The sequence below is a fragment of the Myodes glareolus genome, chromosome 3 (genome assembly GCF_982192425.1).
Source record: "Myodes glareolus chromosome 3, mMyoGla1.1, whole genome shotgun sequence".
Classification (NCBI taxonomy): domain Eukaryota; kingdom Metazoa; phylum Chordata; class Mammalia; order Rodentia; family Cricetidae; genus Myodes; species Myodes glareolus.
Window position 1 is genome coordinate 23,020,228 of NC_142028.1, and position 144,179 is coordinate 23,164,406.

A 144,179-nucleotide genomic window follows, 5' to 3' on the forward strand; every position below is an offset into this window, starting at 1 on the left:
CAAGATGTTGCTGTCACTTCAAGAGTTTTGGGAGTTGCTTACAATGTACTTCCTATTTACTTAGGTAACATTATATCCTTCTGGAGTCTTTGATGGAGTTGAAAAATAGATAGAGTTATAATTTTCCTTTGTTATGATAAAAGAAAAAAATAGATATAAATATTGTGACTGTAATTCTTGCTTAATAACTGTTTTGTTATGTGTAATATTACTATGTTAAAGTGAAAGCATTTCTTTTTGTTTAACAGATAAGGGGAAATGCTGTAGGAGGTCCTTCTGTATTTTTGTAGCTTTCATTGGTTAAATAAAGAAACTTCCTTGGCTTTTTGATAGGGAAGAACTTAGATAGGTGGGGAAAAGAGAACTGAATGCTGGAAGAAAGAAGGTATGCAGAGAGGGCTGCCATGGAGCTGCCAGAATCAGACATCCTGAATCTTTCCTGGTAAGCCACGACCTTGTGGTGACATACAGATTACTAGAAATGGGTTGAATTAAGATGTGAGAGTTCATCAATAAAAGACTAGAGCTTATGGGCCAAGCAGTAATTTAATTAATAAAATTTCTGTGTAGTTATTTTGGAGGTTAAGCTAGCCAGGTGGTGGGACGCAGCCCGCTCTTCCTACAACATTTTATAAGATAAATAAATGAAGCTGTAACTGTAGATAACATGATCCAGATCTCTCGTGATGACTTTGACACACTCTCTACACAAGCTGTGAAACTTCTGGACACTGTAAAATATAAATGTTGGACATGCTACAAATCCACTTCCTATGTATGTTGTTCCTGCCACTGCTGATTCCTCTGTCACTCAGGTAGGCATGTTGTCCTTCTCCTCGGGTAGAAACCCTAAAACAAAAAAACAAACAAAATTTCTGCAGTCGACCAGTGCATTCCCCCCAGCTATGATATCTCACTCGTGTCCATTGCTTGTTTATAGCACAAATCACAGACAGGCAGAGTCCATGAGGATCACCAGCATTAGTGTTATACCAAGTGACTTTTCCATTCTCAGGGTTCCATTTGATGAGCACACCTTTGTTACTCATCCATGTTGAATCATGTAGTGTGTGTAAAAAGCATTTGACAGGTGCTTGCTACCATGTTCACAAGAACTTCAGCCATGAGTAGCATCCCAAGGATGGTTTTCAATTCTACCTTGAAGTACTTTTACATGTGTGAAAGTGGAAGAAAATGCACTTAGTAAATTCTAAAGGTCTTTACTGATGGACATTCACCGTTCCAGTGAAATGGGTCTGTTCAAAATGGATATGCTCACATCCAAGTGCTGTCTTGGGTGCTCTTTGATGATGAGACTTTAGAGAATATTACCAATGCCCCTGGAGTCCATTTCTGTGATAGGAGCAGCTGTGCACACAGCTGTCTGACAAATCCTGTCCAGCAGTTCTGCAGTGGCTTTCTGGTGTTTCAGATCCCTTAGTGGCCATCAGTAGTTCTGTCTGCATCCCACAAGGGCAGTTAGCAGTAAGGAAAGATTTTTAAGTAGTGATAGCAGACAGCATCTACCCCATATGCCATCATCAGGCTAAAGACTTGGAGTAAAGTAACATTAAGTAAAGCTAATGGATTAAAATTCATTGGGATATGGAGTTTATTGGGGACTGGCTATTGCATGTAACACACAACCAACACCAAGGCACACCTCCAGCCCAAGGGTGTGATGTAGGAGGGTCTTCTTTCTGTGAGTTGCTTTCATTGGTTAAATAAAGAGACCTCCTTGGCCATTTGACAGGGCAGAAAATTAGATAGGCGGAGTAGACCAAACAGGATGCTGGGAGAAAGAAGCAGAGTCAGGCAGATGCCATGGAGCCAGACGCTAGGTCAGACATGCTGAATCTTTCCCGGTAAGCCACCACTTCATGGTGCTACACAGATTATTAGAAATGGATTAATCAAGATGTGAGAATTATCCAATAAGATGCTAGAACTAACAGGTCAGGCAGTGTTTAAATGAATACAGTTTCTGTGTAATTATTTTGCGTAAAGCTAGCCAGACAGCCTGGAGCCGGGCGGGATAAAAAAACAACCCACTGCTCCTTAAACAAGGGTTTTTTTTCCCATATCAGTACAGTTCCCTTCACATGACCCAGTCTTTCACCTTTCACAACCACAGCTCACTCAATCACAACAGTTGAACACAGTAGGAGAAAATGCATTCTGAAAACATACAAGTTGTTATATTCAGTGTTGTCTGTCCACATCCAAGGCTGCTCTGATGACCCTCTGTGTAGGCCGATCCAGTGATCAGAAGATCCTTTGTATCTCTTCAGGAAATTCTGTTATAAAACACAGAAAACAAATAAATGTCTCTCAACTTCAGATACCATTGAGTGTCTCCAAACTACAGCTTCTTTTCAGGATGTCAACAGGTTTGAACTTAGAGTAATTGACTTTGGAACCTAAATAATCCTCAGTTCTCAGTGTATATATTTTATAGCCAGAACCCATAGTACACTGACAACTACCCTTCCTTCTGTGGCTGAGAAAGTCCCTTGTTAAATCAGTATTTACAGTTATTAATGGCTGTCACCTTAAGTTTGTAACACCTGCCAATTTGGACAAAGAATTACATGAACATGTATACTTACTTGTGGTATGGGAGGCCCTTCTGTCACTGTGTTGCTTTTATTGGTTAATGAATAAAGAAACTGCTTTGGATCTATAGCAAGGCAGAACTTAGAAAGGCAGGGAAAGCTAGGCTGAATGCTGGGAGAAAGAAGGGTAGAATCAGAGGGAAACCATGGAGCTACTGCCAGAGTCAGATATGCCGAAATTTTGCCGGTAAGCCACTGCCACATGGCAATACACAGATTCATAAAAATGGGTAAAATTAATATGTAAGAGTTAGCCAGTAAGAAGCTAAAGCTAATAGACCAAGCAGTGATTTAAATAATACAGTTTCTGTGTGATTATTTTGGGTTTAAGCTAAGCTGGAAGCCAGGAAGAACAAGCATCCTCCTTATAACAATCATGTTTCTCAGTCAAATGAATGTCTGGCCATGCAGGTTGACTATTAGCATTACAGGAGAGAATGTCTTTGGAGTATCTCAGGGTGACAGTGAGTGTGTAACTATCACAAATGGTACATACTAATATGTGTCCCCCCCTGTCCCCTGTATGCCTAGGGTGAAATCTTTCCTCATGCAGCAGCCTTAAGGTCCCTATCTTAAGGCAGTAAATAGTCAACAGAACAAACAACAAACCAATTTTGATCATTTCTTACCAGCTCCTCTTGACTGTCAAATCGAGCTAGTTGGGCCCCTAATGCCCTGCAGTAGTTCTGGCTGGATGTCCAGTTTTCCATGTCTTCAGAAAAATCAAAACATTTATTTCCAAATCCAATCCAATTTCTTGGGCAAACAGCATAGATATTGTTGCGTGAGATCTGATCTGTCTTTCCTACTTTTGTAATGACAAAATAAAGAGAACTCCTCACTTCTCTGGATTTAACTATGGACAAATACCAGCATGCAAACATGGCATATTCAAACAGGTTTTGATACCAAAACCTTGCTTAAAGACTTTCTGTTATCATATACACATACATTAAATCCATATGAATATATGCTAGCTCTCGTTAGAGGCTGTCAGAATGGCAATTATCAAGAAATCTCACAGAATATATCAGAAGGGACACTTATTTATTGCTGGTGCGAGTATAAACTGATACACCCAGTATGGAGGCTCCTTTAAAAAGTTACAAATAGACTTTTTATGACACAGCTCTGCCACTCTTGGGCATATATAAGAGACCACTACATCATAACACAAAGACTTGTTGTCCATGTACAATAGGAGAAAAATAGACCTGACCTAGACATTAACTGATGAACAGGTAATGAAATTGTAATATCTGAATAAAACAGAAAGTTATTCAGACATAAAGAAAAATGAAGCTTGTAAAAAAGTGGTGGACCTAGAAAGTATAATATTAAACAAGGTCACACAAGCCCAGAAAGAAAGAGACACCATGCACTTCCTCAGATGCTTGTCTCAGCCCATAATGAACAGTGTGGACAGCTGTTGAGTGTGAGCATGGCATAACATGTAGAAAGGAGAACAAGGAAGAGTGATGTAAGGTGATTAGCAAGAACAGGATTCAGCAAAGGGCCCATAAGCCATGAATAGGGCTATAAAGAGCATGGATTTTCTAGTTTCAACTTTGATGTGTTTTTTTTTTCTAGTTTGTGACTAATAAGTATATAAAAATGTAAATAAAGTGAAAGTCTAAATCTTAACCAAAGCTCCATGGCTTCTGAACGGTTATTCTGTGTTCAATAAGATTCATAGGGTTTGGGACGTGCCAAGTGCTTAAGTGGCTATGCTAATGTTCATTTGTGAGTACATCATAACAAAGGGAGTGTGTGTGTGTGTGTGTGTGTGTGTGTGTGTGTGTGTGTGTGTGTGAAACTCTTAAGGCAGCAAAGTTTCAAAGAACCATTTAGAAAAATAACAGGTATTTTTATTTCATAACTTTTCTTTTTTCTACTTTGACAGGTAAGAATGACTACATGACTTGTGAAAGGGCTACTGAGGATATAAATAAATGATTTGATAAGAAATATTAAATACTAGAAATTACACTCACACACTTATTTTTAGTGGAGAGCAATTTGTTGTAGCTGTTCCCAATTCTTATACACACTACCACAAGGCTTTAATGAAAGGAACAAATGCAACAGGCCCTGAGGGTGATTGTTATGTAGAGCCATGTAAAAGTTTAGATTATACATACTAACTCTTGTAGGCAAGTGTTTGTCCATGTTTAGACTTGTATATTATTCATTGACATGGTTAAAGTTGATTTTATAAAACAATATCATGAATCATTACTCCAGATGTGGCAGGAAAGATGTACAAGATTTTATCAAATTATTTAGAATAGTCTAAAACTAGAGGCTCAGCAACAGCATATTTCTGGAACATTCTCTTTAATATTTTCAGACTATAGTTGAAGATGTTAACATAAACCATGGATCATGGTGGTTCTTTACCATCCCCAACCATATTACTCTTCACTGCCCTCATTACCCCTAGCTGCAGCAGTTTCCTTGAGGCTGATACTTGGGATTTTTTTTTCTTCTTGTCCTCTGCAATGAATAGTTTCCCCATGTAGGCATTTGTCTTCCACATCTCTCTAGAGTTTGCTGAATGTCCTCTTCCCAGGGATGCTGAGTCTGGTCTCCTGTGTACACCACAGTCTGTGCTGTTCCTTCACTGCATCTTCCGGCTAGACCCTAAGTTCCCAGAGATCAGGAATTTCCAGTGTGTTTTCTTTCCTGCCCTTCACAGAGGACCTGGCTCACTATGTTCAATAAGTGTAACTGACAGTGTGGATGTGGACAGAATGCTGCAGGATCTGGAGATGTCACTCACCTGACAATGACAAAGTCACAGAAAGTGCAACCACAGCTACGGTGAGGACGATGATCACTGCACAGCAGCAGTGAAGCCTAGGCATGGGGGAGACAATTCTGAGATATTTTTCTTGGAGCTTTTTACCTGAAAAATATTAATATAAGAATTTCAACTTGGAGAATTTCTTAAGAAAAATTAAAGAAACTTAGCAAAAACATCCACTTTACAATCCCCTACAAGTATCTGAAAGAGCAGTGCAAACCCCTTTCAAAGAAGGCCCTGGTCCATAAAGGATGGCCATGGTAGAAAAAAGACTAGAGATGCTAAAAACAGAACTTCTCAGGGGTCTTCTGGTTGTTGAACTGAGGGTGAATCATGAAAGGGCAGAAACCTAAAGGAGTGAGGATCACAGTGAAAAACAACAACAGTCGGCTGGATTTCTCTCCAGAAAGTGCTCTGGTTAGGAATAATGAAAATATTAGGGAGAACTCAGTTTATTTAGACCTATTAACATACTAAGAAAAGAGGAAAATAGAAATATCAATACACAGCAAAATTATGCAAAAATAGGAATTAGAGAAACTTCCTCAACCATATAAAAGTTATCAATTAAAAACAAAACAATAAATTCAACTACACACTGTTTCACTCCCAAGGGTGTAGTTATGAATGCTTTCGCAGCAATCAGGAGCAGGAGTAGGATGTCTGATCTCTGTTCCAGGATGATTTCACAGGAGGTCCACCAAGGATAAAGAAATAGGGTCATGAAGCTGGAACATTCCTCAGGACTTAAGATCACTTGTTGCTCTTCCACAGGACACAGGTTCAATTCCCAGCGCTCACAAGGTAGCTTACAACTGTGCCAACTCCAGTTCTGGGGGACTAATTGTCCTCTATAGGTACCAGGCACTCATGTGATGAACAAACGTGCAGGCAAAAGAGCCATATACATAAAATTAGATTCTTAAAGAAATAAAAGAAGGCTTACACTTCTTGAAAACAGATGAAGTGTTTCTCATCACAGATGACGCACTTCTATCTGCAAAAATTATGACAAATCTACAAAAGACTACTGGATATAAAAAATGAAATTACAAAGCTGCAAGATACAATGTCAGCATGGTAAAGTCAGTTGTATTTTTCTTGTCAAATGGAAATTAAAGTCTAAGACAGCACCATTTACAGTAATGACAAAAACCACAAAATTATAAAGCTAAAAAAGGTTCATAATCAGCACAATATTAACTACATTTAAAGTTATGAAGAAATCAGGGCAGGGCTAGATTGTTGGGTCAGTTGTTAAGAGTACTTGTTGCTCTTGCAGAGGACCTGGGTTTGATTCCAGCACGCATATAGTACCTTACAACCATCTAGAATTCCAGTTTCTGGAATATGACATCCTTTCCTGACCTTGATGTGCACTAGGAATGCATTTGATGCACAGATATTTATGCAGGCAAAACACTCATATGCATAAAATTTTTAACATAAAAAAGGAAATAAATCAATACAGATTTAAACACATAATTGTTCTGAGGTATTTGCTCACACTCACACTCCAAGACTGGCAATAAAGTTTAATATTGAATCAGGGGTGAAGCTAGTGACTAGCTGACCAGAATTAGCCATAGAGACTTTGGAGGACCCAGGATACAAATAGAGAGACACAGGAAGTAGTAGGAAGGGGTTGAGAAAGGTTTGCAAGCCCTTCTGTGTCTGGAAAGGAGAGAGAGAGGTCACTGGACACTTATCTACTGCTTCTCTGATCAATCAGGTTTTTACCCCATTATCTGACTCCTAAGTTTTATTTAATAACAGAACAATATAAGTAAAGGCTTCACATGATAAACTAGAACACTCAATGTTGCTCATGTGTAAACAACTCCTGAACAAGTGTATATATGCAACACAGTATCACTTCCTGGTGGAGGGGGTACTGATTGCCTTCAGAAAAAAAATCATAGCATCAAATTATTAAAAAGTACTTAAGAAAACTAAAAAGAAACTAGAACATTAAAAAATTATTCTGAAGAAGGGTCGAATTCAAAAAGAACACGCTGCCTCATCTCATGACTTATGAGAACAGAAATAAAGACAGCCTGGTGTTAGCAAATGAGTAAACAGAACAATACAGTCGAAAAAAAAAAAGACTCCAGAAATGATATCAAGCACTCATGGTCAACAGATATTTAACAGAGATGTACAGTTTTTAGACAGCGAGAATGTGGCACCGCTCCAGTATCTGCTACTGAAACAACCTGGTATCTGTCTGCTAACAACAAGACTCAAGATGAACTGTAGACCGGAGCACGAAGCTCAATATTGTAAAGTCATTGGATTCTTTACAAAGTGGGGAGAACGTTTGTGAACACGTCTTGGGCAAAAAAATCACTAAATAACAGGAAGTTGATGAATTAGATGCTGATGTAAATGAAGTTGTTTGTCCAGGAAGTCTACAATATGGTGATGTGCCCCCATCCGACCCACATACTCAATGCTGGAATGAAAGCCTGCATTTAAGGTTTAAGAAGAAAAAAAAAAGAAACATTTATGTGCATATTTGTAGCAGCATTAAAGATCACTGTAAAAAAAAAATGGAACATTTGCAATCACTCAAATGTCCCCAAGCTGATGACAAGGCAAACGCACCCTCTCTACACAAGAGACAAGTTGGACCACAAGTCTGCACTTGCCTAGTTCTTATACCACTTTACCAGGGCAAATGTCCCCAAGGCTTCTGACTCAAAATGTTCCTATACTAATCAGTAGGCTTAAGCAAGATTACAGGCAGTGAGCCACATAAAATAGTTTCCTTCTGATTAACTTTAAAAAAAAGACACCTAACCGTTACCGGAACACCCCAATTGCCACAACCCTCTTCCTCCTCTCACTTCTCCACAAGTTTCCTGCCAGCTTTTCACAACTTCTTTGTATAACATTTGACTATGGGGTGCTTGCATGCTTCTGAATTCAGAGTGCTGTTTCTGTATCAGTGGTGCTGTGGATACAGTCTCTTAGAATCTCACCAGCAGTGGATCTGACATGCTATTGATAGGCACAGCATTGACTGAAGAGCAGAATGGAATGCTGAGACAATGTGAAAGAAGACAAGTGTGAAGTCTCTGCTTCAGGGATCCATTTTATGGCATTCTGGAAAAGTAAGTGTGTAAGGGCTGGGGACAGGGGTACAAAGAGTCTGCCAACTGGGAATGGAGAAGTTTGAGTAGGGGTGGGTGAAGGGGGTCTATATGTCCTTTATAAGCTATTGTTTAAGATTGATTTTATGTGTGTTACTGTTTTGTTTGGACTTATGATGCATGTATGTGTGCTACATACATTCCTAGGGTTAGGGGGCCTATTAAATATGTGTTGGATCCCTGAAATAGGAGTTAGGTGTATGTATGTGAGCCACCATATTGGTGTTTAGAATCAAACCCAGTCTTCTACAAGAGAAATAAATGCTCTTAATGGTTGAGTCAAGTCTCCAACCCTATATATGTTGATAAAAAATGCATGATTCGTGATTAGATGCTTTCAAAATCTATGAGAATTTATAACAAATGAATTAATTTTACTGAATGAAAATTAAACTTTTACAAAATTCCCACTGAGTTTGAACATTGCATTTTGCTTATTTTCACACATCTAAAAATATCAGGAACCCTCTATCCCATTAATAGCATAGAAGGACATGTAGGACTGGAAAGCTTTAAGCACTAAACTTTGGCCTTTGGATTCTGGGTCCACACAAAACTCTCCCTTTTCGTTCTTTCCAGTCATACAAAAATATAGAAAGTAGTACAATAATTTTCATGTGCTCATTCCAGCTCCAGCACTTCTCAGCCTGTGAGCAATCTGGTTCCCCCTGGCTTCTCCTCCTAGCTCCTCACACCCCCTATAGAAAGGAAATCTTGGGAGATTTCTAGACTCCTTCACATTTTGAATATATAGGCTTCCTTGTTATTTCTAGTTTTGTATCATGCTTTTAAAAAAAATCTTTCCAAATCCAAAAAAATAATACAAACTCCTGTCTGATTTTAGCTAGTGTTCTCTGTCTGACAAGGAGTACTAGGCTTTTAATGCCTGACTAACATCTCTCAACATGTCACCCATGTACACCCACGTTGTCACCAAAGATAGCTGCCCCATCCTCTCTTATTGGTGCATAGAATTCCATTATATATGGGAGATGATAAGTTTTAGAATTCCACATTTGGGTATCTTCTGCCACCAATACAAAAGTCAATCAAGACAAATAATAAGTGCAGGTTTAAATTGAGCATAATAAGGCACCTCCCTGCTCTTGGGAAGGCAGGGGAGAAAGCATCTGAGAGTGTGGTGACCATAGGCATGGTATTGAGCAACCCCAGAAAGGGACTGACATTTGGTGGGCTCTCTTAAAGGCAGGGCTGCTGATTGGCGGGCTTTCTGAGGGGACTGGGCCTTGAATTGGAGGAGCAAGACCAGAGTGTGGATGGGTCCCCAACTGGAGATCCCCAACAGGAATATGGATCACAATTTGCCCAATTTAGTCACTGATAAATGTAGGTGGGTTCCAAGTACTGGTTTTTGTGAACAGTGTTTGTAGTCAGACACTGCTTGTTCATTTCTGGGCCTCCCAGACCCAAAATAATCACACAGAAACTGTATTGATTCTAATACTGTGTTACTGTTGGGATTCAGTCATTATGCTGGCCCTTGTCATCTGGCAGGATGAACCCAGGTAGTACCCTGGCCAGCCCAGGTTCCAATGGCTGTTATGTCACTACATAGTCTATATTCAGTTGCTATCTCTTTAAGAGACAAGCTCTGCCAACTCTCAATCTCTTTCCAGCACAGACTGCATGGAGTATTTGTCTCCCATGAGGCCTCTGACTCTCACCTGCCTCCTGGCCCCTTGGTCCACCATGGTCTCTCTCCCACCATTTTACAACACTTACAATAATACACAATCAAGTACAAATATCTCTTGGGGAGGTAGAGAGGAAGTAGACAATATTTTCAATAAAGTGGTGTCAGATCTGGTGTTAAAAGGCATAGTGGGATGAGTACAGCTCACAATAACATACAGTGCTACTAAAAGTAGATGAGGAGTTTAATATATTCACCTTGAAGAAATTTTCCTGTTGTGATCTCTCTGCCAACGCAAAAATCCCAATAAGCCAAATCACGACAGCCAAATTAAAAAATATCCATGTTTAATAGGATTCCTGCGCTCTAGGGTGGCTCCGAGGGTGAACCAGGAACAGGAGGAAGGAAATAGACCACAAGGGAAAGGTCTGGGAAAGCAGTTTAAGTAGATTGGGGAAGTGATCAAGATTTTGGCTGGCTGTCTTGACCCTCCTCCGGGGAGGGGTCAAAGCTTGGCGGGTACAGGGATGGGACCTCCAAAGAGGGAGACCAGAGACAGGGACTTACATTCACCAAAATAAAGCAAGGTGATTGTTTATTTTAATGGGTCAATCAAAAAACACATCCTGTTCGACATTGAGCTGTGAGCTGTTCCATCTGGTTCACCAGCAGGGGGCCCCACTGGCAGGAGAAAGAGCTTGCCAGACCTTTGTTTTAAGCAGCCCTAGGTTTTGTCTCAGGTCTGGAAGGTGATGAAGAAACCACCATCTTGGAAGTTCACCATCTTTATTGCTTAGTCATGGGCTCTCTTAAGACCTTCACGGAATTTATCTAGCCCCTATTCCCTCAGAAATGCTTGGTTTAGCTGAGAAACAGTAGTATTGTTCATGAGCTTTCTCTTTTGGTATTAGTCAGAGGAGGTGAAAGCGTCAGGGAGGCTGCAGTGAGTTCGAGAGAGCTGGGTCCCCAACTTTCACCTAAGTCAGCTGCTTTACGAACTGGTCACTGCCGTGAGAACTTGGCTGCCATTTTCAGCCCATAGACAAGTCTGGAGATGGAAGGAAATCTTTACTTTTTAATGTTCCCCAGCACATCAGGTGCTCTGGCTTACCATGAGGAATATGTGACTCGGTGGCCCCTAAGTGCCGCAACTCTTAAAGTCAGGGCAACAGAGGACATACCTGCTGCTCTACCAAAGGAGAGGTCTAGCTGGGTGCGGACGCAGAGTACTTTAGGTGCGCACTGGATGGCACGGGATAGAAGGCTTTCCTCTTCAGTTTGTCCCCCACCACCCAGAGCAGTATTCCACCACAGCAGGGGCCTGTCCACCTAGAGGAATTTAGCCTGATCTCCTGAGGCTGCCTTTAGATATTTGAGCTAACAATGATTGTGAACTCTGTTTTTCAAGAAGTATTCTATTCCTAAGCAAAAATATTAAAGTAGGAGTATAGTCATGTCTCAGCAATGAAGAACATTTGCTACTCTTGTAGAGAGAGGACTCGGTTCATTTTCAACACCCACCCAGTGGCTCACAATTGCCTAAGTCCAGGTCCAGGGGATTCAACACCTTCTTCTGATATCTGTGGGCGGCAGGCATACATGTGGTGCACAGACAAGCAGGCAAAACACACATACACATAAAATGAATTTTAAAAGCTTTAAACTAAAGGGAAAGAGATTTAAAGAATGAAATATAAACATTTTCCAAAATGAGAGAATACGGTTTTAAAATAGCAATCTCCAATGTCCTTTTCCCATCATTTACCATAAACTGAAACTGTAGATGGATTTAGAGGTGGGATCAATCTTCCATCCCCGACCTACTGAAAATGCTGGGATGCAGCACTAGGTAAAGTAGAACAGAGATTGTTCCCTGATGCCATGGAATCATTTAGGACCTGAAGGAGTATACCTGTGTGCTAAGGGAAGGGGAGAATTTCTGACAGCCTGGAGGTTATGGATGAAAAAGCACACAGTGTGTGTGTGGGGGGGGATCTACTACGGGAGTCCAGAAAAGAAGGTGGAGGGGAGGTGTGAGCAGGGGCACTTTAGGGGCACTGGATGGCAGCGACATGCCTGAGCATGCCCAGGTTTCTCCAGCCAGTCCTCTAGGAATCCGGACACCTACTTTGCTTTACAAACTCAGAAGAGCTGTTTATCTCTCCCTGCAGCAGCAGGTATCTCTCCATCAAGTATGAGTGGCTGGGCCAGGAGGCTGTAAATGTCAGTCAGACTATGGGGAAATGTAATCTGATGGGCAGCTTGTTGAACCTTAACACCTACCATGCAGGGCTACAGTTCTTTTAATCACAGTGAGCAAGGCAGCCTCATTGGCTACTTCAGTCAAAACAGGCACTCTGTGCCTCACTCTGGCGGGAGTTTAAAGAGTGCAGGTTCAACAAGTTCGCTGTTGGTTGCTCTTCCCCAAACATATTTAAGTAACATTCGCCATAACAGAATACAGACTTGCACGGGTGTGTTTCTACACAACCCAGGGTTCCCCACCCGCTGCCTCAACCCATCTGGAGAGACTCCTGTGGCAGGCTAAAGAGAGGAAGATTCCACTCCCTTGGTAAAGTTCCCCTTTCTCCCTTTAATTTAGTTAACGATTCATTAAATACGTACGGTTTTCTTCCACGCGATCCGGGGAGGTGGACTCCGCAGTTGACATTTTTATGAAGGCTATATACCACCTATTGTCTTGATGAAGCAAAGAGACTCGGATGAATGAGATGGACATCTGAAAACAGACCAAGAAAGCATGTGGGCGTGGTTAAGTAAGCTCTGCCCAGCTGGTCTGTGGTTTGTCTGTTGCCTGGTGAATCATCCTGAGTATTCACCCCTTTGACATTAAAAAAAAAAAAGCATAAAATCTGATTCTTGTAGGAATTACAAATTTGGAGAGGGACTCTGCAGGAAATGTGTACAGTAAATGAAATGTGTACTGCAAAGGAAATAAAGGGAACTTAGATTTTTAGATGTTTTAGATTTTGATAGCACAAAATGCTGTTAAGTTAGAGCAACTTCACACACTTTTCTCTGCTGCCAAGGTAGGATGACAGGGGGTGTTTCACTGTCCTGGGCAAATCAAACTAAAAGCAAAACAAACTGCAGAAGGGTGAGATGTAATTGCCAGTCTCTTTTCAAGCCTTGTGAAAAGGGAAGTTTCTGGAAAGCAGCAGCACCTTCCACAGACCCTTCTACAAGGCTGTTTGCACTTGAGTGACCAGAGAGGATGTGCAACCCTATGAGTTCAGAGCCACCTTTTGCCCTCTTTTAAAAAATGTATATTGGGGAGGGGAGAGGAGGGAAGAGAAGCAGAGAAAAATATATAGCTCAATAAACTCAATTTTAAAAAAAGAATAAAAAACATTTACTCCATCATATGGGAAAATCTAAAAAACTAAATGTATATTATCTTATGCATATTTGTGTTTTTCTGAACATATGTATGTACACCTGTGAATGCCTGGTACTCCTGGAGGCCAAAGAGAGCATCAGGTCTCTGAAAATGAGCCCTCCTTCAATAGAGCCCTCTCAATATTAACTTATTGCTCTTCTCTGTCTCTCACCTTTATGACCATCAGGGTACTCAAAAGACTAGCTTTCCTCGCAATATATTAACAGACAGCTCCCACAAAACCAAAGGCTAAGAGCATCATAGGGTTCCATCTGACCCCTTTAGCAAACGACCCCCCCCCCCCAACTTTGCTTTAACTGCCACTCTGGTATTTCTACCAATGTGCTTGAAAAGTGTCTTCACGTGTGACTTCCACTGTTGTGTGACTGTAAAGACTCCATTGCCACCTCAGAAAATGGAATTTGGGGAAATCTAAATCTGTGTTCACTCATTTTGTCTCCAGAGTAAACTCATACCTCCTCTGAGGTGAGAGTTGTGTTTCCACACACAATGGAAGTGACTTTCTGGGAATCAGCAGGCTGAGACAGCTGTATTGGACTAGGCATGAAGGTTGAGCACATTTAGAGTGGCTGGTGTGTGTGTGTGTGCGTGTGTGTGTGGCTACCAGAAAGTTACAACTGTGTTTATGGATTGATCCGGAACAGATGAGTTATTTTCATTGCCAGGCATACTGTTTCTGCAGATGGAACTGAACAGTCACTCTAGGGCTAAAGAATTCTTTATGACTTGGGACACACAGCCCATTGCATCCTGACTCAATTCCTCAAAATATCCCAACTCTAGAAGGGTAAAAAAGAAAATGGAAGAAAGGAGTTGACATTTGAGAGACTGCTGGTGGATCCCAAAGGTGGAATGGGCATTTTGAGAGGCTTCCAGGATAGATAAAAGCTGCTAGTCTGGGGGTATGGAGAGTCCAGTGTTGCTCTGGGCAGGAAAATCAAGGAGTCTTTGTTGGAGGAAGTTAATGAGAAGTTAAAAAGTCAAGGACCACACAAGAAAGTTAGCACAATTATTACAATTAGGCCTGCCAAGGGGACTACTGACAGTCCCCAAGCAGAGAGAGGGCCTTCCAGAAAGTATTATCTACTCTATCTCTTGTGTTTCTTTCTAGTAATTGTCTAGCATTTCTCCTTACTAGGTCAGGTTCACTCACATCAAAACAGCATTCCTTGCCTAGGAAGAACAGATGCACACTCTTTCTGCAGTTCTTAAGTCCAACCCCTGTGGTTTTGGAGGACCACCACAGCCAGGGAATCTCTGAGTTTGTAGCATGGCTGTGCTTTGTTGTACCAGGGTCATTACTTCCTTTATATAGTTGCTCAGTTGGCTGTGCTGTACCTCTTGGAGTCCTGTGGCTGCGCCAATGGTAGTAGCCCCTCTAGGGCCTTCTCCAGCAGTATGGAAGTAGAATGAGGCTTCTGTTTTTCCTAAAATGATGAACAAGATATTAATAGGTTTCCCAAGCCGGGAGAACACCGGAGTCTGGAGCGAGGAAGACTGTAACACGTTTCCCTCTAGGGTACCTAGTGTAAGAGCAGTCCTGGCATTCAAAGTACGTCCCATTTGATGCCCTTGCCTTGAGAGCCAAGTGGACATAATTTGTTTCTGGTCCTATGCCATCGGCCTCTCTGATTATCTGAACCAGGGGTCTGGCTAAGTGGTAATTTGTTGACTAGTCGGTTTGTGTTAAGGTAGATATGCCTACTCTGTATATTTCATTCGACTCCACTAGCCTTTCTAGAAATCAACAGTTAATGGAAGAGACGAGGAGACAACTTCAGATAGAAGAGCGAAGCTTGATTAGAACAGGGAATGCAGGTAAATTAGGAGAGCAGCTTGTGGGTGGTGGTTGTGGGGGAGGAGTGCATAGGCTTACTAAGGGCAGATTAAAGGAGTCAAAAAAGGAAGCAAAAAAGAAGCAAGTCTGACCTTCACTGAGGAATGTGTTTATATTGGTGGAAATGTGGGGAAGAAGTCATATCATATGGAAGGCCAACACAGTCCTGCTCTTCTGACTTCCTCCCAGGGTTCAGTTAGGTTACCTCAGCATAGGGAAAGGGGTCTTTGGTTAGCTCTGATCTCAGGGGGAAAACTCTTTATTGTTTTGCTTTAATTCTAATATTTTTGATCTAATTGTCTATAATTTCTTAGCTCTAATTCTGTCTAAATTTTAAGTCCAATTCAAATTCTCTGTTACAAATCTCTGTTCCAATTCATTCTTGTTCTAAATACTCTACCTTTTTCTTCTCTTTTTTTCCATCTTCATCTTCATTTTCCTTAATTCTTTGCACTTCCAATCTTATTTCTTCCCTATCTTATTTCTTATACTGTTAAAAAAAATCCCAATCATATATCTATATATAATAAAACCATTCAGTAGCAACTTGGTAGAAAAGAAAAACAAAACTACAAGGAAAATTAGCAGGGACACAGGCATTTTTAGAAAATATACAGCAAATCTTATCAGCTAGTTTGTAGCTAATCACAGCTTCTGTTGTGGGTATGTTTCCACCGTCTCTTAAAGGGCTCCCTACAGGTTCCAGAAGGAGAAAACTAAACCATGGAAAGATCTAAGGAAAAGGCAAAGAATACAAGCATTATTTTACAATTCTTAAGTGTGATTAATAATATCTGGACATGGTTAGTCAGTTAGGTGCTGTTTTTTTGACACCTGTAATACCACCCTAATTTGTCATGAATCTTTAAAATGCTTAGATTTAGCAAGGCCAGACACCTGCAGTTCCGCTCTGTGATAGTCCTCCTGTGATTACTCCACAAGTTCTCACATCTGGACAAATCATAGTATGAGGGAGTTGGAGAATGGACTTCTACGTTTTATATTATTGCAGTGTGAGATAAAAGGTTTGACTTTTATTTTATTTGTTAGAACACACAGTTTAGGGAAAAAGTCATCGTTGTTGTTAGGCTGCAACTGCCATGGAGAGAAATAAACCACAGAACTCAACAACCCACCTCTCCCCGCACCCCTGTCTGAGTTTATTAGTAAAGGGCAGGGGCAAGGGGAAGGAAGTATGGCTACCCAGAAAGAGGACCCAGAGCCAGTGAACAGGCAGGCGGAGCTTGTTTAAAAGGAAAACTTGCACATGCGTACAGAGACTTAATTAAGCAGCCGCACAATGCATAACATAGTCACGCAATGCATAACGTAGCTACGCAACGCATAATGTGGCCATGCAATGCATGACATAGCCACGCAACACATGACATTTCATGACATTACATGACTTGGTGACCTATGGTCGCAGGGCCCCTGGGATGACTGGGTGATGAATGCCTGTGGACTGGGAGGGAGGGGGTACGGAGGGACAGTGTCAGTATAATGCTGGAATCCTAACAGTCATCCTACTAACTGCACACAGGAAAATTATGCCCAGCATATGAGGAATACACTTTAGGGGAGCATGTTATCACACAAGAGAATCTGCAGTTAGAGACAGCCAGTTATTCAAAAGGCAGTATTTTTAACAGGCCGTGCCTATGTGAGATTAACCTCCATCAAGTTAACCTCTTCTTACAGGCTGGACTTAAAAATGTCAGCAGATCCACTGACATGCAGATCCCTTTAACCCCACTCTCTCACATGGAATCACATCTCACTTGCATGGAAGGATGGACCATGCATTCCATGCCATGTGGGTAGATGAGCAAATGTGGAGGAGACAAAATTCCCACTGGAAGAAACTGGCTGCAACCTTTCTAGGGACAGAAAAGACATCCATAGCCCAGAAGCCGAGACTTATTGTCCAGTGCCTTGTGTGTGGTGACAGCTGTGGGAAGCAGTGTCTTGAGTGGACAAGACTGGCTCTGGAGATGGTGTTGTTGTTGTTGGAGCAGAGGTAGGACATGACAGGGTAGTCTGTTGGGACATTGGTCAGCCTGTTTTTGAGAAAAGAATCATTTGTCTTTTTTGCTGAAGCCTGCAGTGGGCAAGGGCTGCTTAGGAAGAATTGCTTCGTTTCTGTATGAAAAGGGAGTTCATTATTGATATTTCCTTTTGCTTAGGAAACCCCTTTCTCTCCAGATTAAGGTGTTGCATGTGTTATGCTGCAGATGTATTTGAAACCAGTGTATATGTTGACTCTTAAGACTGGAAGCAAGTGTAAGACTGGAAGCCCAGGTAGGAAGAGTTAGTTCTGCCATTGGGAAGCTGTGTGGAGGGTAGGAATTTTGCTTCTGCTAAGTGTGGGCTTGTAAGTGGGGTTCTGCCAGTGCCCATGTCAGAGGAGCTACAGTCAGCAAGGGAGTTTAGGGAGTTCAATTGACCGAACAGCAAAGCTAAAGCCTGGAGAGGGAGTTCCGCTCTCATCAACTGGCCTCAAGCATTCCAACACCTAGTGGCCATCCTCAACCAGTGAGTGGCCCAATTTTGGGGTGCAGGACTCCGGGACGCAAGGGTCAAGCGCGGGCCCAAGACGCGCATCTTCGGCCGACCTCGCCTCCTGAGGTCCACGTCCAGCAGTCCGTAGCTCAGTCCCAGGAACCGGCCTCAGCCTCCTCTGCTACTTCCCATTGTCCCACCCTCCGAAATAACCACAAGAACTGCCCAAACTTCCCCTTCTGCCTGCACAAGCGGACACGCTACGTGCTGACGTCATCACGCCGGAAATGTCTCGCCACACCCGCAGCCTCCAGCTGCCATCTTTGGTGTGGCTGGACAAGCGGAAAGCTGGGGAGAAGCAGAAGTGTAAGTCGTTATTCACAGGTGAGAAATGCTGAGGAAGGAATTCATTGAGGGCGTCTGAAAGTCAAAAGAGAGCAAACTGCCAGAGAACAGATATCCACAGTAAGCATAGCGGCTACCGTGTGCCTAGCGTAGGGGGCGGAGCTTCCTGTAGACTATGCGGAGCTTTCCCGTAGTTACTTCTCATTTATTGGTTGCCTTGAGGGAGAATAAGAGGGGCAATTGGTGGGAGTGGAGATCAGTCATCCGCTAGTCCCGCCTCCACGAGCCTCACTTGTTCTGTCAAGCTACATCCTTTTAAGGACTCTGGTCTCTGCCGTGACGTCATATAGTCACCATTACACCCTGCAAGTCTTCACCACTCCTGAGGTGTGGCATAGCCAAGGGAGAGGATGAGATTAAGGATGCCAGGGCCTGTGGCGGAGCTTCCGCCCGAACAAAAGCCTTGACTGTTAAGTGAGATTTTTGTCACGCATTGGGGTCATTTCAAAGGCCCTGTTATTTGTCAACTTTACAGTTCAGTGTTCTCAGCCTTAGAAGATCGCTTTTTGGTAAAATGGGAGGGGGAAAAAAACATAAAAATATGAACCTGGATAGAGTCACTGCAGTCGAGTTCCTCAGCTGAAAGCCTCAGTGCAGGCCCTGCCGAGCTCTCCAGAAGGAAGTCCCCTGAACAAACCCAGGTGATAGAACTTGTAGAACAGTCAGAAAGAGTGGCATGTAGCCAGCCCCTGCACGACTAAGGTGATTTCAACAAACAAAATAGGACGAGAGAATATTCCAGTCCCAACAAATTTGCAAGGTCTGGCTTACAGTTTGTTTTGACCATTACGAGTTGCACGTTTACTACATGTGATATCTTTTTCTTACTTGGAGAAGAGTGAAAGTACCATAAGGAGGAAGTGAGGAGGATTAGAATTCTCAAGGTTTGTACCAATAGAAAGATCAGCAAACCAAAAATAATTTTTGGGCAGTGTGGACCACGGACAGACTTTACATCTTTCTTCCATTACCTTGAAATGAAATAGAGTTAATTCAGGGCTGCCTTCTTCCTTTTTTTTCCCTTCTACCAAGAAAGAGATCTAACAGTCTTGTGGTGAAATTTTAGGATGCTGGCTCTAAATTATCGTCAGATGTCATCGCTGTACATTATTCATGTGTTCTTGTTTACCTCCTCATACATGCGCCTTAGTGACTTAGTGGAACCAGAACCTGCTCTATACATCAGAACATTTATTTCTCCTGCTCTCTCCCTGTGGCCTGATAGAGGTTACAATACCGTGATTTTAATGAGCAAGGAACCAAGAAATTGCATACTTGAGGTCTCAAGCCCAAGCTTCAGTCTCTTTTTCAGCTTCTAGAGCATCTTCCATGTGAGTATTGTCGTAATTAACCAGAGACCACAGTGTGCTTATGGGGTTTTTTTTGCTTGTTTGTTTGTTTTTTGGTGTAGTATGAAGTTTTTGTAGTGAACAGTAGACAGCTTAAGTGAATTCATAATAAGCAATTATAAATCATAAAGTGTCATAGAGGAAAGGTGAACTGTGATAGCAAATAGGGAGACCAGCTATATAAAGATGGCTTTAAATAAGGGAGTTTTAAGTGTTTTTGAAACTATTAATAAAATTATGGTTTTATTCCACTAAATAAAAATCATGGCTTTGGTGTGAAGATGCTATGTAACTCATTCTGGGCTTCTAATAAAAACACATACGTTGTGATCTTTTTTGGTTTCATTTTTTTGGTTGATCGTTTTTTCAATACAGGGTTTCTCTGTGTAACAGTCCTAGCTCTTACAGATTACTGGGCACATGGGCGACAAGGATGGCCCCGAAAGGAACTTGGACAGGCAGGTCCCAAGTTGTTTACCCTTAGACCCTATTCGACACAGAAGTCAGGCAAGGTGACAAGAGCACATGAACAGCTCATGGACAATAGGGTAAATGAAGGACACCTGAGCGCATGATTAAATGATTGTTTAAAATGATTGTTTGGCTCCTCTTACACACACACACATGAAAGATTCTGCGAGTTTTTTGCTTTAAATGATGCTTGTTGCTCAATAATAAATGAGTTCCTGCTTGACTTGACTCTGCTTCATTTGACTGTTTCCAGAATTAAGGGAGGCTGGGGAAAGGGCCAGCAAGCAGTGCACTTACCTTTCCTAGGACCCAGTCTGTCTTCATTTGGATGGACTAAGACCCTGCAGTAGATCAGGCTGGTCTCAAACTCTGCCTGTTTCTGCGTCCCAAGTGCTGGGATTAACCGTGTGCACCACCACCACATGGCTATAATTTCTGATCTTAATGTGATTTCTTCTTATGAATGATTTAAATTTGTTTTTGAAAAATATGTAATTTTTGATTATGAGGTAATCTCTTCTTTCTTAGAAAGTTTTAGGGGAGCTGGAGGCATGACTCAGGTTAAGAGCACAGGCTGTTCTTCCAGAAGTCCTGAATTCAATTCCCAGCAACTGTACCTCACAACCATCTATAATAGGAACTGATGTTCTCTTCTGGCATACATGCAGACAGAGCATGCATCTGAAGTGAAGAAAAGGCATGCTAACAGATTATCAACCACAGGAAAGGTGTGAACATTTGCCTGGATGTTTTTCTGGAAATCCTGGACTAGGTGATAAGCACACTTGGGCTTACTAACACCTACTTGGGGCATTATGGAGAGAGCTAGTGAGAGTGTCAAAGGACTGCTTGCAGAGATCAGGGAAGCAATCAAGCTCAGCCATGGAAATCTATTAGCATGGGGGTTTAAAGTCTTCAGGAGATGGAGATTGTTAAGTGAATCAAAGGAAGCAGGTTTAGGATTTATGTCAGCATCCAAGGAAAGATATAAGAGAAACCCTGTGTTTAAAAAAAATGAAAGAAGGTAAGGAAAGGAGGGGCCCCTGCAGGTGTCAAACAGGGAAGGGAATCTCATGAAGAGATAAAAAAGAAAACCCATGCAGATTGACTTCATCAGTCTGGATCAGACTTCATTTCCGTGAGTCTAATAACAGGTGGTTTATTCCCAATGCATGTAAGCCCAGTATAGTTTAGAAAAGAGCATCCTGGTGTGATAAAATCCCTACTGCACACGGAAGCATAATTACATTGAGATTCAACTCAGGGTACATGTCATTTCTTCCAAGGAGAAGGGTTCTAGAGATAGGCTACCTGTAGTAGCATAAGGGCCTAAGGGACTGCCCTGGTCTCACTTATAAAGGTGGTGTAGAAATCATTTGGGCTGTTAGCCACCTATGGTCTTGGTTGTGGGAGTTTGGTGGAGCCTCTGGCTATCAGGGTCATTTAGATTGCTAGCCACCTCCAGTCTTTTTTGTAAGAGCTTGATATGACCTGACCCAACATATAACACAGATCACCAGGTTGTTAATCACTTCCAATTGTCAGCTTTCTGGATGAAAGAACAAGATTTTCATATTTTCTCATTGGAAAGACAATCCTGTATGCTTAATATTCCTGGTTTCTCTGGAGATCTGTGGGCTCAAGGACCTTCCTGTTATGCTCCCAACGAAAAGAGAGACAGACAGACAAAGACAGAGAGACATAGAAACAGAGAGAGAGAGAGAGAGAGAGAGAGAGAGAGAGAGAGAGAGAGAGAGAGAGAAGATATAAGAAGGGGAGGAAAAGCTATACTTTCTGACTTAGAAAATTGTTTGTTAAGAGGCAGGATAGAAAAACAGAAACAACTATGGGGACATGTAGTAAGGAGACTGGTTGTTTGTTCCCGGTTGCTTAGCCCTGAAATAATCACACAGAAATGATAGTATTAGCAATACTGTTTGGTTAATAGTGTAAGCATATTTCTGGCTAACTCATATATTAAATTGGCCTATCTCCATTAATCTGAATATCACCACAAGGCTATGACATACCAGGTAAATTTCCAGTTCTGTCTCTGGTCGGGGGAGGGGGAGGAGGGGGTATATGACTTCTTTTTACTAGCCTTGTTTCTCCCAGCATTCAGTTTAGTTTTCCCTGCCTACCTCTATTCTGCCCTGCACAGGCCTAAGATAGTTCTTTATTAACTAATGATATTCATAGCATACAGAGGGGAATCCCACATCTCCTCCCCTTTACTGTTTAAAAAAAAAGATTTTAACTTTAACATAGTAAAATTACATATAATAAAACAAGTGTCAAGCAAGAATTACAGTTACAATATTTGTATCTACTTTACCTTTTATCATAACTAAAAAAAACGATAACTATCTATTCTTCAACTACATCAAAGACTTCAGAAGTATAAAATATTACAAATTATAAAATATTAAAAAGTAAACAGGAAGTATATTGTAAGCAACTTCCAAAACTCTAGAATTGACAGAGACATTTCACTGCCTGTACAGTCACCCAAAGCTCTTCTGAAAGAGAAGAAAAAGGAACAGCTTGCTCTTTTAGACAACAGCAACTAGGCCCACTCCAGTGCAGCTGCTGACAGAGTTCCACTGCCAAGCCTGACTGCTTCCCTGCCAGAAGGGAGGGCACTCCCAATATCTCCAGGTCCTAACAAGAAGGAAATTCATGGTATACCTGAAAGAGACAATCCTACATTAACTATGCATTAAAAGTTAAAGCTAAAGATACAAAGCTTGGTTACTGCCAATGAAAGTAACTCCAGAGTCGTGTAAAGCAGGTCATACCAGAGTCAGTGCATTTGTGTTTGGGAGAAAAAAATGTGTAGTCCAGGCTGACTTCGAAATCAGACACTCCTGCCTCTGCCTCCACAGCATATCCTACCGGACTGGGTCACTAGAACCAGCATGAGCTTTCTTAGCGAGTTTAGTTGTTTAGTAGTTGAAGCTTCCTCTTTATGAAGTGGACTGCTCAAGAATTTCCCACTGTTCTTGCTGAGGAAGCAAAGGCCTGAGCACCCCCTAGTTCCCCTACTAGGAAACACACTCCCCATCCCATGGCCTGCAGACTCCAAGGCCAGGACCACTCCTCTCTCTCTCTCTCTCTCTCTCTCTCTCTCTCTCTCTCTCTCTCTCTCTCTCTCTCTCTCTGCCACACAACCCATGCCTGCAGCACTGTGTGCTTCCTCTTCCTCTGCCCTGGCACCCAGCATTCACAGCAGGAGATCAGTGCTCAGACGAAGGCTGCACACTGCAGTGGCCTTCCACAGGGGTGAATAACAGGTCTCAAAACTCAATCCTCGGGAAACTGCAGGGGCCATGACACTGGGACACTTATCACTGACTTCTAAGTGCTGGACTCCAGGAGAGGACAGCTCAAGTTGGGAAGAGATTTCAATAGGAACACTAATGTGTGAACACTTGTGGTCATTGCCCGGTGAAGGGACAGCAGTGGAACCGAGGATAAGACAGACATGGCTCCAGAATCTTCCAGCAGCTACGCCTCACTCAGAAAGCTGCCCTCACCTCACAGCAAGGCTATCAAATTATGCAGCCATGTGTGGATTAATCCATTGGTGGAGGCTAAGCCCTCATGATCCAGTCACTTCACTGAATGCATCATGACACTGAGTCTTTTTATTAATTATAAATGCTTGGCCTAGCTCAGGTTCCTTCACAGCTAGCTCTTTTAACATAAATTCACATTTTATATATACCTTTTGCCCTGAGGCTTTTTAACCTTTTCTTTCTTTCTAACTATCTTTCACTACTTCTAATTGGATGGAGGATGCTTGACTTCTTGCCCTGGGATTGCATCTCATTCTCTTGTCTTCTTCTCATTTTCCCTTCTGTCTTTTCAACCTAAACCTCCTCCTATTCTTTCTATATCCCAGCCCTGCCTGTTCTTTCTCGTCCTAGCTAATGGCCATTCAGCTTTCTTAGAACAATCAGGTGCCTTAGGCAGGCAATGTGAAACAAATACAACACATCTTTCCATAGCTAAACAAATGCAACATGAACAAAATTAATCCTTGCCGAGCTAAAATATTATCCCACAACAGTTTCTTTCTGAGACTATGAATGGAGTGGTGTGCTCCCAAGATAAGTCAGTTTCACAATGCCATCAAGCAAGATGTTATTTGCCTTGTTTGTGGCAGCCTGGGGCTGAGGGATGGAGTCAGGGAGGTAGAGTACATGGCCTTTTTTCTTCACCAGTGGACCCACATTCCCAGAGGATTTTCTCCTCACCATGATCAAGCAAACCTTCCCCCAATAGCATGTAGGTGTAATATTTTACAAAATTCTACATGAAAGGTGGCTGGTTGGGTCTTAGTAGATAAGCTGGCTGTGAGCTTGTTGGATCCAGTAATCTTTAATCTCCACAAAGACGTTCCTGGCTTATGGATTGTTGGGGTCTTTTTCACTGTTGGCAAAACAGAGAAAATAGGACAACTGTAATTATATGACCCATGTCAGTCTTTCCTTTAGGGAGTCAGAGGACCTGGTGATGACCCATCTGTCTCTATGTTTTGTATCCTACCTCTGCTGGGTGTGATGTGTGCACAGGGGACACCAGTAATGCTGTACCAGTGTGAGGACCACAGGGTATGAGACTTTCCATATTTGCTCAAGGCTCCATGTCAGGGTCTCTTACCCACACAAAGTTGCCAGGCTGGAACTTGTGGGCAGGTACCAGGCAAACATGCAGCCTCACAGTCTGATGAATAGTCCCTGTGACTGTCGCAGGATCTGCGAGGACAAAGGGAAGGCATGATTAGTCCTTTCTGTCTTAGGAGTTTCTTGATATGAGATGCAGCTCTCCCTTAGGGGAGCAAAAGTCAGGAGATTGATCCAGTATTCACCAGTCTCAGGGACTTACCTAGATCATGTTTCCTTTCTATTTATCCTTCATGCCTTCCCTGAGCTTTGTGTCCTAAATGTAGTTTCCAATCAAAATTTAGTACCATAGACAGATTTTTATCTGTCAACATTTTATCTATCAACATTTGAAAAATGTTGGCAAGGAAGACCAGGCCGTTGTTGGAACCCAGGGAGAAGGGAGACTCCAATCTTAGAATAATATCTGGACCTGAGTAGTAAAGCAGTTATAGTTGCCTTCAGATGGGTAGCCTTGTGCAGTTTGGTGACCATCTGTCTTCTGATAAAGGCAGGAAGTACAGGTCCCTCATTCAGCAGAAACGACCACCCATTTGGCGTCTGTTGACTATCTTTTCTTTTCTTCAACTTAGTTTCTTTATACATAGATTGGGCTCTAGAACAATTAAAGTGCAGGCAGGAAGCCAGGCCATGGTGGTGCTTGCCTTTAATCCCAGAACTAGGGAGGCAGAGAAAGGCAGATCTTTGTGAGTTCAAGGACAGCCCAGTCTAAAAGAGCTAGTTAAAGGATTCCCAGGCCTGTTACACAGAGAAACCCTGTCTTGAAAAACAAAATAAAAAATAAAGGCAGGGCAACTAAGTACTAAAGAGGCCTCTCTGCTTCTAGAGCCAATTTCAGGGCAGCCATATTTGCTGCTTTGTTTCCTGGACCTTTGTGAATTCCCTTTTTAGGCCTTCTACACTACACAATGACTACCTCTCTTGACAGACTTATGGCATCTTACATGGCCAGGATATTGTTGTTGTTGTTGTTGTTGTTGTTGTTGTTGTTGTTGTTTTATGGATTTATTTATGCCCAATGTGAGATGAGGAGCACCCTTTCTATAGAAGGTCCCATAGGAATGAGCTATGGCAATTGAATAGCAACTGTCTGTGTCCACAGGGAGGGCTTTGCCCTTCTCACAGGGAAGTGCTGGTTAAGGCCAGAAGACAGCCCTTTATGCAGAAGCCCCTTGGGTGAGGGATTGGACCTACACCTTTGTGTCCAAGGTGAAATCTGTGACCCCAGCATGAGTTTCCTGATCTTGACCATAACTTCTCCCATTCAGTATCTCCTAGGTCTGGTGTTGGACTGCACTGACCACTTCCAGAAGTGCAGATGCCAAGGAGCCCAGGTGGGAGGTCAGAGACTCCTCATCCTGTTGTAAACGGGGTGCTCTCACCTCAGACAAGGAGGCCAGGATGAGCACTTTAGAAACTTGAAGTGCTTATTGAGCCACACAGATTTGGCCAGGGCCACACACTCCGGGGAATGTTATTCTAGAATTATCCACAAGCTGAGTGAGCAGGGACTTTTTAAAGACAAAAGCCTCAAATTTGGCACATTCCAGGAGCCTCAAACACATAGCAAAAACAAAGCCTATGTATCTCATTGCACTTCCACAGAGTTGGAACAGCCATTCTGAAGTCATGGAGCTTTAGTTATGGCTTTATAATATCACTGTCAATTGCATGTTTATGAATTTACTCACCACTAAATAAATAAATAACCTATGACAGAGCTGACACTAGAAAAACCATTTTCTCCATAACCTTTTTCATGACTCACAGGCCATTTATCTGCATTCTGTCCTTCCTTGTCACCATAAGCCACTGTATTTGTCGGGGTTCTCTAGAGCAGAGAATTATAGAATGAATCTTCTCTGACTATTGGAAGCGTATTTATTAGAATGACTTACAGGCTGTAATCCAGCTAGTACAGCAATGGCTGCCTATGAGCAAGCACAAAGTCCAAGAATCCGGTCTATGAGACTGGATGTCTCAGATGGTCTTCTGTAGAAGCTGGAATCCCAAAGAAGTAGGATCTAATGTAGTGGTTCTCCACCTTCCTAAGGCTGTGAGCCTTTAACATGGTGTGTTAACCCCCAACCATAAAGTGAATTGCATTGCTACTTTGTAACTGTATTTTGCTATTGTTATGAATCATAATGTAAATATCTAATAAGCAGAATATCTGAGATGTGACCCCCAAAGGAGTAGAGGGACCTGCTGTGGGAGCACATTCTGCTCCTTCAGCCAATAGCCTTTAAGATAACACCCCACTTGGGCGTGGTCTCTTATACTGTTAAAATCAGCCATAAAGGTGCACCAGCTCTCTTGCTTCCAGCTCCAGCAGCTGCTAGACTCTGTTTCTGTTCGCACAGAGGACTGTTGTCTAGTACAGTAATCTGTAAGTCTTCCCCTTAAATAAATAACCCTTTCATTATTCACAATTCTGAACTGGTGTGGGATTGTTTTGTGACTTATGTCATCAGAGATCCACGGGTTGAGAAACAGTGCTCTAATGCCAGTGTAGGAATGGACTTGCCAGCATGAGGAAAGCAAGCAGGAAAAGAGTAAGTCCAGCTGGACCTGTCACTCACCTGGCCAAGAGCCCACTCTCAGCAAGGCTGATCCACCTAAAGTCCTGCTAAAGAGGCTGCAGGAGACAGTCTTTCTCCACTGAGATAATGTGCTTTTCCTTCCCTGGAGCTCCACTCTGTGGTCACCTGTGGAGCTGCACCAAGCAGTCTGTGAAGCTCGCTGGCTTTTCTGAGTTTAAATCAGAAAACCTGAGCTTCTTAATGCTCTTATTCTCTATCACTTTAGGATACTGGCCAAAGCCGGACTTTTTCACTTCTTCTCTGAACCCACGTGCTGTTTGCTGCCATGTGAATCTCGTTGCTCCTCATGGTTGAAAGGATGTGTTTGACTAAACAGGATTTTCTCCCTGTCTTCTCCATGTTTCATTCCCCCCACAACACACCCACAGTGGCTGCCCAGATTAGTTTCCCTTTTCATTTTCTCCAAAATTCAAATAATATTTTACTTCAAGTCTTTGTTTTGTTTTGTTTTACTTTTTTTAGGTTTTTTTGCATTTGTTCATTTATTTCCATTTTTAAATTTTAATACAGTTTGTTTATATTTTCAAAAATAACCTTTTTCCTAACATACAATTGATAAATATATAAGTTAATTATCCATACTGCTATTTTCTTTTTAAAAGTAAATTACAAACATCATAAACCTCAAGAATGAAAATACCTTGTGTTTTATTCCTCATGAGAAAGCATAATTACATAGCTATTTTGTTGTTTTTAGATTGAAAAACTTGCTTAAAATTTCCCAAAATATGTAATATAAAATTTTTATTTTATTTGAAACAATGTTTTAAATTTTGCTTAATAAAGTAGCACTACAATTTGAACATAGCATTTTTTAATCGAGCTGTTTCTGGCATTTCCTTTCCGTTTTTTTGTTGTTGTTGTTGTTATATAAGGACTTTTCTAAAGCAGTATGTGCTCTAAATTTTGAGTCATCTCACTTGTACCTAAACATATATCTTTTGAGGACTAGAGAAAACTGGGGTTCTTATGCTGTATTAAATAATATATCTGTAAGGTCCTTTTAGTTCATGTCTATGACATTTGAATTTTTTTATTATTAAAGAGACTGTAATAACAAAACCATTTATTTAATAAAAGAATACAAAGAGAAATCATAAAATTACCCTTGCTTTATGTCTCTTACTAGTTTCCTACAATCTGTGGGTACTTCATTTTAAAGACACAAATCTAAATATTCAAAACTAGCATTCATAAAAGAGAAGGAGTATGAAACCTTTGTCATTTTAGGTCTAGGTAATATCATTTGCTGGACTTGGGGTTCAGCTTCCACTGCACCTCCCCTCCCCACCTTCCCTTTGAACCACACTGGATCTGAAAACCCCAGGCCCCAGCCCACAGGGAACTTCCTTAGCTGTGCACATTGAGAGCTGTGCTGTTAGAGTTTCATTTGTTCTGGGACATAAGGAGCATGGTCTACAGCAACTTCCTGTAACTCGCCAGAGTGCATAATACCAAATCAAGAGTGGACTAGAAAGCTAAACACAGACACATGCACACACACACACACACACACACACACACACACCCTAAAAACAAAAAACAAAGAAAAATATTATATATTTTAAATATATATAAATATATTTTAAAAATAATATATAATTATATATATATATATATATATATATATATATATATATATATATCCAAATAAACAAACTGTCTGGTCCCGAAGAACTCCCGACAAATGACAGACTTCCATGCTACTACCATCCCACAATGCATGCTGGCCTCCAGGCTCACTCAGGACCTGTGACTCCTCTCAGCTCCTCTCTCCCTGGCCCCTACTCTAAACTCCAGCTCATGACTTCCCTTTCCCAATCTCTCATTCCTACACAACCCTGCCATTTTGGCCATGCTCTTTCCTTTATCTTCCTCTCTCATGCTCCTCAGCCCTTTATTCTCTCAAGGCCAAGTTGAATCTGCTGGCCAGGATTAGTCTACTACTCTCTCCCCACTGTGGACTCTTCCAAATGCCTCTGACTGCTGTTCCGCATATCTACAATAAAACCTTCCTCTCAAACCTACCTGGAAATGGTCATGTCCTCACTTTATTCCCTGACGAAATAAAAACTATGGCTCAGGAGTTGTCATTAATTCACTGTCCATTTTCTCCTCCTCAGTTATACTTAAGAATGACATACTCAAATAGAGTTACTAACATAACCGAGGCTCCAGGCATCTCCTCTTCTACAGAGAGTCACTGGGCAAACTAACAACAATGAGGTTCAACTTCTCTGTGATTCCTCTGTGAATCTCCTCTCTGCTCTTTCAGTTTCATTACATTAAATACATACCTATTTATCCCTCATGCAGGAACTCTGTAATGGCTTTGTCTTCAGCAAGCACACAGAAGACTTGGCGGTCTCTGCAGCATTAATCTCTGAGCGGAGTATCAGCTACAGGAAGACAGAACTTGAAACTAGAGAAGAATTTCTGCTCTCAAGCCTTGGTTGTTTCCAATAAGCCCACTAGCTCTTGTAGACAGGCTGGCCTTGAACTCACAGAGATCCACCAGCCACTGCCTCCTGAGTGCTGGGATTAAAGGTGTGTGCCACCACTGCCCGGCTAGATAATAGGTTCATTTAAAATATAAGAGCTAGCCAAGGGCTGGAGAGATGACTCAGAGGTTAAGAGCACTTGCTGTTCTTTCAAAGGTCCTGAGTTCAAATCCTAGCAACCACATGGTGGCTCACAACCATCTGTAATGAGATCTGGTGCCCTCTTCTGACCTGCAGAATAAATAATAAATAAATAAATAAATTTATTTATTATTCATACATAATAAATAAATAAATAAATTTATTTATTATTCATACATAATAAATAAATAAATCTTTAAAAAAAGAGTTATCCAATAAGAGCATGAGCTAATAGGCCAAGCAATGCTCTAATATTAGTTTCTGTGTGATTATTTCAGGTCTGGGCAGTCAGGAAACAAATAAGTGGCCTCCAACTACAACCCCTACAATTGAGCTTCATAAAAATCTTGTCTCCCTCACCTCCAATACTTACTTACCTCTCAATCCCCACCTTAAGGGGAGACACCCCATGTACACATATAAAAAAGCGTGCTTTAATTAATTTGTCATGAAGGTTTGGGTCAGTGATTTTTCTCCTCCAAACTCTGGGATTAACATGTACTGTAAATAAGATAATTAGAAATGCTAAATGCAAACTAATTTCAACATGAGGAAGTAATCATTTATTTTAGAAAGTGTCATGGTGTTTATCTGGAATAAAATGAAATTTAAGGAGAGGGGATGCTAAATGAACTAAGAACAGAATACTGAAGAATGCTATTTTCCTGAATGAGATAAGTTGCATGGCCCCTGGTGTCATCGTGGACAAGGGATGTCAACATAGTTTGAGACAGCAGCACAGACCATGGCCCAAGCCATGAACATCAGCATGGAGTCCAGTGGTAGCACAGACCACAGAAGCCCAATGGTCCTGGTGGTAACAGGAGGCACATCATCAACATGGCCCCCAGCAGCATCTCAGACTACAGACACTAACATGGCCTCAGGGGACAGCACAGACCACTAACATCAACACAGCCCTGCACAGACCATGAACATCCATATGGTGTCCAGAAACAACATGGTGTATGGGTATCAACACAGACTTGTTTGGACCAGCCTCAACAAAAAATACCTCTTGCCAGGGTAGGGACGTGAACTTTCAGAAATATAAGAATATGAAGGTGCATGAAAAATAATAAATCAAAAACCATATAAAAGTACCATCAGGGCATTTCAGTGGATACTGAAATCACCAACATTTATTTTTCCATAAGTTTTTATACCCAATACAAATGAAGGTGGGGAGGTGGGGGGGGGGGGAAGGTAACAAGAGATTTTATATACATAATACAAAGGACAACTCAAACAGTTAATTGCTTTAACACTTTGAGACATCAAATCATTAGCATTTTGTTGTTGAGGCAGTAAAGCACCTTAGACCATGAATCCTGAAGACAGCCACTGCCCAGGTGACCTCACAGTTATAAAAGAAGAAGCAGATGTACATTTGTATATCCTGACCACCTGTCAGAATTGAATGGACATACTTGTATGGGCTATCTTAATGTCAAAACAATTAAGTAATCACATCCTGAGTTGGGACATGCAGATATACTTGTCAGCTACTCTGAGCAACCTACAACTCTCTAATATCAGAAGGTGGAAACAGGCTCACAATTTTGGGCCTCCACACAGCCTGTAGAGGTAGGCAGAATCAGTACAGCCACAGCCATAGCATACACCATGTACAGCAACATGGCATGTGGTGGCAGCACACAGCCTGGAGGTTTTTTGAGATGTCCCAAACCAGAAATACACTACTCTCCTTGGACATCCCTCCATTCCTCAGAGACAGGGTGGTCATGGGGGTGCATTGGGGGCACAGTCTGTGAGAGATCCGGGCTGCTGTTTACTACCCTGCTAGTGTTAGGATTATTGAGGTCCAATCCAGAAAATTAACAGGTCTTCATTACAGACATACTGATGTTGCTCAGTGCCAGGGTGATCATACACTACAACTAGCACCAATCTGGGATATGCTTTTGTTGCCCAGAGACAAAGGGATCTTTCAGATGGGCAGGGTTTCTGGGGGCAGAATCCACTGGAGCCCCAGGTCTCTGCACATCTCTGTGCCCTCAGTGAAGGCACTGTAGGTATGGTCATCACACCTATGGGCTGAGGGGAGCTGCACAGCAGTGCTGGCTCTAGATGTAGACCTAAAAAGAAAGAAAAACCTCACCCTACAAGTCAACATCTTGAATCAATCTTAAAATATTTTTTAAAGCTTCTGATAACAGAAATTACAGATTTGCCAGGGCACATTTACCCAAGCAGCCATTCTCTCTGCCACTCTTCCCTGACTTTCTAACATCAGGGTCTCACTCCGGCTTTGCCTTAGGCTGCAGCAGCTGTGCCATCCATGTCTTAGGCTCTATCTTGGTGATTGCAGACCTGTGATGCAGCCTGCTGCAGGATTCCCAGGGCAGTGGGGAGAGAGTGCTGGAGAGACTCCACTCCTTTGTCTCCTTTTCTAGCCCCCAGCAGGAGCCCAGTGTTTCACCCATCTTGACTCAATTCTGTCCTCCCTTCATTTTTTGTTTGTTTGTTTGTTTGTTTTGAGAGGGGATTGAGAAAGGATTTCTGTGTGTAACTTTGGAGCCTGTCCTAGCACTTGCTCTTTAGAACAGGCTGGCTTCAAACTCACAGCAATCCACCTGCCTCTGCCTCCCAAGTGCTGGGATTAAAGGCATCTGCCACCACTGCCCAGCTCCTTCCTTCATTTTTAAAAGTACCTGTCATTCAAAGTAAAAACTAATGAAAAAACTGCATTGTCTGGTCATAAAATTGGGGGGTCACTAATACTGATATGATTGTAATTCATATGGCCAACCCATACCAAAACACTTACTTAATTTAGGATCACCCATACTCTCCCAAGTACCCGTAAGTATAGTCGCCTGTGATAATTTTCATCATTGATGACACCACAGAATATGAATTGCTTGGGAAATTTATATAAGATAAAAAATAATGCTGTGACTGTAGAAAATATGTTACAGATCTCTCATGATTACTTTGACACACTCTCTATACAAGCTGTGAATCTACTAAAGTATAGCTCTTGGGCTTGCTACAAATCCAGCTCCTATATATGTAGTCCCTGCCACTGCTGATCCCTCTGTCACTCAGGTAGGCATGGTTTCCGTCTCCGCGGATGGGAACCCTAAAACAAAAAACAAAAACAATTCTGCAGAGTCAGCCACTACATTCCCCCCAGCAATGATATCTCACTCGTGACCACTGCTTGTTTATAGCACAAATCACAGAAAGACAGAGTCCATGAGGAATCACCAGCACTAGTGTTACACCCAGTGAGTTTTCCATTCTCAGGGTTCCATTTGGTGACCACACCTTTGTCACTCATCCATGTTGGACCCTGTACTGTGTGTACAAAGCATTTGACTGGTGCTCTCTGATATGTTCACATGATGTTCATTCAGCCATTGGTAGTATGACAAGGGTGGTTTTCAATTTTATCTTGAAGAATTTCTCACATGTATGAGGATGGGAGAAATTGCACTTACTAAATTCAAAAGGTCTTCACTGATGGACATTTACTGTTCCAATGAAATGGGTCTGTTCAAAATGGCTATGCTCACATCCAAGTGCTGTCCTGTGTGCTCTTTGATGATGAGACTTTAGAGAAGGTTCCCAATGCCCATGGAATCTCTGCTTCCATGACAGAAAAAGCTGTGCACACTCTTGTCTGACAAGTCCGGTTCAGCAGTTCTGCAGTGGCTTCCTGGGGTTTCAGAGCCCTTAGTGGCCATCAGCAGTTCTGTCTGCACCCCACACGGGCAGTTATCAGCAAGGAGAGATATCCAAGTGCTGATAGCAGACTACATCTACCCCAGATGTCATCATCAGGCTAAAGATTTGGAGTGAAACAACACTAGGTGACTCTAACAGATGTAAATTTGCCAAGATATGGATACTGGGGACTCCATGTAACACACAACCAGACCCAAGGCACACCTCCAGCCCAAGGGTTTCTCCCTTTCAAGTTCAGTTCTCTTCACATGACTCAGCCTTTCACTTTTTCACAACCACAACCCACACAATCACTGCACTTGAGCACAGTAGAAGGAAAAGCATTCTGAAAACATACAAGTTGTTATATTCAGTGTTGTCTGTCCACATCCAAGGCTGCTCTGATGTCTTTCTCTGCAGGCCGATCCAGGGAGCTAAATGCCCACATTTTCTATTCAGGAAATTCTGTCAAAAACACAGAAAGCAAATGCATGTGCCTGTCAGCTTCAAATGACCCTTGAGTGTCTCCAATCTACAGCCTCTTCTCAGGATGTCAACAGGTTTGAACTGAGTGTAATTGACATTAGCCCTCAGTTCTCAGTGGATATATTTTTCTATCATAATCCATAGAACACTAACAACCACTCATCCTTCTGTGGCTGAGAAATTCCTTTATTAAGCCTGTATTTACACTTATTAACAGTTGTTACCTTAAATTTAAAACACCTGCCAGCTCGGACAAAAAATTACTGAGAACCATAATTCTGAAATGTATGTTTGGCCTTGCAGGTTGACTATTAGCATCACAGGAGAGTATATCTTTGGAATGTCTCAGAGCTACAACAGATGTGTTACTATCACAAATGGCACATGCTAACATGTACCTCTTGTACCCCAATGCCTAGAATGGGAACCTTCCTCATGTTCCAGATTTAAGTTCTCTATCTCAATCCAATGCATATTCCAAGAGGAAACACCAAACCAACTCCCAATCCTTTCTTACCAGCTCCTCCTGACTGTCAAACTGAGTTAGATGGGCCCCAAGCTCCATGCAGGATGTCTGGCTGGATGTCCAGTTACTTGTGTGTTCAGAAAAATAAAAACATTTACTTCCAAATTCAATCCAGCCTTCTGGGCAGGTGGTATTGCCATGTGTAGGATTCGCAATGGCCATTTTTTCCGTTCTCACTAAAATGTAAACAGTGCAATTACATATCATAAATAAACATTTCCATGTCTTGTCTCATTGGCTAAGCATTCAATCTCTGTTGCGAGGTGTGTTTAGACTGTGCCTTTCATTACTGATCTCTAAGAGACTCCTCCTAGCATGGTGATCTTCCACGAAGAACCTTTATGTGGAACTCTAAGGAAATGCTTCTCTTGTTTGTATTTTGGGACAGAATCTCTCTATGTCCCCCTGCATGGCCTGGATCTCACTCTGTAAACTATACTTGTCTGGATATTGTAGTAATCCTCCTGGCTGTGCCTCCTGAGTGTAGGGACTAAAGACACCATACCCTGAATAAAATCATAGTCATTACCGCATGAGGACTCTTCCTGATTGCTAGAATCCTACACGTTCCTTTCCTGTGATCCTGCTTCACATCTTGCTTTCATAATGACCAAATAAAGAAAACTCCTCACTTCTCTGGATTTGACTATGGGAAAATGCCAGCATGCAAAACATGGCATGATCTAATAGTTTTTGATACGAAAACTTTGAGCGAGGCCTTCCTGGTATCATGTCATGTATACACTAAATCCATGTGAATATATGCTGGCTCTTGTTAGAGGCTGTCAGAATGGCAATTATTAAGAAATCTCACAGCAAATATCAGAACTCTGCAGAAATAGGGGTATTTATTCACTGCTGGTGGGAGTATAAACCGATGCATCCAGTATGGAGGCTCCTTTAAAAAGTTACAAATACACGTTTTATGACTCAGCTATGCCACTGCGGGTCATATATGAGAGAACGCTACATTATAACACAGAGACTTGCACATCCATGTCTGCTGCTGTCCATGTACAATAGCAGCAAAATGGGCCTGACCTAGATACCCATCAACTGGTAAACAGGTAATGAAATTGTAATATATGAATAAAACAGAATGTTATTCAGACATCAAGAAAAATGAAGCTTGTAAAAAAGTGGTGGATCCAGAAAGTATAATATTAAACAAGGTCACACAAGCCCAGAAAGAAAGAGACACCATGTACTTCCTCAGATGCTTGTCTCAGCCCATAATGAAGAGTGTGGACAGCTGTTGAGTGTGAGCATGGTGTAACATGTAGAAAGGAGAACAAGGAAGAGTGATGTAAGGTGATAAGCAAGAACAGGATTCAGCAAAGGGCCCATAAGCCATGAATAGGGCTATAAAGGGCATGGTTTTTCTAGTATTAACTTTGCTGTGTTTTTTTCTAATTTGTGACTAATCAGTATATAAAAATGTAAATACAGTGAAAGTCTAAAACTTAACCAAAGCTCCATGGCTTCAGAATGGCTATTCTGTGTTCAATGAGATTCACAGGGTTTGGGTCATGCCAAGTGCTTAAGTGGCTATGCTAATGGAACTATAATATGTTCATTTGTGAGTCCATCATAATAAAGTAATTGTGTGTGTGTGTGTGTGTGTGTGTGTGTGTGTGTGAAACTCTTAAGGCAGCAATGTTTCAGAGAACCACTTAAAAAATAACATAGCTTTTCTTTTTTCTACTTTGACAGGTAAGAATGACTACATGAATCTGTGGAAGGGCTACTGAGGATAGAAATAAATGATTTAATAAGAAATATTAAATACTAGGACTGACGATCACACACTTATTTTTAGTGGAGAGCAATTTATTGTAGCTATTCCCTGTTCTTATACACACTACTATGAGGCTTTAATGAACGGAACAAATGCAACAGGCCCTGAGGGTGAGTGTTATGTAGAGCCATGTGACAGTTTAGATTACACATACTAAGTCTTGTAGGCAAATGTTTGTCCATGTTTAGACTTGTATATTATTCATTGACATGGTTAAAGTTGATTTTATAAAACAATATCATGAATCATTACTCCAGATGTGGCAGGAAAGATGTACAAGATTCTATAACCATGGGTCATGGTGGCTCTTTACCATCCCCAACCATATTACTCTTCACTGCCCTCATTGCCCCTAGCTGCAGCAGGTTCCTTGAGGCTGCTACTTGGGTTTTATTTTTTCTTCTTATCCTCTGCATTGAATAGTTTCCCCATGTCTCCCAAATCTCTGTAGAGGTTGCTGAAAGTCCTCTTCCTAGGGATGCTGTGCCTGGAATCCTGTGCACACCACAGCCTGTGCTGTTCCTTCACTGCATCTTCCTGCTAGCCCATAAGTTCCCAGAGAACAGGAATTTCCAGTGTGTTTTCTCTCTGCCCTTCCCACAGTTCCTGGCTCTCAGTGCTCAGTAAGTGTAACTGAGAGTGTGGATGTGGACAGAATACTGCAGGATCTGGGGAATGTCACTCACCTGACAACCACAGAGCAACAGAAAGTGCAATCAAACCTACAATGAGGATGATGATCACTGCATAGCAGCAGTAAGGCCTAGCAGGAGACATGGGGGAGACAATTCTGAGACATTTTTCTTGGAGCATTTTACCTGAAAAACATTAATATAGGAATGCCAACTTGGAGAATTTCTTGAGAAAAATTAAAGAAATTAATTAAATTAAATTAAACAAACATCCACTTTACAATCCCCTACAAGTATCTGAAAGAGTGATGCAAACCCTTTCAAAGAAGGCCCTGGTCCATAAAGGATGGCCATGGTAGAAAGAAGCCTAGAGATGCTGGAAACAGAACTTCCCAGGGGTCTTCTAGTTACTGAACTGAGGATGAGTCATGAAAGGTCAGAAACCTAAAGGACTGAGGATCACAGTGAAAAACAACAACAGTCAGCTGGATTTCTCTTCAGTAAGTGTTCTGGTTAGGAGTAATGAAAACATTAGAGAAAATTCAGTGTAATTAGACCTATTAACTTACTAAGAAAAGAGGAAAATAGAAATATCAATACACAGCAAAGTTATGCAAAAATAGGAATTAGAGAACCTTCCTCAACCATATAAAAGTTATCAATTAAAAACAAGACAATAAATCCAACTACACACTGCTTCTCCCCCAAGGGTGCAGTTATGAATGCTTTCCCAGCAATCAGGAGCAGGAGTAGGATGTCTGATCTCTGTTCCAGGACGACTTCACAGGAGGTCCACCAAGGTCAAGAAATAGGGTCATGAAGCTGGAACATTCCTCAGGACTTAAGATCACTTGCTGCTCTTCCACAGGACACAGGTTCAATTCCCAGGACTCACAAGGTAGCTTACAACTGTGCCAAATCCAGTTCCGCGGTACTCATTGCCCTCTATAGGTACCAGGCACTCATGTGATGAACAAACGTGCAGGCAAAAGAGTCATATGCATAAAATTAGATTCTTAAAGAAATAAAAGAAGGTTTACACTTCTTGAAAACAGATGAAGTGTTTCTCATCACAGATAATACAGTTCTATCTGCATAAAATTATGACAAATCTATAAAAGACTACTGGATATAAAAAATGAATTTACAAAACTGCAAGATACAATGTCCGCATGGTAAAGTCAGTTGTATTTTCTTGTCAAATGGAAATTAAAGTCTAAGACAGCACTATTTACAGTAATGACAAAAACCATAAAATTATAAAGCAAAAAAGGTTCATAATTAGCAAAATATTAACTACATTTAAAGTTATGAAGAAATCAGGACAGGGCTAGATTGTTGGGTCAGTTGTTAAGAGCACTTGTTGCTCTTGCAGAGGACCTGGGTTTGATTCCAGCACGCATATAGTACCTTACAACCATCCAGAATTCCAGTTTCTGGAATCTGACATCCTTTCCTGACCTTGGTGTGCACTAGCAATGCATTTGATGCACAGATATTTATGCAGGCAAAACACTCATATGCATAAAATTTTTAACATAAAAAATGAAAGAAATCAAGACATATCTAAACACATAATTGTTCTGAGATATTTCCCCACACTCCAAGACTGGCAATAAACTTTAACATTGAATGAGGGGTGGAGCTAGTGACTAGCTGACCAGAATTAGCCATAGAGGTTTTGGAAGACCCAGGATACAAACAGAGAGACATAGGAAGTGGTAGGAAGGGGTTGAGAAAGGTTTGCAAGCCCTTTTGTATCTGGAAAGGAAAGAGGTCACTGGACACTTATCTACTGCTTCTCTGATCAATCAGCTTTTTACCCCATTATCTGACTCCCAAGTTTTATTCAATAACAGAACAATATAAGTAAAGACTTCACATAATAAACTGGAACACTCAATATTGCTCATGTGTAAACAACTCCTGAACAAGTGTATATATGCAACACAGTATCACTTCCTGGTGGAGGGGGTACTGATTGCCTTCAGAAAAAAAATCATAGCATCAAATTATTAAAAAGTACTAAGAAAACTAAAAGAAACTAGAATATTCAAAACTGATTCTGAAGAAGGATCGAATTCAGAAAGATCAGGCTGCCTCATCTCATGACTTATGAGAACACAAATAAAGACAGCCTGGTGTTAGCAAATGAGTAAACAGAACAATACAGTCGAAAAAAAAAAAGACTCCAGAAATGATATCAAGCACTCATGGTCAACAGATATTTAACAGAGATGTACAGTTTTTAGACAGGGAGAATGTGGCACCGCTCCAGTATCTGCTACTGAAACAACCTGGTATCTGTCTACTAAAAACAAGACTCAATATGGACTGTAGACCCGAGCACAAAGCTCAATATTGTAAAGTCATTGGATTCTTTACAAAGTGGGGAGAACGTTTGTGAACATGTCTTGGGCAAAAAAAATCACTAAATAACAGGAGGTTGATGAATTAGATGCTGATGTGAATGAAGCTGTTTGTCCAGGAAGTCTACAATATCATGGTGTGCCCCCATCCTACCAATATACCCAATGCTGGAAGGAAAGCCTGTATTTAAGGTTTAAGAAAAAGAAAAAGAAACATTTATGTGCATATTTGTAGCAGCATTAAGGATCACTGTTTAAAAAAAATGGAACATTTGCTATCACTCAAATGTCCCCAAGCTGATGACAAGGCAAACGCACCCTCTCTTCACAAGAGACAAATGGAACCACAAGCTTGCACTTGCCTAGTTCTTATACCACTTTACCAGGTCAAATGTCCCCAAGGCTTCTGACTCAAAACATTCCTATACTAATCAGCAAGTTTAAGCAAGCTTAAAGGTAGTGAGCCACATACAAACAGTTTCCTTCTGACTAACTTTAAAAAAGACACCAATCACACCAACTGCCGCAACCCGTTTCCTCCTCTAACTCTCCACAAGTTTCCTGCCAGCTTTTCGCAACTTCTTTGTATATCATTTGACTTTGTGGTGCTTGCATGCTTCTGAATTCAGAGTGCTGTTTCTGTATCAGTGGAGCTGTGGATACAGTCTCTTAGAATCTCACCAGCAGTGGATCTGACATGCTACTGTCTGAAGAGCAGTGACTGAAGAGCAGAATGTAATGCTGAGACAATGTGAAAGAAGACAAGGGTGAAGTCTCTGCTTCAGGGATCCATTTTATGTGTAAGTGTGTAAGGGCTGAGGACAGAGGTACAGAGACTCTGCAACTGGGAATGGGGAAGTTTGGGTAGGGGTGGAGGGGATCTATATGTCCTTTATAAGCTATTGTTTAAGGTTTATTTTATGTGTGTTATGTTTTGTTTGGACGTATGTGTATATGTGTGCTACATGCATGCCTAGTGTTAGGACGCCTCTGAAATATGTGTTGGATCCCTAGAATAGGAGTTAGGAGTATGTATGTGAGCCACCATATGGGCTCTCTTAGAGGCAGGGCTGCTGATTGGCGGGCTTTCTGAGAGGACTGGGCCTTGAATCGGAGGTGCAAGAGCAGAGTGTGGATGGGACCCCCACCTGGAGATTCCCAACAGGAGCATGGATCACAATTTTCCCCATTTATTCACTGATAAATGTAGGTGGGTTCCAAGTACTGGTTTTTGTGAATGGAGTTTGTTGTCAGAGACTGCTCGTTCATTCTGGGCCTCCCAGACCCAAAATAATCGCACAGAAACTGTATTGATTCTAATACTGTGTTACTGTTGGGATTCAGTCATTATGCTGGCCCCTGTCATCTGGCAGGATGAACCCAGGCAGTACCCTGACCAGCCCAGGTTCCAATGGCTGCTATGTCACTACATAGTCTATATTCAGTTGCTATCTCTTTAAGAGACAAGCTCTGCCAACTTTTGACTTCTTTCCAGCTTGACCTGCATGGAGTATTTGTCTCCCATGAGGTCTCTGGCTCTCACCTGCCTCCTGGCCATTTGGCCCACCATGGTCTCTCTCTCCCATCATTTTACAACACTTACAATAATACACAATCAAGTACAAATATCTCTTGGGGAAGTAGAGAGGAAGTAGACAATATTTTCAATAAAGCAGTGTCAGATCTGGTGTTAAAAGACTCAGTAGGATGAGTACAGTTCACAATAACATACAGTGCTTCTAAAAGTAGATGAGGAGTTTAATATATTTACCTTGAAAAAATTTTCCTAATGTGATCTCTCTGCCAACACAAAAATCCCAATAAGCCAAATCACAACATTATTAAATAATATCCAGGTTTAATGGGATTTAATGGGATTCCTGTGCTCGGGGTGGCCAGAAGGGGAAACCGGGAGGCCACAAATGTCACTCAGGAGGAAGGAAAAGAGACCACGAAGGAACATTCTGGGGAACCAGTTAAAGTAGACTGGGGGAGTGGTTAAGATTTTGGCGGGCTGTCTTGACTCTCCTCAGGGGAGGGGTCAAAGTTTGGCGGGCACAGGGAGGGACAGGGCCTCCAAAGATGGAGACCAGAGACCGGAACTTATATTCACCATAATAAAACGTGTATGTTTATTTTAATGGGTGAATCAAAAAACACATCCTGTTCGACATTGAGCTGTGAGCCCTGAGCTGTTCAATCTGCTTCACCAGCAGGGGGCCCCACTGGCAGGAGAAAGAGCTTCCCAGGACTTTGTTTTAAGCAGCCCTAGGCTTTTCTCAGGTCTGGAAAATGAAGAAGCCACCATCTTGGAAGTTCATCATCTTTATTGCATAGTCATGTGCTCTCTTAAGGCCTTCACGGAATTTATCTAGCCCCTTATCCCTCAGAAATGATTGGTTTACCTGAGAAACGGTAGTATTGTTCATGAGCTTTCTCTTTTGGTATTAGTCAGAAGAGGTGAAAGCATCAGAGAGGCTGCAGTGAGTTCAAGAGAGCTAGATAGGCAGACAGCGGATGAGAAAGTGAAACTGTCAGAGAAGCTGCCGAAAGTTCCAGAGAGCTGGGTCCCCAACTTTCACCTAAGTCAGCTGCTTTACGGACTGGTCACTGCCGTGAGAACTTGGCTGCCATTTTCAGCCCATAGACAAGTCTGGAGAAGGAAGGAAATCTTTACTTTTTAATGTTCCCCAGCATATCAGGTGATCTGGCTTACCATGAGGATTGTGACTCGGTGGCCACTAAGTGCTTAGCAGCAACTCTTAAAAGTCAGGGCAACAGAGGACATACCTGCTGCTCTACCAAAGGAGAGGTCTATGTGGGTGCGGAGGGAGAGTACTTTAGGTGCCCACTGGATGACACGGGATAGGGCCCAGGGATTCAATGGAGGCCTGGTTAGAAGGCTTTCCTCTTCAGTTTGTCCCCCACCACCCAGAACTATATTTCCACCACAGCAGGGGCCTGTCCACCTGGAGGAACTTAGCCTGATTTCCTGAGACTGCCACTAGACCGTTGATCTAACAAACATTGATCTAACAAAAATTGTAAACTCTGTTTTTCAAGAAATATTCTATTCCTAAACAAAAATATTAAAGTAGGGGTACACTCATGTCTCAGCAATGAAGAGCATTTGCTACCTTTGTAGATAGAGGACTCGGTTCATTTTCAGCACCCACACGGTGGCTCACAATTGCCTAAGTCCAGGTTCAGGGGATTCAACACCTTCTTCTGATATCTGTGGGCGGCAGGCTTGCATGTGGTGCACAGACAAGCAGGCAAAACACACATACACATAAAATGAATTTTAAAAGTTTTAAATTAAAGGGAAAGAGATTTAAAGAGTGAAATAGAAACATTTTTCCAAAATGAAATTGCTTTTAAAATAGCAATCTCCAATGTCCTTTTCCCATCATTTACCATAACCTGAAATTGTAGATGAATTTAGAGGTGGGATCAATCTCCCATCCCCGACCTACTGAAAATCCTGGGATGCAGCACTAGGTAAAGTAGAACAGAGATTGTTCCCTGATGCCACAGGATCATTTAGGACCTGAAGGAGTATACCTGTGTGCTAAGGAAAGGGGAAATTTCTGACAGCCTGGAGGTTACAAATGAAGAAGCACGCAGTGGGGGGTGGGGGGGTCCTACTGTGGGAGTCCAGAAAAGAAGGTGGAGGGGAGGTGTGAGCAGGGGCACTTTAGGGGCACTGGATGGCAGCTACATGCCTGAGCATGCCCAGGTTTCTCCAGCCAGTCCTCTAGGAATCCGGACACCAACTTTGCTTTACAAACTCAGAAGAGCTGTTTATCTCTCCCACAATCAAGTATGAGTGACTTGGCCGGGCTGCTGTAAATGTCCGTCAGACTATGGGGAAATGTAATCTGATGGGCAGCTTGTTCAACCCCAACACCTACCACACAGGGCTACAGTTCTTTTAACCACAGTGAGTGAGGCAGCCTCATTGGCTACTTCAGTCAACACAGGCACTCTGTGCTACACTCTGGCGGGAGTTTAAAGAGTGCAGGTTCAACAAGTTCCCTGTTGGTTGCTCTTCCCCAAACATGTTTAAGGAACATTCGCCATAACAGAATAATACAGACTTACACCGGTGTGCTCCTACCCACCCCAGGGTTCCCCACCCGCTGCCTCAACCCATCCAGAGAGACCCCTGTGGCAGGCTAAAGGGAGGAAGATTCCACGCCCCTGGTGAAGTTCCCCTTTCTCCCTTTAATTTAGTTAACAATTCATTATATACGTACGGTTTTCTCCCAGGCGATCCGGGGAGGTGGACTCGGCAGTTGACATTTTTATGAAGGCTATGCACCACCTCTCGTCTTTATGAAGCAAAGAGACTTGGATGAATGAGATGGACATCTGAAAACAGACCAAAAAAGCCAAAAAGTAGGCGTGGTTTAAATAAATTCTGCCCAGCTGGTCTGTGATTTGTTTGTTGCCTGATGAATCATCCTGAGTATTCACCCCTTTGACACACACACACACACACACACACACACACACACACACACACACACAAAACAACCATAAAATCTGGTTCTTGTAGGAATTACAAATTTGGAGAGGGACTCTGCAGCAAATGTGTACCGTAAATGAAATGTGTAGAGCAAACGAAATAAAGGGAACTTAGATTTTTAGATGTTTTAGATTTTGATAGCACAAAATGCTTTTAAGTTAGAGCAACTTCACACACTTTTCTCTGCTGCCAAGGTAGAAGAGGGGGGGTCTGTTCACTGTCCTGGGAAAATCAAACTAAAAGCAAAACAACTGCAGAAGGGTGAGATGTAGTTGCCAGTCTCTTTTCAAGCCTTGTGAAAAGGGAAGTTTCTGGAAAGCGGCAGCACCTTCCACAGACCCTTCTACAAGGCTGTTTGCACTTCAGTGACTAGAGAGAATGTGCAAGCCTGTGATTTCAGAGCCACCTTTTGCCCTCTTTAAATAAAAATGTAAATTGGGGAGGGGAGAGGAGGGAAGACAAGCAGAGAAAAATGTGTAGCTCAATAAAATCAATTTTAAAAAAGAAAAGAACATTTACTCCATCATATAGGAAAAATCTAAAAAATAAATGTATATTATCTTATGTATATTTGTGCTTTTTGAACATATGTATGTACACCTGTGAATGCCTGGTACCCCTGGAGGCCAAACAGAGCATCAGGTCTCCTGAAAATGAGCCTGCCTTCTAGCCCTCTCAATACTTACTCATTGCTCTTCTCTGTCTCTCACCTTTATGATCATCAAGGAATTCAAAAGACTAGCTTTCCTCACAATATATTAACAAACAGTTCCCACAAAACCAAAGGCTAAGAGCATCATAGGGTTCCATCTGACCCCTGTAACAAATCCCCCCCAACTTTGCTGTAACTGCCTCTCTGGTATTTCCATCAACGTGCTTGGAAAGTGTCCTCACGTGTGGCTTCCACTGTTATGTGACTGTAAAGACTTCATTGCCACCTCAGAAAATGGAATTTGGGGAAATCTAAATCTGTGTTCACTCATTTTGTTTCCAGAGTAAACTCATACCTCCTCTGAGGTGAGAGTTGTGTTTCCACACACAATGGGCAGGGACTCTGAGAATCAGCAGGCTGAGACAGCTTTATTGGAATAGGCATGAAGGTTTAGCACATTTAGAGGGGCTGGTGTGTGTGTGTGTGTGTGTGTGTGTGTGTGTGTGTGTGTGTGTGTCTACCTGAAAGTTACAACTGTATTTATGGATTGATCCGGAACAGATGAGTTATTTTCATTGCCAGGCATACTGTTTCTGCAGATGGAACTGAACAGTCACTCTAGGGCTAAGGAATTCTTTATGACTTGGGACACACAGCCCATTGCATCCTGACTCAATTCCTCAAACTATCCCAACTCTAGAAGGGTAAAAAAGAAAATGGAAGAAAGGAGTTGACATTTGGGGAGGCTGCTGGTGGATCCCAAAGGTGGAATGGGCATGTTGAGAGGCTTCCAGGATAGATAAAAGCTGCTAGTCTGGAAGTATGGAGAGTCCAGTGTTGCTCTGGGCAGGAAAATCAAGGAGTCTTTGTTATAGAAGTTAATGAGAAGTTAAAAAGTCAAGGACCACAGAAGAAAGTTAGCACAATTATAACAATTAGGCCTGCCAAGGGGACTACTGACAGTCCCCAAGCAGAGAGGGGGTCTTCCAGAAAGTATTGTCTACTCTTTCTCTTGTGTTTCTTTCTAGTAATTGTCTAGCATTTCCCCTTTCTAGGTCAGGTTCACTCACATCAAAACAGCATTCCCTGCCTGGGAAGAACAGATGCCCCCTCTTTCTGCAGTTCTTAAGTCCAACCCCTGTGGTTTTGGAGGACCACCACAGCCAGGGAATCTCTGAGTTTGTAGCATGGCTGTGCTTTGTTGTACCAGGGTCATGACTTCCTTTTTATGGTTGCTCAGTTGGCTGTGCTGTACCTCTTGGAGTCCTGTGGCTGCGCCAATGGTAGTAGCCCCTCTAGGGCCTTCTCCAGCAGTATGGAAGTAGAATGAGGCTTCTGTTTTTCCTAAAATGATGAATAAGATATTAATAGGTTTTCCATGTCGGGAGAACACCGGAGTCTGGAGTGAGGAAGACTGTGACACGTTTCCCTCTAGGGTACCTAGTGTAAGTGCAGTCCTGGCATTCAAAGTATGTCCCATTTGAAGCCCTTGCCTTGAGAGCCAAATGGACATAATTTGTTTCTGGTCCTATGCCATCGGCCTCTCTGATTATCTGAACCAGGGGTCTGGCTAAGTGGCAATTTGTTGACTAGTCAGTTTGTGTAAAGGTAAATACGCCTACTTGTATATTTCATTCGACTCCACTAGCCTTTCTAGAAATCAGATGTCAAAGGAAGAGATGGGAGAAAACTTCAGAGAGAAGAGCGAAGCCTGATTAGAACAGGGAATGCAGGTAAATTAGGAGAGCAGCTTGTGGGCGGTGGTTGTGGGGGAGGAGTGCCTTGGCTTACTAAGGGCAGATTAAAGGAGTCAAAAAAGGAGGCAAAGGAGAAGCAAGCCTGACCTTCACTGAGGAACGTGTTTATATTGGTGGAAATGTGGGGAAGAAGTCATATCATATGGAAGGCCAACAGAGTCCTGCTCTTCTCATTTCCTCCCAGGGTTCGGTTAGGTTACCGCAGCATAGGGAAAGGGATCTTTGGTAAGCTCTGGTCTCTGGGGAAAAACTCACATGTTTACAGTTCCAGACATGTCTCTTTATTGTTTTGCTTTAATTCTAATTTTTTTACTCTAATTATCTATAATTTCTTAACTCTAATTCTGTCTCAATTCTAATTCCAATTCAAATTCTCTGTTCCAAATCTCTGTTCCAATTCATTCCTTGTTCTAAATACTCTACCTTCTTATTCTTCTTTTCTTTTTCGTCTTCATCTACATTTTCCTAAATTCTTTGCACTTCCAATCTTATTTCTTCCCAATCTTATGTCTTATGTTAAAAATTCCCAATCATACACACACACACACACACACATACACCATTCAATAGCAACTTGGTAAAAAAACAAAACTACAATGAAAATTAGCAGGGACACAGGCATTTTTAGAAAATATACAGCAAATCTTATCAGCTAGCATGTAGCTAATGACAGCTTCTGTTGTGGGTATGTTTCCACCGTCTCTTAAAGGGCTCCCTACAGGTTACAGAAAAAGAAAACTAAACCATGGAAAGATCTAAGGAAAAGGCAAAGAATACAGGCATTATTTTACATTTCTTAAGTGTGATTAATAATATCTGGTTAGACAGTTAGGTGCAATTGATCTCTTGAAGGACTTTGACACCTGTAATACCACCCTCATTTGTCATAAATTTTTAAAGCACTTAGATTTAGCAAGGCAAGACACCTGCAGTTCTGCTCTTTGATAGTCCTCCTGTGATTATTCCACAAGTTCTCACATCTGGACAAATCATAGTATGAGGGAGTTGGAGAATGGACTTCTACATTTTATTTTATTGTAGTGTGGGACAAAAGGTTTGACTTTTATTTTATTTGTTAGAACACATAGTTTAGGAAAAAAGTCATCGTTGTTGTTAGGCTGCAACTGCCGTGGTGAGAAATAAACCACAGAGCTCAACACACCCCCCCCCCGGGGCACCCCTGTCTGAGTTTATTAGTAAAGGGCAGGGGCAAGGGGAAGGAAGTATGGCTACCTAGAAAGAGAACCTAGAGAGGGCGAATAGGCAGGCGGAGCTTGTTTAAAAGGAAAAGCTTGCACATGCGTACAGAGACTTAATTAAGCAGCCGCACAATGCATAACGTAGCCACGCAATGCATAACGTAGCTACGCAATGCATAATGTGGCCACGCAATGCATGACATAGCCACGCAACACATGACATTTCATGACATTACATGACTTGGTGACCTATGGTCACAGGGCCCCTGGGCTGGCTGGGTGATGAATGCCTGTAGGCTGGGAGGTGTTGGGGAGTGGGGTACAGGAGGGGACAGTGTCAGTATAATGCTGGAATCCTAACAGTCATCCTACTAACTGCACACAGGAAAAATATGCCTAGCATATGAGGAATACACTTTAGGGGAACATGTTATCACATAAGAGAATCTGCAGTTAGAGACAGCCAATTATTCAAAAGGCAGTATTTTTAACAGGCTGTGCCTATGTGAGATTAACCTCCATCAAGTTAACCTCTTCTTAAAAGCTGGACTTCTAAATGTCAGCAGATCCACTGACAAACTGATCCCATGAATCCCACTCAGTCACATGGAATCACATCTCACTCGCATGGAAGGATGGACCATGCATCCCATGCCATGTGGGTAGATGAGCAAATGTGGATGAGACAAAATTTCCACTGGAAGAAACTGGCTGCAACCTTTCTAGGGACAGAAAAGATATCCAAGGTCCAGAAGCCGAGACTTTTTGTCCAGTGCCTTGTGTGTGGTGACAGCTGTGGGAAGCAGTGTCTTGAGTGGACAAGACTGGCTCTGGAGATGGTGGTGTTGTTGGAGCAGAGGTAGGATATGACAGGGCAGTCTGTTGGGACATTGGTCAGCCTGTTTTTGAGAAAAGAATCATTTGTCTTTTTTGCTGAACCCAGCAGCAGGCAATGGCTGCTTAGGAAGGAAAATTGTTTCGTTTCTGTATGAAAAGGGAGTGTATTATTGATGTTTCCTTTTCTTTAGGAAACCCCTTTCTCTCCAGAGTAAGGTGTGGCATGTGTTATACTGTACATGTATTTGAAACCAGTGTATACGTTGACTCTAAGACAGGAAACAAGTGAGACAGCTCAGGTAGGAACAGTTAGCTCTGCCATTGGGAAGATGTGTGGAGGGTAGGGATTTTGTTTCTACTAAGTGTGGGCTTGTAGGACTAGTGGGGTTCTGCCAGTGCTTATGTCAGAGGAGCTACAGTCAGCAAGGGAGCTTAGGGAGTTCAACTGAATGAACAGCAAAGCTAAAGCCTGGAGAGGCTCCGCTCTAATCAACTCGATGCAGGCATTCCCACACCTAGCTGCCATCTCCAACCAGTGAGCGGCCCAGTCTTGGGGTGTAGGACGCCGGGACGCAAGGGTCAAGTGCAGCCCCACGGCGCGCATCTTCTGCCGACCTCGCCTCCTGAGGCTCCACGTCCTACAGTCCCTAGCTCTGTCCCACGAAACGGCCTCAGCCTCCTCTGCTACTTCCCTTCCTCCCACCCTCCGACCTAACCGCAAGAAGGGCCCAAACTTCCCCTTCTCCCTGCACAAGCTGACACGCTACGTGCTGACGTCATCTCGCCGGGAATGACTCGCCACACCCGCAGCCTCCAGCTGCCATCTTTGGTGTTGCCGGACAACGGAAAGCAAGGGAAGAGCAGAAGTGTAAGTCGTTATTCAGAGGTGAGAAATGCTGAGGAAGGAATTCACTGAGGGCGTCTGAAAGTCAAAAGAGAGCAAACTGCCAGAGAACAGATATCCACAGTAAGCATAGCGGCTACCGTGTGCCTAGCGTAGGGGGCGGAGCTTCCTGTAGAATCTGCAGAGCTTTCCCGTAGTCACTTCTCACTTATTGGTTGCCTTGAGGGAGCATTAGAGGAGCGATTGGTGGGAGTGGAGATCAGTCATACGCTAGTCCCGCCTCCAGGAGCCTCACTTGTTCCCTTGAGCTAAAACCTTTTAAGGAAGCTTGTCTCTGCAGTGACATCAAACAGTCACCATCGCACCATACAAACCTCTTCACCACTCCTGAGGTGTGGGGAATCCAAGGGAGAGGATGGGATTACGGATGCCAGGGGCTGTGGCGGAGCTTCCTCCGGAACAGGAGCCTTGACTGTTAAATGAGATTTTTGTTACGCGTTGGGGTCATTTCAAAGGCCCTGTTATTTGTCATCCTCACAGTTCAGTTTTCTCGGCCTTAGAAGATCGCTTTTTGGTAAAATGGGAGGGGAAAAAAAAAACATAAAAATATGAACCTGGATAGAGTCACTGCAGTCGAGTTTCTCAGCTGAAAGCCTCAGTGCAGGCCCTGCCCAGCTCTCCAGAAGGAAGTCCCCTGAGCACACCCGGGTGATAGAACTTGTAGAACAGTCAGGAAGAGTAGCATGTGGCCAGCCCCTGCACAACTAAGGTGATTTCAACAAACAAAATAAGACGAGAGAATCTTCCAGTCCCAACAAATTTGCAAGGTCTGGCTTAGAATTTGTTTCAGCCATTACGGGTGGCACGTTTACTACATGTGATATCTTTTTCTTACTTGGAGAAGAGTGAAAGTACCATAAGGAGGAAGTGAGGAGGATTAGAATTCTCAAGGTTTGTACCAATAGAAAGATCAGCAAACCAAAAATAATTGTGGACTGTGTGGACCACGGACAGACTTTACATCTTGAAATGAAATAGAGTTAATTCAGGACTGCCTTCTTTCTTTTTTCCCTTCTACCTAGAAAGGGATCTAACAATCTTATGGTGAGATTTTAGGATGCTGGCTCTAAATTATCGTCAGATGTCATCACTGTACATTATTCATACCTCCTCATACATGTGTCTTAGTGGATTAGTGGAGCCAGAACCGACTCTATATGTGGGGACATTTTATATCCCTGCCCCTGGCTTTCTCCCTGTGGCCTGATAGAGGTTACAATACCGTGATTTTAATGAGCAAGGAACCAAGGAATTCCATACTTGAGATCTCAAGCCCAAGCTTCAGTCTCTTTTTCAGCTTCTAGAGCTTCTTCCATGTGAGTACTGTCATACTTAACAGTGACCAGAGACCACAGTGTGCTTAGTTCCTTTTTATTTTCACCTTTGGTGTAGTATGAAGTTTTTTGTAGTGAACAGTAGAAAGCTTAAGTGAATTCATAATAAGCAATTATAAATCATAAAGTGTCATAGTGGAAAGGTGGACTATGATAGCCAGTAGGAAGACCAGTTATGTAAAGTCGGCTTAAATAAGAGAGATTTAAGTGTTTTTGAAACTGTTCATAAAATAATGGTTTTATTCCACCAAAAAGAATATTACGGCTTTGGGGTGAAGATGCTATGTAACTCATTCTAAGCTTCTAATAAAAACACAGACGTTGTGATCTTTTTTGTGTTTGTTTAGTTGGTTGGTTGGTCGTTTTTTCAATACAGGGTTTCTCTGTGTAACAGTCCTAGCTCTTATAGATTGCTGGGCACATGGGCGACATAGATGGCCCCCAGAGGAAGTTGGGCAGGCAGATCCCAAGTTGTTTACCCTAAGACCCTATTCGACACAGAAGTCAGGCGAGGTAACATCAGCACATGAACAACAGCTCATGGACAATAGGGTAAATATAGGACACCTGAGCACAGGATGACCGTTAAAATGATTGTTTGGCTCCTCTTACACACACACACACACATACACACACACACAGAGACACACACACACGATTCTGCGGGTTTTTTGCTTTAAATGATGCTTGCTGCTCAATAATAAATGAGTTCCTGCTTGACTTGACTCCGCTCATCTGACTGTCTCCAGGATTAAGGGAGGCAGGGGAAAGGGCCAAAAGCAGTGCACTTACCTTTCCTGGGGCCCAGTCCATCCTTATTTGGGTGGACTAAGACCCTGCAGTAGATCAGACTGGTCTCAAACTCAAAGGGATCTGCCTGCTTCTGCTTCTGCTTCCCAAGTGCTGAGATTAACCATGTGCACCACCACCACATGGGTATAACTTGTGATCTTAATGTGATTTCTTCTTATGAAAGATTTAAATTTGTTTTTAGAAAATATGTATTTTTGATTATGAGGTAATCTCTTCTTTCATAGAAAGTTTTAGGGGAGCTGGAGGCATGACTCAGAAGTTAAGAGCACAGGCTGTTCTTCCAGAAGTCCTGAATTCAATTCCCAGCTAACACATGGTGGCTCACAACCATCTATAATAGGAACTGATGTCCTCTTCTGGCATACGTGCAGACAGAGCATGCATCTGAAGTGAAGAAAAGGCATGCATACAGATTATCAACCACAGGGAAGGTGTGAACATTTGCCTGGATGTTTTTCTGGAAGTCCTGGACCAGGTGATGAGCACACTCGGGCTTATTAACACTGAGTTGGGGGCATTATGGAGAGAGCTAGTGAGAGTGTAAAAGGGCTGCTTGCAGAGATCAGGGAAGCAGTCAAGCTCAGCCAATAGAAATCTACAAGCATGGGAGTAGGAAGTCTTCAGGACATGGAGATTGTTAAGTGAGTCAAAGGAAGCAGGTTTAGGATTTATGTCAGCATCCAAAGAAAGATATAAGAGAAACCCTGTGTTTAAAAAAAAAATGAAAGAAGATAAGGAAAGGAGGGGCCCCTGTAGGTGTCAAACAGGGAGCGGAATCTCATGAAGAGATAAAAATGAAAACCTATGCAGATTGTCTTCATCAACCTGGTTCAGACTTCATTTCCATGAGTCTAATAACAGGTGGTTTATTCCCAATGCATTTAAGCCCAGTATAGTTTAGAAAAGAGCTTCCTGGTGTGATATAATCCCCATTGCACAAGGAAGCATAATTACATTGAGATTCAACTCAGGGTACATGTCATTTCTTCCAAAGAAAAGGGTTCTAGAGATAGGCTACCTGTAGTAGCTTAAGGGCCTAACGGGCTGCCCTGGTCTCACTTATAAAGGTGGTGTAGAAACCATTTGGGCTGTTAGTCACCAATGGTCTTGGTTGTGGGAGCTTGGTGGAGCCTCTGGCTATCAGGGTCATTTAGATTGCTAGCCACCTCCAGTCTTTTTTGTAAGATCTTGATATGACCTGACCCAACATATAACACAGATCACCAGGTTGTTAATCACTTCCAATTCTCAGCTTTCTAGATGGAAGAACAACATTTTCATTTTTCTCATTGGAAAGACAATCCTGTATACTTAATATTCCTGGTTTCTCTGGAGATCTGTGGGCTCAAGGACCTTCGTGTTATACTCCCAACAGAAAGAGAGAGAGAGACAAATAAAGAGAGACATAGAAACAGAAAGGGGGGGAAGAAAAGATATAAGAGGAGGGAGGAAAAAGCTATACTTTCTGACTTAGAAAATTGTTTGCTAGGAGACATGATAGAAAAACAGAAACAACTATGGGGACATGTAACAAGGAGACTGCTTGTTTGTTCCCGGTTGCTTAGCCCTGAAGTAATCACACAAAAACGATATTATTAGCAACACTGTCTGGTCAATAGCTTAAGCATATTTCTGGCTAACTCATATATTAAATTGACCCATCTCCTTTAATCTGCTTATCACCACAAGACTATGATATACCGGGCAAAGTTCCAGTTCTGTCTCTGGTGTGGGAGGGGGGAGCTATATGACTTCTTTTTACTAGCCTTCTTTCTCCCAGAATTCAGTTTAGTTTTCCCTGCCTACCTCTATTCTGCCCTGCATAGGCCTATGACAGTTCTTTATTAACTACTGCTATTCATAGCATACAGAAGGGAATCCCACATCTCCTCCCCTTTTCTGTTTAAATATAAAGGAAGATTTTTAACTTTAACATAGTAAAATTACATATAATAAAACAAGTGACCAAGCAAGAATTACAGTTACAATATTTATATCTACTTTATCTTTTATCATGACTAAAGAAAACTATAACTATCTATTCTTCAACTCATCAAAGACTTCAGAAGTATAAAATATTACAAATTTTAAAATATTAAAAAGTAAACAGGAAGTACATTGTAAGCAACTTCCAAAACTCTAGAATTGACAGAGACATTTCACTGCCTGTACAGTCACCAAACCTCTTCTGTAAGAGAAGAAAAAGAAACTGCTCTTTCTTTTAGACAACAGCAACCAGGCCCACTCTAATGCAGCTGCTGACAGTCTTCCACTGCCAAGCCTGACTGCTTCCCTGCCAGAGGGGAGGGCCCTCCCAATATCTTCAGGTCCTAACAAGAAGGAAATTCATGGTATACCTGAGTCAATCCTACATTAACTATGCATTAAAAGTTAAAACTAAAGATATAAAGCTTGGTAACTGCCAATGAAGGTAACTCCAGAGTCATGTAAAGCTAGTTGTGCCAGAGTCAGTGCATTTGTGTTTGGGAGAGAAAAATGTGTAGTCCAGGCTGACTTCGAACTCAGACACTTCTTCCTCTGCCTCTACAGCATATCCTTCCGGACTGGGTCACTAGAACCACCATGAACTTTCTTAGCAAGTTTTGTAGTTGAAGGTTCCTCTTTATGAAGTAGACTGCTCAAGAATTTCCCACTGTTTTTGCTGAGGAAGCAAAGGCCTGAGCGCCCCCTAGTTGCCCTACTGGAAAACACACTCCCCATGACCTGCAGACTCCAAGGCCAGGACCACTCCTCTCTCTCTCTCTCTCTCTCTCTCTGCCACACACCCATGCCTGCAACACTGTGCACTTCCTCTTCCTCTGCCCTGGCACCCAACATTCACAGCAGGAGATCAGTGCTCAGACAAAGTCTGCACACTGGGGTGGCCTTCCAGAGGGGTGAATCACATGTTTCAAAACTCAATCCTCAGGAAACTGCAGGGGCTATGACACTGGGACACTTATCACTGACTTCTAAGTGCGGGACTCCAGGAGAGGCCAGCTCAGGTTGGGAAGAGATCTCAATAGGAACAATAATGTGTGAACACTTGTGGTCCTTGCCCAGTGGAGTGACAGCAGTGGAACCAAGGATAAGACAGACTTGGCTCCAGAATCTTCCAACAACTATGCCTCATCTCAGAAAGCTGCCCTCACCTCACAGCAAGGCTATATAATTATGAAGCCATGTGTGGATTAATCCATTGGTGGAGGCTAAGCCCTCATGATCCAGTCACTTCACTGAATGCATCATGACACCGAGTCTTTTTATTAATTATAAATGCTTGGCCTAGCTCAGGTTCCTTCACAACTAGCTCTTTTAACAAAAATTCACATGTCTTTTTTTTTTAATATACCTTTTGCCCTGAGGCTTTTAAACCTTTTCTTTCTTTCTAACTATCTTTCACTACTTCTAACTGGGTGGAGGATGCTTGGTTTCTTGCCCTGGGATTGTATCTCATTGTCTTGTCTTCTCATTTTTTCTTCTGTCTTTTCAACCTAAACCTCCTCCTATTATCTCTACATCCCAGCGCTGCCTGTTCTTTCTCAGTCTAGCTAATGGCCATTCAGCATTCTTAAAACAATCATGTGCCATAGGCAGGCAATGTGAAACAAATACAACACATCTTTCCATAGCTAAACAAATGCAGAATAAACAAAATTAGCACAACTTTGCCTAGCTAAAATAATATCCCACAACAGTTTCTTTCTGAGACTATGAAGGGAGTGGTGTGCTCCCAGGATAAGTCAGTTTCACAATATCATCAAGCAAGATGTTATTTGCCTTGTTTGTGGCAGCCTGGGGCTAAGGGATGGAGTCAGGGACGTAGAGTACATGGCCTTTTTTCTTCACCAGTGGACCCACCGTCCCAGGGGTTTTTCTCCTCTCTATGATCCAGCAAACCACCCCCCAATAGCATCTGGGTGCAATATTTTACAAAATTCTACATGAAAGGTGGGTGGTTTGATCTTAGTAGATAGGCTAGCTATGAGCTTCCTGATTCCAGTAATCTTTAATCTCCACAAAGAAGTTCCTAGCTTATGGATGGTTGGGGTCTTTTTCACTGGTGGCAAAACAGAGAAAATAGGACAACTGTAATTATATGACCCATGTCAGTCTTTCCTTTAGGGAGTCACAGGATCTGGTGATGACCCATCTGTCTCTATGTTTTGTATCCTACCTCTGCTGGGTGTGATGTGTGCACAGGGGACACCAGTGATCCTGTGAGGAACACAGGGTATGAGACTTTCCATATTTGCCTAAGGCTCCCTGTCAGGATCTCTTTACCCACACAAGGGTGCCAGGCTGGAACTTGTGGGCAGGTACCAGGCAAACATGCAGCCTCACAAACAGTCTGATGAATAGTCCCTGTGACTATTGCGGGACATGGATGGACAAAGAGAAGGAATGATTAGTCATTTCTATCTTAGGAGCTTCTTCATATGAATTGCTTCTCTCTCTTAGGAGAGCAAAAGTCAGGAGATGGGTCCAGTATTCACCAGTCTCAGGGACTTACCTAGATCATGTTTCCTTTCTATTTATCCTTCCTGTCTTCCCTGAGCTTCGTGTCCTAAATGTATACTGTGGTTACCAATCAACATTAAGTACCTTAGACAGATTTAGGAAAGCTTTGGCCAGAAATATAAGGCCGTTGTTGGAACCCAGGGAGAAGGGAGACTGCAATCTGGGAATAATATCTGGACCTGAGTCATTCAGCAGTTATAGTTGCCCGCAGTTGGGTAGCCCGGTGCAGTTTGGTGACCATCTGGCTTCTGATAAAGGCAGGAAGTACAGGCCCCTCATTCAGCAGAAACAACCTCCCATTTGTCTTCTGTTCACTATCTTTTCTTCAACTTAGTTTCTTTGTACATAGATTGGGATCTAGAACAATTACACTGCAGGTAGGAAGCCAGGCCATGGTAGTGCTTGCCTTTAATCCCAGAACAAGAAAGGCGGAGACAGACAGATCTTTGTGAGTTCAAGGACAGCCAAGTCTAAAAGAGCTAGTTCCAGGGTGGCCAGGGCCGTTACACAGAGAAACCAGGTCTTAAAAAGCAAAATAAAAAATAAAGGCAGGACAACTACGTACTAAAGAGGCCTCTCTGCTTCTAGAGCCAATTTCAGGGCAGCCATATTTGCTGCTTTGTTTCCTGGAATTTTGTGAATTCCCTTTTTAGGCCTTCTACACTACACAATGGCTGCCTCTCTTGGCAGACTTATGGCATCTTACATGGCCAGGACATTGTTGTTGTTGTTTTATGGATTTATTTATGCCCAATGTGAGATGAGGAGCCCCCTCTCTATAGAAGGTCCCATAGGAATGAGCTATGGCAAGTGAATAGCAACTGTCTGTGTCTACAGGGAGGCTTTGCCCTTCTCACAGGAAAGTGCTGGGTTAAGACCAGAAGCACAGCCCTTTATGCAGAAGCCCCTTGGGTGAGGGATTGAACCCACACCTCTGTGTCCAAGGTGGAATCTGTGACCCCAGCACGACTTTCCTGATCTTGACCAAAACTTCTCCCATTCAGTATCTCCTCGGTCTGGCGCTGGACTGCACTGACCACTTTCAGAAGTGCAGATGCCAAGCAGCCCAGGTGGGAGGTCACAGACTCCTCATCCTGTTGTAAACGGGGTGCTCTCGCCACAGACAAGGAGGCCAGGATGATGCTTTAGAAACTTGAAGTGCTTATTGAGCCACACAGACTTGGCCAGGGCCACACACTCTTGGGAAAGTTATTCTAGAATTATCCACAAGCTGGGTTAGATGTGACCCCCAAAGGAGTAGAGGGACCTGCTATGGGAGCACATTCTGCTCCTTCAGCCAATAGCCTTTAAGATAACACCCCACTTGGGCGTGGTCTCTTATATGTTAAAATCAGCCATAAAGGTGCACCAGCTCTCTTGCTTCCAGCTCCAGCAGCTGCTAGACTCTGTTTCTGTTCGCACAGAGGACTGTTGTCTAGTACAGTAATCTGTAAGTCTTCCCCTTAAATAAATAACCCTTTCATTATTCACAATTCTGAACTGGTGTGGGATTGTTTTGTGACTTACATCATCAGAGATCCATGGGTTGAGAAACACTGTTCTAATGACAGTGTAGGAATGAGGAAAGCAAGCAGGCAAAAAACAAGTCCTGCTGGACCTGTCACTCACCTGGTCAAGAGCCCACCCCTCAGCAAGGCTGATCCACCTAAAGCCCTGCTAAAGAGGCTGCAGGAGACAGTCTTTCTCCACTGAGATAATATGCTTTTCCATCCCTGGAGCTCCACTCTGTGGTCACCTGTGGAGCTGCACCAAGCAGTCTGTGAAGATCGCTGGCTTTTCTGAGTTCTAAATCAGAAGATCTGAACTTCTTAATGCTCTTATTCTCTATCACTTTAGGATGCTGGCCAAAGCCGGACTTTTTCACTTCTTCTCTGGACCCACCTTGCTACTTGCTGCCATGTGAATCTCGTTGCTCCTCATGTTTGAAAAGATGTCTTTGACTTAACAGGATTTTCTCCCTGTCTTCTTCATATTTTCCCCCCACAACACACCCATAGTGGCTACCCAGATTTGTCTCCCTTTTCATTTTCTCCAAAATTCAAATAATATTGTACTTCAAGGTTTTTGTTTTGTTTTGTTTTACATTTCTGGTTTTTTTTTGCATTTGTTCATTTATTTCCATTTTCAAATTTTAAAAGTTTGTTTATATTTTCAAAAATAACCTTTTTTCTAACATACAATTGATAAATATATAAGTTAAATATCCATATTGCTATTTTCTTTTTAAAAGTAAATTACAAACATCATAATCCTGAAGAATGAATATACCTTGTGTTTTATTCCTCATGAAAAAGCATAATTACATAGCTATTTTGTTGTTTTCAGATTGAAAAACTTGCCTAAAATTTCCAAAATTATGTAGTATAAAATTTTTATTTTATTTGAAACAATGTTTTAAATTTTGCTTAATAAAGTAGCACTACAATTTATACATAGCAATTTTAATAGAGCTGTTTCTGGCATTTCCTTCTCGATTTTTTTTTTTGTTATATAAGGACTTTTCTAAAGCAGTATGTGCTCTAAATTTTGAGTCATCTCACTGGTACTTAAACATATATCTTTTGAGGACAAGATAAAACTGGGATTCTTATGCTGTATTAAATAATATATCTGTAAGGTCCTTTTAGCTCATGTCTATGACATTTGAATTTCTTTATTATGAAGGAGACTGTAATAACAAAACCATTTATTTAATAAAAGAGTACAAGGAGAAATCATAAAATTACCCTTGCTTTATGTCTCTTACTAGTTTCCTACAATCTGTGGGTACTTCATTTTAAAGAAACAAATCTAAATATTCAAAACTAGCATTCATAAATGAGAAGTAGTATAAAACCTTTGTCATTTTAGGTCTAGGTAATATCATTTGCTGGACTTGGGGTTCAGCTTCCACTGCACCTCCCCTCCCCACCTTTCCCTTAAACCAAATTGGATCTGAAAACCCCAGGCCCCAGCCCACAGGGAACTTCCTTAGCTGTGCACAGTGAGAGCTGTGCTGTTAGAGTCTCCTTTGTTCTGGGACATAAGGAGCATGGTCAACAGCAACTTCCTGTAACTCATCAGAGTGCAAATTACCAGATCAAGAATGGACTAGAAAGCTAAACACAGACACACGCACACACACACACACACACACACACACACACACACACACACACACACAAAACAAAAAACAAAGAAAAATATTATATATATCTCCAAATAAACAAACTGTCTGGTCCCGAAGAAGTCCCGACAAATGACAGACTTCCATGCTACTACCATCCCACAATGCATGCTGGCCTCCAGGCTCACTCAGGACCTGTGACTCCTCTCAGCTCCTCTCTCCCTGGCCCCTACTCTAAACTCCAGCTCATGACTTCCCTTTCCCAGCCTCTCATTCCTTCATAACCCTGCCATTTTTGGCCATGCTTTCTCTTTTATCTCCCTCTCTTGGTCCTCCTCTATTGCTCTCCTCAGCTCTTTATTCTCTCAAGGCCAAGTTGAATCTGCTGGCCAGGATTAATCTACTCCTTTAGCTCCCCACTGTGGACTCTTCCAAATGTCTCTGGATGCTGTTCCGCATAGCTACAATAAAACCTTCCTCTCAAACCTACCTGGAAATGGTCATGTCCTCACTTTATTCCCTGATGAAATAAAAACTATGACGCAGGACTTGTCATTAATTCACTGTCCATTTCCTCCTCTTCAGTTATACTTAAGTATGACATACTCCAATGGAGTTACTAACATAACAGAGGCTCCAGGCATCTCCTGTTCTACAGAGAGTCATTGGGCAAACTAACAACAATGAGGTTCAACTTCTCTGTGATTCCTCTGTGAATCTCCTCTCTGCTCTTTCACTTTGATTGCATTAAATACATACCTATTTATCCCTCCTGCAGGAGCTCTGCAATGGTTTTGTCTTCAGCAAGCACACAGAAGACTTGGCAGTCTCTGCAGCACTAATCTCTGAGTGGAGTATCAGCTACAGGAAGACAGAACTTGAAACTAGAGAAGAATTTCTGCTCTCAAGCCTAGGCTGTTCCCAATAAGCCCAATTATAACTAGATTCCACTTGAAAGGCAGCTGGTTAACTTCACCCATTGGAGTAGAACAGTCACTCAGGAAGCACATGAAGCTCTTTGTCTCTCAGAGAAATGGAATCACAGATAAGACGGGGAATTGAGACATTGGATGAAGTGTGCGAAGAACCAGCCTGCCTCCATCTTAGGCTTAAATGCCGTCTTATAGTAAAGACAAAATAGATCCATTTCTGTTTATGATTAAACCTCTGTTTTCATGGATTGGACTATGCCCACTTGTACCCTGAAGTACAAATGGTTCTGTACTGTCTGTTTCGGGAATGGGAATCACGTCTTAATTTCTAAACATTGTTTATAACCACCTTGCAACCCTACCTTTGTTTTAAAAAGGTTACATGGCTGTAATGATATTTCATTTGCATTTTAATAAATAATGCTTGTCTGAAGATCAGAGAGTAAAGCAGTCACACTGTTCAACCACACAGACCAGGCAGTGGTGGCACACATCTTCAATCCCAGTAGCCACACTAGTTAGCCATAGAGGCCAGGCAGTGGTGACACACACCTTCAATCCCAGCACTAGTAAGGAATATAAGACAGGAGAAGACAGGTCTCAGCTGTCTCATTCTGAGGATTCCCGGAAGTAGGGTTGCCATTTCTGTCTGAGGTCGAGGTAAGAGCCAGTTGCTGGCTGCTTTGCTTTTCATATCTTCAGGTTGAACCACAATTTCTGTCTCTCAGTTTTTATTACTCTTGCTACACATTATTACTACCTTTTGACTTCCTTGATGAATACCTCAATATGCCTGCTTTGCAACCATGTTTTCATTTAAGGAACCTGTATTGCACTAATGTGGAAGCTTTATGTTCTGCTTCTGTAACCCCACCGCCTTTGTCTGTCAAGTTCACCATTTGTACATCCCTTGGTGTGGAAAACTCCCCTGTATGCTATGATACCATTGGTTAATAAAGAAGCTGCTTTGGGCCTATTGGAACACTGAATAGGTCAAGGCAGAAATTCCAAGCAGATGGAGGAGAGAGTACATGGAGTCAGATGCTGCATGAGTCAGATACTGGTAGGCCATAGCTACATGGCAATACACAGATTAATAAAAATGGGTTAATTTTTTGTGTTGTTTTGTTTTTTGAGACAGGGTTTCTCTGTAGCTTTGGAAGCTGTCCTGGAACTAGCTCTTGCAGACAGGCTGGCCTTGAACTCACAGAGATCTACCTAAGTGCTGGGATTAAAGGTGTGTACCACCACTGCCCAGATAGAAATCGGTTCATTTAAAATATAAGAGCAAGCCAAGGGCTGGAGAGATGACTCAGAGGTTAAGAGCACTGGTTGTTCTTCCAAAGGTTGAGTTCAATTCCCAGCAACCACATGGTGGCTCACAACCATCTGTAATGAGATCTGGTGCCTTTTTCCGACCTGCAGATATTCATTCATAGTAAATAAATAAATCTTTAAAAAAAAAGAGCTATCCAATAAGAGCATGAGCTAATAGGCCAAGCAATGCTGTCATAATAGTTTCTGTGTGATTATTTCAGGTCTGGGCAGTCTGGAAACAAATAAGTGGCCTCCAACTACACCCCCTACCATTGAGCTTCATAAAAATATGGTCTCCCTCACCGCCAATACTTACCTCTCAATACCCACCTTAGGGGGAGACACCCCATGTACACATATAAAAAAGCGTGCTTTAATTAATTTGGTCATGAAGGTTTGGGTCAGTGATTTTTCTCCTCCAATCTCTGGGATTAACATGTACTGTAAATAAGATAATTAAAAATGCTAAATGCAAACTAATTTCAACATGAGGAAGTAATCATTTATTTTACAAAGTGCCATGGTGTTTATCTGGAATAAAATGAAATTTAAGAAGAGGGGATGCTAAATGAACTAAGAACAGAATACTGAAGAATGCTATTTTCCTAAATGAGATAAGTTGCATGGTCCCTGGTGGCATCATGGACAAGGGATGGCAACATGGCTTGAGACAGCAGTACAGACCATGACCCAAGCCATGAACATCAGCATGGCATCCAGTGGTAGCACAGACCACAGAAGCCCAACGGTCCTGGTAGTAACAGGAGCCACACCATCAACATGGCCCCCAGCAGCATCTCAGACTACAGACACTAACATGGCCTCAGGGGACAGCACAGACCACTAACGTCAACACAGCCCTGTAAAGACCATGAACATCCATATGGTTTCCAGAAACAGCATGACCCATGGGTATCAACACAGACTTGTCATGGACCAGCCACAACAAAAAATACCTCTTGCCAGGGTAGGGGTGTAGACTTTTAGAAATATAAGAATATGAAGATGCATGAAAAATAATAAATCAAAAACCATATAAAAGTACCATCAGGGCATTTCAGTGGATACTGAAATCACCAACATTTATTTTTCCATAAGATTTTACACCCAATACAAATTGAGGTGGGGAGATGGGGGGAAAGGTAACAAGAGATTTTATATACATAATACAAAGGACAACTCAAACAGTTAATTGCTTTAACACTTTGAGACATCAAATCATTAGCATTTTGTTGCTTAGGCAGTAAAGCACCTTAGACCATGAATCCTGAAGACAGCCACTGCCCAGGTGACCTCACAGTTATAAAAGAAGAAGCAGATGTACATTTGTATATCCTGACCACCTGTCAGAATTGAATGAACATACTTGTATGGGCTATCTTAATGTCAAAACAATTAAATAATCACATCCTGAGTTGGGACATGAAGATATGCTTGTCAGCTACTCTGAGTAACCTACAACTCTCTAATATCAGAAGGTGGAAACAGGCTCACATTTTTGGGCCTCCACACAGCCTGTAGAGGTAGGCAGAATCAGTACAGCCACAGCCATAGCACACACCATGTACAGCAACATGGCATGTGGTGGCAGCACACAGCTTGGAGGTTTTTTGAGATGTCCCAAACCAGAAATACACTACTCTCCTTGGACATCCCTCCATTCCTCAGAGACAGGGTGATCATGGGGGTGCATTGGGGACACAGTCTGTGAGAGATCCGGGCTGCTGTTTACTACCCAGCCAGTGTTAGGATTATTGAGGTCCAATCCAGAAAATTAACAGGTCTTCATTACAGACATACTGATGTTGGTCAGAGCTAGGGTGATCATACACTACAACTAGCACCACTCTGGGATGTGCTTTTGTTGCCCAGAGACAAGGGGATCTTTCAGATGGGCAGGGTTTCTGGAGGCAGAATCCACTGGAGCCCCAGGTCTCTGCACATCTCTGTGCCCTCAGTAAAGGCACTGTAGGTATGGTCATCACACCTACGGGCTGAGGGGAGCTGCACAGCAGTGCTGGCTCTAGATGTAGACCTAAAAAGAAAGAAAAACCTCACCGTACAAGTCAACATCTTGAATCAATCTTAAAATATTTTTTAAAGCTTCTGATAACAGAAATTACAGATTTGCCAGGGCACATTTACCCAAGCAGCCATTCTCTCTGCCACTCTTCCCTGACTTTCTAACATCAGGGCCTCACTCCGGCTATGCCTTAGGTGGCAGCAGCTGCTCCATCCATGTCTTAGACTCCTTCTTGGTGATTGCAGACCTGTGATGCAGCCTGCTGCAGGATTCCCAGGGCAGTGGGGAGAGAGTGCTGGAGAGACTCCACTCCTTTGTCTCCTTTTCTAGCCCCCAGCAGGAGCCCAGTGTTTCACCCATCTTGACTCAATTCTGTCCTCCCTTCATTTTTTTTTGTTTGTTTGTTTGTTTTGAGAGAGGATTGAGAAAGGATTTCTGTGTGTAACTTTGGAGCCTGTCCTGGCACTTGCTCTTTAGACCAGGCTGGCTTCAAACTCACAGCAATCCACCCGCCTCTGCCTCCCAAGTGCTGGGATTAAAGGCATCTGCCACCACTGCCCAGTTCTTCCCTTCATTTTTAAAAGTACCTGTCATTCAAAGTAAAAACTAATGAAAAAACTGCATTGTCTGGCCATAAAAGTGGGGGTCACTAATACTGATATGATTGTAAATCATATGGCCAACCCATACCAAAACACTTACTTAATTTAGGATCACCCATACTCTCCCAAGTACCCGTAAGTATAGTCGCCTGTGATAATTTTCATCATTGATGACACCACAGAATATGAATTGCTTGGGAAATTTATATAAGATAAAAAATAATGCTGTGACTATAGAAAATATGTTACAGATCTCTCATGATTACTTTGACACACTCTCTATACAAGCTGTGAATCTACTAAAGTATAGCTCTTGGGCTTGCTACAAATCCAGCTCCTATATATGTAGTCCCTGCCACTGCTGATCCCTCTGTCACTCAGGTAGGCATGGTTTCCGTCTCCGCGGATGGGAACCCTAAAACAAAAAACAAAAACAATTCTGCAGATTCAGCCACTACATTCCCCCCAGCAATGATATCTCACTCATGTCCACTGCTTGTTTATAGCACAAATCACAGAAAGACAGAGTCCATGAGGAATCACCAGCACTAGTGTTACACCCAGTGAGTTTTCCATTCTCAGGGTTCCATTTGGTGACCACACCTTTGTCACTCATCCATGTTGGACCCTGTACTGTGTGTACAAAGCATTTGACTGGTGCTCTCTGATATGTTCACATGATGTTCATTCAGCCATTGGTAGTATGACAAGGGTGGTTTTCAATTTTATCTTGAAGAATTTCTCACATGTATGAGGATGGGAGAAATTGCTCTTACTAAATTCAAAAGGTCTTCACTGATGGACATTTACTGTTCCAATGAAATGGGTCTGTTCAAAATGGCTATGCTCACATCCAAGTGCTGTCCTGTGTGCTCTTTGATGATGAGACTTTAGAGAAGGTTCCCAATGCCCATGGAATCTCTGCTTCCATGACAGAAAAAGCTGTGCACACTCTTGTCTGACAAGTCCGGTTCAGCAGTTCTGCAGTGGCTTACTGGGGTTTCAGAGCCCTTAGTGGCCATCAGCAGTTCTGTCTGCATCCCACACGGGCAGTTATCAGCAAGGAGAGATATCCAAGTGCTGATAGCAGACAACATCTACCCCAGATGTCATCATCAGGCTAAAATATAGGCCTTTGTGATAACTTCCTAAAGGGTTGCTGAAGATCCCATGAGTGGAGCCTTGAGGACACCTCTCAGCCTTATTTTCCCTCTAGAAGAGAGCATAGACTTCAGTGGTTGATGAGGTCCCTCCCAGCATGAGCATCTGGTCACCATCAGGATGTGCGCAATGACTACCAGGTGTGAGAAGATAACTTAGCAAAACAAATGCTATGGTCTGTTCAGAACACACTAGGAACTTCTTTCCAAAGACAGTGGATATTTTGATGAAGAATATTAGTTTCTCTGAAGCTTTAGCTGAAAGTACAGCAATAGTGTGGTGTCCTACAAATATCACAATGCAGTCAATTATTTTTCTATAAAAATCATTTTTTAAAAAAAGCTTTGTTTTTATGCAACTTGTGATAATAAATCTTCTCTATTTTAGAATTAAAAAAAAAGATTTGGAGTGAAACAACACTAGGTGACTCTAACAGATGTAAATTTGCCAAGATATGGATACTGGGGACTCCATGTAACACACAACCAGACCCAAGGCACACCTCCAGCCCAAGGGTTTCTCCCTTTCAAGTTCAGTTCTCTTCACATGACTCAGCCTTTCACTTTTTGACAACCACAACCCACACAATCACAGCACTTGAGCACAGTAGAAGGAAAAGCATTCTGAAAACATACAAGTTGTTATATTCAGTGTTGTCTGTCCACATCCAAGGCTGCTCTGATGACTCTCTGTGCAGGCCGATCCAGGGAGCTAAATGCCCATATTTTCCATTCAGGAAATTCTGTCAAAAACACAGAAAGCAAATGCATGTGCCTGTCAGCTTCAAATGACCCCTGAGTGTCTCCAATCTACAGCCTCTTCTCAGGATGTCAACAGGTTTGAACTGAGTGTAATTGACATTAGCCCTCAGTTCTCAGTGGATATATTTTTCTATCATAATCCATAGAACACTAACAACCACTCATCCTTCTGTGGCTGAGAAATTCCTTAATTGAGCCTGTATTTACACTTATTAACAGTTGTTACCTTAAATTTAAAACACCTGCCAGCTCGGACAAAAAATTACTGAGAACCATAATTCTGAAATGTATGTTTGGCCTTGCAGGTTGACTATTAGCATCACAGGAGAGTATATCTTTGGAATGTCTCAGAGCTACAACAGATGTGTTACTATCACAAATGGCACATGCTAACATGTACCTCTTGTACCCCAATGCCTAGAATGGGAACCTTCCTCATGTTCCAGATTTAAGTTCTCTATCTCAATCCAATGCATATTCCAAGAGGAAACACCAAACCAACTCCCAATCCTTTCTTACCAGCTCCTCCTGACTGTCAAACTGAGTTAGATGGGCCCCAAGCTCCATGCAGGAGGTCTGGCTGGATGTCCAGTTACTTGTGTGTTCAGAAAAATAAAAACATTTACTTCCAAATTCAATCCAGTCTTCTGGGCAGGTGGTATTGCCATGTGTAGGATTCGCAATGGCCATTTTTTCCTTTCTCACTAAAATGTAAACAGTGCAATTACATATCATAAATAAACATTTCCATGTCTTGTCTCATTGGCTAAGCATTCAATCTCTGTTGTGAGGTGTGTTTAGACTGTGCCGTTCATTACTGATCTCTAAGACTCCTCCTAGCATGGTGATCTTCCACGAAGAACCTTTATGTGGGACTCTAAGGAAATGCTTCTCTTGTTTGTATTTTGGGACAGAATCTCTCTATGTCCCCCTGCATGGCCTGGATCTCACTCTGTAAACTATACTTGTCTGGATATTGTAGTAATCCTCCTGGCTGTGCCTCCTGAGTGTAGGGACTAAAGACACCATACCCTGAATAAAATCATAGTCATTACCGCATGAGGACTCTTCCTGATTGCTAGAATCCTACATGTTCCTTTCCTGTGATCCTGCTTCACATCTTGCTTTCATAATGACCAAATAAAGAAAACTCCTCACTTCTCTGGATTTGACTATGGGAAAATGCCAGCATGCAAAACATGGCATGATCTTATAGTTTTTGATACCAAAACTTTGAGCGAGGCCTTCCTGGTATCATGTCATGTATACACTAAATCCATGTGAATATATGCTGGCTCTTGTTAGAGGCTGTCAGAATGGCAATTATTAAGAATTCTCACAGCAAATATCAGAACTCTGTAGAATAGGGGTATTTATTCACTGCTGGTGGGAGTATAAACTGATGCATCCCGTATGGAGGCTCCTTTAAAAAGTTACAAATACACGTTTTATGACTCAGCTATGCCACTGCGGGTCATATATGAGAGAACGCTACATTATAACACAGAGACTTGCACATCCATGTCTGCTGCTGTCCATGTACAATAGCAGCAAAATGGGCCTGGCCTAGATATCCATCAACTGGTGAACAGGTAATGAAATTGTAATATGTGAATAAAACAGAATGTTATTCAGACATCAAGAAAAATGAAGCTTGTAAAAAAGTGGTGGATCCAGAAAGTATAATATTAAACAAGGTCACACAAGCCCAGAAAGAAAGAGACACCATGTACTTCCTCAGATGCTTGTCTCAGCCCATAATGAAGAGTGTGGACAGCTGTTGAGTGTGAGCATGGTGTAACATGTAGAAAGGAGAACAAGGAAGAGTGATGTAAGGTGATAAGCAAGAGCAGGATTCAGCAAAGGGCCCATAAGCCATGAATAGGGTTATAAAGGGCATGGTTTTTCTAGTATTAACTTTGCTGTGTTTTTTTCTAATTTGTGACTAATAAGTATATAAAAATGTAAATACAGTGAAAGTCTAAAACTTAACCAAAGCTCCATGGCTTCAGAATGGCTATTCTGTGTTCAATGAGATTCACACGGTTTGGGTCATGCCAAGTGCTTAAGTGGCTATGCTAATGGAACTATAATATGTTTATTTGTGAGTCCATCATAATAAAGTAATTGTGTGTGTGTGTGTGTGTGTGTGTGTGTGTGAAACTCTTAAGGCAGCAATGTTTCAGAGAACCACTTAAAAAAATAACATAGCTTTTCTTTTTTCTACTTTGACAGGTAAGAATGACTACATGAATCTGTGAAAGGGCTACTGAGGATAGAAATAAATGATTTAATTAGAAATATTAAATACTAGGACTGACGATCACACACTTATTTTTAGTGGAGATCAACTTGTTGTAGCTGTTCCCTGTTCTTATACACACTACTATGAGGCTTTAATGAAAGGAACAAATGCAACAGACCCTGAGGGAGACTGTTATGTAGAGCCACATGACAGTTTAGAATACACATACTGAGTCTTCTAGGCAAGTGTTTATCCATGTTTAGACTTGTATATTATTCATTGACATGGTTAAAGTTGATTTTATAAAACAATATCATGAATCATTACTCCAGATGTGGTAGGAAGCTGTACAAGATTCTATAACCATGGGTCATGGTGGCTCTTTACCATCCCCAACCATATTACTCTTCACTGCCCTCATTGCCCCTTGCTGCAGCAGGTTCCTTGAGGCTGCTACTTGGGTTTTATTTATTCTTCTTGTCGTCTGCATTGAATAGTTTCCCCGTGTAGGCCTATGTCTCCCACATCTCTGTAGAGGTTGCTGAAAGTCCTCTTCCTAGGGATGCTGAGCCTGGAATCCTGTGCACACCACAGCCTGTGCTGTTCCTTCACTGCATCTTCCTGCTAGCCCATAAGTTCCCAGAGAACAGGAATTTCCAGTGTGTTTTCTCTCTGCCCTTCCCACAGTTCCTGGCTCACAGTGCTCAGTAACTGTAACTGACAGTGTGGATGTGGACAGAATGCTGCAGGATCTGGAGATGTCACTCACCTGACAATGACAGAGCAACTGAAAGTGCAATCACAGCTCCAGTGAGGACGATGATCACTGCATAGCAGCAGTAAGGCCTAGCAGGAGACATGGGGGAGACAATTCTGAGACATTTTTCTTGGAGCATTTTACCTGAAAAATATTAAATAAGAATGCCAACATGGAGAATTTCTTAAGAAAAATTAAAGAAACATAGCACAAGTATTCACTTTACAATCCCCTACAAGTATCTGAAAGAGTGCTGCTAACCCCTTTCAAAGAAGGCCCTGGTCCATAAAGGATGGCCATGGTAGAAAGAACACTAGAGATGTTGGAAACAGAACTTCCCAGGAGTCTTCTGGTTGCTGAACTGAGGATGAGTCATGAAAGGACAGGAACCTAAAGGACTGAGGATCACAGTGAAAAACAACAACAGTCAGCTGGATTTCTCTTCAGAAAGTGTTCTGGTTAGGAGTAATGAAAACATTAGAGAGAATTCAGTGTAATTAGACCTATTAACTTACTAAGAAAAGAGGAAAATAGAAATATCAATACACAGCAAAGTTATGCAAAAATAGGAATTAGAGAACCTTCCTCAACCATTTAAAAGTTATCAATTAAAAACAAGACAATAAATCCAACTACACACTGCTTCACTCCCAAGGTTGCAGTTATGAATGCTTTCCCAGCAATCAGGAGCAGGAGTAGGATGTCTGATCTCTGTTCCAGGACGACTTCACAGGAGGTCCACCAAGGGCAAAGAAATAGGGTCTTGAAGCTGGAACATTCCTCAGGACTTAAGATCACTTGCTGCTCTTCCAAAAGACACAGGTGCAATTCCCAGGGCTCACAAGGTAGCTTACAACTGTGCCAAATCCAGTTCCAGGGGACTAATTGCCCTCTATAGGTACCAGGCACTTATGTGATGAACAAACGTGCAGGCAAAAGAGTCATATGCATAAAATTAGATTCTTAAAGAAATAAAAGAAGGTTTACACTTCTGGAAAACAGATGAATTGATTCTCATCACAGATGATACAGTTCTATCTGCATAAAATTATGACAAATCTATAAAAGACTACTGAATAAAAAAATGAATTTACAAACTGCAAGATACAATGTCAGCATGGTAAAGTCAGTTGTATTTTCTTGTCAAATGAAAATTAAAGTCTAAGACAGCACTATTTACAGTAATGACAAAAACCATAAAATTATAAAGCTAAAAAGGTTCATAATCAGCACAATATTAACTACATTTAAAGCTATGAAGAAATCAAGACAGGGCTAGATTGTTGGGTCAGTTGTTAAGAGCACTTTTTGCTCCTGCAGAGGACCTGGGTTTGATTCCAGCACGCATATAGTGCCTTACAACCATCCAGAATTCCAGTTTCTGGAATCTGACATCCTTTCCTGACCTTGGTGTGCACTAGCAATGCACTTGATGCACAGATATTTATGCAGGCAAAACACTCATATGCATAAAATTTTTAACATAAAAAAGGAAATAAATCAAGACATATCTAAACACATAATTGTTCTGAGATATTTGCTCACACTCCAAGACTGGTAATAAACTTTAACATTGAATCAGGGGTGGAGTAGTGACTAGCTGACCAGAATTAGCCATAGAGATTTTGCAAGACCCAGGATACAAACAGAGAGACATAGGAAGTGGTAGGAAGGGGTTGAGAAAAGTTTACAAGCCCTTTTGTATCTAGAAAGGAGAGAGGTCACTGGACACTTATCTACTGCTTCTCTGATCAATCAGGTTTTTACCCCATTATCTGACTCCCAAGTTTTATTTAATAACAGAACAATATAAATAAAGACTTCACATAATAAACTGGAACACTAAATTTTGCTCATGTGTAAACAACTCCTGAACAAGTGTGTATATGCAACACAGTATCACTTCCTGTTGGTGGGGGAAGAGATTGCCTTCAGAAAAAAAATCATAGCATCAAATTATTAAAAAGTACTAAGAAAACTAAAAGAAACTAGAATATTCAAAAATGATTCTGAAGAAGGGTCGAATTCAGAAAGATCACGCTGCCTCATCTCATGACTTATGAGAACACAAATAAAGACAGCCTGGTGTTAGCAAATGAGTAAACAGAACAATACAGCAGAAAAAAAAGACTCCAGAAATGATATCAAGCACCCAACCGTTACCGGAATACCCCAATTGCCAAATCCCTCTTCCTCCTCTCATTTCTCCACAAGTTTCCTGCCAGCTTTTTGCAACTTCTTTGTATAACATTTGACTATGGGGTGCTTGCATGCTTCTGAATTCAGAGTGCTGTTTCTGTATCAGTGGTGCTGTGGATACAGTCTCTTAGAATCTCACCAGCAGTGGATCTGACATGCTATTGATAGGCACAGCATTGACTGAAGAGCAGAATGGAATGCTGAGACAATGTGAAAGAAGACAAGTGTGAAGTCTCTGCTTCAGGGATCCATTTTATGGCATTCTAGAAAAGTAAGTGTGTAAGGGCTGGGGACAGAGGTACAGAGAATCTGCAACTGGGAATGGGGAAGTTTGGGTAGGGGTGGAGGGGATCCATATGTCCTTTATAAGCTATTGTTTAAGATTGATTTTATGTGTGTTATTGTTTTTTTTTGGACTTATGATGCATGTATGTGTGCTACATACATTCCTAGTGTTAGGGGGCCTATTAAATATGTGTTGGATCCCTGAAATAGGAGTTAGGTGTATGTATGTGAGCCACTATATGGGTGTTTCGAATCAAACCCAGTCCTCTACAAGAGAAATAAATGCTCTTAATGGTTGAGTCAAGTCTCCAACCCTATATATCTTGATAAAAAATGCATGATTCGTGATTAGATGCTTTCAAAATCTATGAGAACTTATAAAAAATGAATTAATTTTACTGAATGAAAATTAAACTTTTACAAAATTCCCACTGAGTTTAAACCTTGCACTTTGCTTATTTTCACACATCTAAAAATATCAGGAACCCTCTATCCCATTACCAGCATAGAAGGACATGTAGGACTGGAAAGCTTTAAGCACTAAACTTTGGCCTTTGGATTCTGGGTCCACACAAAACTCTCCCTTTTCGTTCTTTCCAGTCATACAAAAATATAGAAAGCAGTACAATAATTCTCATGTGCTCATTCCAGCTCCAGCACTTCTCAGCCTGTGAGCAATCTAGTTCCCCCTGGCTTCTCCTCCTAGCTCCTCACACCCCCTATAGAAAGGAAATCTTGGGAGATTTCTAGACTCCTTCACATTTGGAATGTATAGGCTTCCTTGTTATTTCTAGTTTTCTATCATGCTTTAAAAAAAATCTTTCCAAATCCAAGAAAATAATACAAACTCCTGTCTGATTTTAGCTAGTGTTCTCTGTCTGACAAGCAGTACTAGGCTTTTAATGCCTGACTAACATCTCTCAACATATCACCCATGTACACCCACGTTGTCGCCAAAGATAGCTGCCCCATCCTCTCTTATTGGTGCATAGAATTCCATTATATATGGGAGATGATAAGTTTTAGAATCCCACTTATTGGGTATCTTCTGCCACCAATACAAAAGTCAATCAAGACAAATAATAAGTGCAGGTTTAAATTGAGCATAGTAAGGCACCTCCCTGCTCTTGGGAAGGCAGGGGAGAAAGCATCTGAGAGTGTGGTGACCATGGGCATGGTATTGAGCAACCCCAGAAAGGGACTGACATTTGGCGGGCTCTCTTTAGAGGCAGGGCTGCAGACTGGCGGACTTTCTGAGGGGACTGGGCCTTGAATTGGAGGAGCAAGACCAGAGTGTGGATGGGCCCCCACCTGGAGATCCCCAACAGGAATATGGATCACAATTTGCCCAATTTATTCACTGATAAATGTGGTTTATCACATTTATAAAGGTGGGTTCCAAGTACTGATTTTTGTGAACAGTGTTTGTAGTCAGACACTGCTTGTTCATTTCTGGGCCTCCCAGACCCAAAATAATCACACAGAAACTGTATTGATTCTAATACTGTGTTACTGTTAGGATTTAGTCATTATGCTGGCCCCTGTCATCTGGCAGGATGAACCCAGGTAGTACCCTGGCCAGCCCAGGTTCCAATGGCTGTTATGTCACTACATAGTCTATATTCAGTTGTTATCTCTTTAACAGACAAGCTCCGCCAACTCTCAGTCTCTTTCCAGCTCAGCCTGCATGGAGTATTTGTCTACCATGAGACTTCTGGCTCTCACCTGCCTCCTGGCCCCTTGGCCCACCATGGTCTCTCTCCCACCATTTTACAACACTTACAATAATACACAATCAAGTAAAAATATCTCTTGGGGAGATAGAGGGGAAGTAGACAATATTTTCAATAAAGCGGTGTCAGATCTGGTGTTAAAAGGCATAGTGGGATGAGTACAGCTCACAATAACAAACAGTGCTACTAAAAGTAGATGAGGAGTTTAATATATTCACCTTGAAGAAATTTTCCTAATGTGATCTCTCTGCCAACGCAAAAATCCCAATAAGCCAAATCACGACAGCCAAATTAAAAAATATCCATGTTTAATGGGATTCCTGCACTCTAGGGTGGCTCCGAGGGTGAACCAGGACCAGGAGGAAGGAAAAGAGACCAGGAGGGAAAGGTCTGGGGAAGCAGTTTAAGTAATTTGGGGGAGTGGTCAAGATTTTGGCGGGCTTATCACCATAGAACCTTTATCTGGTGATGGATGGAGATAGAGACAGAGACACACATTGGAACACTGGACTTAACTCCCTAGGTCCAAATGAGAAGCAGAAGGAGGGAGAACGGGAGCAAGGCAGGCAGGATCAGAAGGAACCTTCATTTGACAATGGATGGAGATTGAGTCAGAGACACATATTGGAGGACTGGACTGAGCCCCCAAGGCCCAAATGAGTAGCAGAAGGAGGGAGAACATGAACAAGTAATGCAGGACCGTGAGGAGTGTGTTCACCCACTGATACAAGGGGACTGATCTAATGAGAGCTCACCAAGGCCAGCTGGACTGGGACTGAATGAGCATGTGATCAAAATTCTCAGAATGTGGCTGGCACGGGGACTGTCTGAGAAGCCATTGATAATGGCACTGGGACTTGTTTCCTCTGCATGTACTGGCTTTTTGGGATCCTAGTCTGTTTGGATGCTCACCTTCCTAGAACTGGAGGGAGCGGGGAGGAACTTGAACTTCCCACAGGGTAGGAAACCCTGACTGCTCTTAGGGCTGGAGAGGGAAGAAGAGAGGGAGTGGGGGGAATGGGAGGGTATTGAGAGGAGGGGCAGAAGTGGAAACTTCTATAAATTAATATAAATAAATAAATAAATAAATAAATAAATAAATAAATAAATAAATAAATATTTTGGCGGGCTGTCTTGACACTCCTCCGGGGAGGGGTCAAAGCTTGGTGGGCACAGGGATGGGGCCTCCAAAGAGGGAGACCAGAGACAGGAACTTACATTCACCATAATAAAGCAAGGTGACTGTTTATTTTCATGGGTCAATCAAAAAACACATCCTGTTCGACATTGATCTCTGAGCTGTTCCATCTGGTTCACCAGGAGGGGCCCCACTGGCAAGAGAAAGAGCTTGCCAGGCCTTTGTTTTAAGCAGCCCTAGGTTTTGTCTCAGGTCTGGAAAGTGATGAAGAAACCACCATCTTGGAAGTTCACCATCTTTATTGCTTAGTCGTGGGCTCTCTTAAGGCCTTCACGGAATTTATCTAGCCCCTTATCCCTCAGAAATGATTGGTTTACCTGAGAAACGGTAGTATTGTTCATGAGCTTTCTCTTTTGGTATTAGTCAGAGGAGGTGAAAGCTTCAGAGAGGCTGCGGTGAGTTCCAGAGAGCTGGATCAACAGACAGCGGGTGAGAAAGTTAAACTGTCAGAGAAGCTGCAGAAAGTTCGAGAGAGCTGGGTCCCCAAATTTCACCTAAGTCAGCTGCTTTACGGACTGGTCACTGCCGTGAGAACTTAGCTGCCATTTTCAGCCCATAGACAAGTCTGGAGAAGGAAGGAAATCTTTACTTTTTAATGTTCCCCAGCACATCAGGTGCTCTGGCTTACCATGAGGAATATGTGACTCGGTGGCCCCTAAGTGCCGCAACTCTTAAAGTCAGGGCAACAGAGTCTAAGTCCAGGTTCAGGGGATTCAACACCTTCTTCTGATATCTGTGGGCGGCAGGCATGCATGTGGTGCACAGACAAGCAGGCAAAACACACATACATACACATAAAATGAATTTTAAAAGTTTTAAATTAAAGGGAAAGAGATTTAAAGAATGAAATATAAACATTTTCCAAAATGAGAGAATACGGTTTTAAAATAGCAATCTCCAATGTCCTTTTCCCATCATTTACCATAACCTGAAACTGTAGATGGATTTAGAGGTGGGATCAATCTCCCATCCCCGACCTACTGAAAATCCTGGGATGCAGCACTAGGTAAAATGGAACAGAGATTGTTCCCTGATGGCACAGAATCATTTAGGACCTGAAGGAGTATACCTGTGTGCTAAGGAAAGGGGAGAATTTCTGACAGCCTGGAGGTTATGGATGAAAAAGCACGCAGTGGGGGGTCGGGGTCTACTGTGGGAGTCCAGAAAAGAAAGTGAAGGGGAGGTGAGAGCAGGGGCACTTTAGGGGCACTGGATGGCAGCGATATGACTGAGCATGCCCAGGTTTCTCCAGCCAGTCCTCTAGGAATCCAGACACCAACTTTGCTTTACAAACTCAGAAGAGCTGTTTGTCTCTCCCTGCTGTAGCAGGGATCCCACAATCAAGTATGAGGGGCTGGGCCAGGAGGCTGTAAATGTCCGTCAGACAATGGGGAAATGTAATCTGATGGGCAGCTTGTTCAACCCTAACACCTACCACACAGGGATACAGTTCTTTTAACCACAGTGAGTGAGGCAGCCTCATTGGCTACTTCAGTCAACACAGGCACTCTGTGCCTCACTCTGGCTGGAGTTTAAAGAGTGCAGGTTCAACAAGTTCGCTGTTGGTTGCTCTTCCCCAAACATGTTTAAGGAACATTCGCCATAACAGAATAATACAGACTTACACCGGTGTGTTCCTACCCACCCCAGGGTTCCCCACCCGCTGCCTCAACCCATCCAGAGAGACACCTGTGGCAGGCTAAAGGGAGGAAGATTCCACTCCCCTGGTGAAGCTCCCCTTTCTCCCTTTAATTTAGTTAACGATTCATTAAATACGTACGGTTTTCTCCCACGCTATCCGGGGAGGTGGACTCCGCAGTTGACATTTTTATGAAGGCTATGCACCACCTCTCGTCTTGATGAAGCAAAGAGACTCGGATGAATGAGATGGACATCTGAAAACAGACCAAGAAAGCATGTGGGTGTGGTTAAGTAAGCTCTGCCCAGCTGGTCTGTGGTTTGTACACTGAAGAATCATCCTGAGAATTGCCATTATAAAAAAAGAAAAAAAAAAGCATAAACTCTGATTCTTGTAAGAACGGAATTACAAAATTGGAGAGGGACTCTGCAGGAAATGTGTACCGTAAATAAAATGTGTACTGCAAAGGAAATAAAGGGAACTTAGATTTTTAGATGTTTTAGATTTTGATAGCACAAAATACTTTTAAATTAGAGCAACTTCACACACTTTTCTCCGCTGCCAAGGTAGGACAATGGCGGGTGTTTCACTGTCCTGGGGAAATCAAACTAAAAGCAAAGCAACTGCAAAAGGGTGAGATGTAATTGCCAGTCTCTTTTCGAGTCTTGTGAAAAGGGAGGTTTCTGGAAAGCGGCAGCACCTTCCACAGACCCTTCTACAAGGCTGTTTGCACTTCAGTGACCAGAGAGGATGTGCAAGCCTGTGAGTTCAGAGCCACCTTTTGCTCTCTTTTAAAAAATATATATTGTGGAGGGGAGAGGAGGGAAGAGAAGCAGAGAAAAATGTATAGTTCAATAAAATCAATTTTTTAAAAAAGAATAAAAACATTTACTCCATCATATTGGAAAATCTAAAAAATAAATGTATATTATCTTATGCATATTTGTGCTTTTTGAACATATGTATGTACACCTGTGAATGCCTGGTACTCCTGGAGGCCAAAGAGAGCATCAGGTCTCCTAAAACTGAGCCCTCCTTCAATAGAGCCCTCTCAATATTAACTTATTGCTCTTCTCTGTCTCTCACCTTTATGACCCTTAGGGTACTCAAAAGACTAGCTTTCCTCGCAATATATTAATAGACAGTTCCCACAAAACCAAAGGCTAAGAGCATCATAGGGTTCCATCTGATCCCTGTAGCAACCCCCCCCCAATTTTGCTTTAACTGCCACTCTGGTATTTCCACCAATGTGCTTGAAAAGTGTCTTCACGTGTGACTTCCACTGTTGTGTGACTGTAAAGACTCCATTGCCACCTCAGAAAATGGAATTTGGGAAAATCTAAATCTGTGTTCACTCATTTTGTCTCCAGAGTAAACTCATACCTCCTCTAAGGTGAGAGTTGTGTTTCCACACACAATGGCAGTGATTCTCTGGGAATCAGCAGGCTGAGACTGCTTTATTGGAATAGGCATAAAGGTTGAGCACATTTAGAGGGGCTGGGGTGTGTGTGTGTGTGTGTGTGTGTGTGTCTACCAGAAAGTTACAAAGTTACAGCTGTGTTTATGGATTGATCCGGAACAGATGAGTTATTTTCATTGCCAGGCATACTGTTTCTGCAGATGGAACTGAACAGTCACTCTAGGGCTAAGGAATTCTTTATGACTTGGGACACACAGCCCATTGCATCCTCACTCAATTCCTCAAAATATCCCAACTCTAGAAGGGTTAAAAAGAAAATGGTAGAAAGTAGTTGACATTGGGGAGGCTGCTGGTGGATCCCAAAGGTGGAATGGGCATGTTGAGAGGCTTCCAGGATAGATAAAAGTTGCTAGTCTGGGGGTATGGGGAGTCCAGTGTTGCTCTGCGCAGGGAAAGCAAGGAGTCTTTGTTATAGAAGTTAATGAGAAGTTAAAAAGTCAAGGACCACACAAGAAAGTTAGCACAATTATAACAATTAGGCCTGCCAAGGGGACTACTGACAGTCCCCAAGCAGAGAGGGTGCCTTCCAGAAAGTATTGTCTACTCTTTCTCTTGTGTTTTGTCCTAGTAATTGTCTAGCATTTCCCCTTACTAGGCCAGATTCAACCACATCAAAACAGCATTCCTTGCCTAGGAAGAACAGATGCCCTCTCTTTCTGCGGTTCTTAAGTCCAACCCATGTAGTTTTGGAGGACCACCACAGCCAGGGAATCTCTGAGTTTGTAGCATGGCTGTGCTTTGTTGTACCAGGGTCATTACTTCCTTTATATAGTTGCTCAGTTGGCTGTGCTGTACCTCTTGGAGTCCTGTGACTGCGCCAATGGTAGTAGCCCCTCTAGGGCCTTCTCCAGCAGTACGGAAGTAGAATGAGGCTTCTGTTTTTCCTGAAATGATGAACAAGATATTAATAGGTTTCCCATGTCGGGAGAACACCGGAGTCTGGAGTGAGGAAGATTGTGACACGTTTCCCTCCAGGGTACCTAATGTAAGTGCAGTCCTGGCATTCAAATTACGTCCCATTTGATGTCCTTGCCTTGGGAGCTGAGTGGACATAATTTGTTTCTGGTCCTATGCCATCGGCCTCTCTGATTATCTGAACCAGGGTTCTGGCTAACTGGGAATTTGTTGAATAGTCGATTTGTGTAAAGGTAGATATGCCTACTCTGTATATTTCATTTGTCTCCACTAGCCTTTCTAGAAATCAGCTGTCAAAGGAAGAGATGGGGAGACAACTTCAGAGAGAAGAGCAAAGCCTGATTAGAACAGGGAATGCAGGTAAATTAGGAGAGCAGCTTGTGGGCGGTGGTTGTGGGGGAGGAGTGCATTGGATTACTAAGCGCAGATTAAAGGAGTCAAAAAAGGAGGCAAAGGAGAAGCAAGCCTGACCTTCATGGAGGAACTTGTTTATATTGGTGGAAACGTGGGGAAGAAGTCGTATCATATGGAAGGCCAACACAGTCCTGCTCTCCTGACTTCCTCCCAGGGTTCGGTTAGGTTGCCTCAGCATAGGGAAAGGAATCTTTGATAAGCTCTGATTTCAGAAGAAAAGCTCACATGTTTAAAGTTCCAGACATGTCTCTTTATTGTTTTGCTTTAATTCTAATTTTTTGATCTAATTGTCTGTAATTTCTGAACTCTAATTCTGTCTCAATTCTAATTCCAATGCAAATTCTCTGTTACAAATCTCTGTTTCAATTCATTCTTGTTCTAAATACTCTACCTTTTCCTTCTTTTTTTGTCTTCATCTTCATTTTCCTAAATTCTTTGCACTTCCATTCTCATTTCTTCCCTATCTTATTTCTTATACTGTTAAAAATTCCCAATCATATATATCTATAATAAAACCATTCAATAGAAACTTGGTAGAAAAAAAAACAAAACTACAAGGAAAATTAGCAGGGACACAGGCATTTTTAGAAAATATACAGCAAATCTTATCAGCTAGTTTGTAGCTAATCATAGCTTCTGTTGTGGGTATGTTTCTACCGTCTCTTAAAGGGCTCCCTACAGGTTACAGAAGGAGAAACTAAACCATGGAAAGATCTAAGGAAAAGGCAAAGAATATAAGCATTATTTTACATTTCTTAAGTGTGATTAAAAATATCTGGACATGATTAGTCAGTTAGGTGCTATTGATCTCTTGAAGGGTTTTGACACCTGTAATACCACCCTAATTTGTCATAAATCTTTAAAGCACTTGGATTTAGCAAGGCCAGACACCTGCAGTCCCGCTCTGTGATAGTCCTCCTGTGATTACTCTACAAGTTCTTACATCTGGTCAAATCATACTATGAGGGAGTTAGAGAATGGGCGTCTACGTTTTATTTTATTGCAGTGTGGGATAAAAGGTTTGACTTTTATTTTATGTGTTAGAACACACAGTTTAGGAAAAAAGTCATCGTTGTTGTTAGGCTGCAACTGCCGTGGTGAGAAATAAACCACAGAGCTCAACAACACACACACACATACACACACCCTGCCCCTGTCTGAGTTTATTTGTAAAGGGCAGGGACAAGGGGAAGGAAGTATGGCTACCCAGAAAGAGGACCCAGAGAGGGCGAACAGGCAGGCAGAGCTTGTTTAAAAGGAAAAGCTTACACATGCGTACAGAGAATTTATTAAGCAGCCGCACAATACATAACGTAGCCACGCAATGCATAACGTAGCTACGCAATGCATAATGTGGCCATGCAATGCATGACATAGCCAAGCAACACATGACATTTCATGACATTACATGACTTGGTGACCTATGGTCGCAGGACCCCTGGGATGACTGGGTGATGAATGCCTGTGGGCTGGGAGGTGTGGGGGGGGGGGAGGGGTACCGGAGGGACAGTGTCATTATAATGCTGGAATCCTAACAGTCATCCTACTAACTGCGTACAGGAAAACTATGCCCAGCATATGAGGAATACACTTTAGAGGAGCATGTTATCACACAAGAGAATCTGCAGTTAGAGACAGCCAGTTATTCAAAAGGCAGTATTTTTAACAGGCCGTGCCTATGTGAGATTAACCTCCATCAAGTTAACCTCTTCTTACAGGCTGGACTTAAAAATGTCAGCAGATCCACTGACATGCGGATCCCTTTAACCCCACTCAGTCACATGGAATCACATCTCACTCACATGGAAGGATGGACCATGCATTCTATGTCATGTGGGTGGATGAGCAAATGTGGAGGAGACAAAATTCCCACTGAAAGAAACTGGCTGCAACAGTTCTAGGGACAGAAAAGACATCCATAGCCCAGAAGCCGAGACTTATTGTCCAGTGCCTTGTGTGTGGTGACAGCTGTGGGAAGCAGTGTCTTGAGTGGACAAGACTGGCTCTGGAGATGGTGGTGTTGTTGCTGGAGCAGAGGTAGGACATGACAGGGTAGTCTGTTGGGACATTGGTCAGCCTGTTTTTGAGAAAAGAATCATTTGTCTTTTTTGCTGAATCCAGCATCAGGCAATGGCTGCTTAGGAAGGAAAATTGCTTCGTTTCTGTATGAAAAGGGAGTTCATTATTGATGTTTCCTTTTGCTTAGGAAATCCCTTTCTCTCCAGAGTAAGGTGTTGCATGTGTTATGCTGCAGATGTATTTGAAACCAGTGTATACATTGACTCTAAGACTGGAAGCAAGTGTGAGAGCCCAGGTAGGAACAGTTCTGCCATTGGGAAGCTGTGTGGAGGGTAGGGATTTTACTTCCACTAAGCCTGGGCTTGTAGGACTAGTGGGGTTCTGCCAGTCCCCATGTCAGAGAACTACAGTCAGCAAGGGAGCTTAGGGAGTTCAATTGACTGAACAGCAAAGCTAAAGCCTGGAGAGGCTCCGCTCTCATCAACTCGTCGCAGGCATTCCCACACCTGGCTGCCATCTCCAACCAGTGAGTGGCCCAGTCTTGGGGTGTAGGACGCCGTGACGCGAGGGTCAAGCGCGGCCCCACGGTGCGCATCTTCGGCCGACCTCGCCTCCTGAGGCTCCACGTCCTACAGTCCCTAGCTCAGTCCCACGAACCGGCCTCAGCCTCCTCGGCTATGTCCCTTCGTCCCACCCTCCACGGGAACCGCAAGAAGGCCCAAACTTCCCCTTCTCCCTGCACAAGCAGGCACGATACGTGCTGACGTCATCACGCCGAGAACGGCTCGCCACACCTGCAGCCTTCAGCTGCCATCTTGGGTGTGGCTGGACAACGGAAATCAAGGGAAGGGCAGAAGTGTAAGTCGTTTTTCAGAGGTGAGAAATGCTGAGGAAGGAATTCACTGAGGGCGTCTGAAAGTCAAAAGAGAGCAAACTGCCAGAGAACAGATATCCACAATAAGCATAGAGGCTACCGTGTGCCTAGCGTAGGGGGCGGAGCTTCCTGTAGATTCTGCGGAGCTTTCCCGTACTCACTTCTCATTTATTGGTTGCCTTGAGGGAGCATAAGAGGAGCAATTGGTGGGAGTGGAGATCAGTCATACGCTAGTCCCGCCTCCAGGAGCCTCACTTGTTCCCTTGAGCTAAAACCTTTTAAGGAAGCTTGTCTCTGCAGTGACATCAAACAGTCACCATCGCACCATACAAACTTCTTCGCCACTCCTGAGGTGTGGGAACCCAAGGGAGAGGATGGGATTAAGGATGCCAGGGGCTGTGGCGGGGCTTCCGCCGGAACAGGAGCCTTGACTGTTAAGTGAGATTTTTGTCACGCGTTGGGGTCATTTCAATGGCCCTGTTCTTTGTCATCCTCACAGTTCAGTTTTCTCTGCCTTAGAAGATCGCTTTTTGGTAAAATGGGAGGCAAAAAAACATAAAAATATGAACCTGGATAGAGTCACTGCAGTCGAGTGCCTCAGCTGAATACCTCAGTGCAGGCCATGCCAAGCTCTCCAGAAGGAAGTCCCCTGAGCAGTGCACCCAGGTGATAGGACTTGTAGAACAGTCAGGAAGAGTGGCATGCGGCCAGCCCCTGCACCACTAAGGTGATTTCAACAAACAAAATAGGACGAGAGAATATTCCAGTCCCAACAAATTTGCAAGGTGTGGCTTACAATTTGTTTCGGCCTTCACGGGTTCCACGTTTACTACATGTGATATCTTTTTCTTACTTGGAGAAGAGTGAAAGTACCATAAACAGGAAGTGAGGGGGATTAGAATTCTCAAGGTTTGTACCAATAGAAAGATCAGCAAACCAAAAATAATTTTGGACTGTGTGGACCACAGACAGACTTTACATCTTGAAATGAAATAGAGTTAATTCAGGGATGCCTTCTTTCTTTTTTCCCTTCTACCTAGAAAGGGATCTAACAATCTTGTGATGAGATTTTAGGATGCTGGCTCTAAATTATCGTCAGATGTCATCGCCGTACATTATTCATGTGTTCTTGTTTACCTCCTCATACATGCGCCTTAGTGGCTTAGTGGAGCCAGAACCTACTCTATATATGGGGACATTTTATATCCCCTGCCCCTGGCTTTCTCCCTGTGGCCTGATAGAGGTTACAATACCGTGATTTTAATGAGCAAGGAACCAAGGAATTCCATACTTGAGATCTCAAGCCCAAGCTTCAGTCTCTTTTTCAGCTTCTAGAGCATCTTCCATGTGAGTACTGTCATACTTAACAGTGACTAGAGACCATAGTGTGCTTAGTTCCTTTTTTTTTTTTTGGTGTAGTATGAATTTTTTGTAGTGAACAGTAGAAAGCTTAAGTGGATTCATAATAAGCAAATATAAATCATAAAGTGTCATAGTGGAAAGGTGGACTGTGATAGCCAATAGGGAGACTATTTATGTAAAGATGACTTAAATAAGAGAGATTTAAGTGTTGTTGAAACTATTAATAAAATTATGGTTTTATTCCACTAAAAAGAATATTACGGCTTTGGGATAAAGATACTATGTAAATCATTCTGGACTTCTAATAAAAACACAGACCTTGTGATCTTTTTTGTGTTTGTTTAGTTGGTTGGTTGGTCGTTTTTCCAATACAGGGTTTCTCTGTGTAACAGTCCTAGCTCTTATAGATTGCTGGGCACATGGGCGACATAGATGGCCCCTAGAGGAAGTTGGACAGGCAGATCCCAAGTTGTTTACCCTAAGACCCTATTCGACACAGAAATCAGGCGAGGTGACATCAGCACATGAACAACAGCTCATGGACAATAGGGTAAATGTAAGACACCTGAGCGCATGATAGGATGACCATTAAAATGATTGTTTGGCTCCTTTTACACACACACACACACACACACACACACGATTCTGCGGTGTTTTTGCTTTAAATGATGCTTGTTGCTCAATAATAAATGAGTTCCTGCTTGACTTGACTCCGCTTCATCTGACTGTCTCCAGGATTAAGGGAGGCAGGGGAAAGGGCCAAAAGCAGTGCACTTACCTTTCCTAGGACCCAGTCCATCCTTATTGGGTGGACTAAGACCCTGCAGTAGATCAGGCTGGTCTCAAACTCAAAGGGATCTGCCTGCTTCTGCTTCTGCTTCCCAAGTGCTGAGATTAACCATGTGCACCACCACCACATGAGTATAACTTGTGATCTTAATGTGATTTCTTCTTATGAAAGATTTAAATTTGTTTTTAGAAAATATGTATTTTTGATTGTGAGGTAATCTCTTCTTTCATAGAAAGTTTTAGGGGAGCTGGAGGCATGACTCAGAGGTTAAGAGCACAGGTTGTTCTTCCAGAAGTCCTGAATTGAATTCCCAGCTAACACATGGTGGCTCACAACCATCTATAATAGGAACTGATGTCCTCTTCTGGCATACGTGCAGACAGAGCATGCATCTGAAGTGAAAAAAAGGCATGCATACAGATTATCAACCACAGGGAAGGTGTAAACATTTGCCTGGATATTTTTCTGGAAGTCCTGGACCAGGTGATGAGCACACTCGGACTTATTAACACTGAGTTGGGGGCATTATGGAGAGAGCTAGTGAGAGTGTAAAAGGGCTGCTTGCAGAGACCAGGGAAGCAGTCAAGCTCAGCCAATAGAAATCTGCAAGCATGGGAGTAGGAAGTCTTCAGGACATGGAGATTGTTAAGTGAGTCAAAGGAAGCAGGTTTAGGATTTATGTCAGCATCCAATGAAAGATATAAGAGAAACCCTGTTTTTAAAAAAAATGAAAGAAGATAAAGAAAGGAGGGGCCCCTGCAGGTGTCAAACAGGGAACGGAATCTCATGAAGAGATAAAAATGAAAACCTATGCAGATTGTCCTCATCAACCTGGATCAGACTTCATTTCTGTGAGTCTAACAACAGGTAGTTTATTCCCAATGCATTTAAGCCCAGTATAGTTTAGAAAAGAGCTTCCTGGTGTGATCCACTCCCCATTGCACAAGGAAACATAATTACATTGAGATTCAACTCAGGGTACATGTCATATCTTCCAAGGAGAAGGGTTCTAGAGATAGGCTACCTGTAGTAGCTTAAGGGACTAAGGGGCTGCCCTGGTCTAACTTATAAAGGTGGTGTAGAAACCATTTTGGCTGTTAGTCACCTATGGTCTTGGTTGTGGGAGCTTGGTGGAGCCTCTGGCTTTCAGGGTCATTTAGGTTGCTAGCCACCTCCAGTCTTTTTTGTGAGAGCTTGATATGACCTGACCCAACATATAACACAGATCACCAGGTTGTTAATCACTTCCAATTCTCAGCTTTCTGGATGGAAGAACAAGATTTTCATTTTTCTCATTGGAAAGACAGTCCTGTATGCTTAATGTTCCTGGTTTCTCTGGAGATCTGTGGGCTCAAGGACCTTCGTGTTATACTCCCAACAGAAAGAGAGAGAAAGAGAGACAAAGACAGAGAGACATAGAAACAGAAAGGGGGGAGGAAGAAAAGATATAAGAGGAGGGAGGAAAAAGCTATACTTTCTGACTTAGAAAATTGTTTGCTAGGAGACATGATAGAAAAACAGAAACAACTATGGGGACATGTAACAAGGAGACTGCTTGTTTGTTCCCGGTTGCTTAGCCCTGAAGTAATCACACAGAAACGATATTTTTAGCAATACTGTCTGGTCAATAGCTTAAGCATATTTCTGGCTAACTCATATATTAAATTGGCCCATCTCCATTAATCTGTATATCACCACAAGGCTATGACATACCAGGTAAAGTTCCAGTTCCATCTCTGGTGGGGGGGTCCTATATGACTTCTTTTTACTAGCCTTGTTTCTCCCAGCATTCAGTTTAGTTTTCCCTGCCTACCTCTATTCTGCCCTGCACAGGCCTAAGACTGTTCTTTAATAACTAATGCTATTCATAGCATACAGAGGGGAATCCCACATCTCCTCCCCTTTTCTGTTTAAAGAAAAAGGAAGATTTTTAACTTTAACATAGTAAAATTGCATATATAATAAAACAAGTTACCAAGCAAGAATTACAGAATTACAAGAATTACACTTACTATGGAATCGAATAGAAGACCCAGATATTAACCCACAAACTTATGAACACCTAATTTTCGACAAGGGAGCTAAAGGTATACAATGGAAGAAGGAAAGCATCTTTAACAAATGGTGCTGTCATAACTGGATGTCAACCTGTAAAAAAATGAAAGTAGATCCATATCTATCACCATGCACAAAAATCAAGTCCAAATGGATTAAAGACATCAACATTAATCCGTCCACTTTGAACCTGATAGAAGAGAAAGTGGGAAGTAGTCTACAAGATATAGGCACAGGAGGCCTCTTCCTAAGTAGGACCCCAGTAGCACAGACAATAAGAAAAACAATGAAAAAATGGGATCTACTGAAACTGAGAAGCTTCTGTAAAGCAAAGGACACTGTCAGTAAGACAAAAAGGCTGCCTTCTGACTGGGAGAAGATCTTCACCAACCCCTCATCAGACAAAGGTCTGATCTCCAAAATATACAAAGAACTCAAGAAACTAGACACTAACACTCTAATTAACCCAATTAAAAAATGGGGTACTGAACTTAACAGAGAATTCACAACAGATGAACTTCGAATGGCCAGAAGACACTTAAGGTCATGCTCAACCTCCTTAGCGATCAGGGAAATGCAAATCAAAACCACTTTGAGATACCATCAGAATAGCTAAAGTCAAAAACACCAACGATAGCCTATGCTGGAGAGGATGTGGGGTGAGGGGAACACTCATCCATTGTTGGTGGGAATGCAAACTCGTGCAGCCACTGTGGAAATCAGTGTGGCGGTTTCTCAGGAAACTGGGAGTCAACCTCCCTCAGGACCCAGCAATTCCACTCTTGGGAATATACCCTAGAGATTCCCTAACATACTACAAAAGCATTTGTTCTACTATGTTCATAGCAGCACTATTTGTAATAGCCAGAACCTGGAAACAGCCTAGGTGCCCCTCAATAGAAGAATGGTTAAAAAAGGTGTGGAACATATACACATTAGTGTTTTACTCAGCGGTTAAAAACGATGACATCTTGAATTTTGCATGCAAATGGATGGAAATAGAAAATGCTTTACTGAGTGAGGTAAGCCAGACCCAAAAAGAGGAACACGGTATGTATTCACTCAAAAGTGGATTCCAACCATAATTAAAGGTCTTTGAGCCTATTATTCGTGATCCTAGAGAAGCTAAATAAGAAGATGAACCTGATGAAGAGTATTTAGCTATCCGCCAGGAGGTAGGAAATAGACAAGAGTCCCAGGTAACCTCGGGTGCATGGGGGGGGGGGTGGGAGGGTTGATGGAAGGGGAGAGGGTTAGAGAGAAGGGAGTAGGGGAGGAATGGGGAAAGCTCGGTGGCCTGGGATGGGGGGGGAGGGAGGAAGGATGAGTATGGGATCAGGGAAGAATATATTTCAACTAAGGGAGTCATTTTAGGGTTTACAGGGGACTTGATTATATATGGGATCCCAGGTCCAAGGAGAGATCCCCCAGATTGTTCTCTGGACAGAGGAGAGGGTGCCTGAACCGGCCGTGGCCCATAACCATACTGATGTATATTTTGCTTATCACCATAGATCCTTCATCTGGCGAAGGACGGCGATACAGACAGAGACCCACATTGGAGCACCGGACTGAGCCCCCCAAGGTACAAATGAGGAGCAGAAGGAGGAAGAACATGAAAAAGGAAATCAGGACTGCGAGGGATGCTATCACCCACTGATACAAGGGAACGGATCTAATGAGAGTTTACCAAGGCCAGTTGGACTGGGACTGAACGAGGGCGTGATCTAACCAGATTCTCGGAATTTGGCCAGATTCTCTGACTGTGGCTGGCCCGAAGTCTTTCTGAAAAGCCATTGACTATGATACTGGGACTTGTTTCCTCTGCATATACTGGATTTTGGGGATCCAGTCTGTTTGGATACTCACCTTCCTGGACCTGGAGGGAGGGGGGAGGAACTTGAACTTCCCACAGGGCAGGAAACCCTGACTGCCCTAAGGGACGAAGAGGGAGGAGGAGAGGGAGTGGGGGGAGTGGGAGGGTGTTGGGAAGAGGGGCGGAAATGGAAACTTTTATAATTTAATAAAATTTACTTTCAAAAAAAATAAAAAATAAAAAAATAAAATTAAATTAATTGTCATAAATTACTCTGAGAACAATCTAAAATGAAGAATACATAGATTGTTCTAGCAGTGCAGGCTCCTCATGGGTAAATCATGAAACGTCACAGCCTCTGACAAAGTTTCTCCCATACTGAATAAATAGATTCTGCACATACAAGGACTTGAAGAAATGTCAACTTTAGTAAAAAAAAAATGTTTGGTATTTAATTCATGGTCAAATACAGATAGATGCGATGCCAGTGCTGGCTCTGGTTTGGCTCAACTAGACTTTGGACTAATAACACTACACCAAATAATTCACAATGATAGGTGAGAATATTGGAATGTTGGGTTAGTGTCTAACGGGAATGATTTACTGAACATCAAACAATAAGTGGGATTCCACAGAGATATTGTTAGGCTGATGTATCAGTCAATAAAATCTGCACTGCAGACAAACAAACAAAAAAAACAAAAAAAATAAATAAAACAAGTTACCAAGCAAGAATTACAGTTACAATATTTATATCTACTTTATCTTTTATCATAACTTAAAAAAACTATAACTATCTATTCTTCAACTCCATCAAAGACTCCAGAAGTATAAAATATTACAAATTATAAAATATTAAAAAGTAAACAGGAAGTACATTGTAAGTAACTTCCAAACTCTAGAATTGACAGAGACATTTCACTGCCTGTACAGTCACCCAAAGATCTTCTGAAAGAGAAGAAAAAGGAACTGCTTGCTCTTTCAGACAAAAGAAACCAGGCCCACTCCAATGCAGCTGCTGACAAACCTGCCAACCCTGATTGCTTCCCTGCCAAAAGGGAGGGCACTCCCAATATCTCCAGGTACTAACAAAAAGGAAATTCATGATATACCTGAAACAGGCAATCCTACATTAACTATGCATTGAAAGTTAAAACTAAAGATACAAAGCTTGGTAACTGCCAATGAAATTAACACCAGAGTCGTGTAAAGCAGGTCATACCAGAGTCAGTGCATTTGTGTTTGGGAGAGAAAAATGTGTAGTCCAGGCTGACTTCGAACTCAGACACTCCTTCCTCTGCCTCTACAGCATATCCTTCCGGACTGGGTCACTAGAACCACCATGAACTTTCTTAACAAGTTTAGTAGTTGAAGGTTCCTCTTTATGAAGTAGACTGCTCAAGAATTTCCCACTGTTCTTGCTGAGGAAGCAAAGGCCTGAGCGCCCACTAGTTCCCCTACTGGGAAACACACTCCCCATGGCCTGCAGGCTCCAAGGCCAGGACCACTCCTCTCTCTCTCTCTCTGCCACACAACCCATGCCTGCAGCACTGTGTGCTTCCTCTTCCTCTGCCCTGGTACCCAACATTCACAGCAGGAGATCAGTGCTCAGACAAAGTCTGCACACTGGGGTGGCCTTCCACAGGGGTGAATCACAGGTCTCAAAATTCAATCCTCAGGAAACTGCAGGGGCCATGACACTGGGACACTTATCACTGACTTCTAAGTGCTAGACTCCAGGAGAGGCCAGCTCAGGTTGGGAAGAGATCTCAATAGGAACACTAATGTGTGAACACTTGTGGTCATTGCCCGGTGGAGTGACAGCAGAGGAACCGAGGATAAGACAGACATGGCTCCAGAATCTTCCAGCAGCTACGCCTCATCTCAGAAAGCTGCCCTCACCTCACAGCAAGACTATCAAATTATGAAGCCATGTGTGGATTAATCCATTGGTGGAGGCTAAGCCCTCATGATCCAATCCCCTCACTGAATGCATCACGACACCGAGTCTTTTTATTAATTATAAATGCTTGGCCTAGCTCAGGTTCCTTCACAGCTAGCTCTTTTAACATAAATTCACATGTCTTTTTTTTAATATACCTTTTGCCCTGAGGCTTTCTAACCTTTTCTTTCTTTTTAACTATCTTTCACTACTTCTAACTTGATGGAGGATGCTTGGCTTCTGACCTGGGATTGTATCTCATTCTTTTGTCTTCTTCTCATTTTTTCTTCTGTCTTTTCAACCTAAACCTCCTCCTATTCTCTCTACATCCCAGCCCTGCCTGTTCTTCCTCAGTCTAGCTAATGGCCATTCAGCTTTCTTAAAACAATCAGGTGCCATAGGCAGGCAATGTGAAACAAATACAACACATCTTTCCATAGCTAAACAAATGCAGCATAAACAAAATTAACACAACTTTGCCTAGCTAAAATAATATCCCACAACAGTTTCTTTCTGAGACTATGAAGGGAGTGGTGTGCTCCCAGGATAAGTCAGTTTCACAATACCATCAAGCAAGATGTTATTTGCCTTGTTTGTGGCAGCCTAGGGCTAAGGGATGGAGTCAGGGACATAAAGTACATGGCCCTTTTTCTTCTCCAGTGGACCTACCGTCCCAGGGGTTTTTCTCCTCTCCATGATCCAGCAAACCACCCCACAATAGCATCTAGGTGCAATATTTTACAAAATTCTACATGAAAGGTGGGTGGTTTGATCTTAGTAGATAGGCTGGCTATGAGCTTCCTGGTTCCAGTAATCTTTAATCTCCACAAAGAAGTTCCTGGCTTATGGATGGTTGGGGTCTTTTTCACTGGTGGCAAAACAGAGAAAATAGGACAACTGTAATTATATGACCCATGTCAGTCTTTCCTTTAGGGAGTCAGAGGACCTGGTGATGACCCATCTGTCTCTATGTTTTGTAGCCTACCTCTGCTGGGTGTGATGTGTGCACAGGGGACACCAGTGATCCTGTGAGGACCACAGGGTATGAGACTTTCCGTATTTGCTCAACGCTCCCTGTCAGGATCTCTTTACCCACACAAGGGTGCCAGGCTGGAACTTGTGGGCAGGTACCAGGCAAACATGCAGCCTCACAAACAGTCTGATGAATAGTCCCTGTGACTGTCGCAGGATCTGCGAGGACAAAGGGAAGGCGTGATTAGTCATTTCTGTCTTATGGGTTTCTTGATATGAGATGCAGCTCTTCCTTAGGAGAGCAAAAGTCAGGAGATTGATCCAGTATTCACCAGTCTCAGGGACTTACATAGATCATGTTTCCTTTCTATTTATCCTTCATGACTTCCCTCTGCTTTGTGTCCTAAACGTAGTTTCCAATCAAAATTTAGTACCATAGACAAATTTTAAAAAATGTTGTCAAGGAAGACCAGGCCGTTGTTGGAACCCAGGGAGAAGGGAGACTCCAATCTTGGAATAATATCTGGACCTGAGTAGTAAAGCAGTTATAGTTGCCTTCAGATGGGTAGCCTTGTGCAGTTTGGTGACCATCTGTCTTCTGATAAAGGCAGGAAGTACAGGTACCTCATTCAGCAGAAACGACCACCCATTTGTCATCTGTTGACTATCTTTCTTATCCTCAACTTAGTATCTTTATACATAGATTGGGGTCTAGAACAATTAAAGTGCAGGCAGGAAGCCAGGCCATGTTGGTGCTTGCCTTTAATCCCAGAACTAGGGAGGCAGAGAAAGGCAGATCTTTGTGAGTTCAAGGACAGCCCAATCTAAAAGACCTAGTTCCAGGCCTGTTATACAGAGAAACCCTGTCTTGAAAAACAAAATAAAAAATAAAGTGCAAGGCAGGGTAACTAAATACTAGAGAGGCCTCTCTTCTTCTAGAGTCAATTTCAGGGCAGCCATATTTGCTGTTTTGTTTCCTGAACCTTTGTGGATTCCCTTTTGAGGCCTTCTACACTACACAATGGCTGCCTCTCTTGGCAGACTTATGACAGCTTACATGGCAGGATATTTTTGTTGTTGTTGTTTTATGGATTAATTTATGCCCAGTGTAAGATGAGGAGCCCCCTCTCTATAGAAGGTCCCATGGGAATGAGCTATGGCAAGTGAATAGCAACTGTCTGTGTCCATAGGGAGGGCTTTGCCCTTCTCACAGGGAAGTGCTGGTTAAAACCAGAAGCACAGCCCTTTATGCAGAAGCCCCTTGGGTGAGGGATTGAACCCACACCTCTGTGTCCAAGGTGGAATCTGTGACCCCAGCACGACTTTCCTGATCTTGAACAAACTTCTCCCATTCAGTATCTCCTAGGTCTGGCGCTGGACTGCACTGACCACTTCCAGAAGTGCAGATGCCAAGGAGCCCAGGTTGGAGGTCACAGACTCCTCCTCCTGTTGTAAACGGGGTGCTCTCGCCACAGACAAGGAGGCCAGGATGAGCACTTTAGAAACTTGAAGTGCTTATTGAGCCACACAGACTTGGCCAGGGCCACACACTCTGGGGAAAGTAATTCTAGAATTATCCACGAGCTGAGTGAGCAGGGACTTTTTAAAGACAAAAGCCGCAAATTTGGCACATTCCAGGAGGCTCAAACACTTAACAAGTCCCAAACCTATGTATTTCATTGCACTTCCACACAGTTGGGACAGCCATTCTAAAGTCATGGAGCTATAGTTATGGCTTTATAATATCACTGTCAATTGCATGTTTATGAATTTACTCACCACTAAATAAATAAATAAACCTATGACAGAGCTGACACTAGAAAAACCATTTTCTCCATAACCTTTTTCATGACTCACAGACTGTTTATCTGCATCCTGTCCTTCCTTGTCACCATATGTCACTGTATTTGTCAGGGTTCACTAGAGCAGAGAATTATAGAATGAATCTTCTCTGACTATTGGAAGGGTATTGATTAGAATGACTTTCAGGCTGCGATCTAGCTAGTCCAGCAATGGCTGCCTATGAGCAAGCACAAAGTCCAAGAATCCGGTCTATGAGACTGGGTGTCTCAGATGGTCTTCTGTAGAAGCTGGAATCCCGAAGAAGTTGGATCTAATGCAGTGGTTCTCCACCTTCCTAAGGCTGTGAGCCTTTAATACAGTTTCTCATGGTGTGTGATCCCCAACCATAAAATGAATTGCATTGCTACTTTGTAACTGTAATTTGCTACTGTTATGAATCATAATGTAAATAGTTAATAAGCAGGATATCTGAGATGTGACCCCAAAAGGAGTAGAGGGACCTGCTGTGGGAGCACATTCTGCTCCTTCAGCCAATAACCTTTAAGGTAACATCCCACTTGGCATGTTCTCTTATACATTAAAATCAGCCATAAAGGTGCACCAGCTCTCTTGCTTCCAGCTCCAGCAGCTGCTAGACTCTGTTTCTGTTCACAGAGGACTGTTGTCTAGTACAGTAATCTGTAAGTCTTCTAAATAACCCTTTTATTATTCACAATTCTGAACTGGTGTAGGATTGTTTTGTGACTTATATCATCAGAGATCCACGGGTTGAGAAACACTGCTCTAATGACAGTGTAGGAATGAGGAAAGCAAGCAGGCAAAGAGCAAGTCCTGCTGGGCCTGTCACTCACCTGGTCAAGAGCCCACCCCTCAGCAAGGCTGATCCACCTAATAAAAGGCTGCAGGAGACAGTCTTTCTCCACTGAGATAATATGCTTTTCCTTCCCCGGATGGCCACTCCATGGTCACCTGTGGAGCTGCACCAAGCAGTCTATGAAGATCGCTGGCTTTTCTGAGTTTAAATCAGAAGATCTTAGCTTCTTAATGCTCTTATTCTCTATCACTTTAGGATGCTGGCCAAAGCCGGACTTTTTCACTTCTTCTCTGGACCCACGTGCTGTTTGCTGCCATGTGAATCTCGTTGCTCCTCATAGTTGAAAGGATGTCTTTGACTTAACAGGATTTTCTCCCTGTCTTCTCCATGTTTCTTTCCCCCACAACACAGCCACAGTGGCTGCCCAGATTTGTCTCCCTTTTCATTTTCTCCAAAATTCAAATAATATTGTACTTCAAGGTTTTTGTTTTACATTTTTGGGTTTTTTTGCATTTGTTCATTTATTTCCATTTTCAAATTTTAAAAGTTTGTTTATATTTTCAAAGATAACCTTTTTTCTAACATACAATTGATAAATATATAAGTTAAATATCCATACTGCTATTTTCTTTTTAAAAGTAAATTACAAACATCATAATCCTCAAGAATGAAAATACCTTGTGTTTTATTCCTCATGAAAAAGCATAATTACATAGCTATTTTGTTGTTTTCAGATTGAAAAACTTGCCTAAATTTTCCCAAATTATGTAATATAAAAGTTTTGTTTTATTTGAAACAATGTTTTAAATTTAGCTTAATAAAGTAGCACTACAATTTGAACATAGCAATTTTTAATAGAGCTGTTTCTGGCATTTCCTTCTCGATTTTATTTTTGTTATATAAGGACATTTCTAAAGCAGTATGTGCTCTAAATTTTGAGTCATCTCACTTGTACCTAAACATATATCTTTTGAGGATTAGAGAAAACTGGGGTTCTTATGCTGTATTAAATAATATATCTGTAAGGTCCTTTTAGCTCATGTCTATGACATTTGAATTTCTTTATTATGAAGGAGACTGTAATAACAAAACCATTTATTTAATAAAAGAATACAAAGAGAAATCATAAAATTACCCTCGCTTTATGTCTCTTACTAGTTTCCTACAATCTGTGAGTACTTCATTTTAAAGACACAATTCTAAATATTCAAAACTAGGATTCATAAATGAGAAGGAGTATAAAACCTTTGTCATTTTAGGTCTAGGTAATATCATTTGCTGGACTTGGTGTTCAGCTTCCACTGCACCTCCGCTCCCCACCTTCCTTTTAAACCACACTGGATCTGAAAACCCCAGGCCCCAGCCCACAGGGAACTTCCTTAGCTGTGCACATTGAGAGCTGTGCTGTTAGAGTTTCCTTTGTTCTGGGACATAAGGAGCATGGTCTACAGCAACTTCCTGTAACTCGCCAGAATGCATATTACCAAATCAAGAGTGGACTAGATAGCTAAACACAGACACATGCACACACACACACACACACACACACACACACACACACACACACACACAAAACAAAGAAAAATATTATATATATCCAATTAAACAAACTGTCTGGTCCCAAAGAAGTCCCGACAAATGACAGACTTCCATGCTACAACCATCCCACAATGCATGCTGGCCTCCAAGCTCACTCAGGACCTGTGACTCCTCTCAGCTCCTCTCTCCCTGGCCCCTACTCTAAACTCCAGCACATGACTTCCCTTTCCCAACCTCTCATTCCTTCATAACCCTGCCATTTTGGCCATGATCCCTCTTTTATCTCCCTCTCTTGGTCCTCCTCTCTTGCTCTCCTCAGCTCTTTATTCTCTCAAGGCCAAGTTGAATCTGCTGGCCAGGATTAATCTACTCCTTTAGCTCCCCACTGTGGACTCTTCCAAATGCCTCTGGCTGCTGTTCCGCATATCTACAATAAAACCTTCCTCTCAAACCTACCTGGAAATGGTCATGTCCTCACTTTATTCCCTGATGAAATAAAAACTATGACGCAGGACTTGTCATTAATTCACTGTCCATTTCCTCCTCTTGAGTTATACTTAAGTATGACATACTCCAATGGAGTTACTAACATAACAGAGGCTCCAGGCATCTCCTGTTCTACAGAGAGTCACTGGGCAAACTAACAACAATGAGGTTCAACTTCTCTGTGATTCCTCTGTGAATCTCCTCTCTGCTCTTTCACTTTGATTGCATTAAATACATACCTATTTATCCCTCCTTCAGGAGCTCTGCAACGGCTTTGTCTTCAGCAAGCACACAGAAGACTTGGCAGTCTCTGCAGCACTAATCTCTGAGCGGAGTCTCAGCTACAGGAAGACAGAAGTTGAAACTAGAGAAGAATTTCTGCTCTTGAGCCTAGGCTGTTCCCAATAAGCCCAATTATAACTGGATCCCACTTGAAAGGCAGCTGGTTAACTTCACCCATTGGAGTAGAACAGTCACTCAGGAAGCACATGAAGCTCTTTGTCTCTCAGAGAAATGGAATCACAGACAGGAGGGGGAATTGAGACATTGGATGAAGTGTGCGAAGAACCAGCCTGCCTCCATCTTAGGCTTAAATGCCGTCTTATAGTAAAGACAAAATAGATCCATTTCTGTTTATGATTAGACCTCTGTTTTCATGGATTGGACTATGCCCACTTGTACCCTGAAGTACAAATGGTTCTGTACTGTCTGTTTCGGGAATGGGAATCACGTCTTAATTTCTAAACCTTGTTTATAACCACCTTGCAACCCTACCTTTGTTTTAAAAAGGTTACATGGCTGTCGTGATATTTCATTTACATTTTAATAAATAATGCTTGTCTGAAGATCAGAGAGTAAAGCAGCCACACTGTTCAACCATACAGACCAGGCAGTGGTGGCACACATCTTCAATCCCAGTAGCCACACTAGTTAGCCATAGAGGCCAGGCAGTGGTGGCACACACCTTCAATCCCAGCACTAGCAAGGAATATAAGACAGGAGAAGACAGGTCTCAGTTCTGTCTCATTCTGAGGATTCCAGGAAGTGGGGTTGCCATTTCTGTCTGAGGTCGAGGTAAGAGCCAGTTGCTGGCTGCTTTGCTTTTCATATCTTCAGGTTGAACCACAATTTCTGTCTCTCAGTTTTTATTACTCTTGCTATACATTATTACTACCTTTTGACTTCCTTGATGAATACCTCAATATGCCTACTTTGCAACCATGTTTTCATTTAAGGAACCTGTATTGCACTAATGTGGAAGCTTTATGTTCTGCTTCTGTAACCCCACCGCCTTTGTCTGTCAAGTTCATCATTTGTACATCCCTTGGTGTGGAAAACTCCCTTGTATGCTGTGATACCATTGGTTAATAAAGAAGCTGCTTTGGGCCTATTGGAACACTGAATAGGTCAAGGCAGAAATTCCAAGCAGATGGAGGAGAGAGTACATGGAGTCAGATGCTGCATGAGTCAGATACTGGTAGGCCATAGCTACATGGCAATACACAGATTAATAAAAATGGGTTAATTTTTTGTCTTGTTTTGCTTTTTGAGACAGGGTTTCTCTGTAGCTTTGGAAGCTGTCCTGGAACTAGCTCTTGCAGACAGGCTGGCCTTGAACTCACAGAGATCTACCTAAGTGCTGGGATTAAAGGTGTGTACCACCACTGCCCAGATGGAAATCGGTTCATTTAAAATATAAGAGCAAGCCAAGGGCTGGAGAGATGACTCAGAGGTTAAAAGCACTGGTTGTTCTTCCAAAGGTTGAGTTCAATTCCCAGCAACCACATGGTGGCTCACAACCATCTGTAATGAGATCTGGTGCCTTCTTCCAACCTGCAGATATTCATTCATAATAAATAAATAAATTTTTAAAAAAAAGAGCTATCCAATAAGAGCATGAGCTAATAGGCCAAGCAATGCTGTCATAATAGTTTCTGTGTGATTATTTCAGGTCTGGGCAGTCTGGAAACAAATAAGTGGCCTCCAACTACACTCCCTACCATTGAGCTTCATAAAAATCTGGTCTCCCTCACCGCCAATACTTACCTCTCAATACCCACCTTAGGGGGAGACACCCCATGTACACATATAAAAAAGCGTGCTTTAATTAATTTGGTCATGAAGGTTTGGGTCAGTGATTTTTCTCCTCCAATCTCTGGGATTAAGATGTACTGTAAATAAGATAATTAAAAATGCTAAATGCAAACTAATTTCAACATGAGGAAGTAATCATTTATTTTACAAAGTGCCATGGTGTTTATCTGGAATAAAATAAAATTTAAGAAGAGGGGATGCTAAATGAACTAAGAACAGAATACTGAAGAATGCTATTTTCCTAAATGAGATAAGCTGCATGGTCCCTGGTGGCATCATGGACAAGGGATGGCAACATGGCTTGAGACAGCAGTACAGACCATGACCCAAGCCATGAACATCAGCATGGCATCCAGTGGTAGCACAGACCACAGAAGCCCAACGGTCCTGGTAGTAACAGGAGCCACACCATCAACATGGCCCCCAGCAGCATCTCAGACTAGAGACACTAACATGGTCTCAGGGGACAGCACAGACCACTAACGTCAACACAGCCCTGCGCAGACCATGAACTTCCATATGGTTTCCAGAAACAGCATGATCCGTGGGTATCAACACAGACTTGTCATGGACCAGCCACAACAAAAAATACCTCATGCCAGGGTAGGGGTGTAGACTTTTAGAAATATAAGAATATGAAGATGCATGAAAAATAATAAAACAAAAACCATAGAAAAGTACCGTCAGGGCATTTCAGTGGATACTGAAATCACCAACATTTATTTTTCCATAAGTTTTTATACCCAATACAAATGGAGGTGGGGAGATGTGGGGGGAAAGGTAACAAGAAATTTTATATACATAATACAAAGGACAACTCAAACAGTTAATTGCTTTAACACTTTGAGACATCAAATCATTAGCATTTTGTTGCTTAGGCAGTAAAGCACCTTAGACCATGAATCCTGAAGACAGCCACTGCCCAGGTGACCTCACAGTTATAAAAGAAGAAGCAGATGTACATTAGTATATCCTGACCACCTGTCAGAATTGAATGGACATACTTGTATGGGCTATCTTAATGTCAAAACAATTAAATAATCACATCCTGAGTTGGGACATGAAGATATGCTTGTCAGCTACTCTGAGCAACCTACAACTCTCTAATATCAGAAGGTGGAAACAGGCTCACATTTTTGGGCCTCCACATAGCCCGTAGAGGTAGACAGAATCAGTACAGCCACAGCCATAGCACACACCATGTACAGCAACATGGCATGTGGTGGCAGCACACAGCCTGGAGGTTTTTTGAGATGTCCCAAACCAGAAATACACTACTCTCCTTGGACATCCTACCATTCCTCAGAGACAGGGTGATCATGGGGGTGCATTGGGGGCACAGTCTGTGAGAGATCCGGGCTGCTGTTTACTACCCAACCAGTGTTGGGTTGGATTATTGAGGATTATTGAGGATTATTGAGGATTATTGAGGATTATTATTGAGGATTATTGAGGATTATTATTGTTGGATTATTATTGGATTATTGAGGTCCAATTCAGAAAATTATCAGGTCTTCATTACAGACATACTGATGTTGCTCAGAGCTAGGGTGATCATACACTACCACTAGCACCAATCTGGGATATGCTTTTGTTGCCCAGAGACAAGGGGATCTTTCAGATGGGCAGGGTTTCTGGGGGCAGAATCCACTGGAGCCCCAGGTCTCTGCACATCTCTGTGCCCTCAGTGAAGGCACTGTAGGTATGGTCATCACACCTATGGGCTGAGGGGAGCTGCACAGCAGTGCTGGCTCTAGATGTAGACCTAAAAAGAAAGAAAAACCTCACCCTACAAGTCAACATCTTTAATCAATCTTAAAATATTTTTTAAAGATTCTGATAACAGAAATTACAGATTTGCCAGGGCACATTTACCCAAGCAGCCATTCTCTCTGCCACTCTTCCCTGACTTTCTAACATCAGGGCCTCACTCCGGCTTTGCCTTAGGTTGCAGCAGCTGTGCCATCCATGTCTTAGGCTCCTTCTTGGTGATTGCAGACCTGTGACGCAGCCTGCTGCAGGATTCCCAGGGCAGTGGGGAGAGAGTGCTGGAGAGACTCCACTCCTTTGTCTCCTTTTCTAGCCCCCAGCAGGAGCCCAGTGTTTCACCCATCTTGACTCAATTCTGTCCTCCCTTCATTTTTTGTTTGTTGGTTTGTTTGTTTTGAGAGGGGATTGAGAAAGGATTTCTGTGTGTAACTTTGGAGCCTGTCCTAGCACTTGCTCTTTAGAACAGACTGGTCTCAAACTCACAACAATCCACCTGCCTCTGCCTCCCAAGTGCTGGGATTAAAGGCATCTGCCACCACTGCCCAGCTCCTTCCTTCATTTTTAAAAGTACCTGTCATTCAAAGTAAAAACTAATGAAAAAACTGCATTGTCTGGTCATAAAATTGGGGGGTCACTAATACTGATATGATTGTAATTCATATGGCCAACCCATACCAAAACACTTACTTAATTTAGGATCACCCATACTCTCCCAAGTACCCGTAAGTATAGTCGCCTGTGATAATTTTCATCATTGATGACACCACAGAATATGAATTGCTTGGGATATTTATATAAGATAAAAAATAATGCTGTGACTGTAGAAAATATGTTACAGATCTCTCATGATTACTTTGACACACTCTCTACACAAGCTGTGAATCTACTAAAGTATAGCTCTTGGGCTTGCTACAAATCCAGCTCCTATATATGTAGTCCCTGCCACTGCTGATCCCTCTGTCACTCAGGTAGGCATGGTTTCCGTCTCCGCGGATGGGAACCCTAAAACAAAAAACAAAAACAATTCTGCAGAGTCAGCCACTACATTCCCCCCAGCAATGATATCTCACTCGTGACCACTGCTTGTTTATAGCACAAATCACAGAAAGACAGAGTCCATGAGGAATCACCAGCACTAGTGTTACACCTAGTGACTTTTCCATTCTCAGGGTTCAATTTGGTGACCACACCTTTGTCACTCATTCATGTTGAACCCTGTACTGTGTGTACAAAGCATTTGACTGGTGCTCTCTGATATGTTCACATGATGTTCATTCAGCCATTGGTAGTATGACAAGGGTGGTTTTCAATTTTATCTTGAAGAATTTCTAACATGTATGAGGATGGGAGAAATTGCTCTTACTAAATTATAAAGGTCTTCACTGATGGACATTTACTGTTCCAATGAAATGGGTCTGTTCAAAATGGCTATGCTCACATCCAAGTGCTGTCCTGTGTGCTCTTTGATGATGAGACTTTAGAGAAGGTTCCCAATGCCCATGGAATCTCTGCTTCCATGACAGAAAAAGCTGTGAACACTCTTGTCTGACAAGTCCGGTTCAGCAGTTCTGCAGTGGCTTCCTGGGGTTTCAGAGCCCTTAGTGGCCATCAGCAGTTCTGTCTGCATCCCACACAGGCAGTTATCAGCAAGGAGAGATATCCAAGTGCTGATAGCAGACAACATCTACCCCAGATGCCATTATCAGGCTAAAGATTTGGAGTGAAACAACACTGGGTGACTCTAACAGATGTAAATTTGCCAAGATATGGATACTGGGGACTCCATGTAACACACAACCAGACCCAAGGCACACCTCCACCCCAAGGGTTTCTCCCTTTCAAGTTCAGTTCTCTTCACATGACTCAGCCTTTCACTTTTTCACAACCACAACCCACACAATCACAGCACTTGAGCACAGTAGAAGGAAAAGCATTCTGAAAACATACAAGTTGTTATATTCAGTGTTGTCTGTTCACATCCAAGGCTGCTCTGATGACTTTCTGTGCAGGCCGATCCAGGGAGCTAAATGCCCATATTTTCTATTCAGGAAATTCTGTCAAAAACACAGAAAGCAAATGCATGTGCCTGTCAGCTTCAAATGGCCCTTGAGTGTCTCCAATCTACAGCCTCTTCTCAGGATGTCAACAGGTTTGAACTGAGTGTAATTGACATTAGCCCTCAGTTTTCAGTGGATATATTTTTCTATCATAATCCATAGAACACTAGCAACCACTCATCCTTCTGTGGCTGAGAAATTCCTTTATTAAGCCTGTATTTACACTTATTAACAGTTGTTACCTTAAATTTAAAACACCTGCCAGCTCGGACAAAAAATTACTGAGAACCATAATTCTGAAATTTATGTTTGGTCTTGCAGGTTGACTATTAGCATCACAGGAGAGTATATCTTTGGAATGTCTCAGAGCTACAACAGATGTGTTACTATCACAAATGGCACATGCTAACATGTACTTCTCGTACCCCAATGCCTAGGGTGGGAACCTTCCTCATGTTCCAGCTTTAAGTTCTCTATCTCAAGCCAATGCATATTCCAAGAGGAAACACCAAACCAACTCCCAATCCTTTCTTACCAGCTCCTCCTGAGTCTCAAACTGAGTTAGATGGGCCCCAAGCTCCATGCAGGAGGTCTGGCTGGATGTCCAGTTACTTGTGTGTTCAGAAAAATAAAAACATTTACTTCCAAATTCAATCCAGTCTTCTGGGCAGGTGGTATTGCCATGTGTAGGATTCGCAATGGCCATTTTTTCCGTTCTCACTAAAATGTAAACAGTGCAATTACATATCATAAATAAACATTTCCATGTCTTGTCTCATTGGCTAAGCATTCAATCTCTGTCGTGAGGTGTGTTTAGACTGTGCCTTTCATTACTGATCTCTAAGAGACTCCTCCTAGCATGGTGATCTTCCACGAAGAACCTTTATGTGGGACTCTAAGGAAATGCTTCTCTTGTTTGTATTTTGGGACAGAATTTCTCTATGTCCCCCTGAATGGCCTGGATCTCACTCTGTAAACTATACTTGTCTGAATATTGTAGTAATCCTCCTGGCTGTGCCTCCTGAGTGTAGGGACTAAAGACACCATACCCTGAATAAAATCATAGTCATTACCACATGAGGACTCTTCCTGATTGCTAGAATCCTACACGTTCCTTTCCTGTGATCCTGCTTCACATCTTGCTTTCATAATGACCAAATAAAGAAAACTCCTCACTTCTCTGGATTTGACTATGGGAAAATGCCAGCATGCAAAACATGGCATGATCTTATAGTTTTTGATACCAAAACTTTGAGCAAGGCCTTCCTGGTATCATGTCACGTATACACTAAATCCATGTGAATATATGCTGGCTCTTGTTAGAGGCTATCAGAATAGCAATTATTAAGAAATCTCACAGCAGATGTCAGAACTCTGCAGAAACAGGGACACTTATTCACTGCTGGTGGGAGAATAAACTGATGCATCCAGTATGGAGGCTCCTTTAAAAAGTTACAAACAGACCTTTTGTGACCCAGCTATGCCACTGCGGGTCATATATGAGAGAACGCTACATCATAACACAGAGACTTGCACATCCACGTCTACTGCTGTCCATGTACAATAGCAGCAAAATGGGCCTGACCTAGATATCCATCAACTGATGAACAGATAATAAAATTGTAATATATGAATAAAACAGAAAGTTATTCAGACATCAAGAGAAATGAAGCTTGTAAAAAAGTGGTGGACCTAGAAAGTATAATATTAAACAAGGCCACACAAGCCCATAAAGAAAGAGACCCCATGTACTTCCTCAGATGCTTGTCTCAGCCAATAATGAACAGTGTGGACAGTTGTTGAGTGTGAGCATGGTGTAACATGTAGAAAGGAGAACAAGGAAGAGTGATGTAAGGTGATAAGCAAGAACAGGATTCAGTAAAGGCCCCATAAGCCATGAATAGGGCTATAAAGAGCATGGTTTTTCTAGTTTCAACTTTGCTGTGTTTTTTTCTAATTTGTGACGAATAAGTATATAAAAATGTAAATACATTGAAAGTATAAAACTTAACCAAAGCTCCAAGGCTTCAGAATGGTTATTCTGTGTTCAATGAGATTCACAGGGTTTGTGAGGTGTCAAGTGCTTAAGTGGCTATGCTAATGGAACTATAATATGTTCATTTGTGAGTCCATCATAATAAAGTAATTGTGTGTGTGTGTGTGTGTGTGTGTGTGTGAAACTCTTAAGGCAGCAATGTTTCAGAGAACCACTTAAAAAAATAACATAGCTTTTCTTTTTTCTACTTTGACAGGTAAGAATGACTACATGAATCTGTGGAAGGGCTACTGAGGATAGAAATAAATGATTTAATAAGAAATATTAAATACTAGGACTGACGATCACACACTTATTTTTAGTGGAGAGCAATTTGTTGTAGCTGTTCCCTGTTCTTATACACACTACTATGAGGCTTTAATGAAAGGAACAAATGCAACAGACCCTGAGGGTGACTGTTATGTAGAGCCATGTGACACTTTAGATTACACATACTAAGTCTTGTAGGCGAATGTTTGTCCATGTTTAGACTTGTATATTATTCATTGACATGGTTAAAGTTGATTTTATAAAACAATATCATGAATCATTACTCCAGATGTGGCAGGAAAGCTGTACAAGATTCTATAACCATGGGTCATGGTGGTTCTTTACCATTCCCAACCATATTACTCTTCACTGCCCTCATTGCCCCTAGCTGCAGCAGGTTCCTTGAGGCTGCTACTTGGGGTTTTTTTTTTCCTTCTTGTCGTCTGCATTGAATAGTTTCCCCGTGTAGGCCTATGTCTCCCACATCTCTGTAGAGGTTGCTGAATGTCCTCTTCCTAGGGATGCTGAGCCTAGCCACCTGTGCTGTTCCTTCACTGCATCTTCCTGCTAGACCTTAAGTTCCCAGAGAACAGGAATTTCCAGTGTGTTTTCTCTCTGCCCTTCACACCGTTCCTGGCTCACAGTGCTCAGTAAGGGTAACTGAGAGTGTGGATGTGGACAGAATGCTTCAGGATCTGGAGAATGTCACTCACCTGACAATGACAGAGCAACAGAAAGTACAATCACAGCTCCAGTGAGGACGATGATCACTGCATAGCAGCAGTAAGGCCTAGCAGGAGGCTTGGGGGAGACAATTCTGAGACATTTTTCTTGGAGCATTTTACCTGAAAAATATTAATATAAGAATGCCAACATGGAGAATTTCTTAAGAAAAATTAAAGAAACTTAGCACAAGAATCCACTTTACAATCCCCTACAAGTATCTGAAAGAGTGCTGCAAACCCTTTTCAAGGAAGATCCTGCTCCATAAAGGATGGCCATGGTAGAAAGCACACTAGAGATGCTAGAATTTCCCAGGGGTCTTCTGGTTACTGAACTGAGGGTGAGTCATGAAAGGACAGGAACCTAAAGGAGTGAGGATCACAGTGAAAACAACAACAATCGGCTGGATTTCTCTTAAGAAAGTGCTCTAGTTAGGAATAATGAAAACATTAGGGAGAACTCAGTGTGATGAGACCTATTAACATACTAAGAAAAGAGGAAAATAGAAATACCAATACACAGCAAAATTATACAAAAATAAGAATTAGAGAACCTTCCTCAACCATTTAAAAGTTATCAATTAAAAACAAAACAATAAATCCAACTACACACTGCTTCACTCCCAAGGGTGCAGTTATGAATGCTTTCCCAGCAATCAGGAGCAGGAGTAGGATGTCTGATCTCTGTTCCAGGATGACTTCACAGGAGGTCCACCAAGGGCAAAGAAATAGGGTCTTGAAGCTGGAAAATTCCTCAGGACTTAAGATCACTTGTTGCTCTTCCACAGGACACAGGTTCAATTCCCAGGGCTCACAAGGTAGCTTACAACTGTGCCAAATCCAGTTCCGCGGTACTCATTGCCCTCTATAGGTACCAGGCACTCATGTGATGAACAAACGTGCAGGCAAAAGAGTCATATGCATAAAATTAGATTCTTAAAGAAATAAAAGAAGGTTTACACTTCTTGAAAACAGATGAAGTGTTTCTCATCACAGATAATACAGTTCTATCTGCATAAAATTATGACAAATCTATAAAAGACTACTGGATATAAAAAATGAATTTACAAAGCTGCAAGATACAATGTCCGCATGGTAAGGTCAGTTGTATTTTCTTGTCAAATGGAAATTAAAGTCTAAGACAGCACCATTTACAGTAATGACAAAAACCATAAAATTATAAAGCAAAAAAAGGTTCATAATTAGCAAAATATTAACTACATTTAAAGTTATGAAGAAATCAGAACAGGGCTAGATTGTTGGGTCAGTTGTTAAGAGCACTTGTTGCTCTTGCAGAGGACCTGGGTTTGATTCCAGCACGCATATAGTACCTTACAACCATCTAGAATTCCAGTTTCTGGAATCTGACATCCTTTCCTGACCTTGGTGTGCACTAGCAATGCATTTGATGCACAGATATTTATGCAGGCAAAACACTCATATGCATAAAATTTTTAACATAAAAAAGGAAAGAAATCAAGACATATCTAAACACATAATTATTCTGAGATATTTCCTCACACTCCAAGACTGGCAATAAACTTTAACATTGAATGAGGGGTGAGCTAGTGACTAGCTGACCAGAATTAGCCATAGAGGTTTTGGAAGACCCAGGATACAAACAGAGAGACATAGGAAGTGGTTGGAAGGGGTTGAGAAAGGTTTGCAAGCCCTTTTGTATCTGGAAAGGAGAGAGGTCACTGGACACTTATCTACTGCTTCTCTGATCAATAAGGTTTTTACCCCATTATCTGAGTCCCAAGTTTTATTCAATAACAGAACAATATAAGTAAAGACTTCACATAATAAACTGGAACACTCAATATTGCTCATGTGTAAACAACTCCTGAACAAGTGTATATATGCAACACAGTATCACTTCCTGTTGGAGGGGGAAGTGATTGCCTTCAGAAAAAAATCATAGCATCAAATTATTAAAAAGTACTAAGAAAACTAAAAGAAGCTAGAATATTCAAAACTGATTCTGAAGAAGGGTCGAATTCAGAAAGATCAGGCTGCCTCATCTCATGACTTATGAGAACACAAATAAAGACAGCCTGGTGTTAGCAAATGAGTAAACAGAACAATACAGTCGAAAAAAAAAGACTCCAGAAATGATATCAAGCACTCATGGTCAACAGATATTTAACAGAGATGTACAGTTTTTAGACAGGGAGAATGTGGCACTGCTCCAGTATCTGCTACTAAACAACCTGGTATCTGTCTACTAAAAACAAGACTCAATATGGACTGTAGACCCGAGCACAAAGCTCAATATTGTAAACTCATTGGATTCTTTACAAAGTGGGGAGAACGTTTGTGAACATGTCTTGGGCAAAAAAATCACTAAATAACAGGAGGTTGATGAGTTAGATGCTGATGTGAATGAAGCTGTTTGTCCAGGAAGTCTACAATATCATGGTGTGCCCCCATCCTACCAATATACCCAATGCTGGAAGGAAAGCCTGTATTTAAGGTTTAAGAAAAAGAAAAAGAAACATTTATGTGCATATTTGTAGCAGCATTAAGGATCACTGTTTTAAAAAAAAAATGGAACATTTGCAATCACTCAAATGTCCCCAAGCTGATGACAAGGCAAACGCACCCTCTCTTCACAAGAGACAAATGGAACCACAAGCTTGCACTTGCCTAGTTCTTATACCACTTTACCAGGTCAAATGTCCCCAAGGCTTCTGACTCAAAACATTCCTATACTAATCAGCAAGTTTAAGCAAGCTTAAAGGTAGTTAGCCACATACAAACAGTTTCCTTCTGACTAACTTTAAAAAAGACACCAATCACACCAACTGCCGCAACCCGTTTCCTCCTCTAACTCTCCACAAGTTTCCTGCCAGCTTTTTGCAACTTCTTTGTATATCATTTGACTATGTGGTGCTTGCATGCTTCTGAATTCAGAGTACTGTTTCTGTATCAATGGAGCTGTGGATACAGTCTCTTAGAATCTCACCAGCAGTGAATCTGACATGCTACTGTCTGAAGAGTAGTGACTGAAGAGCAGAATGTAATGCTGAGACAATGTGAAAGAAGACAAGTGTGAAGTCTCTGCTTCAGGGATCCATTTTATGTGTAAGTGTGTAAGGGCTGGGGACAGAGGTACAGAGACTCTGCAACTGGGAATGGGAAAGTTTAGGTGGGTGGAGGGGATCTATATGTCCTTTATAAGCTATTGTTTAAGGTTTATTTTATGTGTGTTATGTTTTGTTTGGACGTATGTGTATATGTGTGCTACATGCATGCCTAGTGTTAGGACGCCTCTGAAATATGTGTTGGATCCCTAGAATAGGAGTTAGGAGTATGTATGTGAGCCACCATATGGGCTCTCTTAGAGGCAGGGCTGCTGATTGGCGGGCTTTCTGAGAGGACTGGGCCTTGAATCGGAGGTGCAAGAGCAGAGTGTGGATGGGACCCCCACCTGGAGATAACCAACAGGAGCATGGATCACAATTTTCCCCATTTATTCACTGATAAATGTAGGTGGGTTCCAAGTACTGGTTTTTGTGAATGGAGTTTGTTGTCAGAGACTGCTCGTTCATTTCTGGGCCTCCCAGACCCAAAATAATCGCACAGAAACTGTATTGATTCTAATACTGTGTTACTGTTGGGATTCACTCATTATGCTGGCCCCTGTCATCTGGCAGGATGAACCCAGGCAGTACCCTGGCCAGCCCAGGTTCCAATGGCTGCTATGTCACTACATAGTCTATATTCAGTTGCTATCTCTTTAAGAGACAAGCTCTGCCAACTTTTGACTTCTTTCCAGCTTGACCTGCATGGAGTATTTGTCTCCCATGAGGTCTCTGGCTCTCACCTGCCTCCTGGCCATTTGGCCCACCATGGTCTCTCTCTCCCATCATTTTACAACACTTACAATAATACACAATCAAGTACAAATATCTCTTGGGGAAGTAGAGAGGAAGTAGACAATATTTTCAATAAAGCAGTGTCAGATCTGGTGTTAAAAGACTCAGTAGGATGAGTACAGTTCACAATAACATACAGTGCTTCTAAAAGTAGATGAGGAGTTTAATATAAACACCTTTAAGAAATTTTCCTAATGTGATCTCTCTGCCAACACAAAAATCCCAATAAGCCAAATCACAACATTATTAAATAATATCCAGGTTTAATGGGATTTAATGGGATTCCTGTGCTCGGGGTGGCCAGAAGGGGAAACCGGGAGGCCACAAATGTCAATACCAGGAGGAAGGAAAAGAGACCACGAAAGAACATTCTGGGGAAGCAGTTAAAGTAGAATGGGGGAGTGGTTAAGATTTTGGCGGGCTGTCTTGACTCTCCTCAGGGGAGGGGTCAAAGCTTGGCGGGCACAGGGAGGGACAGGGCCTCCAAAGATGGAGACCAGAGACCAGAACTTATATTCACCATAATAAAACGTGTCTGTTCATTTTAATGGGTCAATCAAAAAACACATCCTGTTCGACATTGAGCTGTGAGCCCTGAGCTGTTCAATCTGGTTCACCAGCAGGGGGCCCCACTGGCAGGAGAAAGAGCTTCCCAGGACTTTGTTTTAAGCCGCCCTAGGCTTTTCTTGGGTCTGGAAAATGAAGAAGCCACCATCTTGGAAGTTCATCATCTTTATTGCATAGTCATGTGCTCTCTTAAGGCCTTCACGGAATTTATCTAGCCCCTTATCCCTCAGAAATGATTGGTTTACCTGAGAAACGGTAGTATTGTTCATGAGCTTTCTCTTTTGGTATTAGTCAGAAGAGGTGAAAGCATCAGAGAGGCTGCAGTGAGTTCAAGAGAGCTAGATAGGCAGACAGCGGATGAGAAAGTGAAACTGTCAGAGAAGCTGCCGAAAGTTCCAGAGAGCTGGGTCCCCAACTTTCACCTAAGTCAGCTGCTTTACGGACTGGTCACTGCCGTGAGAACTTGGCTGCCATTTTCAGCCCATAGACAAGTCTGGAGAAGGAAGGAAATCTTTACTTTTTAATGTTCCCCAGCATATCAAGTGCTCTGGCTTACCATGAGGATTGTGACTCGGTGGCCACTAAGTGCTTAGCAGCAACTCTTAAAAGTCAGGGCAACAGAGGACATACCTGCTGCTCTACCAAAGGAGAGGTCTATGTGGGTGCGGAGGGAGAGTACTTTAGGTGCCCACTGGATGACACGGGATAGGGCCCAGGGATTCAATGGAGGCCTGGTTAGAAGGCTTTCCTCTTCAGTTTGTCCCCCACCACCCAGAACTATATTTCCACCACAGCAGGGGCCTGTCCACCTGGAGGAACTTAGCCTGATCTCCTGAGGCTGCCATTAGACCGCTGATCTAACAAACATTGATCTAACAAAAATTGTGGACTTTGTTTTTCAAGAAATATTCTATTCCTAAACAAAAATATTAAAGTAGGGGTACACTCATGTCTCAGCAATGAAGAACATTTGCTACCCTTGTAAAGAGAGGACTCGGTTCATTTCCAGCACCCAGACGGTGGCTCACAATTGCCTAAGTCCAGGTCCAGGGGATTCAACACCTTCTTCTGATATCTGTGGACGGTAGGCATGCATGTGGTGCACAGACAAGCAGGCAAAACACACATACACGTAAAATGAATTTTAAAAGTTTTAAATTAAAGGGAAATAGATTTAAAGAATGAAATAGAAACATTTTCCAAAATGAAATTGCTTTTAAAATAGCAACCTCCAATGTCCTTTTCCCATCATTTACCATAACCTGAAACTGTAGATGGATTTAGAGGTGGGATTAATCTTCCATCCCAGACCTACTGAAAATTCTGGGATGCAGCACTAGGTAAAGTAGAACAGAGATTGTTCCCTGATGCCACAGAATCGTTTTAGGACCTGAAGGAGTATACCTGTGTCCTAAGGAAAGGGGAGAAATTCTGACAGTCTGGAGGTTATGGATGAAGAAACACACAGTGGGGGTTCGGGGGTCTACTATGGGAGTGCAGAAAAGAAGGTGGAGGGGAGGTGTGAGCAGGGGCACTTTAGGGGCACTGGATGGCAGCGACATGCCTGAGCATGCCCAGGTTTCTCCAGCCAGTCCTCTAGGAATCCAGACACCAACTTTGCTTTACAAACTCAGAAGAGCTGTTTAACTCTCCCTGCAGCAGCAGGTATCTCTCCATCAAGTATGAGTTGCTGGATCGGGAGGCTGTAAATATCCGTCAGACTATGGGGAAATGTAATCTGATGGGCAGCTTGTTCAACCCCAACACCTACCACACAGGGCTACAGTTCTTTTAACCACAGTGAGTGAGGCAGCCTCATTGGCTACTTCAGTCAACACAGGCACTGTGTGCTGCACTCTGGCGGGAGTTTAAAGAGTGCAGATTCAACAAGTTCGCTGTTGGTTGCTCTTCCCCAAACATGTTTAAGGAACGTTCGCCATAACAGAATAATACAGACTTACACTGGTGTGCTCCTTCCCACCCCAGGGTGCCCCACCCGCTGCCTCAACCCATCCGGAGAGACCCCTGTGGCAGGCTAAAGGGAGGAAGATTCCACTCCCCTGGTGAAGTTCCCCTTTCTCCCTTTAATTTAGTTAACAATTCATTAAATACGTACGGTTTTCTCCCACGCGATCCGGGGAGGTGGACTCCGCAGTTGACATTTTTATGAAGGCTATGCACCACCTATCGTCTTGATGAAGCAAAGAGACTGGGATGAATGAGATGAACATCTGAAAACAGATCAAGAAAGCATGTGGGCATGGTTAAGTAAGCTCTGCCCAGCAGGTCTGTGATTTGTTTGTTGCCTGATGAATCATCCAGAGTATTTGCCCCTTTGACATTAAAAAAAAAAAGCATAAAATCTGATTCTTGTAGGAATTACAAATTTGGAGAGGGACTCTGCAGCAAATGTGTACTGTAAATGAAATGTGTACTGCAAAGTAAATAAAGGAAACTTAGATTTTTAGATGTTTTAGATTTTGATAGCACAAAATACTTTTAAATTAGAGCAACTTCACACACTTTTCTCTGCTGCCAAGGTAGGACAATGGGGGGGTGGGGGATGGGGTGTTCACTGTCCTGAGGAAATCAAACTAAAAGCAAAACAACTGCAAAAGGGGTGAGATGTAGTTGCCAGTCTCTTTTCAAGCCTTGTGAAAAGGGAAGTTTCTGGAAAGCGGCAGCACCTTCCACAGATCCTTCTACAAGACTGTTTGTACTTCAGTGACCAGAGAGGATGTGCAAGCCTGTGAGTTTAGGGCCACCTTTTGCCCTCTTTTAAAAAAAATGTATATTGGGGAGGGGAGAGGAGGGAAGAGAAGCAGAGAAAAAGGTATAGCTCAATAAAATCAATTTTAAAAAAGAAAAGAACATTTACTCCATCATATTGGAAAATCTAAAAAATAAATGTATATTATCTTATGCATATTTGTGCTTTTTGAACATATGTATGTACACCTGTAAATGCCTGGTAGCCCTGGAGGCCAAAGGGAACATCAGGTATCCTGAAACTGAGCCCTCCTTCAATAGAGCCCTCTCAATATTAACTTATTGCTCTTCTCTGTCTCTCACCTTTATGATCATCGAGGTACTCAAAAGACTAGCTTTTCTCACAATATATTAACAGACAGTTCCCACAAAATCAAAGGCTAAGATAATCATCTGACCCCTGTAAAAAATACCCCCCAACTTTGCTATAACTGCCTCTCTGGTATTTCCGTCAACATGCTTGAAAAGTGTCCTCTCGTGTGGCTTCCACTATTATGTGACTGTAAAGACTTCATTGTCACCTCAGAAAATGGAATTTGGGAAAATCTAAATCTGTGTTCACTCATTTTGTCTCCAGAGTAAACTCATACCTCCTCTGAGGTGAGAGTTGTGTTTCCACACATAATGGGCAGTGACTCTGGGAATCAGCAGGCTGAAACTACTTTATTGGAATAGGCATGAAGGTTGAGCACATTTAGAGGGGCTGGGGTTTGTGTGTGTGTGTGTGTGTGTGTGTGTGTGTGTGTGTGTGTGTGTGGCAACCAGAAAGTTACAACTGTGTTTATGGATTGATCGGGAACAGATGAGGTATTTTCATTGCCAGGCATACTGTTTCTGCAGATGGAACTGAACAGTCACTCTAGGGCTAAGGAATTCTTTATGACTTGGGACACACAGCCCATTGCATCCTGACTCAATTCCTCAAACTATCCCAACTCTAGAAGGGTGAAAAAGAAAATGGTAGAAAGAAGTTGACATTTGGGGAGGCTGCTGGTGGATCCCAAAGGTGGAATGGGCATGTTGAGAGGCTTCCAGGATAGATAATAGCTGCTAGTCTGGGGGTATGGAGAGTCCAGTGTGGCTCTGGGCAGGAAAATCAAGGAGTCTTTGTTATAGAAGTTAATGAGAAGTTAAAAAGTCAAGGACCACAGAAGAAAGTTAGCACAATTATAACAATTAGGCCTGCCAAGGGGACTACTGACAGTCCCCAAGCAGGGAGAGGGCCTTCCAGAAAGTATTGTCTACTCTTTTTCCTGTGTTTCTTTCTAGTAATTGTCTAGCATTTCCCCTTACTAGGCCAGATTCATCCACATCAAAACAGCATTCCTTGCCTAGGAAGAACATGCCCGCTCTTTCTTAAGTCCTTTCTGCAGTTCTTAAGTCCAACCCCTGTGGTTTTGGAGGACCACCACAGCCAGGGAATCTCTGAGTTTGTAGCATGACTGTGCTTTGTTGTACCAGGGTCATGACTTCCTTTATATAGTTGCTCAGTTGGCTGTGTTGTACCTCTTGGAGTCCTATTGCTGCGCCAATGGTAGTAGCCCCAATAGGGCCTTCTCCAGCAGTATGGATGTAGAATGAGACTTCTGTTTTTCCTGAAATGATGAACAAGATATTAATAGGTTTCCCATGCCAGGAGAACACCAGAGTCTGGCGCGAGGAAGACTGTGACATGATTCCCTCCAGGTTACCTAGTGTAAGTGCGATCCTGGCATTCAAAGTATGTCTCATTTGATGCCCTTGCCTTGAGAGCCAAGTGGACATAATTTGTTTCTGGTCCTACACAGTCGGCCTGTGTGATTATCTGAACCAGGGGTCTGGCTAAATGGCAATTTGTTGACTAGTGGGTTTGTGTTAAGGTAGATATGCCTACTCTGTATATTTCATTCAACTCCATTAGCCTTTCTAGAAATCAGCTGTCAATGGAAGAGTGGGGAAACAAATTCAGAGAGAAGAGCAAAGCCTGATTAGAACAGGGAATGCAGGTAAATTAGGAGAGCAGCTTGTGGGCGGTGGTTGTGGGGGAGGAGTGCATTGGCTTTCTAAGGGCAGATTAACGGAGTCAAAAACGAAGCAAAGGAGAAGCCAGCCTGATCTTCACAGAGGACCGTGTTTATATTGTTGGAAATGTGGGGAAGGAGTCATATCATATGGAAGACCAACAGAGTCCTGCCCTTCTGACTTCCTCCCAGGGTTCGGTTAGGTTGCCTAAGCATAGGGAAAGAGATCTTTGGTAAGCTCTGATTTCAGAAGAAAAGCTCACATGTTTACAGTTCCAGACAGGTCTCTTTATTGTTTTGCTTTAATTCTAATTTTCTTGCTGTAATTGTCTATAATTTCTTATCTCTAATTCTGTCTCAATTCTAATTCCAATTCGAATTCTCTGTTCCAAATCTCTGTTCCAATTCATTCTTGTTCTAAATATTCTACCTTTTTCTTCTTCTTTTCTTTTTCGTCTTCATCTTCATTTTCCTACATTCTTTGCACTTCCAATCTTATTTCTTCCCTATCTTATTTCTTATACTGTTAAAAATTCCCAAATATATATATATATATATATATGTATATATATATATATATATGAATATAAGAAAACCAGTCAATAGAAACTTGGTAGAAAAGACAAAACTACAAGGAAAATTAGCAGGGACACAGGCATTTTCAGAAAATATACAGCAAATCTTATCAGCTAGTTTGTAGCTAATCACAGCTTCTGTTGTGGGTATGTTTCTACCATCTCTTAAAGGGCTCCACATGTTACAGAAGGAGAAAACTAAGCCATGGAAAGATCTAAGGAAAAGGCAAAGAATACAAGCATTATTTTGCATTTCTTAAGTGTGATTAATAATATCTGGACATGGTTAGTGAGTTAGGTGCTATTGATCTCTTGAAGAGCTTTGACACCTGTAATACCACCCTAATTAGTCATGAATCTTTAAAGCGCTTAGATTTAGCAAGGCCAGATACCTGCAGTTCCGCACTGTGATAGTCCTCCTGTGATTACTCCACAAGTTCTTACATCTGGCCAAATCATACTATGAGGGAGTTAGAGAATGGGCTTCTACATTTTATTTTATTGCAGTGTGGGACAAAAGGTTTGACTTTTATTTGTTAGAACACACAGTTTAGGGAAAAAGTCATCGTTGCTGTTAGGCTGCAACTGCCGTGGTGAGAAATAAATCACAGAACTAAAGAACCCCCCCTCCCCGCACCCCTGTCTGAGTTTATTAATAAAGGGCAGGGGCAAGGGGAAGGAAGTATGTTTGCCCAGAAAGAGGACCCAGAGAGGGAGAACAGGCAGGCGGAGCTTGTTTAAAAGGAAAAGCTTGCACATGCGGACAGAGACTTAATTAAGCAGCCACACAATGCATAACGTAGCTACGCAATGCATAATGTGGCCATGCAATGCATGACATAGCCAAGCAACACATGACTTTTCATGACATTACATGACTTGGTGACCTATGGTCACAGGGCCCCTGGGCTGGCTGGGTGATGAATGCCTGTAGGCTGGGAAGTGTTGTGTGGGGGGGTGGGGTCGGTACCAGAGGGGACAGTGTCACTATAATGCTGGAATCCTAAAAGGCATCCTACTAACTGCACGCAGGAAAACTATGCCCAGCATATGAGGAATACACTTTAGGGGAGCATGTTATCACACAAGAGAATCTGCAGTTAGAGACAGCCCTTTATTCAAAAGGCAGTATTTTTAACAGGCCGTGCCTATGTGAGATTAATCTCCATCAGGTTAGCCTCTTCTTATGGGCTGGACGTCTAAAAGTCAGCAGACCCACTGACATGCGGATCCCTTTAATCCCACTCACTCACATGGAATCACATCTCATTCTCATGGTAAATGAACCATGCATCCCATGCCATGTGGGTAGATGAGCAAATGTGGAGGAGACAAAATTCCCACTGGAAGAAACTGGCTGCAACCTTTCTAGGGACAGAAAAGACATCCATAGTCCAGAAGCCGAGACTTATTGTCCAGTGCCTTGTGTGTGGTGACAGCTGTGGGAAGCAGTGTCTTGAGTGGACAATATTGGCTCTGGAGATGGTGTTGTTGTTGTTGGAGCAGAGGTAGGACATGACAGAGTAGTCTGTTGGGACATTGGTCAGCCTGCTTTTGAGAAAAGAGTCATTTGTCTTTTTTACTGAACCCTGCAGTGGGCAATGGCTGCTTAGGAAGGAGAACTGCTTCGTTTCTGTATGAAAAGGGAGTTCATATTTCCTTTTGCTTAGAAAACACCTTTCTCTCTAGAGTAAGGTGTTGCATGTGTTATGCTGTAGATGTATTTGAAACCAGTGTATACGTTGACTCTAAGATTGGAAGCAAGTGTGAGAGCCCAGGTAGGAACAATTAGTTCTGCCACTGGGAAGCTGTGTGGAGGGCAGGAATTTTGCTTCTACTAAGTGTGGGCTTGTAAGTGGGGTTCTGCCAGTGCCCATGTCAGAGGAGGTAGTCAGCAAGGGAGCTTAGGGAGTTCAATTGACCAAACAGCAAAGCTAAGCCCTGGAGAGGCTCCACTCTCATCAACTCGCCCCAAGCATTCCAACACCTAGTCACCATCCTCAACCAGTGAGTGGCCCAGTCTTGTGGTGCAGGACGCAAGGACGGGAGGGTCCAGCGCGGCCCCAAGGCGCGCATCTTCGGTCGACCTCGCCTCCTGAGGCTCCAAGTCCAGCAGTCCCTAGATCAGTCCCACGAACCGGCCTCAGCCGTCTCCCATATGCCCCTTGGTCCCACCCTCAGAGCGAACCGCAAAAATGGCCCAAACTTCCCCTTCTCCACGCAAAAGCGGACACGCTACGTGCTGACGTCATCACGCCGGAAACGTCTCGCCACACCCGCAGCCTCCAGCTGCCATCTTTGGTGTGGCTGGACAAGCGGAAAGCTAGGGAGGAGCAGAAGTGTAAGTCCTTATTCAGAGGTGAGAATTGCTGGGGAAGGAATTCACTGAGGGCGTCTGAAAGTCAAAAGAGAGCTAACTGCCAGAGAACAGGTATCCACAGTAAGCATAGCGGCTACCGTGTGCCTAGCGTAGGGGGCGGAGCTTCCTGTAGAATCTGCAGCGCTTTCCCGTACTCACTTCTCATTTATTGGTTGCCTTGAGGGAGCATAAGAGGGGCAATTGGTGGGAGTGGAGATCAGTCATACGCTAGTCCTGCCTCCAGGAGCCTCTCTTGTTTTCTTGAGCTAAATCCTTTAAAGGATTTTGGTCTCTGCGGTGACATCATAGAGTCACCTTCGCACCCTGCAAAAGTCTTCACCACTCCTGAGGTGTGGGGAAGCCAAGGGAAAGGATGAGATTATGGATGCCAGGGGCTGTGGCAGAGCTTCCGCCGGAACAAGAGCCTTGACTGTTAAGTGAGATTTTTGTCATGCGTTGGGGTCATTTCAAAGGCCCTGTTATTTGTCATCCTCACAGTTCAGTTTTCTCGGCCTTAGAAGATCGCTTTTTGGTAAAATGGGAGGGGAAAAACAAAAATATGAACCTGGATAGAGTCACTGCAGTCGAGTTCCTCAGCTGAACACCTCAGTGCAGACCCTGCAGAGCTCTCCAGAAGGAAGTACCATGAGCACACCCGAGTGATAGGACTTGTAGAACATTCAGGAAGAGTGGCATGTGGCCAGCCCATGCACGACTAAGGTGATTTCAACAAACAAAATAGGACGAGAGAATAGTCCAGTCCCAACAAATTTGCAAGGTCTGGCTTAGAATTTGTTTAGGCCATTACGGGTGGCACGTTTACTACATGTGATATCTTTTTCATACTTGGAGAAGGGTGAAAGTACCATAAGGAGGAAGTGAGGAGGATTAGAATTCTCAAGGTTTGTACCAATAGAAAGATCAGCAAACCAAAAATAATTTTGGGCTGTGTGGACCACAGACAGACTTTACTTCTTTCTTTCATTACCTTGAATTGAAATAGAGTTAATTCAGGGCTGCCTTCTTTCTTTTTTTCCCTTCTACCAAGAAAGGGATCTAACAATCTCATGGTGAGATTTTAGGATGCTGGCTCTAAATTATCATCAGATGTCATCGTTGTACATTATTCATGTGTTCTTGTTTACCTCCTCATACATGCGCCTTAGTGGCTTCGTGGAACCAGAACCTGCTCTATACATCGGGACATTTATCTCTCCTGCCTCTGGCTTTCTCCCTGTGGCCTGATAGAGGTTGTAATACCGTGATTTTAATGAGTAAGGAACCACGGAATTGCATACCTGAGGTCTCAAGCCCAAGCTTCAGTCTCTTTTTCAGCTTCTAGAGCATCTTCCATGTGAGTACTGTCATAATGAACAGTGACCAGAGACCACAGTGTGCTTATGGTTTTTTTGTTTGTTTGTTTGGTGTAGTATGAAGTTTCTGTAGTGAACAGTAGACAGCTTAAGTGAATTCATAATAAGCAATTATAAATCATAAAGTGTCATAGAGGAAAGGTGAACTGTGATAGCAAGTAGGGAAACCAGCTATATAAAGATGACTTTAAATAAAGGAGTTTTAAGTGTTTTTGAAACTATTAATAAAATTATGGTTTTATTCCACTAAAAAAAAATCATGGCTTTTGGGTGAAGATGCTATGTAACTCATTCTGGGCTTCTAATAAAAACACATACATTGTGATCTTTTTTGGTTTCGTTTGTTTTGTTGGTCGTTTTTTCAATACTTTCTATGTAACAGTCCTAGCTCTTACAGATTGCTGGGCACATGGGCGACAAAGATGGCCCCGAAAGGAAGTTGGAGTCCCAAGGTGTTTACCCTAAGACCCTATTCAACACAGAAGTCAGGTTAGGTGACATCAGCACATGAACAGCTCATGGACAATAGGGTAAATGTAGGACACCTGAGCGCATGATAGGGTGACCTTTAAAATGATTGTTTGGCTCCTCTTACACACACACACACACACACAGACACACACACACAGACACACAGACACACACACAAGATTCTGCGGGTTTTTTGCTTTAAATGATGCTTGCTGCTCAATAATAAATGAGTTCCTGCTTGACTTGGCTCCGCTCATCTGACTGTCTCCAGGACTAAGGGAGGCTGGGGAAAGGGCCAGCAAGCAGTGCACTTACCTTTCCTGGGGCCCAGTCCATCCTCATTTGGGTGGACTAAGACCCTACAGTAGATCAGGCTGGTCTCAAACTCACAAGATCTGCCTGCTTCTGCTTCCCAAGTGCTGAGATTAACCATGTGCACCACCACAACATAGCTATAACTTGTGATCTTATTGTGATTTCTTCTTTTGAATGATTTAAATTTGTTTTTGGAAAATATATAATTTTTGATTATGAGGTAATCTCTTCTTTCATAGAAAGTTTTAGGGGAGCTAGAGGCATGACTCAGAGGTTAAGAGCACAGGTTGTTCCTCCAGAAGTCCTGAATTGAATTCCCAGCAATCACATGGTGGCTCACAACCATCCATAATAGGAACTGATATCCTATTCTGGCATACATGCAGACAGAGCATGCATCTGAAGTGAAAAGAAGGCATGCATACAGATTATCAACCACAAGGAAGGTGTGAACATTTGCCTGGATGTTTTCCTGGAAGTCCTGGACCAGGTGATAAGCACACTTGGGCTTACTAACACCGAGTTGGGGGCATTATGGAGAGAGCTAGTGAGAGTGTAAAAGGGCTGCTTGCAGAGATCAGGGAAGCAGTCAAGCTCAGTCATGGAAATCTGCAACCATGGGGGTGGAAAGTCTTCAGGAGATAGAGATTGTTAAGTGAGTCAAAGGAAGCAGGTTTAGGATTTATGCCAGCATCCAAGGAAAAATATAAGAGAAACGCTGTGTTTAAAAAAAATGAAAGAAAATAAGGAAAGGAGGGGCCCCTGCAGGTGTCAAACAGGGAAGGGAATCTCATGAAGAGATAAAAATGAAAAAACTATGCAGATTGCCTTCATCACCCTGGATCAGACTTCATTTCCATGAGTCTAATAACAGGTGGTTTATTCCCAATGCGTTTAAGCCCAGTATAGTTTAGAAAAGAGCTTCCTGGTGTGATACAATCCCCATTGCACAAGGAAGCATAATTACATTGAGATTCAACTCAGGGTACATGTCATTTCTTCCAAGGAGAAGGTCTCTAGAGATAGGCTACCTGTAATAGCTTAAGGGCCTAAGGGGCTGCCCTGGTCTCACTTATAAAGGTGGTGTAGAAATCATTTGGACTGTTAGCCACCTATGGTCTTGGTTTTGTGTAGTGAGGAGCTGCAGGCAGGCCTGCTTTTCATCCCGCCTGGCTCCTGCACGGCTAGCTTAGCCCCGGAAATAACAACACATAAATGGTATTCATTTAAACACTGCCTGGCCCATTGTCTGTAGCATCTTATTGGCTAACTCTCTCATATTGATTCAACAAATTTCTAATAATCTGTATCTCACCACGAGATGGTGGCTTATAGGGAAATATTTAGCATGTCTGACCCGGTGGCTAGCTGCATGGCGTCTACCTTACTTCCCTTTTTCCCAGCATTCTGTTCTGTCTACTCCACCCACATATTTGCTGACCTATCAGGCCAAGCAGTCTCTTTATTAATTAGCCAATGAAAGCAACAGAAATACGTAAGACTCTCCTACATCAGTTGTGGGAGCTTGGTGGAGCCGCTGGCTATCAGGGTCATTTAGATTGCTAGCCACCTCCGGTCTTGGTTGTAAGAGCTTGATATGACCTGACCCAACATATAACACAGATCACTAGGTTGTTAATCACTTCCAATTCTCAGCTTTCTGGATTGAAGAACAAGATTTTCATTTTTCTCATTGGAAAGACAATTCTGTATGCTTAATATTTCTGGCTTCTCTGGAGATCTGTGGGCTCAAGGACCTTCATGTTATGTTCCCAACAGAAAGAGAGAGAGACAGACAAAGACAGAGAGACATAGAAACAGAAAAGAGAAAGGGAGGGAGGGAGGGAGGGAGAGGGAGGGAGGGAGGGAGGGAGGGAGGGAGGGAGGGAGGGAGGGAGGAAGAGAGAAGAGATATAAGAGGAGGGAGGAAAAAGCTATACTTTCTGACTTAGAAAATTGTTTGTTAGGAGACAGGATAGAAAAACAGAAACAACTATGGGGACATGTAGTAAGGAGACTGCTTGTTTTCCTGGTTGCTTAGCCCTGAAATAATCACACAGAAACAAGATTATTAGCAATACAGTTTGGTCAATAGCTTAAGCATATTTTTGGCTAACTCATATATTAAATTGGCCCATCTCCATTAATCTGTGTATCACCACAAGGCTGTGATATACCGGGTAAAGTTCCAGTTCTGTCTCTGGTGGGGCTATATGACTTCTTTTTACTAGCCTTGTTTCTCCCAGCATTCAGTTTAGTTTTCCCTGCCTAACTCTATTCTGCCCTGCACAGGCCTAAGTCAGTTCTTTATTAACTAATGCTATTCATAGCATACAGAGGGGAATCCCACATCTCCTCCCCTTTTCTGTTTAAATAAAAGGAAAGATTTTAACTTTAGCATACTAAAATTACATATCATAAAACAAATATCAAGCAAGAATTACAGTTACAATATTTATATCTACTTTATCTTTTATCATGACTAAAGAAAACTATAACTATCTATTCTTCATCTCCATCAAAGACTCCAGAAGTATAAAATTTTACAAATTATAAAATATTAAAAAGTAAACAGGAAGTACATTGTAAGCAACTTCCAAAACTCTAGAATTGACAGAGACATTTCACTGCCTGCACAGTCACCCAAAGCTCTTCTGAAAGAGAAGAAAAAGGAACAGCTTGCTCTTTCAGACAAAAGAAACCAGGCCCACTGCAATGCAGCTGCTGACAGAGTTCCACTGCCAAGCCTGACTGCTTCCCTGCCAGAAGGGGGGGCCCTCCCAATATGTCCAGGTCCTAACAAGAAGGAAATTCATGGTATACCTGAAAGAGACAATCCTACATTAACTATGCATTAAAAATTAAAACTAAAGATACAAAGCTTGGTTACTGCCAATGAAAGTAACACCAGAGTCATGTAAAGCAGGTCATACCAGAGTCAGTGCATTTGTGTTTGGGAGAGAAAAATGTGTAGTCCAGGCTGACTTCAAACTTAGACACTTCTGCCTCTGCCTCTAGAGCATATCCTTCTGGACTGGGTCACTAGAACCAACATGAACTTTCTTAGCGAGTTTAGTAGTTGAAGCTTCCTCTTTATGAAGTAGACTGCTCAAGAATTTCAAAATGTTCTTGCTGAGGTTGAAGCAAAGGCCTGAGTGCCCCCTAGTTCCCCTACCAGAAAACACACTCCCATGGCCTGCAGGTTCCAAGGCCAGGACCACTCCTCTCTCTCTCTGTCTCTCTCTCTCTCTCTCTCTCTGTCTCTCTCTCTCTGTCTCTCTCTCTCTGTCTCTCTCTCTCTCTGTCTCTCTCTCTCTCTCTATTTCTCTGTCTCTCTCTCTCTATTTCTCTCTCTCTCTCTCTATTTCTCTGTCTCTCTCTCTCTCTCTCTCTCTCTCTCTCTCTCTCTCTCTCTCTCTCTATTTCTCTGTCTCTCTCTCTCTCTCCCTGCCACACAACCCATACCTGCAGCACTGTGCACTTCCTCTTCCTCTGCCCTGGCCCCCCAGCATTCACAGCAGGAGATCAGTGCTCAGACGAAGGCTGCACACTGCAGTGGCCTTCCACAGGGGTGAATCACAGGTCTCAAAACTCAATCCTCAGGAAACTGCAGGGGCCATGACACTGGGACACTTATCACTGACTTCTAAGTGCTGGACTCCAGGAGAGGCCAGCTCAGGTTGGGAAGAGATCTCAATAGGAACACTAATGTGTGAACACTTGTGGTCATTGCCCGTAGGAGTGACAGCAGTGGAACCGAGGATAAGACAGACATGGCTCCAGAATCTTCCAGCAGCTACGCCTCATCTCAGAAAGCTGCCCTCACCTCACAGCAAAGCTATCAAATTATGCAGCCATGTGTAGATTAATCCATTGTTGGAGGCTAAACACTCATTATCCAGTCCCTTCACTGAATGCATCATGACACCGAGTCTTTTTATTAATTATAAATGCTTGGCCTAGCTCAGGTTCCTTCACAGCTAGCTCTTTTAACATAAATTCACATGTTTTTTTTTAATATATATACCTTTTGCCCTGAGGCTTTTTAATGTTTTCTTTCTTTATAACTATCTTTCACTACTTCTAACTGGATGGAGGATGCTTGGCTTCTTGCCCTGGGATTGTATCTCATTCTCTCATCTTCTCATTTTTCCTTCTGTCTTTTCAACCTAAACTTCCTCCTATTCTCTCTACATTCCAGCCCTGCCTGTTCTTTCTCAGCCTAGCTAATGGACATTCAGCTTTCTTAGAACAATCAGGTGCCATAGGCAGGCATGTGAAACAAATACAACACATCTTTCCATAGCTAAACAAATGCAGCATAAACAAAATTAACACATCCTTGCCGAGCTAAAATAATATCCCACAACAGTTTCTTTCTGAGACTATGAAGGGAGTGGTGTGCTCCCAGGATAAGTCAGTTTCACAAAGCCATCAAGCAAGATGTTATTTGCCTTGTTTGTGGCAGCCTGGGGCTGAGGGATGGAGTCAGGGAGGTACATGGAGTACATGGCCTTTTTTCTTCACCAGTGGACCCACATTCCCAGAGGTTTTTCTCCTCTCCATGATCAAGCAAACCGTCCCCCAATAGCATGTAGGTGTAATATTTTACAAAATTCTACATGAAAGTTGACTGTTTGGGTCTTAGTAGATAGGCTGGCTATGAGCTTCCTGGATCCAGTAATCTTTAATCTCCACAAAGAAGTTCCTAGCGTATGGATTGTTGGGGTCTTTTTCACTGTTGGCAAAACAGAGAAAATAGGACAACTGTAATTATATGACCCATTATGTGGACACTTTCCATATTTGCTCAAGGCTCCATGTCAGTGTCTCTTATCCACACAAAGTTGCCAGGCTGGAACTTGTGGGCAGGTACCAGGCAAACATGCAGTCTCACAAACAGTCTGATGAATAGTCCCTGTGACTATTGCAGGATATGAATGGACAAAGGGAAGGAATGATTAGTCATTCCTGTTTTAGGAGCTTCTTCATATGGGCTGCATCTCTCTCTTAGGAGAGCAAAAGTCTGGAGATTGGTCCAGTATTCCCCAGTCTCAAGGACTTACATAGATCATGTTTCCTTTCTATTTATCCTTCCTGTCTTCCCTGAGCTTCATGTCCTATATGTACAGTGTGATTTCTAATCAACCTTAGATTAGGTAAGATTTAAGTTACCTAGATTTAGGTAACTTAAAGGTACCTTAGACAGATTTAGGAAAGCTTTGGCCAGAAAGATCAGGCCATTGTTGGACCCAGGGAGAAGGGAATAATATCTGGACCTGAGTAGTAAAGCAGTTATAGTTGCCTGCAGATGGGTGGCCTGGTGCATTTTGGTGACCATTTGTCTTCTGATAAAGGCAGGAAGTACCGGTCCCTCATTCAGCAGAATGACCACCCATTTGTCGTCTGTTGTCTATCTTTTCTTTTCTTCAACTTAGTTTCTTTGTACATAGATTGGTCTCTAGAACAATTAAAGTGCAGGCAGGAAGCCAGGCCATGGTGGTGCTTGCCTTAAATCCCAGAACAAGGTAGGCAGAGACAGACAGATCTTTGTGAGTTCAAGGACAGTCCAGTCTAAAAGAGCTAGTTCCAGGGTGGCCAGGGCTGTTACACAGAGAAACCCTGTCTTGAAAAACAAAATAAAAAATAAAGGCAGGGCAACTAAGTACTAAAGACGCCTCTCTGCTTCTAGAGCCAATTTCAGGGCAGCTGTATTTGCTGCTTTGTTTCCTAGACCTTTGAGGATGCCCTTTTGAGTCCTTCTACACTACACAACAGCTACCCCTCTTGGCAGACATATGACATCTTACATGGCCAGGATATTTTTGTTGTTTTCGTTGTTGTTTATGGATTTATTTAAGCCCAGTGTGAGATGAGGAGCCCCCTCTCTCTATAGAAGGTCCCATGGGAATGAGCCATGGCAAGTAAGTAGCAACTGTCTGTGTCCACGGGGAGGCTTTGCCCTTCTCACAGGGAAGTGCTTGGTTAAGGCCAGAAGCACAGCCCTTTATGCAGAAGCCCCTTGGGTGAGGGATTGAACCCACACCTTTGTGTCCAAGGTGGAATCTGTGACCCCAGCATGACTTTTCTGACCTTGAACAAAACTTCTCCCATTCATTATCTCCTAGGTCTGGTGTTGGACTGCACTGACCACTTTCAGAAGTGCAGATGCCAAATAGCCCAGGTTGGAGGTCAGAGACTCCTCATCCTGTTGTAAACGGGGTACTCTCATCCCAGACAAGGAGGCCAGGATGAGCCCTTTAGAAACTTAAAGTGCTTATTGAGCCACACAGATTTGGCCAGGGCCACATACTCTGGGGAAAGTAATTCTAGAATTATCCACGAGCTGAGTGAACAGGGACTTTTTAAAGACAAAAGCCGCAAATTTGGCACATTCCAGGAGCCTCAAACACTTAACAACTCCCAAACCTATGTATCTCATTGCACTTCCACACAGTTGGGACAGCCATTCTGAAGTCATGGAGCTTTAGTTATGGCTTTATAATATCACTGTCAATTGCATGTTTATGAATTTACTCACCACTAAATAAATAAATAAACCAATGACAGAGCTGACACTAGAAAAACCATTTTCTCCATAACATTTTTCATGACTCACAGGCTGTTTACCTGCATTTTGTCCTTCCTTGTCACCTTATGTCACTGTATTTGTCAGGGTTCTCTAGAGCAGAGAATTATAGAATGAATCTTCTCTGACTATTGGAAGCGTATTTATTAGAATGACTTACAGGCTGTGATCCAGCTAGTCCAACAATGACTGCCTTTGAACAGAAAGTCCAAGAATCCAGAAGTTGTTCAATCTATGAGACTGGATGTCTCAGATGGTCTTTTGTAGATGCTGGAATCCCAAAGGAGTAGGCTCTAAGGCAGTGGTTCTCAAACTTCCTAAGTCTGTGAGCCTTTAATACAGTTTCTCATGGTGTGTTGACCCCCAACCATAAAATGAATTGCATTGCTACTTTGTAACTGTATTTTGCTACTGTTATGAATCATAATATAAATATCAAATAAGCGGGATATCTGAGATATGACCCCCAAAGGAGTAGAGGGACCTGCTGTGGGAGCACATTCTGCTCCTTCAGCCAATAGCCTTTATGATAACACCCCACTTGGGCATGGTCTCTTATACTTTCAAATCAGCCATAAAGGTGCACCAGCTCTCTTGCTTCCAGCTCCAGCAGCTGCTAGACTCTGTTTCTGTTCACAGAGGACTGTTGTCTAGTACAGTAATCTGTAAGTTTTCCCCTTAAATAAATAACCCTTTTATTATTCACAATTCTGAACTGGTGTGGGATTGTTTTGTGACTTATGTCATCAGAGATCCACGGGTTGAGAAACAGTGCTCTAATGCCAGTGTAGGAATGGACCTGCCAGCATAAGGAAAGCAAGCAGGCAAAGAGCAAGTCCTGCTGGGCCTGTCACTCACCTGACCAAGAGCCCACCCCTCAGCAAGGCTGATCCACCTAAAGCCCTGCTAAAGAGACTGCAGGAGAAAGTCTTTCTCTACTGAGATAATGTGCTTTTCCTTTCCTGGAACGCCACTCTGTGGTCACCTGTGGAGCTGTACCAAGCAGTCTGTGAAGATCGCTGGCTTTTCTGAGTACTAAATCAGAAGATCTGAGCTTCTTCATGATGTGATTCTACATCTCTTATTGGTAGGCCATAGCCACATGGCAATACACCGATTAGTAGAAATAGGTTTTTTTTTGGTTTATCGAGACAGGGTTTCTCTGTAGCTTTGGAAGCTGTCCTGGAACTAGCTCTTGTAGCAGGCTGGCCTTGAACTCACAGAGATCCACCTGCCTCTGCCTCCTGAGTGCTGCGATTAAAGGTGTGTGCCACCACTGTCCAGCTAGCAATGGGTTCATTTAAGATATAAGAGATAGCCAATAAGAATCATGAGCTAATAAGCCAAACAGTGCTGTAATAATAGTTTCTGTGTGATTATTTCAGGTCTGGGCAGTCAGGAACCAAACAAGTGGCCTCCAACTACACCCCCTACCATTGCGCTTCATAAAAATATGGTCTCCCTCATCACCAATACTTACCTCTCAATCCCCACCTTAGGAGGAGACACCCCATGTACACAGATAAAAAGGCATGCTTTGATTAATCTGGTCATGAAGATTTGGGTCAGTGATCTTTCTCCTCCAATCTCTGGGATTAACATGTACTGTAAATTAGATATTTAAAAATGCTAAATGCAAACTAATTTCAATATGAAGAAGTAATCATTTATTTTAGAAAGTGCCATGCTGTTTATCTGAAATAAAATGAAATTTTAAAAAAGAGGGGATGCTGAATAAGCTAAGAAGAGAATACTGAAAAATGTTATTTTCCTGAATGAGATAACCTTTCATGGCCTCCAGTGGCATCGTGGGCAAAAGACATCAACATAACTGGAAGTGGCAATACAGACCATGGCCCAAGCCATGAACATCAGCATGGCGTCCAGTGGTAGCACAGACTACAGAAGTCAAAGGGCCCCTGGTGGTAACAGGAGCCATGGCATCAACATGGCCCCCAGCAACATCTCAGACTACAGACACTAACATGGCCTCAAGGGATAGCACAGACCACTAACATCAACACAGCCCTGCACAGACCATGAACAGCCATATGGTCTCTAGAAACAGCATGATCCATGAGTATCCACAGAGCCTTGTGGACCAGCCTCGACAAAAATACCTCTTGCCAGGGTAGGGGTGTGGACTTTTAGAAATATAAGAATATGAAGATGCATGAAAAATAATAAAACAGAAACCATAGAAAAGTACCAGGAGGGCATTTCAGTGAATACTGAAATCACCCACGTTTATTTTTCCATAAGTTTTTATACCCAATATAAATGGGAGTAGGGAGGTGGAGGAAGAATGTAACCAAAGATTTTGTATACATGATAGGAAGAACAACTCAAACAGTCAATTGTTTAACACTTTAAGACATCAAATCATTAGCATTTTGTTGTTAAGCAGTGAAGCTGCTTTAGACCACATATCCTGAACACAACCACTGCCCAAGTGACCTCATAGTTATAAAAAAAGGAATGGATGTACATTTGTATATCCTGACCACCTGTCAGGATTGAATGGACCTACTTGTATGGGCTATTTTAATGTCAAAACAATTAAGTAATCACATGCTGAGTTGGAACATGCAAATATGCTTGTCAGCTACTTTGAGCAACCTACAACTCTCTAACTAACCATCAGACAAGGTGGAAACAGCCTCACATTTTTGGGCCTCCACAGGACCTACAGAGGTAGGCAGAACCATGGACACCAGCACAGCCCCAGCTGTAGCACGCACCACATATAGCAACATGGCATGTGGTGGCAGCACACACCATGGAGGTTTTTTGAGATGGCCCAAACCAGAAAATACCCCACTCTCCTTGGGCATCCTGCCATTCCTCAGAGCCAGGGTGGTCATGGGGATACACTAGGGGGCAGAGTCTGTGAGAGATTCAGGCTGCTGTTTACCACACTGCCAGTGCTAGGTTTTTTGAGACCCAATCCAAAAAATGAACAGGTCTTCATCATGGACATACTGATGTTTCTCAGAGCCAGAGTCATCATACAGTACCACTAATACCAGTCTGGAATATGCTCCTGTTGCCCAGAGACAAGAAGATCTATTGGCTGGGCATGGTATCTAAAGGCAGAATCCATTGGAGCTCCAGGTCTCTGCACATCTCTGTGCCCTCAGTGAAGGCACTGTAGGTATGACCATCACACCTGCGGGCTGAGGGCAGCTGCACAGCAGTGCTGGCTCCAGGTTGAGAACAAAAACAACAACAACAAAAACCCACCCTACAAGCCACCCTATGTCTTGAATCAGTCTTCAAATATTTTTTAAAAGGTTCTGATAACAGAAATTACAGATGTGCCAGGGCACATTTACCCAAGATGCAGCCATTCTCTCTGCCACTCTTCCCTGACTTTCTAACAGCAGGGCCTCATTCCGGCTCTGCCTTGGGTTGCAGCAGCTGTGGCATCCATGTCTGAGGCTCCTCCTTGGTGATTTCAGACCTGTAATGCAGCCTGCTGCAGGATTCCCAGGGCAGTGGGGAGAGAATGCGGGAGAGACTCCACTCTTCTGTCTCCCTTTCTAGCCCCATGCAGGAGCCATGTGTTTCACCCACCTTGACTCAATCCTGTCCTCCCTTCATTTTTTGTTTGTTTGTTTATTTGTTTGCAGGGAGGGTGAGGCAAGGTTTCTCTGTGTAGCTTTGGAGCCTGTCTTGGCACTTGGTCTGTAGATCATGCTGATCTCAAACTCACAGAGATCCACATGCCTCTGCCTCACAGTTCTGGGATTAAAGTCACATGCCACCACTGCCTGGCTCCTCCCTTTATTTTTTTTAATGTACCAGTCATCAAAAGAAGAGTTAATGAAAAAATTTTCATGTCTGGTTATAAAAGTGGTTGTCACTAATACCAATATGATTGTAATTCAGGTTTAAGTTATGAGTGTCAACCCATACGAAAACACTTATTTAATTTAGAATCACCCATAGTCTCCCAAGTACCCATAAGTATAGTGGTCTATGATAATTTTCATCCTTAATGTCACCACAGATTGGGAATTGATTTTGATAATTATTTAAAATAAAGAAATGAAGCTGTAACTGTAGATAACATGTACAGATCTCTCATGATCACTTTGACACACTCTCTACACAAGCTGTGAGACTCCTGGACACTGTAAAGTGTAGCTGTAGGGTTTGCTACAAATCCACCTCCTACGTATGTAGTCCCTGCCACTGCTGATCCCTCTGTCACTCAGGTAGGCAAGGTTTCCGTCTCCTCGGGTGAGAATCCTAAAACAAAAAAACAAACAAAATATCTGCAGAGTTGGCCACTGCATTCCTCCAGCAATGATATCTCACTTGTGTCCACTGCTTGTTTATAGCATGAATCACAGAAAGGCAGAGTCCATGAGGAATCACCAGCAAGAGTGTTATACCCAGTGACTTTTCCATTCTTGGGGTTCCATTTGGTGACCACACTTTTGTCACTCATCCATGTTGGACCCTTTACTGTGTGTACAAAGCATTTGACTGGTGTTCTCTGCCATGTTCATATGAAGTTCATTCTGCCATGGGTAGCATTGCAAGGGTTGTTTTCAATTCTATGTTGAAATACTTTTCACATGTATGAAAATGGGAGAAAATGCACTTAGTAAAGATTAAAGGTCTTTACTAATGGACATTCACTGTTCCAGTGAAATGGGTCTGGTAAAAAATAGCTATGCTCACATCCAGGTGCTATTCTGGGTGCTCTTTGATGATGAGACTTTAGAGAAGGTTCCCAATGCCCCTGGAGTCTGTTTCTGTCACAGGTGCAGCTGTGCACACAGGTGTATGACAAGTCCTGTCCAGCAGTTCTGCAGTGACTTCCTGGGGTATTAGAACCCTTAGTGGCCATCAGCAGTTTTGTCTGCATCCCACAAGGGCAGTTATCAGCAAGGAGAGATTTTCAAGTGCTGAGAGCAGACAGTATCTATCCCAGATGCCATCATTAGGCTAAAGATTTGCAGTCAAACAACACTAGGTGACTCTCACAGATGTAAATTTACCGGGATGTGGAGTTAGTGGGGGCTGGCTGTTGCTTTAACACACAACCAGTGCCAAGGTACACCTCCAGCCCAAGGGTTTATTTTTGTTCCATATCAGGACAGTTGGCGTCACATGACTCAGCCTTTTTTTCCCATAGCCACAACTCACACAAATCATAATACATGAACACAGTAGAAGGAGAAGAGGTCTGAAAACATACAGGTTGTTATATTCAGTGTTGTCTGTCCACATCCAAGGGTGGTGTGATGACTCTCTGTGCAGGCCGATCCAGTGGTTAAATGTCCCCTTGTATCTCTTCAGGAAATTCTGTCATAAAACATGGGATGCAAATATATGTGTCTCTCCACATCAGATACCACTGAGTGTCTTCAACTTACAGCCTCCTCTCGGCATGGCAGCAGGTTTGAACTGAGGGTCATTGACTTTGGAGCCTAAATAACCCTCAGTTCTTAGTAGATGTATTTTACAACCATAATTTACAGTATACTAACAACAACCCCTCCTTCTGTGGCTGAGAAAGTCCCTTGTTAAGCCTGTATTTACAATTATTAACAGTTGTCTCCTTAAGTTTGCAACACCCGCCAGGTTGGACAAAAACTTACATGACCACCATGTTTCTCTGTCAAAGGTATATCTGGCCATGCAGATTGACTATACGCACTACAGGAGAGAATGTCTTTGGAGTATCTCAGGGTGACAGCCAGATGGGTTATTATCACAAATGGCACATACTAATATGTGCCCCACATGTTCCCTGTATGCCTGGGATGGAATCCTTCCTCATGCAGCAGCCTTAAGGTCCCTATCTCAAGGCAGTAAATAGTCAACAGAACAAACAACAAACCTACTTTAATCATTTCTTACCAACTCCTCATGGTTGTCAAATTGAGCTAGTTGGGCCTCTAGTTCAATGCAGTAGTTCTGGCTGGATGTCCAGTTTTCCTCGTCTTCAGAAAAATAAAAGCATTTGTTTCCAAATCCAATCCAGTATTTTGGGCAAGAAGCAAAGGTATTGTTGCGTGAGTACTGTTCTGTCTTTCCTGCTTTTGTAATGACAAAATAAAGAGAACTCCTCACTTCTCTGGATTTAACTATGGACAAATACCAGCATACAAACATGGCATGATCAAATAGGTTCTTTGATTCCAAACTTTGATTAAGGCTTTCCTGTTATCATGTACACATACATTAAATTCATATGCTGGCTCTCGGTAGAGGCTGTCAGAATGGTAATTATCGAGAAATTTCACAGCAGATGTCAGAGCTCTGCAGAAATAGGAACACTTATTTATTGCTGGTGGGGGTATAAACAGATACATCCAGTATGGAGGCTCCTTTAAAAAGTTACAAACAGACCTTTTGTGACTCAGCTATGCCACTCCTGGGCATATATGAGAGAACACTGCATCATAACGCAGAGACTGGCACATCCATGTCTACTGCTGCCCCATCTACAATAGCAGCAAAATGGACCTGACCTAGATGTCCATCAACTGATGAACACATAATGAAAATGTGGTCCATGTGTAACACAGAAAGTTATTCAGACATAAAGAAAAATTGAAACTTGTAGAAAAGTGGGGGATCTACAAAGTATAATATTAAATAAGGTCACACAAACTCAGCAAGAAAGAGACCCCATGCACTCCTTCATATGCTTGTCCCAGCCTGGGATGCACTGTGTGAACAGCTGTGAGTGAGGGCATGGGGTAACACATAGAAAGGAGAACAAGGAAGGGTGATGTAAGGTGATGAACGAGGACAGAATGCAGCCAGGACACATAAGCCATGAATAGGGCTATAAAGATCTTTGTTTCTCTAGTTTTAGCTTTGCTGGTGGTTTTCCTCGTTGTGGCCAATAAGTGTATACAAATGTAAATATAGTGAAAATCTAAAGCCATAACCAGAGCTCCAAGACTTCAGGATGGCTATTCTAACTGGTGGAAGTTCAGTGAGATTCACAGGGTTTGAGACTTGGCCGGTGTTTGAGTGGCTATGCTAATATAGCAGTGCAATGTCTTAATTTGTGAGTCTATCATAATAGAGTGATTGTGTGTTTGTGCGCGCGTGCAAGTGTGTGAGCTCTGAATGTGCAAGCTTTCAGAGGACTGCTTGAAAAAACAACAAATTATTTTTCATAACTTTTCCTTTTTCTTCCTTTAACACATAAAAACTACTGCATGGCTCTTTTGAAGGGCTACTGAGCCTAGAAATAAATAATTTGATAAGAAATATTAAATACTAGACATCACACACTTATTATTGGTGGAGGTAGACTTGCTGTAGCTGTTCCCTGTTCCAATACTGAGTACCACAAGGTTTTAATGACAGGGAAAAACGCAACAGGCACTGAGGGAGACAGCCACTTCCTTTTTCGTCTGAGTCTTTGCAGAGGCACATAATAGTATAGGTTGTACTGACTAAGTCTTACTGGCAAATTTTGTCCATGTTTAGACTTGTGTATTATTCACTGACATGGTTAAAGTTGATTTTTATTTTGTTTTTGAGACATGATTTCTCTGTAGCTTTGGAACCTGTCCTGAAACTAGCTCTTGGAGACCAGGCTGGCCTTGAACTCACAGAGATTCACCTGCCTCTGTCTCCCAAGTGCTGGAATTGAAGGCATGTGCAACCACTGCCCAAAGTTGGCTTTATAAAACAGTATCATGGAACATTTATTCCAGCTATGGCAGGAAAGCTGTACAATATTTTTATCACATTATTTAGAACAGTCTAAAATGAAAAGCTTGGGAATCACATATTTCCGGAACATTCTATTTAGTATTTTCAGACCATGGTAGAAGACATCAATGGAAACCATGAGTCATGGTTGGGATAAGATGTTCTGTATCTTCCCCAATCATATTACTGTTCACTGCCCTCACTGCCCCTAGCTGCAGCAGCTTCCTTGAGGCTCCTCCTTTGGGTTTTCCTTTCCTTGTCCTCGGCATTGAATCGTTCCTCCAGGTAGATATATGTCTTCTGCATCTCTGTCTAGAGGTTACTAAATGTTATCTTCCCAGGGATGCTGAACCTGGCCTCCTGTTCACACTACAGCCTGTGCTGTTCCTTCACTGCATCTTCCTGCTAGACCCTAAGTTCCTAGAGAACAGGAATTTCCAGTGTGTTTTCTCTCCTGCCCTTCACACAGTGCCTGGCTCACAGTGCTCAGTAAGTGTAACTGACAGTGTGGATGTGGACAGAATGCTGCAGGATCTGGAGATGTCACTCACCTGACAATGGCAGAGCCACAGAAAGTGCAATTACAGTTACAGTGAGGACGATGATCACTGCATAGCAGCAGTGAAGCCCAGCAGGAGACACGGGGGAGACGATTCTGAGATGTTGTCCTTGTTGTTCTTCATCTGTAAAATACGAATATAAGAATGCCAACTTCAAGAATTACTTAAGAAAAATAAAAGAAACTTATGACTAACACCCACTTTACAATCCCCTACAAGTACCTGAAAGAGTGCTGCAAACCCTTTTCAAGGAAGATCCTGGTCCATAAAGGATGGCTATGGTGGAAAGAAGACTAGATATGCTAGAAACAGAACTTCCCAGGGGTCTTCTAGTTACTGAATTGAGGGTGAATCATGAAAGAACAGGAACCTAAATGAGTGAGGATCACAGTGAAAAACAACAACAGTCAGCTGGATTTCTCTCCAGAAAGTGCTCTGGTTAGGAGAAACGAAAATATTAGGGAGAACTCACCGTAATTATACCAATTAACATACTAAGAAATGAGGAAAAATAGAAATATCTATACAAATAGCAAAATTATGCAAAATTAAGAATTAGAAGAACTTCCTCAACAATACAAAAGTTATCAATTAAAAACAAAACAATAAATCTCACTACTCTCTGCTCCAGAAATGATATAAAATACTCATGGTCAACAGATAATTTAACAGAGATGAGTGGATTTTAGACAGGGAAGGGTAGGTCACTCCATCCAGTATGTGCTACTGAAACAACCTGGTGTCTGTCTGCTAAAAGCAAGACTGTAGACCTGAGCACAAAGCTCAATGTTGTAAAGTCACTGAATTCTTTATACAGTGGTGAGAATGTTTGTGAACTTGTCTTGGGCAAAATCATCTTAGATTCAAGAGTATACTCACTGTCTAAATGCTGGAGATTGATTAATTAGATGTTGATGTGAATTTACTGCTTTCCTTTTAGAAAGGCAAACTTGTGCAGTCACTGTGAATCTGTTTGTCCAGAAGTGTACAACACACTGATGTGCCCCCATCCTACCCACATACTTCATGCTGGAAAGGAAAGTCTGCATTGAAGATTCAAGAAAACAGAAAAATAAACCTTTATGTGAATATTTGTAGCAGTTTTATGGATCACTGTAAAAAAATGGAACATTTGCAATCATTCAACCATTCCCCAAGCTGATGACAAAGTAGACAAACCCTCTCAACACAAGAAACAAGTTGGACACAAGTCTGCACTTGCCTCGCTACTTTTTAACTGATTATATACAATATATTTAATAAATTAATGTCATTCAAAATACAATGCCAGAGCATTTGAACATGCCAGCAATGTTTGTCACGAGGCACCTGTGCTCACGTTGCATTGATGGCGCCTCACAGCTGCTATTGGTTCCTGGGATTAATGCCAGAGCAGTGCTAGTGTCTGTTCTCCTGCACACTCAGTGCACACAATTCCTGCACAGCTCATCTTCCTACCCCCACCCCTCAAACACACACATCAGGTTAAAAAACACACCTAAGAGATACTTATACACAATCACTGTACCGTAATGCTCGTCATTAAATTAAGATGTAATGACCTGGTTAATCCATTCTAAACCTTTTTAAATGGAGAACTATATCAGAAGCAGGTGGTTATATGCATGAATCAATGATAATGTAAAACAGAAAGTGGAGACATTTACTAATTAAAGATCCACAATGACCTGCACAATGAGGGACTAGCAATTCATTTGCAAGCCCAGCAACTTAAGTCCACACCTGGAAAGTGGCCAGCTGACAGGAAAACCTGTATTCTAGATGGACAAGTACAGTCAGTGGGAAGGGAATACATGCACCTAGTGGAGGAATGAGACTGGACCTGCAGTCACAGCTACCCTGTGTGATACCATAGACATAGAGGAGATCTTCCTCAGCAACAGTATAGCATTTGAAAGACATCTCTAAACTGACATGAACATTAGTGTTAAGTGCAGCTGAATTATGCTAAAAAAAAAAACTATAACCCAGGACAGGACTTTAGAAGTACAGGAATTCAATACATATACTAAAATAACCTCAGCACAATTTTTGGTATACCACACTAGCAACAGGAAATTACTTTTAAAAGTGAAGTTCAGTGTCTAGTTTCTTGAGTTCTTAGTATATTTTGGGATTCAGACCTTTGTCTGATGAGGGGTTGGCAAAGATCTTCTCCCAATTGGAAGGTAGCTTTTTTGTCTTACTGACAGTGTCCTTTGCTTTACAGAAGCTTCTCAGTTTCAGGAGGTCCCATTTATTCATTGATTCTCTTATTGTCTGTGCTACTGGGGTTCTACCTAGGAAGTGGTCTCCTGTGCCTATGTCTTGTAGACTACTTCCCAATTTCTTTTCTATCAGGTTCAAAATGGTCAGATTAATGTTGAGGTCTTTAATCCATTTGGACTTTGAGTTTTGTGCATGGTGATAGACATGGATCTACTTTCATTCGTCTATAGGTTAACATCCAGTTATGCCAGCACCATTTGTGAAAGATGCTTTCCTTCTTCCATTGTATACCTTTAGTTCCCTTGTTGAAAATCAGGTGTTCATAGGTTTGTAGGTTAATATCTGGGTCTTCTATTCAATTCCATAGGTGAAATTCTCTGTTCTTATGCCAATACCAAGCTGTTTTCAATACTGTAGCTCTGAAATAGAGTTTGAAGTCAGGGATGGTAATGCCTCCAGAAGTTCCTTTATTATATAAGATTGTTTTGGCTATCCTGAGTTTTTTGTTTTTCCATATAAAGTTGATTATTGTTCTCTCAATGTCTGTGAAGAAGTTTGATGGGATTTTGATGAGGATTGCATTGAATCTATAGATTGCTTTTGGTAGAATTGCCATTTTAACAATGTTGATCCTTCCAATCCAAGAGCAGGGGAGATCTTTCCATTTTCTGGTATCCTCCTCAGTTTCTTTCTTCAAAGACTTAAAGTTCTTGTCAAATAGGTCTTTCACTTCCTTGGTTAGAGTTACCTCAAGATATTTTATGTTATTTGTGGCTATCGTGAAAGGTGATGTTTCTCTGATTTCCCTCTCTGCTTCTTTATCCCTTGTGTATAGGAGGGCAACTGATTTTTTAGAGTTGATCTTTTATCCTGCCACATTACTAAAGGTGTTTATCAGCTGTAGGAGTTCTTTGGTAGAGTTTTTGGGGTCGCTTATGAACACTATCATATCATCTGCAAATAACGAGAGTTTAACTTCTTACTTTCCAATTCGAATCCCCTTGATCTCCTTATGTTTTCTTATTGCTATTGCTAGAACTTCAAGCACTATATTGAAGAGGTATGGAGAGAGTGGACAGCCTTGTCGTGTTCCTGATTTTAGTGGAATGGCTTTGAGTTTCTCTCCATTCAGTTTGATGTTAGCTGTCGGCTTGCTGTAAATAGCTTTTATTATATTTAGGTATGATCCTTGTATCCCCAATCTCTTCAACACCTTTATCATAAAGGGGTGTTGAATTTTGTCACATGCTTTTGCAGCATCCAATGCAATGATCATATGGTTTTTTTCTTTCAGTTTATTTATATGATGGATTACATTGATAGATTTGCGTATGTTGAACCAGCCCTGCATCTCTGGGATGAAGCCTACTTGATCATAATGGATAATTTTTCTAATGTGTTCTTGGATTTGGTTTGCCAGTATTTTGTTGAGAATTTTTGCATCGATATTCATGAGTGAGATTGACCTGTAATTCTCTTTCTTGGTTGTGTCTTTGTGTGGTTTTGGTATCAGGGTAGCAGTAGCTTCATAAAAAGAATTTGGCAATGACTGTTCTGTTTCTATATTGTGAATACATTAAGGAGTATAGGTATTAGCTCTTCTTGGAAGTTCTGGTAGAATTCTGCATTGAAACCATCTGGTTCTGGGCTTTTTTTGGTAGGGAGGTTCTTGATAATGGCTTCTATTTCTTTGCTACTAACTACCCAATTAAAAAATGGGGTACTGAACTGAACAGAGAATTCTCAACAGATGAACTTCGAAAGGCCAAAAGACACCTAAGGTGTCAACTTCCTTAGCGATCAGGGAAATGCAAATCAAAACAATTTTGAGATACCATCTTACACCTGTCAGAATAGCTAAACTCAAAAACACCAATGATAGCCTATGCTGGAGAGGATGTGGAGCGAGGGGAACACTCATCCATTGTTGGTGGGAATGTAAACTTGTGCAACCACTGTGGAAATCAGTGTGGTGGTTTCTCAGGAAACTGGGAGTCAACCTCCCTCAGGACCCAGCAATTCCACTCTTGGGAATATACCCAAGAGATGCCCTATCATACTACAAAAGCATTTGTTCAACTATGTTCATAGAAGCACTATTTGTAATAGCCAGAACCTGGAAACAACCTAGGTGCCCCTCAATAGAAGAATAGTTAAAGAAGGTGTGGAACATATACACAATAGAGATTTACTCAGTGGTAAAAAACAATGACATTTTGAATTTTGCATGCAAATGGATGGAAATAGAAAACGCTTTACTGAGTGAGGTATCCCAGACCCAAAAAAAGGAATATGGTATGTACTCACTCATAAGTGGATTCTAGTCATAATTAACGGTCTTTGAGCCTATAATTCGTGATCCTAGAGAAGCTAAATAAGAAGGTGAACCTGAAGAAAATCATATAGTTATCCTCCTAGATATTGGAAGTCGACAGGATTGCCAGGCAAACTTGGTTTCCCCGGATGGTGGGGCGGTGGATGTAAGGGGAGATTGTGAGAGAGAAGAGAGAAGGGGATGATTGGGGATAGCTTGGGGGAATGGGATGGGGGGAGGGAGGAAGGATGGATACGGAGCAGGGAAGTATATATCTCAACTAAGGGAGCCATTTTAGGGTTTGCAAGAGACTTGATTCTAGAGGGGTTCCCAGGTCCAAGGAGAGGTCCCCAGATTGTTCCCTGGGCAGCAGAGGAGAGGGTGCCTGAACTGGCCTTGGCCCATAACCATACTGATGAATATTTTGCATGTCACCACAGAACCTTCATCTGGCGATGGATGGAGATAGAGACAGAGACCCACATTGGAGCACTGGACTGAGCCCCCAAGGCCCAAATGAGGAGCAGAAGGAGGGAGAACATGAACAAGGAAGTCAGGACTGCAAGGGGTGCATTCACCCACTGATACAAGAAGACTGATCTAATGAGATCTCATCAAGGCCAGCTGGACTGGGGCTGAACGAGCATGTGATCAAACCGGATTCTCGGAGTGTGACTGACACGGGGGCTGACTCAGAAGCCATTGATAATGGCACTGCGACTTGTTTCGTCTGCATGTACTGGCTTTTTGGGATCCTAGTCTGTTTGGATGCTCACCTTCCTTGACCTGGAGGGAGGGGGGACGAAATTGAACTTCCCACAGGGCAGGAAACCCTGACTGCTCTTAGGACTGGAGAGGGAGGAGGAGAAGGAGTGGGGGGAGTGGGAGGGTATTGGGAGGAGGGGAAGAAGAGTAAATTTTTATGAATAAATAAATAAATAAGTAAAAAAGTGAAGTTCAGAACTGTACATACACAAGGCTAACAAGTTAGATAATCCAGACTCTTATGCTCACATGATACACAGCAAAGTCTCTCAATTATCAAATAACCTATTTCATATTACAGAAGCATATCTTTCTGTATAACACACAGACATATATTATACTGATGCAAATATTAAGTAGGCCATAAAATTAAAATGTGCATCCCTAAACTCCTCTATACAGGGGGAAGTGCAACCTTTTCTCCATCCAGTTCAAACTCCTTGGTTCCATCTGGTGAAAAAAAGCAATCTGGTGGCTTCCATGGAGCTTCTTCAAGACAGGATGGATAAAGATTCCCTGCAGTGCATCAAAAATCTCTCCCCAGATTCACAGTACACGCTCAGATATGTGCTGCAGCAGAGACCACTGACCAAGTCCCAAATCATACTGGCAGGTGACATATTTAGCTCATTCATTTAAATGGGTTTCTCGCATAAACACACAAAGAGAATTTGAAATCACAACAGCTTTAACACAGGGATCAGAGTAACTTTTAGCAGGGATGTTGGCCACCATCTACCTTTTAGTTTTATTTACAACATAAGTTTCCAGTTGTTGAAGACCCATCTACAGTGCCAGAAGGGACTCTTATGCCAGAACTGGTAGCAATATGCAACCCTCCAATGGAGAAAATTTTATTGCCAAAAGCTTCAGCTAAAGCAAAAGATCTGCTAGTCTGTCCCACGGCTGTCTCTACCCACGAGTCAGACCTCGGAAAGTAACAGTACCTGAGGTTTAATGTCATCACACAAATGCAGTCATGAACCACAACGGCTGCTCTCCACTGCCAAGCACAGGGGAAGGGGCTCCCCACTGTCTACTCATCCTTCTACTTTTTGTATCTTTCTACAGTCCTCCGATTAAGTTCTCCACCAACACTGTCTCTTCCCATTGCATAGATATAGTCTTCATAGCAAACCAAGGGTGGCATCACACAGATGAAGAGAATCAGTGTCATTGGAAACCAGGCATTTTGTTGTGCATCAAACCAGTAAAAGCAACACAAATCTGAAGGTGGTCTACAGTTTGCCTGTGTTGCTGTGATTTGTTTTTGTGTTTTTCAGGGGCACCTGGCCCCCTGCTATGTGAATGTCATTATCACAGGTTACAATTGCCCCAACCTTAGGCAAATCAGCTGGCAGGCTGGGGCACTTGGAAACCTTTTCTGCCCGGGGCTATAACAGACAGAAGAGTAAAGACTACAAGGGTTTTCTGATGATGCTTCAATGAAAATCATCATCTCCTCCTTAGTCATCCCAAGTCAGTTTGAAAACCTTGGCCATGGACTTATAAAGACCTTGAGCCACAACAGGCTTATCACTGGGTGGAAGCCCTTGGAACCAAGCTCTCTGTGTGACTTCTTTTTTTTTATTATTTTCTCTGCTCCCCTCCCTGCCTCTCCCCCACCCCCACTTCAATCCTCCCCGAAAGTCCCCATGCTCCCAATTTACTCAGGAGATCTTGTCTTTTTATACTTTCTACTTCCCATGTATATTATAGATCAATGGATGTCTCGCTTAGTGTCCTCATTGTTGTCTAAGTTCTCTGGGATTGTGGTTTGTAGGCTGGCTTTCTTTGCTTTATGTGTAAAAACCACCTATGAGTGAGTACATATGATAATTGTCTTTCTGTGTCTAGGTTACCTCACTCAAAATGTTTTCTAGTTCCATCCATTTTCCTGCAAAATTCAAGCTGTTGTTATTTTTTCTGCGGTGTAGTACTCCATTGTGTAAATGTACCACATTTTCCTTATCCATTTTCAGTCGAGGCGCATTTAGGTTGTTTCCATGTTCTGATTATGACAAACAATGCTGCTATGAACATAGTTGAGCACATGTCTTTGTGGCACGATTGAGCTTCTTTTGGATATATACCCAAAAGTGGTATTACTGGGTCTTGAGGAAGGTTGTGTCCTAATTTTTTGAGTAATTGCCACATTGACATCCAAAGGGGTTGTACCAGCTTGCATTCCCACGAGCAATGCAGAAGTGTTCCCTTTTCCCCACAACCTCTCTAGCATAAGTAGTCATCAGGGTTTTTGATCTTGGTCATTCTTACAGGTGTAAGATAGAATCTCAGAGTTGTTTTGATTTGCATTTCTCTGATGACTAAGGATGTTGAACATTTCCTTAAGTGTCTTTCAACCATTTTAGATTCCTTCATTGAGAGTTCTCTGTTTAGGTCTGTACTCCATTTTTTTTATTGGATTATATTATTTGGTGTTCAATTTCTTAAATTCTTTGTATATTTTGGAGATCAGACTTGTCTGATGTGGGGTTAGTGAAAATCTTTTCCCATTCTGTAGGCTGTTGTTTTGGCTTGTTGACCGTGTCCTTTGCTTTACAGAAGGTTTTCAGTTTCAGGAGGTCCCATTTATTAATTGTTTCTCTGTCTGTGCTGCTGGGGTTATATTTAGGAAGTGGTTCCCTGTAGCAATGTATTCAAATGTACTTCCCACTTTTTCTTTTATAAGGTTCAGCGTGGCTGGCTTTATGTTGAGGTCTTTCATCCATTTGGACTTGAGTTTTATGCATGGTGATTGATAGATATGGGTCTATTTTCATTCTTCTACATGTTGCTATCCAGTTATGCCAGCACCACTTGTTAAATATGCTTTCTTTTTTTCCATTTGATATTTTTGTTTCTTTGTCAAAAATCAAGTGTTCAAAGATGTATGGATTGATATCCGGGTATTTTATTCGGTTCCATTGGTCCTCCTGTCTGTTCTTATTCTAATACCAGGCTGTTTTCAGTACTGTAGCTCTGTAGTAAAGTGTGAAGTCAGGGATTGTGATGACTCCAGAAGTTCTTTTATTGTACAGGACTGTTTTGGCTATCCTAGGTCTTTTGCTTTTCCATATGAAGTTGAGTACTGTTCTTTCGAGGTCTTTGAAGAATTTTGCTGGGATTTTGATGGGCAGTGCGTTGAACACTGTGTGACTTCTGAAAGTGCATCAATTCTGATTTGTCTAAAACCGAAGACAAATACTGGGATCGTGAAACTGTGTCGTACTCCAGCCACAGCATCGCAGCTTCTCAAGCTGTTTCTTCCTTTTCTACATTTAGATTGCCACTGCTGAGAATGTCTATCAGGAGGTCGTGGGGCAGCTGCACGAAGGCTTCCTGGTGGACACAGCAGTGAACTCAGCTCCTCCGTTCTTTCAGCACTCTGCTTTAGCTCTTCACAGCCGAAGAGCTCAGCAAAACTCAACAATCGAACACAGCTCTCTGCATTCATTTTTTAATTAAATACTCTCGACAAAACTATAATACATCTACCTGTAGGAAGCAAGCTGTTTGCTAGACTGCTCTACAGCGCTGTCATTTTCTGCCAAGTTCCCCGTGTATGTGTTAGTCGCCGCACGCACATTCCTCAGGCAGACAGGCCTCTGCCTGCTTTCACTTAGTCCAGAACATGGCACTCTGCCAGGCTGCACTTACAGGGATGCACACACAGCAGGGGACCTGGCACAGCAGGGACCCAAGGCACTAGCTCCCTTCCAGGCACTTCCTGGGTTGGGCCATCTTAGCCTACCTCCTGTGCCCAACACACCCTAGTCCACTCCTGCAGCCTTTCTGGCAGCTCCCAGGTGCCCAGGGATGCCCCCACCTTCATCTGGCTCACTACGTCATTTCTACTTGCCTAGTTGTTACACCACTTTACCAGCCCAAATGTCCCAAAGGCTTCTGACTCAGACATTCCTGTTCCTATCCTAATCAACAAGCTTAAGCAACCTTAAAGGCAGCGACCCACAGAAAACAGTCTCCTTCCAGTTTATTTTGGAAAGAAACCCCAACTCCCACAACTTGCTTACTCTTCTCACTTCTCCACAAGTTTCCTGCCAGCTATTTTGCAACTTCTTTGTATAATAATTGTGTGGTGCTCGCATGCTTCTGAATTCAGAGCATTGTTTGTTTCTTTCAGTGGTGCTATGGATACAGTCCCCTAGAATCTAGCCAGCCGTGTACCTGGCACGCTATTGATTGGCACAGCATTGTCTGAAGAGCAGAATGGAATGCTGAGACAATGTGAAAGAGGCACGTGTGAAGTCTCTTCTTCAGGGATCCATTGTATGGCATTCTGGAAAAGTAAGTGTGTAAGGGCTGGGGACAGAGGCATAAAGAGTCTGCAACTGAGAATGGGGAAGTTGGACTGGGGTGGAGGGAGTCTATATGTCCTTTATAAGCTATTGTTTTAGATTTATTTCATATACATGACTGTATTGTCTACATGCATGTGTATATGTGTGCTATGTGCATGCCTAGAGTTGGGGGGTTATGAAAAGTGTGTTGGGTCCATGGAATTGGAGTTAGAGGTGTGTGTGAGTCACCATATGGGTCTTGGGAATCAAATCAAATTTGCAAGAGCAATAAATGCTCTTAATGGTTGTGCCAACTCTCTAGTCCCTATATATCTTGATGAAGAATTCATGATTAGATGCTTTCAAAATTCATGAAAATTTATAACAAATGAATTAATTTTACTGAATGCAAATTATACTTTTTACAAAATTTCCACTGAGTTTAACCATTGCATTTTACTCATTTTCACATATCTAAAAGTACTAAAACGCCTCTATTCCATTAACAGCGGAGGAGAAGAACATGTAGGACTGGAAGGCTTTAAGCACTAAAATGTGGCCTTTGGATTTTGGGTCCACACAAAACTCTCGCCCTTCACTCTTTCCAGTCATACAAAAATACAGAAAGTAGTGCAATAATCCTCACATGCTCATTTCCAGCTCCAGCACTTCTCAGCTTGTGAGCAATCTGATTTCCCCTGGCTTCTCCTCCTAGTTCCTCACACCCCCTATAGAAAGGAAATCTTGGAGCCAGGCAGTGGTGGTGCATGCCTTTAATCCCAGCACTCGGAAGGCAGAGGCAGGCGGATCTCTGCGAATTTAAGGCCAGCCTGATCTACAAGATCTAGTTCCAGGACAGGCTCCAAAGCTATAGTGTTATAATACACAATCAAGTACAAATATCTCTTGGGGAGGTAGAGAGAAAGTAGACAATATTTACAATAAAGTGGTGTCAGATCTGGTGTTAAAAGGCTCAGTAGGATGAGTACAGTTCACAATAACACAGTG

At 42.4% G+C, this 144,179-nt stretch overlaps 5 protein-coding genes, 2 long non-coding RNA genes and 2 pseudogenes across 12 annotated transcripts in view; 2 read left to right on the plus strand and 7 right to left on the minus strand.

Annotated features, from left to right (window-relative positions):
• Positions 1-527: 527 nt before the first annotated feature.
• LOC125404244 (C-type lectin domain family 2 member E-like) lies at positions 528-13,012 on the minus strand. 2 transcript variants are annotated; one of them, XM_048440087.3, is made up of 5 exons: positions 12,856-13,012; positions 5,398-5,523; positions 3,245-3,420; positions 2,191-2,297; positions 528-849 (listed from the first exon to the last, which is right to left on the minus strand). In XM_048440087.3, the coding sequence occupies exons 1-5, from the start codon at positions 12,968-12,970 to the stop codon at positions 705-707; spliced, it is 669 nt and encodes a 222-aa protein (XP_048296044.3). In that variant the 5' UTR covers positions 12,971-13,012; the 3' UTR covers positions 528-704. The 2 variants fall into 2 exon arrangements, with proteins under 2 accessions (XP_048296044.3, XP_048296043.3); XM_048440086.3 differs by having other exon boundaries at positions 3,245-3,423.
• Positions 8,085-30,688, plus strand: LOC148122584 (uncharacterized). Its single transcript, XR_015737442.1, has 2 exons — positions 8,085-8,537; positions 29,823-30,688. It is a non-coding gene; the product is annotated as an uncharacterized LOC148122584 (long non-coding RNA).
• Positions 30,689-31,249: 561 nt separating this feature from the next.
• Positions 31,250-44,048, minus strand: LOC148122585 (C-type lectin domain family 2 member E-like). The gene is made up of 5 exons (XM_087904141.1): positions 43,912-44,048; positions 37,338-37,469; positions 34,845-35,029; positions 34,200-34,306; positions 31,250-33,254 (listed from the first exon to the last, which is right to left on the minus strand). The coding sequence occupies exons 1-5, from the start codon at positions 44,024-44,026 to the stop codon at positions 33,119-33,121; spliced, it is 675 nt and encodes a 224-aa protein (XP_087760267.1). The 5' UTR covers positions 44,027-44,048; the 3' UTR covers positions 31,250-33,118.
• On the plus strand, positions 38,865-96,305 carry LOC125396520 (uncharacterized). 4 transcript variants are annotated; one of them, XR_015001030.2, is made up of 3 exons: positions 38,865-40,452; positions 43,925-49,514; positions 95,719-96,305. It is a non-coding gene; the product is annotated as an uncharacterized LOC125396520 (long non-coding RNA). The 4 variants fall into 4 exon arrangements; XR_015737441.1 differs by having other exon boundaries at positions 43,925-49,496; XR_015737439.1 differs by lacking the exon at positions 95,719-96,305 and adding an exon at positions 60,106-60,692.
• On the minus strand, positions 64,388-76,441 carry LOC148122586 (C-type lectin domain family 2 member E-like). Its single transcript, XM_087904150.1, has 5 exons — positions 76,321-76,441; positions 69,138-69,269; positions 66,643-66,827; positions 65,998-66,104; positions 64,388-64,616 (listed from the first exon to the last, which is right to left on the minus strand). The coding sequence occupies exons 1-5, from the start codon at positions 76,433-76,435 to the stop codon at positions 64,481-64,483; spliced, it is 675 nt and encodes a 224-aa protein (XP_087760276.1). The 5' UTR covers positions 76,436-76,441; the 3' UTR covers positions 64,388-64,480.
• Positions 96,306-98,232: 1,927 nt separating the features above from the next.
• On the minus strand, positions 98,233-111,109 carry LOC148122587 (C-type lectin domain family 2 member D11-like). Its single transcript, XM_087904149.1, has 5 exons — positions 110,973-111,109; positions 104,400-104,531; positions 101,917-102,101; positions 101,272-101,378; positions 98,233-100,326 (listed from the first exon to the last, which is right to left on the minus strand). Exons 1-4 carry the CDS (start codon positions 111,085-111,087, stop codon positions 101,298-101,300), a joined length of 513 nt encoding a protein of 170 aa, XP_087760275.1. The 5' UTR covers positions 111,088-111,109; the 3' UTR covers positions 98,233-100,326; positions 101,272-101,297.
• A 16,398-nt stretch (positions 111,110-127,507) lies between these two features.
• The window catches only part of LOC148122588 (C-type lectin domain family 2 member F-like), a 19,379-nt gene continuing 2,707 nt past the window's right edge, over positions 127,508-144,179 (minus strand). The window contains exons 2-5 of one of the 2 annotated variants that reach the window (XM_087904140.1): positions 133,554-133,685; positions 131,185-131,360; positions 130,520-130,626; positions 127,508-129,561 (exon numbers count right to left, since the gene is read on the minus strand). In XM_087904140.1, coding sequence (XP_087760266.1) covers positions 129,417-129,561; positions 130,520-130,626; positions 131,185-131,360; positions 133,554-133,685 — 560 coding nt within the window. In that variant the 3' untranslated portion in view covers positions 127,508-129,416. Of the gene's footprint in view, positions 129,562-130,519; positions 130,627-131,184; positions 131,364-133,553; positions 133,686-144,179 lie in introns of both variants that reach the window. The other variant, XM_087904139.1, reaches the window with a different exon arrangement.
• LOC148122589 (kelch repeat and BTB domain-containing protein 2 pseudogene) lies at positions 137,176-140,846 on the minus strand (annotated as a pseudogene).
• LOC148122590 (kelch repeat and BTB domain-containing protein 2 pseudogene) lies at positions 140,519-142,705 on the minus strand (annotated as a pseudogene).

What these genes read in the sequence shown, in the direction of transcription:
- LOC125404244 (XM_048440086.3), bottom strand. Translation starts at nt 12,970, where the DNA reads ATGTCCATCTCATTCATCCGAGTCTCTTTGCTTCATCAAGACAATAGG. An exon ending in GGATCGCGTGGAAGAAAACC is followed by an intron (nt 5,524 to 12,855) that starts GTACGTATTTAA and finishes AATATTTTTCAG; the next exon opens with GTAAAAAGCTCCAAGAAAAA. An exon ending in TGTGACTTTGTCATTGTCAG is followed by an intron (nt 3,424 to 5,397) that starts GTGAGTGACATC and finishes TCATTACAAAAG; the next exon opens with TAGGAAAGACAGATCAGATC.
- LOC148122587 (XM_087904149.1), bottom strand. Translation starts at nt 111,087, where the DNA reads ATGTTCATCTCATTCATCCCAGTCTCTTTGCTTCATCAAGACGATAGG. An exon ending in GGATCGCGTGGGAGAAAACC is followed by an intron (nt 104,532 to 110,972) that starts GTACGTATTTAA and finishes AATATTTTTCAG; the next exon opens with GTAAAATGCTCCAAGAAAAA. An exon ending in TGTTGCTCTGTCATTGTCAG is followed by an intron (nt 102,102 to 104,399) that starts GTGAGTGACATT and finishes TTTACATTTTAG; the next exon opens with TGAGAACGGAAAAAATGGCC.
- LOC148122586 (XM_087904150.1), bottom strand. Translation starts at nt 76,435, where the DNA reads ATGTCCATCTCATTCATCCGAGTCTCTTTGCTTCATCAAGACGAGAGG. An exon ending in TTGACAGTCAGGAGGAGCTG is followed by an intron (nt 66,105 to 66,642) that starts GTAAGAAAGGAT and finishes TGTTTTTGACAG; the next exon opens with AATTTCCTGAATGGAAAATA. An exon ending in AACACTGAATATAACAACTT is followed by an intron (nt 64,617 to 65,997) that starts GTATGTTTTCAG and finishes TTTTTGTTTTAG; the next exon opens with GGTTCCCATCCGCGGAGACG.
- LOC148122585 (XM_087904141.1), bottom strand. Translation starts at nt 44,026, where the DNA reads ATGTCCATCTCATTCATCCAAGTCTCTTTGCTTCATAAAGACGAGAGG. An exon ending in GGATCGCCTGGGAGAAAACC is followed by an intron (nt 37,470 to 43,911) that starts GTACGTATATAA and finishes AATGTTTTTCAG; the next exon opens with GTAAAATGCTCCAAGAAAAA. An exon ending in AACACTGAATATAACAACTT is followed by an intron (nt 33,255 to 34,199) that starts GTATGTTTTCAG and finishes TTTTTGTTTTAG; the next exon opens with GGTTCCCATCCGCGGAGACG.